This window comes from Mesoplodon densirostris, chromosome 2, assembly GCF_025265405.1.
Source record: "Mesoplodon densirostris isolate mMesDen1 chromosome 2, mMesDen1 primary haplotype, whole genome shotgun sequence".
Lineage (NCBI taxonomy): Eukaryota > Metazoa > Chordata > Mammalia > Artiodactyla > Ziphiidae > Mesoplodon > Mesoplodon densirostris.
This window is the reverse complement of record NC_082662.1, coordinates 147,070,681-147,214,859: the sequence shown is the minus strand read 5'-3', so window position 1 is coordinate 147,214,859 and position 144,179 is coordinate 147,070,681. Positions and strand designations below refer to the sequence as shown.

General features: G+C 40.9%; 1 pseudogene; it reads left to right on the top strand.

The window, feature by feature from the left end:
• The first annotated feature begins 72,128 nt into the window (after positions 1-72,128).
• On the top strand, positions 72,129-123,966 carry LOC132476503 (charged multivesicular body protein 3-like; annotated as a pseudogene).
• Positions 123,967-144,179: the final 20,213 nt, after the last annotated feature.

Genomic DNA, 144,179 nt, shown 5'->3' with positions numbered 1-144,179 from the left:
AAATCAATCAATGTGATACAACATATTAACAAATTGAAGGATAAAAACCATATGATCATCTCAATAGATGCAGAAAAAGTTTTGACAAAATTCAACACCCATCTATGATAAAAACTCTCCAGAAAGTGGGCATCAAGGGAACCTACCTCAACATAATAAAGGCCATATATGACAAACCCACAGCAAACATCATTCTCAATGGTGAAAAAAAGAAACCATTTCCTCTAAGATCAGGAACAAGACAAGGATGTCCACTCTCACCACTAGTATTCAACATAGTTTTGGAAGTCCTAGCCACTGCAATCAGAGAAGAAAAAGAAATAAAAGAAATCCAAATTGGAAAAGAAGAAGTAAAACTGTCACTCTTTGCAGATGACATGATAATATACATAGAGAATCCTAAAGATGCCACCAGAAAACTACTAGAGCTGATCAATGAATTTGGTAATGTTGCAGGATACAAAATTAATGCCCAGAAATCTCTTGCATTCCTATACACTACCGATGAAAAATCTGAAAGAGAAATTAAGGAAACACTCCCATTTACCATTGCAACAAAAAGAATAAAATACCTAGGAATAAGCCCACCTAGGGAGACAAAAGACCTGTATCCAGAAAAATATAAGACACTGATGAAAGAAATTAAATATGGTAGAAACAGATGGATATATACCATGTTCTTGGATTGGAAAAATCAATATTGTGAAAATGACTATATTACCCAAAGCAATTTACAGATTCAATGCAATCCCTATCAAATTACCAATGACACTTTTCACAGAACTAGAACAAAAGTTCAAATTTGTATGGAGACACAAAAGATCCCGAATAACAAAAGCAATCTTGAGGGAAAAAAACGGGGCTGGAGGAGTCAGATTCCCTGACTTCAGATTATACTACAAAGCTACAGTGATCAAGACAGTATGGTACTAGCACAAAAAGAGAAATGTAGATCAATGGAACAGGATAGAAAACCCCGAGATAAATCCACACACCTATGGTCAACTAATCTATGACAAAGGAGGCAAGGATATACAATGGAGAAAAGGCAGTCTCTTCAATAAGTGGTGCTGGGAAAACTTGACAGCTACATGTAAAAGAATGAAATTAGAACACTCCCTAACACCATACACAAAAATAAACTCAAGATGGATTAAAGAACTACATATAAAACATGACACTATAAAAGTCTTCGAGGAAAACGTAGGAAGAACACTCTTTGACATAAATCACAGCAAGTTCTTTTTTGACCCACCTCCCAGAGTAATGGAAATAAAAACAAAAATAAACAAATGGGACTTAACGAAACTTTAAAGCTTTTGCACTGTGAAGGAAACTATAAACAAGACGAGAAGATAGCCCTCAGAATGGGAGAAAATATTTGCAAACGAATCAACAGACAAAGGATTAATCTCCAAAATATATAAACAGCTCATGTAGCTCAATATTAAAAAAACAAACAACCCAGTCCAAAAATGGGCAGAAGACCTAAATAGGCATTTCTCCAAAGAAGACATGCAGATGGCCAAGAGACACATGAAAAGCTGCTCAACATCACTAATTATTAGAGAAATGCAAATCAATACTACAATGAGGTATCACCTCACACTGCTTAGAATGGGCATCATCAGAAAATCTACAAACAACAAATGCTGGAGAGGATGTGGAGAAAAGGGAACCCTCCTACATTGTTGGTGGGAATGTAAATTGATACAGCCACTTTGGAAAACAGTATGGAGGTTCTTTAAAAAACTAAAACTAAAATTACCATATGACCCAGCAATCCCACTACTGGGCATATACCCAGAGAAAACCATGATTCAAAAAGACACATGCACCCCAGTGTTCACTGCAGCACTATTTACAATAACCAGGTCATGGAAGCAACCTAAATGCCCATCGACAGATGATGGATAAATAGGTTGTGGTACATATATAGAATGGAATATTACTCAGCCATAAAAAGGAACGAAACTGGGTCATATGTAGAGACGTGGATGTACTCGGAGACTGTCATACAGAGTGAAGTAAGTCAGAAAGAGAAAAATAAATATCGTATATTAATGAATATATACGGGATCTAGAAAAATGGTACAGATGAACCAGTTTGCAAGGCAGAAGTAGAGACACAGATGTAGAGAAGAAACGTATGGACACCAGTGGGGGAAAGTGGCATAAGGGGTGGTGGTGGTGTGATGAACTGGGAGACTGGGATTGACATGTACACACTAATATGTATAAAATAGATAACTAATAAGAACCTGCTGTATAAAAATAAATAAATAAATAAAATTAAAATTTAAAAAATCACCATGAAGCCAAGTTGATGCTGATGATCTCAGTTGCCTGCAGCATTGAAAGGGGTGATTCTTGGGAGGATGCACAGGAACGGGCACAAAGCCCCAGGTCCGCTGTCTGCTAGTGCCCACACACCTGCTTGTAGCTACTGATACAGAAAAACGGTTTTACGTCTACCTTCCGATGATTGCCCTCTCAGTGCCAGGTTAGACCAAGAACCCTACTGGCAAGGGAGGCTGTAGTTTCCAAGCTGTCAGCCCTTTTGGTACAGAGGGACACTTAGAAGGACAAAGATGGTACTTAGAGTCTCAATAAAAAATATCTGCTACAAGTGCTCCTTGTTTTTCCCGTAGGATATTCAGGTGTTCATTACTCCACAGCCCATTTTCTCTTGAAGACTCCTTGAAGGCAGATCTTAATCCATCCTCTAACCCCAGTGACAGACAAAACCAGAAAATAAATTGTTTTCAGTTGAGTTGAATGGAATGAGAACAGGATCAATAGCAAAGAAGAAAGTTGTCCCCCTGTGTTGAAGTTAGATTTCAAGGTCTCCTGTTCATAGAATCTGAAAATTTCCCCTAATGACTGCCCTAGATTCTGTCCCAGCTTAAGCCATTTTCCTTCCTAGCCTGCTCAGAGTGAACATGAAGAGCTGTTTACTCATCAAGTGACCTTAAGCTTGAATTCTGGGGCCTGTCTGCACAGCCAAAAGGAGGGGGATTTGACAATAGTCTGGCTTATTGGATCTATGGAGACTGTTAATTACATATTTTTTGCTTTAAACTGCATTATCAAGTTGGTCGTGTAGAGTTAGTCAAAGTACTTCTATATTTTATTCATATAGAAATATGAATTTCTATATTTTATTCATATAGAAATATGAAGGTTCCATACACGACCTTCATGCTCTGGCAGAGTTGGGATCTCTTTGGGAATGTGGAGTTTATGAGTTCACCTTGGGGCAGGGTTTGGAGTATTCTAATTGAAAAGGAGATGGGGTGGATTTGGGTGCTAGGAAGGACCTGTTCAGCCACAAGAAAAGGATACTCAGGAAAGAGAGGACCAGACCCTGGTGTGATTTCATCTGAAAAGGCACAGAGTTCACAGACAAAAATAAATAAATAAATTTATTAAAAAAAAGAAAACAACAACAACAAAAAAGCTCTGTGGAAGATTAAAGATATCCTCTTGATATCTATTTTCCTCACCAAAAAAAGGGTAAGACTATTGTGCCTATAGCAAAAATAATGGTAGAATGACTCAGACTTATTTACAATCATCAAAGAAATGAAAGATATGGATCATGTCACTAATTAATCTTTTTATCATTATCAAGTGGTGGCTGTATCCAGCTGAAGAGTGCTGTGTGCATAATAGCACAATTATGGGGTATGTGATGATGTAACAGCTGCTAGTGCCCAGCATTTAGCCTCTCTTTTCCATTCCCACCCACCCTGATCTCTGGCTATATTTAGTTGTTTTACACAGTGTACCTGGACCAAAGTCTGTTTTACAAAATTAAAAGAATAGAGAGAAGATTCAGAGTCTTCATAGAAAAATCAGGCTTCACAATGTGTATCTCCCTTGGTTACCCATGTTCCTTCTTGGTTAATGTATTTTCTCCTACGTTGCACCTAGAATCATGGCTGAAATACAATCATGAGTTTACTTTGTGTAAAGGGAAGTAGGGCATTGAGCAATCATCTAATGAATACAGTCAAGATGGTTAGTGAATCTGGAAAATTCCACTCTCAAAAAAATTACTTTCTCTACTCTGTAGCAGATTTCCTCTCGGCCTTAATTATCCACAGCGTTGTCCAATTTTCTGATAGTCTTTACTGCTGTTGACATCACCTTAAAAATTTATTTAATGGATTTTACTGGGTTCATTTGGGAACCCTTTATTCTTAGTGACTTCTTTTATCAATTAATTTCTTTATTCAATAAACTCTGAACACTGTTCCAGTTATCTACTGCTGTGTAATAAGCTACCCTAAAACCTAGTGACTTAGTCAATAATTTAGTATTATCACACTTAGTTTTTGATGTTGATGGGCTCAGCTGGGCAGTTCTTTCTTAAGTCCCCTCATACAATACAGTTGTAGTCAGATGGTGGCTGAGGCTAGAGCCACCTAAAGATTCCTTCACTCTGTGCCTATCATTGTGCTCTTTGGGAGTCTCTCTGTCTCTCTACGTGATTAACTTGGGCATCCTCAGAGCTTGTTGGTCTTTTGGTAATCAACCTTCTTACTTTGTGACCAGCTTTCTCCAGCATGAGTGTTCTAAGAAAGTCCAAGTAGAAGTTGCAAAACGTCTTCCAACCTCGCCTTAGAAGTCATGCAGATCACTTCTCTCTTCTGCTTGTCAAAGCAGTTACCAGTGAACCCAGACTCCAGGAGCTGGAGGGGTAGATTCCACCTCAAAGTAGTGGAGTGACTTGTGCCTTGAAAGATGATGGTGGTCATCTTAATGTCAAGCTACCACAGGCACCTGCTATCTCACAGGCCCTATGATAGGTGCTGGGGAAAAGTGTTGAATAAATGAGACACAGCCTCTGCTCTTGTGGAGGTGAAAATCTAGCTTAATTAATTTTAGTGTGATGTGATGGTCTTTACAATCAACTGCTGAACAGTGAATCTCAAAATCAAGTATATTTGTTTATGAAACTGGCAAAACAGCTACTGTGATCCTTTGTGGTCTGGTCATTATGACTTTCTCAGTAACCCAACTGAATGAAATTTGTGGTTATCTAATCTATAACTTGGTAACCAACTTGACGAGCTGATTCATCCCTGTATTTTTAAAAACATGGCCTGAGCCAAACTGGGATATTCATCTGTGGCTTAACATGTTGAGTTCCTGCTAGGCATGGAGGCTGAAACTAGCTTTTTAAACTCATAATAGGGAATATAAGAGAAGCTGAGAAGTCAGGTTTAGCTTCTATTCTTTTGAGCAGTTCTGATCTAGTGCAGCTGGGGCAACTGGTGACAATGACAAAGCAAGAGGGGAACCCAAGACAACACCTGCTAAACTAGACAGGAAGATCTTTCAGTTTCTCTCCTGAGAATTATCTTTTGGGGAGAAGTAATGGCTTCATTTTCTTCTCTCTCATACCATTAAAGGAAGGTGATCTAGGTTTGTTAAGTAAAAGGAGATTTCAGGACAGGAATGTTGACAGAAGAATCAGTGCTGTTCAGCAATTCTCAGATCTTATTGTTTTTGGCACAGTTTGTGTCCATTCAGTGTAACAGCTATGAGGAGCCGGGGGAGGGGGCTCATGATGACACAAGAGATACCTTGACATTTCAGAGACAAAGGTCAAAGCCTGAAAAGGTCCAAGAACACGCAGAATTCCTGTGCACACTTGTCAAGTTCCCTGTCATGAAACTAGTATCATACTGGGCCTTCTTAGGTTATGTCTGTATACTATGTTATCTCACAGAGCATGAAAAGATATCCTAGGGGATATTTTAAATAAAACAAAAACAATAATATGTACTTGGCCTTAACAAGACTGGTTCAAGCAAAACTAAATTTTGGCTTGTCATATAGTGACTCTCCTATATCAATCCATTCACTTTAACTTTATAGCTTATCCTTCATCAATATGCATACTTTTCTCACCCTAGCGAATCTTGTGTCCCTTGGGTATCATATGCTAAATTAAACTTCTTTCTATGTCTCATGCCAACTTACTTATCTATCTGAAATGCCTGTTTCTACTTTATCTGGAAATTCATAGTAGATGTTAATTATAACCTATTCTTCATTCGGCCAGAACATACTTATTTGATGTGTTTTGTGGTAGGTTGTTGTTTTGTGCCTGCTGATAGATATATCACTTTATAAATTTTCATAGGCATCTAATTTGCCCAGTTGGTAAACTGGCAGGGGCTTCTCTATTCACACACACACACACACACACACATATATACATACATACACACATTATATGGGTAGTATGTGTATACATACATACATACACAGGAGACATCTCTCAACAGCTTATTGACATGCTCTATGCTCCACTTTCCTTTTGTTTTTATTGGTTAAAATCAAGTAGATTATTTTATAATTACCTGATGAATTGGATCAATACATATTATACTGAATTATTAAGATTTTTAAAGCACCTTAACTTCATAAAGGTGAAAACAATCTAGATTATTGCTCATCTTTTCCTCTGAGAAAATTCTTTTCATAAATCCATGACAAACATAAGTACTTGAACTATGCAAGTACTTGTGATTGATTATTTGAGGCAAAATTTTTTTTTCTAGAATTATTGAAGTCTTAATTCTCAACTTGAGGCTACCAAGCCTTTGAATTTCCATGTTGGCCTTGTGGGAGTTTATCAAGTTTTGTTTTACTGGTTGTGAGGTAGTCACAAGCATGGCTTGGAGTACTTAATCTCTTCCTTTATAAGGCCTGAATATTCCTCCCACTCAGACTCCCTAAATGAACCTAAATTTAAGTAGAAACTTGAGGTTGGCCTCAGGAAAAATCTCCTAACCATCATGTCACCCCTGCTCTTCTCTTTTCTAACTGATTTGATGTTCCTAAAACTTTTTATATACAAAGTTTGGTACTGCTGCTGCCTGTTTGCTAGATAAGGGGCATCCCAACTTGTCTGATTTCAGGGCCACTAGAAAACATCATGAATTATTTCTATGTTCCTGATATTACATTAACTTGGAATAAAGCTTTCTTCTCATAATGAGGCACATACTTAGGGTATAAATCCTGTTGGAAGTATTAATATAATACTGGGTCCTTATTCATATAAAATGATAATGACTAGCAGATATTTTCTTGAAAAGAACTTTTGATTAGGGCAAGGTATTTATTGAGTTTGGGACAATGGTAGGTCACTGTATTCTTAAAGCAGTGGGTTCAGAAGTAGGATATTCATAACCTATGGAGAATCCAAAATAATCCTTTGGAGAGCAGAAAGAAGATATTAAATCTTCTATTTATTTTAATTTTAAATTTCATCTTGAAATTTGGTGTGTATATTTTTCGAGGCACACAATACAGAAATACATATGTAACTTACAAGTAAAATACACAGATTGAATATGCCTCAACATTTTTTTGATAGAGGGATATGTTCTAAAAAGTTAGAAACCATTGCTTACAAAGAATGAATGTGGATAAGGTCTTCACAGTGCTACGTGGAGTAACAGGAAATAGTTGCAGAACAAGTGTTTGCAGCCTCAGAATTCTGACTCCAGTTATTACTGATTTCAGTTAATTGATCAATAGGTAGTTTACTAATTCTCAACCTGACGCAGGACAGTCCCTTTTAAGATGTTGAGAAATTGCTCAACTTTAGGATGTTGACCGAAGAAAGTAGATTTTAATCATGTTTTTTTGTTTTTTTTCATTTTGTTTTCTCAAGGGTCCCATGGGAACAGAAAGTTTTGAGGGTGTTTACTGTTTGTGCAAATGACTGGTTGGGTAAAGAAGTCCAAAGTTTATTATCTGCAGAACAAATAAAGCCTGGGCAAAGGTAACTGAAATGAATGTCTCCCACCTTGTCCCTTCAGCCTGTCTAAGGGGATGTTTGCGCCAGTGGTTGCGTAACTGAGAAACTAATCTATGCAAGTCAAATGGAGAGGAGGTGCGTTTTAGACTCCTACCGGTTAAAAATAGTCACTGACTTCTACTCTTCTTGGTCTGATAGGCAGCTGATGATGGTGCCTATACAAAAATCATTTAAAAAATCTATTTGTGGATAAGTTATTTCTAACTCTCCAGGTATTACTTGTCAGACAATATCTGGGTGACTGAATTAGAATTGTTTTCTCCTTCCCCAAAGGTAGATACAACATAGTGCCAGGCAAATACTAAAATAAGTTTGCTAAGTCAGGCCTCATTTGGACTTTTGTTGTTGGTGGTGATTAATGACATCAAGGATAACTGGATTGTTCTCGTGATTACTCCATAGTAATTAATGACAAGCATTCAGAATGGACAAACATATTGTGTGAAGCTCAACTGTCTTTTAGAAGATAACACCTTATGCATAAATGTTGATGGGAAAGAAGTGGCGTGTGATTGAGTGGTTGAGCTTAAGAACTTATTAATGGGAAAAAAATGCTTTAGGTCTCAGATATCCTTACTGACCAAATACTTACTTAATCATTCTCATTTTTTGGACTCTTTGTTGTTGTTTTTGTTGGAAGTTGATGTTTATAAATCCAGTTAAAGAGGCATTTTATATAGTACAGCCATGAAGTGTGATAGTAAATGAGCCAGAAGCAATTATGGATAGAAGTTAAGTAAATTAAAGAGTTGACCTTTCATTTTTTTTTTTTTTTTTTGCGGTATGCGGGCCTCTCACTGTTGTGGCCTCCCCCGTTGCGGAGCACAGGCTCCGGACGCGCAGGCTCCGGACGCGCAGGCTCAGCGGCCATGGCTCACGGGCCCAGCCGCTCCGCGGCATATGGGATCCTCCCAGACCGGGGCACGAACCCGTATCCCCTGCATCGGCAGGCGGACTCTCAACCACTTGCGCCACCAGGGAGGCCCTGACCTTTCATTTTAAATTAGGTAGTGCAGAGTTTTATAAACTTTTTCCAAATACATTTATCATCCAAAGACTTTTTTTCTCAAATAAATATTTAAGAAAGGGTTTAAACATTAAGACAAAGCAATCAGAGTGAGACTGCCTAATTTTTGGACGGTTGAAAAAAATTCTAATAGGACTGATAATGTGTTGTGAGAAATCCACAGAGAATTGCCTCTGTCTGTGTGAGTATGTATGAATATACAAAGTAATAACTAAAACTAGTTAGTTGTCCAGATTATCCAAATAACCATAACATTTACTGGTATAGTTTTTTAAAAAGAAAAAAGTCTTCAATTTTCCAATATGGAAAAGACAAATTCCCATTTCTAAAGCCTAAACCCTGCTGTGACCTTGGTTTGGAATTTCACTTATGACCAGCTATTCAAGTGGAAAAAAACTAAATACAGTATAAATCTAGATATTTGGAAGTACAAAAGACTGTGAGACATTGAATTGAGTTGTAAAATGGGTGTGTAGATTCTGGACTCTTTCAAAGCCCAGAGTAGACAGTTATCTTTCTGAGTCTGTAAACTTGTAGTTTTTCCTGAAAATAATGACCTTTGGAGGGTCCACCAAGCTCTAACATTCTGTCAGCCGCCCATCCAGGGCTTACAACATTGAGTGTGTGAATTATCTGTCCTGCCTTTAGAAGGAGCTCCCTTCTGAGGAAGGTTGGTGACTGTGGGAATATGTGAATATTGAGAGAGAAATAAAGCTGGCCCGGAAGAGATGATGGAAGAGTTCATGAGTCAAAAATAGCCTTGGAAACTTGCAGCGCCTATTAGATCAGCCAATGAATAATCATAAAAACAATAGTTCTCTACCCGGGGACATTAAGGCATTTGGTGAAGAAGATGACAGAATGGAAGAGAAAACGAGAGAGACGGAAGGGGAGAGCCAGAGCGAGGCGCACATGAGGTGCATGGCTGATGGGCTGCAAGCTCAGAGGGCCTGGTTTTCCAATCTGGCACCGGGCTTGATGAGTCTGTTTATTCAGCTACAGTATCAGACGTTCCCTTTTCCTGCCCGAAGAAGTCCCCTTTGAAGAACTGCTCTGCTGGGGAGTAGTTTCCCCTTGGACGGGCTACTCCTGTTTGCAGACCTAAAGGAAAAGCACTGGAAAGGCCACAAAAATGTTCTTTAAAGCGATATTCCAGCGCCACGTGAGGGGAGGATGAAATAGGAGTAAAAGATGTATTTCCTGGTTGAGGTATTTTTTTCCCCTCTTAAGTGAGTTTAGTGCTGAACAAAGGTGTCACATGAATGCGACAGGGGTCAGATGTTCTTGGGGGCCCTCGGGGTCTGTGTGGTCAGGTGGAGGCTGGGGGTAGGAGAGCAGGGTCATTTCAAGCTTCTGTAGACCTGGAGTGAGGAAAGCACACCAGCAAGAGGCAGAGAGAATTCAATAGGACCAGCATCCTACTCCTGCAAGTCTTTATCTGCAAAGGAATCAATGGTGGTGACTTATCAGAGGACCAGCCTATGCCTTCAAAGCAAAGTGGCAGAGAGAACTTGAGTGACTTTGGGGGACAAGGTTTATAATCAAATTGGATAATTCAGGAGTTGAAATTTTTAACTTTGGGGTTTTCATATTAATTTCTTATATTTCAGTAACACTTTTTACTTTTCAAAGAAGCTTTTCATCTAGCCCTCATGTGAATCCTTTGAAGTAGCTAGGGTAGATGGCAGTCTCCTTAATTTTCCTCTTTGGAAAAGGATGGGGCCAAAGAGAGATGGTTCCCTAGCTCATTACTGAGAGGGGCAGAATGACAACCCAGGTCTCTTGACTCCTGGACCGGGTCTCTTTTCTCTGTGTTCTTGGGACCTGTACAAAGTAATGATGGGAGTTTCAGAAAAAAGGAAGGTGACATTCTCCATCTCCTCCCAGGCACATACAAAGTTACTGTGACTTTGAAGCCACTGCTTTGCTGTGTCCAAACACTCTCTCCGGGACTGGCCTTAGGGAGGAGATTCAAAGTGAAACCTTCAGAGGGGAAGTCTCATATTCCAGTCACTGCGACTGCCCATGCCTCTGGTGGGTTTGTTCAATCTTTACCTGAGCCACATAAAACAGGAGTTCTCCAGAATGAAAAGGGCTCTTTGTTCCATCTCTGAGATGAACACTTTGAGTAAGAGATGCCACTTCACGGTGAGGCCTGGCTTTCCAGGAAAGGGAATGGGACCCACACTCTTTCCTTGACTCCTGTCAGAGGCTCTGTGACTCATGGGGACTCTCAGAGCCTAGGAGTGAGGTTCATACAGTGCATACTTGAGGACTAAGAGAGAACCAGAATTTTCTTCTGGGGAATACGGATTAGTTTGTCAGGGCTCCAGAGAGAAACTAGAAGAGGTCTTATGTACGAGCTGCCTTTTCTGCTTTGATATACACAGGCTTGTATTTTATCTATTTCTGGATGTTTGTCTTCTTTCTACATGGAGAGCTGAAGTTGCTCGACATTGAGCCATATCTTGTAATTATTTGTATCCTCTAAGGCTTCCTAGTGCTTAAAATATCTGATGGATGAATGGGAATCCATTTTCAGTCAACTCCTTATCCCGCTGTCTCTCAGCCTATAGTTTGAATCAGAATCATCTGGGAAACAAGCCTATGTACTTTGAAATAAGTCCTGAGATGAATCTCATGTGAACCAAAGTTTGAGAATTATTGCTTTATCCTTTTTCTCCTTGGCTTTGAGAGTTCTTGGTGACTTTGAACAATTCTATAAACACAAACATGATCTCAGATTTGCGTCGTGCTTTCTGATGTACAAAGTTTACTTCTCATGTCTGTCTCGTTCAATCCTAATGTAATGGAGCTACATTAATAACAGACCTATGATGTGGGTTCTTTTGCCACTCACTTTACAGATAGGGAGACAGAGGAGTGATAGTCTTTTTTTAAAATAAATTTATTTATTTTTGCCTGCGTTGTGTCTTAGTTGCTGCACGTGGGCTTTCTCTAGTTGTGGCGAGCGGGGGTTACTCTTCTTTGCAGTGTGCAGGCTTATCATTGCAGTGGCTTCTCTTGTTGCAGAGCTCAGGCTCTAGGCATGTGGGCTCAGTAGTTGTGGCTCTCAGGCTCCAGAGTGCAGGCTCAGTAGTTGTGGCGCATGGGCTTAGTTTCTCCACGGCATGTGGGATCTTCCTGCAGCAGGGCTCGAACCTGTGTCCCCTGCATTGGCAGGCAGATTCTTAACCACTGAGCCACCAGGGAAGCCCCAGGAGTCTTTGCCTCACATAGTCAATCTGTGGCAGAGCCTGCATTCATCCTAAGTCTCCTGATTCCAGGTGCTGTGCTCTTTATCCCACAACCCTGAAGCTCTATACCTTTGCGGGCATTGCTGTTATTTGTGTGGAAGATGTTATTCTTGATACGGCTTGCTGTCCACACAGCTGGGGACAGTTACCATGACACAGATGTGAAGCCAGAGGAAGCAACACAGTCTGTACTCCTAATGAAGTCTGTAGAAGGGTAAGTGGCTAAGACTAATAATGACCTGTCCTTTCATGCAAATATTAGAGTACAGTATTTTTGTTCATCGTCATATTGGAAAAGCAGAACTGGGTACCTGGTGAAAGGTAAGGTGCCCTTTCAGAGAAGGACAGTCTGTGTGTTTGGTGACCTGTGAACCATCTGACAGGTGAACTGTGCTCTCCTGACTTCATTTTACTGGGAACAGAGAAGGAATGGGAAGCAGATTAAGCCCCTAGAATTTGCTGTGTGACCTGAAGTCCTAGGGATGACCAGGCCAGCTCTGTTCAGGTTGGCCGTGTTAGAAGTCTGGAACGTTCACAGCTAGGGAGGGTCAAACAAGATGCCTGAGGAAGGAGTCTGGACATAGAGAACACTGTGAAGGAGGCTTGTTTTCCTCTCATTTAATTGAAAAGGTCCAGAATGCTCCAAAGTCCACTTGACACTCAAGGGAACATGTAGTCACACTTGCATAAGCGATTTAGTGGTTGCTAGAATATTCTAAACAGAACTTTCTGGATGGCTGTTTACTCTTTGATTAGTTGCAATATACAGACAGCCATCAGAAACAGCGACTTGTCAACAGAAAGAAGAGGTGGGCCTGAAACTTCTGCTTGTCCCCAATTTCCTTCCACCCAGCCGGGAAAGAAGCGCTTCTTTCATCATTGAGTAATAGATGATTGATATGACTGTACTCTGGTTAGAAAAGGTTTCATTTTACTTGTGCAGGGTACATGGAATTAGTTAAGGATTGCACAGAAAAAGAAGTGATGGACTATTGTTCACATTAAATTATAATGACAGCCTTCCTAACCACTGTGTATTTATTATGTAAGAAAAGAAAATGTCTGGTAAAATTCTGTATAGGTTAATAACACCTTCGTAATATACTCCTTCTTTTCTATTGACTTGAATAGCCCTCCTACTGACTTTTAATGGATTATTAGAGTTAATTACATCAATTGCAATATAATTGATTCTTAAATACTATGTAGAAACCTCATACAATTACGGAAAAACAAAAGTTATCTAGACATCTCAGATCAAAAAGATTTGGAATTCCTGCACATTTAATTTCTGATAATCACTAGTCAGTTTGGACATTAAGATTGCATGGTGTCCTGTTTTCTCTTTGCTAGGTTTTGACAGAATTGATAGTTTTACAACATTTAACTCAATACGCATGGAAATATAAGATTAAAGCTGTGAATGCAATTTTTTTTTTCTAAAAAAAGATCACTTCATGGCTTAAAAGCTGAAATGTGTTACCTGCCTAACATTGACAGAAACAAACTCAAGGGAAAATCAAAAGTGGATTTGATGTTGAGTTTTAGAAATCTCTTCTCCACAGGTGTAAAGATTCCTGTGGGTCTTAGGGTTTGTTACCTGAGGGCTTTAAAATGTGAGAAGGGGGTGAATTGCCTATAGGGGTAAAAAAATTTCTCACATTTTATTATCTAGACATGGGCTATGTGTTCTAATGTCAAAACCACTGGTTGAAAAGTGAAACATCATTAATATCTGTTATTTGATGTCATACCGATCAAAAGAAAGCCCTGTAATAGAGTGGTTTGAGTGCAACTTTTTCATGTTTAACTGATTTGGGGGAACTAGTTTGTGGGTATTGACATAGTTATAAATGTGAGTTTTCCAAGGGATTCTTCTACTTCACAGATACAGATTTCTAGACCATTCTAAAATGGTCTACAAATAAATGTATAAAAGGGGGACAGCCTGTTGCAGTGGACAAGTCACTGGAATAGGCATCAACAGACCTGATGCTTTCTGTTACCAATTAGCTAGATGACTTAACCGGACTAGGTCTTAACGTTCTCTTCTGTAAAATGAAAGCAAGAGCAAGAGAGAGTCTCTAAACGCTCCCTACTGTGAAGCTCCTGCCTTTAAACTCTTATTGTCTATAGTAACTCATTTGCTTCTTAATATACGCTGCCTTATATCAACGTGTATATTGTGTATATCAATATGCCTTGACATGTGTATGTATATATGTCTTATCTAGTTAACTTGGTTGTAAGTTTCCAAGGACAGGGGCCATGCCACATATATCTCTATGTCTTCATAACATACACTATGCTTTTGAGTAGCCAGTCCAAAGGAAGTGTTTCTATTTATTCCCTGAAACTCTTGATGTGATATAACAAGAATAATAACAAAACATCTCATTTATTTGTAATGGTTTAATCTTTAAAAGTATTGTATTCAATTTTATTTTATGAAACTTTGAGCTTTAAATCAGATGCATTTAAAATGTAAAATTTCACTCCGTTTTTCCATAAATTGAAATGCAGTCCCATTTCCAATGGGATTTTTAATGGGGTTTGAGCAGCTTATTCTAAAAATCATCTGGAAGAGCGGTGCGTGACAGTAGCCATGAAAAACAAAGAGTTAGAAGGAGCAGGGACTTACCCTACTAGTTATCAAAACAAACTATGTATTCTATGTATACAAACTATGCATTTGAAGCAATACACAAGTTTAGTGATAGAGAAATAAAATAACCAAAAAGATTAGAGTCCAGAAACAGACCTAAGAATATAGGGGAATTTAACAGATATTATGGAGGCATTTCCAATCAGTAGCTAAAGAGTAGACTGTTCAGGAAATGGTACTGGGACAACTGGCTCTCCATCTGGACTCATAACATACACAAAAGTAAATTCCAGATGGAATAAAGCTCTAAACATAAAAATCAAATCTATACAAGTATTGGAAGGAAATATACATGAATCTTTTAAAAAAAATATTCTTGGCTGAGAAGGTCTTTGTAAATAAAATGGGAAATCCAGAGGCCATTAAGAAAAGCTGGGCTTCCCTGGTGGCGCAGTGGTTGAGAGTCCACCTGCTGATGCAGGGGACACGGGCTCGTGCCCCGGTCTGGGAGGATCCCACATGCCGTGGAGAAGCTGGGCCCGCTGAGCCTGCACGTCCGGAGCCTGTGCTCCGCAACGGGAGAGGCCACAATGGTGAGAGGCCCGCATACCGCTAAAAAAAAAAAAAAAAAAAAAAAGAAAAGCTAACAGAGTTGATTTTTTTTTTTTAAAAATCATAAAGTTAAAAGAGAAATGGCAGAATGAGACAAAATACTTGAATTATACATTACTGAAAAAAGAGTTGCTATCCATCAAGTTAATAAGAAAAATATAAATAATTCAAAATGGGCTAAGGATATAAAATAAGCAATTCTTAGCAGAAAATGCAAACGGCTAAGAAATATTTGAAAAATATGCTCAATCTCATTAGTGGTAAAAGAAATGTACAATAAGAGAACGTGAGTTGCCATTTTCTACGTATCAGATTGGCAAAAAGTAAGGGAGTTGATTGGATATATCAGTTAAAATGAATGAATATATAGAATGTCAAGGATGGATGTTGGTAATATATTGTTAGGTGGAGGAAGCAAGTTATAGAATATCATATATTGTACTATGTCATTTTGGTAATGCTTTAAAAAAACATTTGTATATAAATATATTTTAATAATTATTAAAAATTATTTATGCGTCACAGATGCATGCCATTATCTTGTATAGTTACTGTCTCTTGGAATAGTACTAAGATGAGTATAAGTATACATCTCTATTCTTTGTATTACTTTTCAGCTGGAAAACATTCCTTTTATTATGCCTTATTTAACACTCATCAAGCTGAATAACTGATCTTTAGGAGGCAGTTACAAGTCATTAGTTCATGGGGTGTAATTGAATTGAATATTATATGAACATAGTGCAGTATTTTATGGAATCTCAGTCAACTCTGATTAAATTTCTTCAAATCAATCCTGTTGAATTGGGTCAGTTAAATAGGGTTCTTGCTCCCTGTGGTCTTGGTCAAATCTTGTCAAGACCTCTTCAATCTTTGGGTTCCTGAGCTTTGTGCAAGGGCTGTGGTAGATCTACCTCCTCTGTCAGTTGTAATTATTCCATGTGACATCCAAGGGCACTTCTCACCTGCTTCATGAACACTGTGCATTAACGAAATCACAACATCCTGGAACCCAAGCCATAAGTGGGGTTAAACAAGTCAATGTAAATAAAGTCTTGTGATAAGTTTGAACTTGCTTCCAAATTGTTTTGTTAACAAGGAGTTAACAAGTTCAGACTTTTGGTCATATGGGTCTTTAAGGAAAGCCTTTTTTCCCCATTCCAATGACTTCCTGTTCATGGGAAAATGAGAGGAAATGAACCTCTAACAGGAGGATGGACCCACCCTTTTCCAGTCGTGTGGCTAATTTGTCAGGTGTAATATTGGCACCTGGTGGCTTGTGTTGGCTTCCTGCCCACCCTTGCTGGGGAAGTATCCAAATACTTGCAATAGGCGTAGAAGACTTCAAAGCCATTTGTAAGAGAAAGGATATTGTCATTAAAGAACTTAGTGGTGAATACTCCCAATCATTTAGTGATGTCAAGATGAAAGGAAAATTTTAAAAACACATTATCTAGGGGTGTTTTCTGAGTATCATATGACCTGCTAAAACAAAGCAATGTAGTTGACTTAGTAACAATACATTTTCAAGAATATGTATATATTGATTGAAAGTTTGGTTTTCCTGTTTTTGAGAAATTAGCAAAGGTATCAATTATTTATAAGATAATAAATTGTTTCTTTAAGGATACAATTCTTCTTGCTCAAAATCACTTTTTAAAAAAATATTTATTTATTTATATTTGGCCGCATCAGGTCTTAGCTGTGGCATGTGGGATCTTCATTGCGGCATGCGGGATCCTTCGTTGTGGTGCCTGGGTTTCTCTCTAGTTGTGGCCCACGGGCTCCAGAGCACACGGGCTCAGTAGTTGCAGTGTGTGGGCTTAGTTGCCCCACGGCATGTGGGATCTTAGTTCCCCGACCAGGGATTGAACCCGCATCCCCTACCTTGGAAGGTGGATTCTTAACCACTGGACCACCAGGGAAGTCCCTCAAAGTCACTTTTAAATAGATACTCTCTTCGTGCCTGCCAATGGAATTATTTCCTTTGAATCAGAAGGGGAAACTACACTTTCCCCTTCAAAAGGACATTGTAGGTTTTCAGAACTCATTAGGAATTTTGGATGGGCACAGCTGGTTCAGTTCCATACCTCTCAGTTTTCAGCTAGAAATAATTACTGCCTTTTGAACAATGGTATAGTTAGTTGTCCAGCAATTCAAGGTAAACTTGTCCATGAATGGGGATTAAGCAAACTATAATCAGTGGTCATTAAGCCATAATAAATTCTACATAACAATGGAACTTCTTTTAGTTTTTATAATTAATGTAAACTATACTGGCTTTAGTATCTAAAACTCTCATGGCAGAGTCCGTATTCATGGATACGGAAAACAAGAATGACTAATCTCTCTAAAGCATATGTTCATGGTGTCATCACTTGTAAACCTCAATCAGTTAATTGTCATCAAATGATCAGCAAGTATTTATTGAGTTTTTATTGGCCTAATATAGTATTAGAAAAGTTCTATAAGTTATTAGTTGAACAGATATTTGTTGAATATCTGCTCTATTGAAAAGTATATAGTTGGATTTTCTCTGGCAGAGACTGAAGACTTCCATAGGGGGAACAGTAAAGATGCATTGCACAGGGGTCCCTCAACCCTGTGAGTTGATGACAAATGTTTCAGCTTCCCAGAGATCTTACATTCTTTTACAATTTAGTCTGGCAAACTTGAAACACATGAACCATTAAAAATAATGCATTGTGTGCTATAAACTGTAAATGAGGTGGGAGTTTAGAAAAGGGAAGATCAGGGCCTCCCTGGTGGCGCAGTGGTTAAGAGTCCGCCTGCCGATGCAGGGGATACGGGTTCGTGCCCCGGTCTGGGAGGATCCCATATGCCGCGGAGCGGCTGGGCCCGTGAGCCATGGCCGCTGGGCCTGCGCATCCGGAGCCTGTGCTCCGCAACGGGAGAGGCCACAACAGTGAGAGGCCCACATACCGCAAAAAAAAAAAAAAAAAAAAAAAAAAAAAAAAAATAGAAAAGGGAAGATCAATGTTGATTGAAATAACCTTTGAGGAAGAGGTTAGTTTGCTGAGTCTTAAGAATAACTAGTATTTAGACAACCCAAAAGGAAAACAATGGGCATTCTAAGTGAGTGGGAACTAGGAATGAGTGTAGAGTGGGTAGGTCCTTGGAGGAGGTCCAGATGACAGCAACACTGGTCACAGGTTCTGGTGTAGTGGGAAATAGGGTAGATTGGTTTAGAGGTAATAATCTGAATGGTCTTGTGAGCTCAGCAGAGGAATTTAAGCTTTGAAGTATAGGGTGGGGGTGAGCTAGTAGGATTTAAATAGTAATTTAGGAAGATTTTTCTGGCAGTGATTTATAGGATGACTACAGCAGGGAGAGGCTGTCAGGAGGGAGAGATTTGTTAGGGGCTCTTTCAGGAGACAGGGTTAAAAGAAAACCCCAGATAGTGATAGTAGAAATGGATAGAGAAAAATGATCTTGAAAGACATTTTGAAGGAAGGAAGGAGGGCTGAGACAAGGTGGCATTGGTTATAGGGGTTGGGAGAAGAAAAATAAGTAAAAGATAACTCCCGAATTTCTATCCTGGATGGCTGGATGATTGATAACACCACTGATCTCTTTTTTTTTTTTTTTTTTTTTTTTCTTTTTTGCGGTGTGCGGGCCTCTCACTGCTGTGGCCTCTCCCGTTGCGGAGCACAGGCTCCGGATGCGCAGGCCCAGCGGCCATGGCTCACGGGCCCAGCCGCTCCGCGGCATATGGGATCCTCCCAGACCGGGGCACGAACCCGTATCCCCTGCATCGGCAGGCGGACTCTTAACCACTGCGCCACCAGGGAGGCCCACCACTGATCTCTTGATGAAGGAAAATTATGAGTTCTATTTTTAGACAGGTTATATTTGGGATCAATTGGGATGTCCAGTGGGACTATCTTATAAGCAATTATAAACATGCGACTAGTGAGTAGCCAAAAGGCCAGGAAAAAAATTGATGAGTAACAGCTACACACTGCCTGTAAATCCAGATTCCACAGCCTGATTTTCAAGGTGGCTGTCACCCAGCCCCATGCTACCTATTCAAATTCATCTTCAGCTGCCCCATAGTCTGTGCCCCTCCTCCTGGTCCAGTCAGTCAGCAAACTATGCTTTTTTTTTTTTTTTTTGGTCTTTTTGTCTAAATTCTTGTTATTCTCCATGCCTGGAACCCATTCCCTAAATCTCTAATTATTAGCATTTCTCTGTGTGTTAGGGCCAGCTCAGGACCTTTCCACATGAAGATGTTTTTCAGAAACTCCAGTGCATACTCTTCTCTTTTTTGAAGTCCTGGAGCATTTAAAGCTTGTGTTATTTGTAAAGCACTCAATCATATACCTGTCTATGTTCTTGTTTAATCAGGTCAAACATGAATACCTATCTTGTTTTGTCAGTAAAACTATAAATGCCTTCAGGGTAAGGATTGATGTTCTTCTTGCATCAGTTAAGAATTATATTTAACTACTAAAAACATAAGCTCCTAAATAGTGGCTGTAAAAAATTAGGAGTTTGATTTTTCTCATATATGAGAAGTATGGAGATGGGTAATCCAAATCTGGTTTGGCACATCTTGTTAAGTGCAAAGACCCAGCCTCCCTTAACCTTTCCACTGGCCCATCCTTAGCATGGATTTGTCATTTCAGAATCACAAGCTGGCTGATCCTCATCAAGTGTAGTATCTGTGCTGCAGACAGAGAGAAGAGGGAAGGCAAGGGGCGAGCGGGCTTGCCAACCTCATCAGCCCTACTTTTAACCTGCTTCCCTGGAAGCTCCGAGCCCACAAGTTCTGCTTCTATTTTGTTGGTCAGCAGTTAGATATAGAGCCACTCCTGTTTGCAAGCAATACTGCAAATATTGGTTTTTCAGTTGGACATATTACCATCCCCAACAAAATCTGGGTTATTTTTGTGAAGAGAAGGGCTGTTGACAACACACGGGCAATCATTTATTTGTTCTCTGTCTCTGCCTATTTCTTTCTCTTTCTTTGTGTGTGTGTGTGTGTGTGTGTGTGTATTCTTTTTCAGCTACACTCACCCACACACATATATATGGAGAGAGATGGAGAGATGATATTATATCTCTAGATCTTTATCTCTATATATTTGAATAATATATAAAAATATATAATGATATATATTATATATGTGTATATATAGAAAGATTTGTTATATCTCTCTCTCTCTATATATATGTATTTGATCACACACACACACAAGAGCTAGACATTGTTAAAACTGAGCAAAATCCAATAAAATTACAATAAAATAATCTGATATATTAAATATGATGCCAATTGCCATGCCTATTATAGTTAGGAACAAGTGGAGCTATTTTTACATAAATAACTATTGGTATTATTTGCACAAAGTTAAACCAAGGCTTTTCTATTGTTATAGTGGCTCTGATTAGTTGTCTAGTGCCCATAGTCAACAGCACTGTTGACAAGAAGCTCTGAAAATGGTCATACCCTCACATTTCTAAGCTAAAGGTACTGAGTTAGTGATTGGGGGGTTTAGTTTCTGCATTCTTAAGTTTTCCCTTTGTTCTCTTACACTTCCAAGATTTAAGGAATGATCCTCAAACTGTGTTTGTGATATATTTTTGAATGTTAGAATTATTATCAGCACAAATGAAAAGACAAAAATACACTACAGTAAACTAAAAAGAAATCAGCTGATAATTCGACACAGTCGTGGCCATTCTAGCAGCCTTAGAGAATTTGTAGAAGCATCCCCCAATACTGGGTCTTCTACCCATCACTGTTCATACCATGTCATTTTCACCACGCTGACTGTGCTTTCTTTTGTCCTCCCAAGGCAGTAACTCCATCCTGTTATGAGCAGAGCTGTGATTGGGACTCAGGTCACAGTTCCAGGTTCAATGCTCTTTGTACTGTTATTCACAACAACAGGAACAACAAAAGCAGCAATATACATTTGTGTAGAACGGCACAGAGTACCTCACCAATCATGTGCTATAGACAGAGTGGATATTATGGATCCTTTTTAGATAAGGAGACACCATATAAGAATCATGGCAGGTAGTGATAAAGCAGCAGTTGGGACACTATCTCATACTCATTGGTCTTAGAAGGAACTTTCCCCAACAGATTATACATATTCAACGGGTAGCTCTTAACCAAGCCAGCAGATCAGAATGTCCCAATCTGAACCCCTTGGATTAATCTGTTGGAATGAGGTGACATTTGCTTGCAGGGCCATTTCCTAGCCACTCTTCCTATAATTTAATCTTAGGCAATGTTATTATGTCTTGGTAACGAAACAACCAAGTCAATAAGAAAAATAAAATATTACCGTGCCCTCTTGCTACACATCATTGCCTTCAGTATGGCACTTAAACTTTTAATTTTCTAAGGCAACATTATCACTTAGGGTTTAGACATCTTTTAATCTGCTGGCTGATGGAGTGTGTGGCAGGCATTTTCATACCAGGACCATATGTGATATAATAACCTAAATATCACAAAGGAGATATGTATAGGAGCTGTTGCATATCTATTAAGGGGATGACATTGCTTAGGTAACATAGATCAAGGCAGTGAAATAGTTAAAGACACTCAACATTAATTGGAACTCCCTTGTTTGTTTCCTTTTGAAACCTTAAAGTTATCCAAATGGAGTGTTAATTTAAAAAAAAAAAAAGAAATGTTTTCTTGGGAGAAGACAATGTTTTGAAATGTTTTTAATTTATGAGAGCCCATTTCCTTCAGCCTCCCATTGCTGAATGAGGTTGAACAAATGTTAGCTGCAACTAATTAATTAAGTTTGCAGAAAGTAGCAGCAGGGGATTGGAAACTTGAAGTGGAAGTGAGCATTTTGACTGTAAACATGTTGCCTGCCTGAGAGACTATATCTGGATTGAGTGGTTGCTGAATTATCCAAAGAAATGCATTATCTCTGGGAAAATCAGCCTTGGCAGGGAGATAAAATAACAATGTCTCTTGCTGGCAAATCCATTCATTTATTTCCTGGGTTCATCTCATGTGTTTTGCTTGATTGCAGCCATACACTATTACTGTGCCATCCTCCCTGTGTATGAAGATGACACCACAGACTTTCCCTCAGAAGAGAAGGAACAAATATTTGTTGAGCACCTTTTCTGTGCCAGGCTCTTTTTTATGTATATCATGTACTTTCTTTCCGTAAAACAGATATAATTCTCTCACTTTAAAGATAATGAAATTAAGACTCAGAATTTAGGAATTCTAGGAATTTAGGAATTCTCCCAGGATCCATTTATAGGCAATGGAACTGGGGTTTGAACCCAGACTGATCTGACGTTGGAGCTTATTCAGCTACACCAGGATGATTTCCTGGGGTCCAGGGTGGGAAAGGCTGCAGGGAGACCGGGCAGCCTCTTGCCTGGTTTCCCTATGGTTGAGGGAAGCATAAGCCAGGGGAAAGACCTAGGGCTGTGGAATGTAGAAAGTGATTCTCAGACCTGAAGGTGATCTGCAGATCACACTGAGAAATACTGGTTTAGAGAGATTCCTGAGCAAGATTCCCTGAACTTGTATCCCTGTAGCTAGTCACACTGTGCTAGTCACATTCCTTCTCTCAGGAATTTGAACCCAGACATCGTATCAAAAAAGGTGAGGGGATTAAACAGAGAGGTCATAGTACAGAAAGAGGGATGAGGTCAGCCATAAAGGACTCCAGGAGAGCTGAAGTTATAAGGCAGTAGAACAATCATGATTAATCATAGCAAGATTTGTAGAGAAAGGAGGCAAGAGCAGAGACATACAGAGAAGTAAGGGCAAAGCAAGTTGAGATGGAGTCAACTCCCAGTCCTTAAGAGCTGTTTCAGTCTCCAGGGTCTTTCTGTTCCAACCATGATGCAACACATGCTGACCTTGCTATCACAAGCCCACTTCAATTTCATCATTTTGCTCTTTGCAGTGCCAACGCTAGGCACTATATAGATTAAAGACTTGTAGAAGAAATTTGTTAGAAATGCAATAGACCAATTCAGGATGCTGAAAAATTTTGGAATATCTGAGAATTTCACACAATTTTCTTAGAGATTAAATAAGACTTAAGTGTGCGTCATCAGCCTTTATTGAGTTTACAATGGATACTGCTGGTAAAATAATACAAAATAAAAATTACAATATCTAACACTGTACTTGGTAAAATATATTAGAGCCTAAAGCTTGACTGAAGAATGGAGATTTCTCGACTAAGTTTAAAGCTGCAAAATTTGAATGGGCAAAATTAAACTTGGTAGAAATCATGGTCACAGATGAAACTCACAATGGCAGATGCAGTGAATGATGTAATTTCATATGGTCAAAAATACTGAGCAAAAAATCAAACCTTGGTTGCAAATTTGCATAGAAAAAATTGAACTAGATAAAAATCATGTCAATAAAATAAGAACAAAATAGAAGAATACTGGGAAAAGTTTGCCTATTCTATATAAAAATTATTTGTGGAATTAATTTTGAGTAGTATGTTGTGGCAGGCTACTGGCTCCTGCTGTAGCAACTAGAAAAAATGGGATACATTACAAAAATTATATTTTTAAAGACATTGGAGAACTAGGAAGCCAAAAGTATTAGATCAATTAAAATTCCAGAGGCAAGTTCCTTTTAAATTTAGCTGAGATTATTGGCTGTTTTCTTTCCTGGGGACAGTTGCTAATATGGTCACAGGCTGAGGGTCAGTCAGCCTTGGCTTAGATGTTGGGACTGTACTAGGGAAGACAAACCTGCAGAGGAAACTGATAAGCTGGGTTCTAGAAGAGCTCTAAATGTTTTAGCCAGCTTTCCCACGGGACATTTGCTGAGTGCTAGGGTTACCCAAGAGCCTGCGAGGCTAGGCTAGGAAAGTAGAGTGAAGTGTCTCACTGCTTCAAGTGCTTGGGAAGCTCTCTAGATGGAAGGGCATACAGCAAACACTGTCCTTGAGATATTCAAAAACAGAGGTGGATTGTTTATAAATGAAGCGTCAGTCTAGCTCTAAGTCAGCTCAATTCCTCATTGGATGGTGGTAATCAGTCCCTCTCTCCATCTTCCTTCTAGAGGAAAGTGTGTGCTTGGGGGCAATAATAAAGACTTCAAATCTCTAAGACTCTTTACACGTGATGTTCACTCTACAGTAAAATATTATGAGGTGTGTAAAGAAGTAGAAAAACGGGGCTTCCCAGGTGGCACAGTGGTTGAGAGTCTGCCTGCCGATGCAGGGGACATGGCTTCGTGCCCCGGTCCGGGAAGATCCCACATGCTGCGGAGCGGCTAGGCCTGTGAGCCATGACCGCTGAGCCTGCGCGTCTGGAGCATGTGCTCTGCAGCGGAAGAGGCCACAACAGTGAGAGGCCCACGTACCACAAAACATACAAACAAACAAAAGAAGTAGAAAAACATGACTAACAATCAAGAGAAAAAGCAAGCAATAAAAACAAGCCCATAGATGATCCAAATGTTGGAGTTAGTTCAAAAGCTTTAAAATAACTATTATAAATATGTTGAAGAAAATGGAGGAAATGATAACAAAAGAGATGAAAAGGTAGAGAGGACCAACTGAGAATTTGAATCTATATAAAGGAATCAATCAGATATTCTATAACCTAAAAATATTACATCTGATATTAAGAACCCATTGGGTAGGTTTAATAGCATACTGGATGCAGCAGAAGATAGGATTAGTATACGCAAAGAAAACAGATAAATGGAATCATAGAAAGAAAAAGAAAATCAAAAGAACTGAACAAAATAGAAGAGATATATGTGACATAGTCAAATATTCTAATATATGTGTTATTGTAGTTCCAGAGGGATAGGAGAGAGACAATGGGAAAGCAGCAATATTTGAAGAGATAACTGTCAAGTACTTTCTAAAATCTGATGAAAGACATCAACCCATAGCATAGATTCAGGAGGCTCAGCAAACTCCAAGCAGGATAAATACAAAGAAAACTACAATTAAGTACATCATAATGCAACTGTTAAAAACCAGAGATACACAGAACCAATAGAGTTTGTTCTAGAAAATTACTTCTCAGTGAAAATTTACTGATGTTGGTGCTACTCTGATTAAAATGCTTACATTTACAAATACAAAATCAACATGTTCTTGAGGTCAAATTGGAGGAGTAAAACCATAGCAAAACAAAAGACATCATCTTTTTCTGGCTTGAGTAAGTTTGCTACTTGCAACCAAAGAATCTAACTGAAATCCCCCTTTGAGTATTTCTACCTTACCAAGCCTCTTCTTCCCTTACCTGACCATTCTAGCTTTTTGGCTGAAGGTGGGGCTTTTAGTTCTGCTTAATTTCTCTCCTAATCCTAGAATTCCTAGATTTTCACAGTTGTATTTCTCTGGCAACCAAGTGAGTGAGCCTCCCTGGGGGGTTCTGATGAGAGAACCATCTTGGTTAGTGACCCTGAAAAGCACTGTCCAGTCAATCACTTTTGCCTTTGGGGTCTGTTTACTACAGTTGGAATAGGCAGTCAAAAAGGAACAGTGTAATGGATTCTACTTGCTTTTCTGGATTTTCTCAAGTGGTTTTGTAAAGCAGATGCTACACAAATACAACAAAATAGATTGTACCTGACTTGGGACAGTGGGAGCATACTAAAACCCCTGAAGACTGATGGATTTCAACCAGTGTCCTATCTTGTATTCAGATGGAGAGATAGATGTAACTTGTCTAATTTGAATATTTGTCAGAGCCTACAGTTTTCCAGGCAGGCCTTGCTGCAGTTTTCAGGTTGTTCTACCTGCTTGATTTTCCCTGTTCACTTCTTGAGCTGATACAAGTCAAACCTGGTACTGTATCAAGATCCTCATGACATATAGCCAGTACAGTCTGGAACTGTGCTTGTCTGCTCAAATCAAGAACAAAATGTGCACATATTAACCCCTTGCACGTAACCTCCCTCATTATTCAGTTCTCCCACAGAGTCTGGGCTGCTGTTAGGACTGTGGCCCTTTGATTTGGGGCCCAGATTTCCTTCCTAGATCTTGCCATTCTCTCTCCCAGGTCTATCTCACATAACTAGCTGTTATCTGGGGTTAGGTCTTGTATACCATGAGTATCATTCATTCATTGTTTGTTTTTATACATTTTTATCAATCACTTACTATGTGTCTGCCCCCATATTAGGTGCTGAAAATATAGTGGTGAACAAAAAGGTGTAACCCTTGTTCTCAGAGAGTTTACATTCTAGTGGGGAAGAAAGACATTAAACAAATAACAAGACAAACAAATATCTAATTACAAACTGTGATAAGTGCTATGAAGGATGAGAACAAAATTCTTAAAGGAAATACCAGGCAGGATCTAATTTGGTTTGGGTCAGAGGTCAGGAAAGGCCTCCTGCAGTCAGCCAAGTGATGCTATGGGAAAGAGCACTCCATGCTGAGAAAAAAACGGGTGAAAGGGCTCAGAGGTAGCACTGAGCTTGGCCTTTTTGATGATTTTAATAGTGGTCAGTGAGACTAGAGCACTGATTGCCAACCCTGGCCATATTAGTTTCCGGTGGCTGCCATAACTAATCACCACAAACTTAGGGCCTAAAACAACAGAACTTACTTTCTCATAGATCTGGAGAACAGAAGTACAAAATAGTATCACTGGGCTGAAATCCAGCTGTTGGCAGTGTTCCTTCCAGAGGCTCCAGGAGAGAATCCATTCCTTGCTGTTCCAGCTTTTGGTGGCTGCTGGCATTCCTTGGCTTATGGCCACATCACTCCAGATCTTCAGATCTCTCTCTTCTCCACCTTCATGTCACCTTTTCCGCTGTGTGTGTCAAATCTCCCTCTGCCTCTCTTGTATGAGGACAATTGTGACTATATTTAGAACCCACCCGAATAATACAAGATATTCTCCCCCATCTCAAGAACCTTAATCACAACTGCAAAATCCTTTTTTGCCATGCAAAGTAACACCTACAGGTTTCAGGGATTAGGACCTGATATCTTTGGGAACCGTTATTCAGCCCACCACTCTGAACTGCATTAGAAGTCCAGGAAGAAGTTTTAAATATGCATCGCCCATGTTCCACCTTAGATCACTTAAATCAGGATCTCTGTTTGAGGCCTGGGCACGGGTATTCTTTATTTTTTTAATCTTATTTTTTTATAAATTTATTTATATTTTGGCTGTGTTGGGTCTTCGTTGCTGTGCGCGGGCTTTCTCTATGTGCGGCGAGTGGGGACTACTCTTTGTTGCGGCACGCGGGCTTCTCTTTGCGGTGGCTTCTCGTGTTGCAGAGCATGGGCTCTAGGCACATGGGCTTCAGTAGTTGTGGCACGTGGGCTCAGTAGTTGTGGCTTGGAGGCTATAGAGCGCAGGCTCAGTAGTTGTGGTGCACAGGCTTAGTTGCTCCGTGGCATGTGGGATCTTCCCAGACCAGGACTCGAACCCGTGTCCCCTGCATTGGCAGGTGGATTCTTAACCACTGCGCCACCAGGGAAGTCCCATGGGTGTTCTTTAAAAGCTCCCCAGGTGACTCTGAAACAACTCCTAGACTACTAGGCTGAGAACTACTAAGACTAGAACCTGATTCAGGAAGAGCAGTTGTCATAGCAAGCAGAATGTCTTCACTGTTTGGAGACTTCTGCTGCTATTAACCTGGTGGGACCTGTCTTGGCCCTGCCTCCTTCAGTTCTTAGTTCTGCTTCTCCATCAAGCAGACATTAAGGTCTTGGACTGTGTGATGCCTGAGTCTGTCAAAGTTGTAAAGAATGTGTGGAGCTAACAAGTTAATGAGGATCCAACTTAGCTGGCCTCACACAAATATAGACTTGAGTATTCTGGAGTTGTAAGTCCAAGTGTGAAGAACATGCACTAAAGGTACTAAGTTACCTTTGTAGATTTGTAAAAAAAATTAACTTTGCTCTGAGCTACGAACCAATCTTAAAGGCAGGTCCAGAATTGGGGAAAGATGTCAGAGCCCTCCAGAACTCACTACTTGTCTTAGCCATAAAAAGGGAATTTTTTTTCTTTCTTACTGTACCACTAACCTATGAAAATATTGATTTTTTCTCAGTGAAAATATTTGGGGAAAATGGTAATTTGTTCTATTAAGATCCCTGTGGTTTTCAGCAGCTTTGGCCTTAAGGAGAAAAGTAATCTCACAAGCATGTAGGCATGTCATTTGGGAGCTATGAGAATGACCATGCAGTGTGCTAAGAATCTGATAATCTGAGAAAAAGAACCAATTTAGGGAGTTCCTCTATAGCTATTTGCTAGTAGACCAGTATTTGCACACTGTAGCTTGCAGGATCTCAGTTCCTCAACCAGGAATCAAACCCAGGCCCTCGACATTGGGAGCACAGAGTCCTAACCACTGGGCCGCCAGGAAATGCCCTGGGTCAATGTTTTCCAATGCCAGTTCGAGGGACATTCCCAGGCCCAACTCACCACCAGGCCATTAATTTGAGGGAAGCATATTTGCTTTTACAAATCACTAAATTGTCTCTGGGGAGGTAAAGATGCAATGATCTCCTTTTTGGAGGCTGCAGCCTTTTCATGGTTGAATCTACTAATAGGCTCCATCCACAAGAGAATGTCAGTAATACCTGGAAAAGTGTGGGTTGCATTTTTAAGTACTGGGAATATTTAACTGGAAATCCTTTGTGGGTGGGTGCAAGGTCTGCGTAGCATCATCTTTCTGATGCTGTATAACATCATCTCTAGCACAACGCCACATTTGGTCTTTTCTCCTTATCGTTGACAGTCACCTCAACTGGGACTGGACATCACTGAAAAGACTCAATGAAAACATGATGCTTCATTTGGGAAGTCCTTCTACCATCTTTCTCCTTGTAGCTACCCTCTTCTTGTTTCCATTATTACGTGTGCCTTAGTATCTTGTATCACTTGATAAAAATATTAAATGTGTCTGCTTATTACTGGGCTTCCTTTTGGGTACCTTTTCAACTTAGGGAGGCTGGGTGGTGAGGTTCTTTTCTGAGTCTGTAGTACTGAGCATGCTCAGTGCTCAAAAAAGGATTGAGTTTATGATGGTCTCCCTTTCTGAACCCCTTTTTAAAGCTCTCTATTTAATATATCCTTTCTTTTGCAAAATGGCAGTTTCACGTCCTGTGAATACCTTGCCTTTTCTCTTGATTACCCCTTCGAAGTGGAAACCTATGAGATACATGGTAATAACAAAAAATTCTTTCCTGCTAAGAAGATCTGGCAGGTGGTCCCAGTAATACTTATTCTTATCTAGGAAGTGGTTCAATTATTTTCATCTCTGACAAAACGATGAACTGCAGAGGATTCGCCCAAGGAGAGAGGATGGAAGGATTAGAATCGCTGGCTTCACCATCCCCATGTGAAGTAAAATACCTGAAAACAGCCTCCCTCTCAAGCATAAATTCCCCTCTTTGTCCAAAGAATAGCAGTAGTGAGGCGTTGGCATGCAGATACTTGCAAAGTGAAAATGGATACACTTCCACAGCTCCTCATCCCTGGCCTGGAGGACAGCCTGCCAACCACGCATGCATGTTGGTTTGGCACCGAGACAAATGTTCCCTGGAGCATAGACTGAAACCACCACACTGATATCACATGGAACACCAGCCAAATTCTGACCTTGCTCTCTGTAGGTGAGTGGCTGTGGAATTAACCTGAGATGGTTTCCTGCTCCAGCCTGGTTGGTAGGCTGGATTTTTGTTTTTGGTTTTTTTTTCCTAATGCCACAGTCGAATCTTGTTGCTCTCCTCATTCCACTGGTATCTACCAGCCACAGAACCACTCTCCCGATCTTGGCTTGTGAACAGTGGGCAACTACTTGGCTGCGAGAAATGGGCAAACCACCTGATTTCTTCTTGCCCCTTGAGAGGGAAGGGCCACGAATGGACTGTTCCAAAATCGTGCCCGGGTGGCAGGGTCTGCGGCTGGCATCGCGGGCATCTGCGATTGCAGTTCGTTCCTTTTGCACCCTTCTCTTCTATATTTTCTCCCACTGCTACAACTCCTCCCAGCCCCTTTTTTTGTTTCCAACTCTTATTTATTCAGAGCTTCCAATATTCTAAGTTTTCCATGAATTCAGGGCTTTAATTTAGCATGTGGGTGCTGGCACTTCCAGCAAGCTGCTTTGGTCATTATTTCCAACTTGAGGGAATAAAGAAGCAGCAGGGTGCAGTGGAGAGAGGGGTGCTGGGAGACAGAAGGCCCCGTCCTAGTCCCGGGTCTGCTTCTAACTGGCTGTGGGACCTGGCTGGGACACGCCCTGGCTGCCAGCCTCCATTTCCTCCCCGACGGGATGGTAAGTCAGACTGAGATGATTTCTAAGGCTTGTCTCATGCTGTCATTCTATGGTGCTCACTGGTCACGTGAAATCCATATGGGGCTGTGCCAGTCTCATTTTCCTTTTTGTTTTGAAAAACTTTCTTGTTAAATGGATGAATGAGGAACTGTAAGCAGAGTCCCTAAACTAGATTCCTCCAATGCAGAGTATTGAGGGGAAAACTTTTCTTTAAATCACTTTCCAGGGGCTATAGACTAGGAAAAACAAAACAAAACAAAACCAAACAAAACTGCACTTCCTGTCTTGAAACATGAAACAATGTTTTCCACCAGGATCAGAAAGTGATTCAAATGGTATTTGTTGTTTTCTAAAAATCCTACTTCTATACTGTAGCATAAGCATGTATACTTGTTACAGTAAAATTGTACTTTTGGAAGGAAAAGGTTAAAGTTGGCTACTGATATTCATCAGGAGATGGATATTTAATCTTTAATCTCTTGTCCTAGGCCTCTACTTTGGATCAACTCATTATCCCGAATAAACGATGTGTCATTCCCATTATTTATGTTTCACTGCAGCCAAAGTATCTGGACCTCGTTTTAGTAAGCGCCATTCATTTCGACCCATTCAGTATTAATCTCCCTGCTAACATCTTTCCTGTTCTATGTGCTGTCCCCTATTTGCTTTTATGTTTTCTGCCGAGTGTTTATAAAAGGATAATCTTTTACAAAGCAGACAGAATTTTTGTGTATAAACTACTCTGTTTGAATGCCTCATTGATATACCATCTAGAAACTGAAGTGTTCAGCAAGATTAGCAAAGCCCTGAGCTATTGAGCTGGGGGAAAACATGAGAACCAGCCCCTTCTCTACAGGAGGCAAAGGTGACGAAAGATGCCTTTGCTTTCTCAGTAAGAGCAAAAGCAGAGCCATTGCCCACACAGGCCCCGATTGGCCTGACTGCCTGAAAGTTACAGGGGCACGAAGCGAGCAGCTCAGAAGTCACTGGGAAAGGGGTGAAGGGGGCGGTGGTCCTTTGACCTCTTGCCTGGAGTTTTCTCAGAAAATGCCATGGCTCTGCAGATGCTGAATTTACACATTGTCCTCACTTTGGCTAAAGTCTTTTAAACTTTCATGAACTACTTGCGTGCTATGGCTCGTTGTTCCATGAGGTTCAGCCACTTGTGTTATTCTTGTCCACCTTGTGGAAAGGGCAGTAGTAGGAACTAAGTAGGACTCCAAGGAGGACGATGGTCTCTTCCTGCCTCCTCCGTCTCCTCTCTCCAGGCATTGGGATCCCATCCAAGCAGCCCTCTTTTGCAGAGAGGAAGGAGGGATCACTTCATTTCACAATGGACAAAGAAGGTTCCTTTGTGGGAGTTTGCATGGCATGGGGTCTCAAATATGCCACCAATGAAAAGACTTAACAGATGGACTGAGAGAATAGGAATACATTCAAGAAAAAAAAGAAAAAGAAAAAACATTAAAAAAAAATCAGTGGAAGCGGGTGGCGAGTCTGGCCACTGTAGGAGCTGAGCGCAGGAAGCCACACTGAGCAAATGCTTTGGACCTTAGACAGGGTGAGTTCAGCTGGTAGAGATGCATGGAAGCATCTGAAACACAAACTGTGCTTGGGTTTTTAGTTGGCAGTTTGTGGGAGAAAAAAAAATCCCAAGACACACGCTGCCAAAAATTATACGTGCCTTCAAAGAGTGTTTTTTTCCAACAAATTGATCACTTTGATTACTCAATAGCAAGGTTTGTTATTTTCTCAGAAGTGCCCTTTGTATACATGAGCATTTTGCGTACATTTCCACATTTGTTAGGGAAAAGTTCAAAACAGACATGTGATTATGCCATTCTAATGGCATAAACCCTTAAACACAAAGGGCCCGTCAACTCTCTTCTGAAGATCTAAGCTATAAAAACACTCAAAATGAATCCATCAAGACCATCAATAGTCAGCACTGTGTAGGAGTTTCTTTTAGCTCAAAGCCACCACGGCTGGCCGTTTATTATGAGGATGCCGGCCCTTGCCTGAATCTGCAATCCACACCAAGATGAAGGCTGACAGACATTTGGAAAGAAGCTTTATTTATTTATTTTTTTGTAACAAGTTTTTCTTTCTTTTCTGTTTTTTTAAAAAATATTTATTTATTTATCTATCTATCTATTATTTATTTTTGGCTGCACCGGGTCTTAGTTGCAGCACGCGGGATCTTCGTTGCAGCGTGTGGGTTCTTCAGTTGTGACATGAGGGCTTCTTAGTTGTGGCATGCATGCGGGATCTCGTTCCCCAACCAGGGATCAAACCCAGGCCCCCTGAATTGGGAGTGCGGAGTCTTACCCACTGGACCACCAGGGAAGTCCCTGGGAAGAACCTTGAATACAGTTCTATGGGGCACTCTGTGTGGCCTTTAGGGAAAATGACAACAAAATGACAGCTCTTCCTCACCAATTCGCAAGAAAGCTCTGTACTTGGGGGACGGTGAAGGGACTGGGAGGGACTGGGGAATTCTTACAGGGGGACTGGGGAATTCTTACATGGAGCCTGGGTCAACTGAGACAATGAAAAGAATACAGTGACTAGGTTCTCATGACAGGGAGTCAACCTCTTGACTGTAGGGAAATTCACAGTGTTGGCTCCTTTGACTTGGAAGAACCATGTTAAGAATATATAGGATTATTTTGAATAATACAAATATTAATAAAAATTGTAACAGTAAAAAAAAAAAGAATATACAAAATAAGCTCTTCAAGTAGAGGGGCTGCTTCAGTTATTTCAGAGGTATTGATCTCAGTGGTGCCTCGTTTTGGACTTTATTTATTCAATTTTCCATTCCTTTTTCTTTTACACTACTATTTCTTTTTCTTCCCTTCTTTTCTCTTTAATTTTCTTTGCTACCCTCCACCCGCCCACCCTTTTTCTCTTCCTCCCTCTGTCATTTCCTGTCTTCATCTTCATCAGGGACTATAAAGTATAGAAAACATGATCTTTGCTACAAAAGGGTTAAATATCAGTAGGTAAATATGACCAACCCAAAAGTGTCTAATGTACGGATTTTGCATTTCAGCACCTATCACGTATTAGTGGCTGCCTGGAGCCCTGTGTTGAGAGGATTCTGAGCTCAGAACTGGGCTCAGAGGGAATGAATGCCCTGATCAACTTGATGTGACAGCAAAGGACAGAGGGGAAGTGGGGAGGAGGAGCACTCGTGGCAGAAACTTGCCATCCTGGGTCTCAATCAGGGTTTATCAACTGTGGCACTATTGACGTTTGGACTGGATAATTCTTTGTTGTGAGAGCTGTCTTGTGCACTGTAGGATGTTTAGCAGCATCCCTGGCTTCTACACACTAGATGCCAGTAGCACCCTCACAGTTGTGACAACTAAAACTGTCTCTAGTCATTGCCAAATGTCCCCTGCGGGGTAAAATTGCCCCTGTTTTAAAACCACTTGTCTAAATAATTACCACAGAACTAAATATAGGGAAGTAAATGAGAAGGTGAAAGAGGCTGGAAGGATGCAGAGCTTTTGAGAGGAGATGAAGCTGTGTGGGAAATGGTAGGATGTGTGATGGCAGAGAAGAAGTCTCCGGTCACTGCTGTTGCCTGATAGGCTGTGCCTTGTGCTACATTCCACAGTTCTCAGGTTATCTCCACAACTAGACCAGGACCCTGGGGAACAGAGTCTTAGAGCACAGTAGGAAGGATTGGAGGTATAGTTTCTCAGTCATGAGGCTGGTGGAACTCTGGATCATATCATCAATGAAGATGAAGTACTCAGTGCTGGAGATCTCAGTTTGCAAGGATGTTGCTTCTCCTTGGGGCTCATGAGAAGGTGGATGGGCCCAGAGGCAGGGGAACAGCAAAGATGTTTGGAATTTTTAATGAGCAATGGGACCTGGGGCCCTAGGAGATGAAGGAAACTGGAATCATATCCATTTTAAACTCTCTCATGGGAGCTGGCTTATTCTCCTTAAATTTCCTGACTTGATCTGAATATTGGTAAACAGTAAACAAATATTAATGCATTTGATAAAATAAACCAGTGGCTTCAGGATACATTCAAAGTGCCCGAATCTATCCCAGACTCTGTTTCCATTTATAGGGCTGGGGTTTTAGCTCAGGTCATTTCAGGGAATGTGTGATGCCGTAGGAAGGTCTGGCTTTGACTTTAGCTCTGCTCCTTGCTCAGAATCTGAGACAACAAGCAACTCATCTCATGTCTCTGCCCCTTAGATTAGTATCTGTAAAATGGGGATCGTTTCCAGCTTCATAAGGCTGTCATGAGGGTTAAATGAGATGATATACATCAACTGCCATCTCCGGAGACTGGCACAAATTAGGGACTCAAAAAAGTGTTAATTACTTTCCTTCTCACCCTTCTTACTGAGTCTTGTAATCATTCTTCTCCAGTAGGTTAAGTGTGTGGGAAAGGACAGAGACTTCCGGTTTCTGGGAAAAGGTTCCTTGAAACTGCCTTCGGTCCCATTCTCCTCACTTTCAGAATGCTGACAGCTAATAAAATATGCGTCAGCCTCAGATCAGAGTGAAGGTTTGGGTGAGTATATGTACATTTATCCTAAGGCAGTAGGGCCTCTGGGCACTGCTGGTGTTTGGAGGCGAAAATCTTCTTCCTCACCCTGTTCATGTCTCTGTGCAATTGGAGGCCGTGATGTGCAACCGTGTCTTGAGCACAGTGAGGTACTTCATAGTGAGTAAAATACAGAAGTCATCTCAAGGAACCAAAAGAGAGGATATGTGTATCATCGTAGACAATTTCCTCCCAGAAACTCATAGGGTTGAACCATGAAAGCCTCCCTCTTTAGACAAGAAGGGACTTTACTGAGGACATGAAGTCCAGCCCACTCTCCTGCCACACAGGGATCATAGTTCTGGGGAGCAGGGGTTTTCCCACCTAGCAAAACCATCTTGTTAGATCGAAGCAGTCTTGGGACTAGAGCCCGGCTCTCCCATACCTTTTTATCAGTCTGAGCTCACAGTGCCATCCTCTGCATTTCCCGGCTCGGCTTGTTCTGCCCTGCACCAAAGGAAAGTTGTTTAAGGGCTTCTGCCCTGCTTTAATGGAATTAGTCCTTTCTTCCTAACAAGGCCAGGTTCGCACATTCATGCAACATCACTTCAGTCATTCCCAGGTATACATCTATTGTATTCATGTCACAATTCTCCCACTTACCAGCTCCGAGATGCTGGGCATGTTACTCAGCCTATATTAGCTTTGTATTAGTCAAGTTTCTGTAGAGAAACAGAACCAATAGGAGATTATCCATGTATCTAGACATCTATGAATTTTATACATATATTCATATATTCACTATATATATATACACATATATATATGAATTGGAATTGGTTCACAAGTCCCAGAATCTGCAGTTGGCAGGATGGAGACCCAGGAAGAACTAATATTTTAGTTAGAGTCCAAAGGCAAGGAAAAACTAATGTCCCAGCTCAGAGACAGTCAAGCAGGAGTTTCCCCTTACTTGAGGGAGGGTCAGCCTTTTTGTCTTCAACTGATTGGATGAGACCCACCCACATTAGGGAAGGCAATCTGCTTTACTCAGTCCACCTAGTTAATCTCATTGAAAATAACCTCACAGAAGCACCCAGAATAATGTTTGACCAAATATCTGGGTACCTGGTGGCCCAGTGAGGTTGACACATAAAATTAACCATCACAGCCTTCAATCACCCCATTTGTAGGACAAAGGTAATAATAGTACTTATCAGGTTGCTGAGAAGAACCCTCTCTGATCTTATGAGTGAATGAAAAGAAAAGTTCACGAAAATAGAGTGCCCTTATGGTACCTCAAAAAATGCTATCATGGTTGTTGTTTTTATCGAAAGCACTTACATTTAGGGACTAAGTTCCAGACAGAGGAAGATGAGGGTGCTGGGGAGGACAGAGAGGCAGGGCTGGCTTCACACCCATGTGACCTGAGTAGTCACGCACTTAGAAAGGCCCTGTGCTTCTTTAATGCACTGCTGTTGCTGTGTCAAAATGCTTAATAACTGTTTAACAAGGGCCCTGCATTTCCATTTTGCACTGGACCCCGCAAATTATGTAGCTGGTCCTGGAGTGAGAAATAGGGAATCTTTAAAACATGCCCAGAGAGCATGGTAAGCTGGAGCCAACTGGCCTCTGCCACATCGTAAGTTCCCCTCCCTTTGCTGCGGAATTCTGCAGGCATGAAAACTGCCACAAGATATTCATTTTTAATGACTTGTTATGGGCTTCTTAGCAATATATCTTTGGGTATTAAGGTGTGGAGTCAGAGACTTAAAATGATTGATGTCTTTGCTCCACACAAAGGGTCTCCCACACTTACCCAGTGCCAGATATCCACTTGGGAAATTTATGGGAGCTCTCGGCAGCCTAAGCGGCCATCAAATATTAATCAAAAATATGTAATAACTAATATATACTTAAAGAATTGAGGAAAATTAATATTCAAGGGAAGCATTCAGAGACCCATAAAAATAACAAATGCTAAAGAGACTCAGTCAAAGTTGGCAGGCTCAGAACTCAGCCTGCTCTTAGACTCGCTTGGAGATTCTGCATTTGCTGTCTGGTCTTCAGATGCTGAGACTGCAGGAAGGGGGGCTTAGTGCTTATTCCATTGGATCTGGACTCCTACTGATGAAAGGAGCAAACTCCTACTTCAGGACACTGCCTTTCTACCTCAACCCCACCCCTTTTCCTCTGTACCTCTTTCTTATAGCATCAAGCACACCCAATCTGCAGCTAATTCTTTATGAGATTCTCTTTTGGCAGCCCCTTGAGGATACACTGTGCCTTATCTCTGTTTATATTTTCAACACCTAGGACAGTGGCTTGCATTGAGTATTAGATTGAACCACACGATATTTCTACTCTTGTAGGTCAAAAATGGGCAAATAGCAATTTTACATAGCTCAACTTTAAAAAAATGATAAATCAAATACACAGCAAAGTCCTACTGTATAGCACAACTATATTCAATATCATGTGATAAACCATAATGGAAAAGAATATGAAAAAGAATATATAGATATATATAACACCTAATCAACTTGCTGTACAGCAGAAATTAACACAACATTGTAAATCAACTATACTTCAATAAAACTTAAAAAAAATGATACTACTGGACCTGTCTTTTAGTAAAACTTTAAAATTAGAACTGAATGATCTCTGCAGAGCAGACTGGAAAAATTCCGATAATTCTTGCTTTCAATCACTGAAACTTCTGGTGATCCCATAAGCAGCAGGCAGATTTCCAGTCATTTACTGGAGGCAGTCTCATTTTGCAATTCATTAGCCAAAATAAAGGAGTGTAGACCTGCGTGGGGATTGTCAGAGTCAACTCAGTTGTCTCCAGTTACTGCTTTTGGTTGAGAATTTCTATAGTCTTTTCCTCCCCCTCATGTTTTTGGTTTTCAGCTCATTCTCACCACCATCCTAGGCCTGTTCTGCTTACTTTAGCAGCACTGGATATGCAAAGGAGTTAAGTGATTAACTTTTATTCACAAAATAAAAATTATTTAGCAGCAGAACTCAGATGAGCAGGGGCTGCTGTGAGTGACTCTCCCGATATTATCCCTGGAAAGACAGGGCTGCCCAGCTTCACAGGGGACAAGGGATGCTCTTTAGTCCCCAGAGAGGAGTGGATGTCAGCAGACTGAGTCTGCTTGGAAGGGAGTACTTTGTTCGGGTGTTGGACCACCGTGGCAGTTGCTGGTCTCCTCTGTTATTGTGGAAAATCAGGAGCGGAGCCTGTCACTTGTCATCTGTTCTTCGAGTGTAACCAACTTTTCTTCCATGGGCCATTTGGTGTGACTATGAATGATGGCTCTGGCTAAATGACACCATCCTGATGGTGGAGTAAACAGAAGTGATGCTGGAACAGGCGCCTTGGATCCAGCCTGTGTTTCCAGAGAGCTGCAGAAAGGGCCTGGGATGGAGAGGAATGTGCAGCAGTTGGGGGCTGAGGTCTTGAGTGTGTCTCCTTTAATCTCCCTGAGCTACGGAGGCACAGCCCAGGCTATTGGTTGGAGAATGATCTTATACACACTCACTCTAGATTCCATGTGGGAGTTTAGAACATGCATGAACTTTAAGTACCTTTTAGTTCAATGCCCTCATTTTCTAACCAGAGACTCAGAGAGACCAAGTGCTTTATCTTAGGTCATATGGCTGATACTGGCAGAGCTGAAATGAGAACCAGGTTTCCTGCCTCACAGTTATGTGCACCTTCTACTCTATCCTGTGTCCTGTGTCCCATCCTATTTCCCCTATTCTTAGGTAACATTGTTTGAATAACAATTGTTTGTTTTTCGAGGATTTAAACAACTACTACCATATTAAATGTTCACATTAGTTGTAAAACTTAATTTAAGAATATTAAAATGAGAAAAAAACTGCATCGAGAAGTAGTATGGGATAGTGGATAGAAAAGCAAGTTCTAAATTTCAGAAAAACCGGGTCCAAGTTCTGGCTCTATCACTACCCACTCCCAACATGTTGGGCAAGTTACTCTCCATTTCTCTGTTTCATTATCTTGGGGCTAAAAATAGTACCTACTCCGAGGGTTGATGTGATGAGTAATTGAGATTATATATGTAAAATACTTGGCACATAATAGTGCACGATAAAGTTGGACTATTATTATTTGTGTATGTGTTTGTATACATATTCTGTATCTATTTATGAGGGAGGCAGGGAGGAATACTTCACAGGAGGTAGCAATGCAGTTCTGGGGGATCGATATCTGGTTCTTTGTTTCAATTTGCCTGTGGAAATATTTTCTGAGGCATAGTGCACTGCCACAACCCTTGGTTTCCAGGAGCATTTACTGGTCAGGCCCTAGGTAATATTGAAATCCGTTAATAAGATATGCTGTTTTTCATATTTTTGTGCCCCCTTTAGCATCCTCCCCCAGGGTTTAATATGAGTTACAGGAGATAATTCATGCAAAGAGCACTTTCCATGTATATATTTGCTTTGCATGCATCTGGTGTATAGTAACTGCTCAATAAACATCAGTGGCTATCATTATTGTACAGAGCCTTTTGTGGAGTTGTATGAGAGGAAAAAGAATAAAATATTATTAATTTCACAAACAACTTTTTGTTCATCTATCTGGATATCATATTAATTTTCCAATTAATTTTCTTCACAACCCAGGTGGGAGGAGTAGGATGTATCCTTTCCATTGTACAGGTGGGGCAACCGAGACACTGAAAGGTGACATCACCAACAGGCTGTGACCTAAGGAGTCAGGACCAGAACCACATCTGGAATACAGACTTCCTGGCTCCTGACCCATGTTCCCTTCTGCCCTGCAGCCTTCACCAGCAGGCCAAAGGGACCAAGGAGGTATCTGTTTCAGGACTCTCTCATTTGCCCTTGAAAGTTTATCATCTATTGACTGAGTGTTGACCAAAAACATACTGATTCCTGAGGCGACCTTACAGGATGTCCTGTTGAGACTTTTCCTCCTCTTTTGTCAGTGCTTTGCTGGCAGATTAAAATTCAGTGGACCCCAATTGTAGGAAGTCTGATAAAATATTCTCTTCTCAGTTGCAAACAATTTCTCCATCTGCCACTTGGCTGAGAGGATCAGACTCAAACACCCTCATGAGAGGGGAGAGTGATACCAGGGAGAGGAAGGTACAGGAAACAGCAAGCGTTTGTGCCTGGACACAATGTCTACCTGTCTGATGCAGCTGACTACTCAGCTCTGTTAAGCAGCTGGTTTTTCTTCACCAAATTGACCGAATCCACATAAAATTACTTTTGCCAAATATGTGGTATCTTGTAGATGTAGCTGTATATATGCTGTGCATTAATCTTTAGAGAAACAACATATTTGGGGATGGGCTGTGAGGTACGTGTAAGCTAGGGAGGGAAAAGATTGGAGGATATATGAAGCGAGATCAGAAAAGCTGATTTGGGAAAAGTGACGCAGTTTGCTAAACACATTGAAGGAAATCAATGTAATCCACCTAAGGAGGCATTTATAATACTCTTATTTGCAAAGAAATGTTTTGGGGTGGATAGAAAATGGAAAGAAAAATGATCCTACATTCGAATTGGTGAGGAAAACATTCCTTCATGCAACAATCCTCAGCAAGTGTCTATCAGTGTTAGGCATTTTGCTGGATCCTTGAGATATGCTAGTGAACAAGAGGGAGTCTACGCTCTGGGAATTTACATCTTGGTGGGAGAGAGCAACAAGGAAAATGTGACCACAGTTTGGGATAAATCCTAAGAAGGGGATAAAGAGGGTATTGCGATAGAGAGTATCAGAGTAGGTAGGGAGGTGCTATTTCAGATCAAGGAAGCCCTAGAGAAGAGCACTGACAGCAAAGGGAATTTCAAATGCAAAGATCTGAGAAGAAAAATCTTGGTATATTCTAGAAACTACCTGAAAGACCACACAGTTGGAGTGTAGTGGAAAGAAAGACAACAAAGCCAAAACAGGAATCTAGATGGGAAATGGCAGGATGGGGCAGTAGGATGGAAACAGGTGGATAAATTCAAGAGTTTTGGCATGGAAGGTGGTGAGATCAATGGCCTTGGCCGAGGGATTGGATATGAGAGTCAAAGCACACCTAGATTTCTGGAATAAGAACTTGGTTTATGGTGGTGCCACTTACCACGACAGAAAGCCCAAAGAGGGAATATCTTTGCAAGGGGTGGAATAAAAAATTCCATTTGGAGGCTGCATAATTCGAGGGGAATGTCCAAGTAGACATGCTAAATATATGTGGTTAAATACTGTGGTCTGGATTGAAGACATGTAAACTATTAATATAGAAAGAAATGAAGAGATAAGTGCTATGTGTGTTTAGAAAATGAAGTAATTAATTCAGACTAGGGATACATAGATGACTACAAGGACATGTCAAGTTCAACAAAGACCATCAGCAAAGGAAAAGAGAGTGGATAGGGAGAGAATTAGAGAAATGTCTTTCTTTGTATGATGAAAAGAAAAGGTTGATGATTAGTGATATTAGAAGGACTATATTTCTACATTTCTCCCCAGAGAACTTAACTAGGAGAAGGGACCAGGTGAGGTCTGATCCATCATGAAGAAAATGAATATTTAAGTCACAGACTGAGGAAAAAAAATGTAAGCTATAAATAGATAGATAGATAGATATAGATATAAAGATCTTATATCCATAATATGTAAAGAACTCCTACAAATCAACAGTAAGAAGACAAGCCAAAAAAAAATGGGCAAAAATCTTGAACAGACATTTCACAGAAGATCACATACAAATGGCAAGAAGCAAATGAAAAGCCATTAGTCATCAAGAAAGTGCAAATTAAAACCTATTATTTTACTACTATTAAAAGCTACTATTTTACCCGCATGAAAATGGCTAAAACCCAAAAGACAGTCAATACCAAGTGTGAGCATGTGGCGCAACCAGAACTTTGATGTGTCTGTTGGCAGTAGTGTAAAATGACACACCACTTTGGAGAACTATTGAATAGTTTCTTAGAAAGTTGAACATGTATCTACTCTATGACCCAGAAATACTAAATTCTCGGTACTTACTTAAGAAAAATGAAAACACATGTGCACAAAACAACTTTTAAAAAATGATGATAGCAATCTTAGTCATAATAGCCAAAGACTGGAAACAGCCCAAATTTCCACTGACAAGAGAATGGATAAACAAACAGTAGTCTATCTGTATAGTGGAGTACAATTCAGCAATACAAAAGGATAAACCACTGATAAATGCACAAAGTCTCAAAAACATGATTTGAGTGAAGCTAGACATGAAAATGTACATGCTCCACGATTCCACATACATGAAGTTGTAGAACAGACAAAATTAATCTCTAGTAATAGAAATCAGAAAGTGATTGCCTGGTAAGGGGCTTAAGGAATCTTTCTGGGGTAATGGAAATGGTCTCTATCTTATTTAAGTGGTGGTTACCTAAGTGTATGCAATTGGTAAAACATTGAACTGAATGCTCAAAATCATAAGATCCTGCATTTTATTATATGTAACTTATATATCAATTTTTTTTAAAATATGGATAACCTAGTTCCAGAGCATGCATTCTTAAAATACTTGCCAGTTTTATGGGGGAAAAAGAGGAAGTGACTGCATGGGGAAATTTTACTGAAATAAAATGAATGAACTTAAATTAGCAGAGTCTAATGGTCTTGCTTTCTGAGTAATGCACATGGTATCAGACCACAGCTTCTCAGGTTGATCTGTATTCATGTGGACATGTTGACATGTGGTTGAATTAGAGACCTGAAAATGTTTTTGTGGTTACAGTTCAAGATGGCCCACATCTATGTGGCACCTACTGTATGCTAGGCCCTGGGCATGCCGTGTTTCCTTAAGTAACCTGTTGGCTCCACAAGGGACAGGTGTTTTGTCTCTTCTTTCTCTGGCTTCCTCCACAATATGGATTATCCTTCCCTTGATTGCCCTCAGGATAATGTCTGCACAGAGTGGGTGCTGAGTAAATATTTGGTGAGTGAATGGATGAAGAAATGAGTTAATGAATATCAAGTGTGTGACAATCTATATGAATATAAGAACTCAGTGTCTCATTTCTATTTAAAAAATAAATGTTACCATATACCTGACATTTAAAAACACAAAACAAAACAAAACAAAATCCTCACTGGTTTCTTTCTCTTCACTCTCTAAATCAAAGAGTGGAACACATGAAGAAGGTATAGAAAATAAAATGGTCGCATTTTCTGTCCCTTTTACTTCTGATATTAAAGACCAAACTGATGACAGCTGGTCTAGTGGTTGGACTTTGGATTATTAAAAAATATTTTGCAAGGAATAAGCTTGGCTTATAGAACCAACAATGAGATAATCTACTTCGGTAAGAATGACAGCAACAGTTGATATTTCTGGGGGGAAAACACTAACCAAAACAAGAACCAAAAAAGTGCCTTCCAATCTCAAGAGGCAATGGGATATAAAAGAGATTAAATTTAGCTGCAGATGCCAACAGAGAGAGTCTTTGGAAGATGTGTTTAGTGAGAATCTTTTGTCAAAATTTACTAACAGCCAGTATACTTTCCCTGGCATATAAAGTGGTAATATAAAATATTTAATGATTTTAAATCTAGAATATACTTGTAGAAATAAAACAGAATTAACCTGAGTCAAATGCTTCATCCTTTGAATGCTTCTCTTAACACTGTGAATTAGCTAAGTGATAAAAGAAAGTAAGTTTAAATAAGTCACTGTGTTGAAAAATAGAATGTAATTGGTAATGAATGAGTCAGCAACCAAATAAAAGGAAAATCTATTCTAACTTCATAAACTTGATGAACAAGATGAAAATTTGTTAAATACTTGGAAATTCATATGAAATTAAATTTTATGTTCTGATTCTAAAATTTTAAAGCCAAGTAATATGTATGTCTTGGATATTTTAATAAAAATTTAAAATGAATTTATTGCAAATTAATGAAGAAAATTAAGGATGCATTTTATTTGTCTCTGTCGTTCCATGGAATTTATGAGTTCCTGCAAGAATACCTAGTCTATTGTAAAGTAGAAAACAAACATTGTTGTCTTGAGACTATAAATAAGACACAGGGTTGGGGGGTGGTAAGAGGGAGAGTTTCAAAAGAAGTTGCAGATACACAGCCTTCAGCACCTTACACTGTTCAACTGGCACAGAACCACAAATTTGGTTTTGAGTTTTCTGATGACCAAATAAAAAAGATAAACACAATTTATTGACATGATTTAAACAAAATTTACATTAACTATAGTGACCTTAAGCAAAGGGTATCCTAACTAGGAAAACAACACAACTCTTAGAGCTAAAAAAGGTGTGTGTGTGTGCATGTGTGTTGATTTCAGGAGACTGAGAAACAAAGTGGACAATGTTTTCAACAATATCCCTTTAGTAAATATAATGGAGAATTTTGCTCTGAAATTCCTTCTAAATATCAACCTGGGGGAGGCAATGCTGTATATGAGGAGGCCAAGACAAATAAGGATGGATTGGACTGTAAACAATCTGCCCGGTCCTCCAGAGCATGCTTCTCATGTAAATTGAGTTGTAAAGAATTTGGGGTTATCTTCTCTGATGTAGGTCTTCTACGAGGCTATTGGGTGGTGATTGGATAGCTTTAAACATCAACTTAGAGAAGGAGAGTATTGGCAGACTTGAATGAAAATTGGGAAGCCAAACTAGGCGACGATGTGGCACATGGGAAATGGTGGGAAATGGCCAATGACTGAATGAGGGTGACATCCTCCTGTCCTTCAGAGTGAATCTATGTGGATGACATGGTACCCTTGGGCTTGGCAGTCCAATGACTTGATGTCACCTTTTATTAATTGGGTATCATAAGCTAAATCTCCTGACTTCTTTCTGGGTCAGTTTCCTCCCCCTGCAATGTTACCAGGCAGGGAGAACTTGTTCCCCACTCCTGATGTTTCTTTCCTTGTAGGAGGTGTGCCATTCTGGACCCACTCCATCTCTTTACTCACTTGATCCAGTGGAGTGATTTATCCGATTGATACACTTAGGAAAAATAAACTGGACATGTGTGACCTACCCCTCCTCTTTTCCTTCTGCAGAGCCATCTGCCTTCCTGCAGGAAGCAGGATTTCTCTTCCCCCTCTACACTGAACGGGCCATCTTCCAGGGTCCAGCATACCTGTGCCTGGGAGAGCAACTCTGCCTAATTCTGGGGCTCTCACATTGAGCAATGTCCTGCCAGTTGACCCTTATTTATAATAAAGGTTTTATTTTGGCTTCCCTCTGCCACTCCTTTGTTTTATTTATCAATTGTTCAGATCTCAGGTGAAGAAGCCTCCTATTTATTGGCCCCTTCCAGAGACCCCAAAAGGACTGACTATTTTTTAATCATATCCATCCGGCCCTGGGTTTAGTTAGTGAGGTCTACCTAAAAATGATGAAATGGCACAGTGATGGTATGGGTGCAGTGGTTGGTTTGGAGAGTTACATTGTTGGTTATTTTCCCCAGATCCCTTTAGTCTGGAGGTATAATTGAGTAATAACAATCACAACATCTATAATAAGACAACAATCTTTGATACTGAAAGAGAAGCAGCAGTCTTAGGCGTTTTCCCACAAAATTCTTACCTCCTGGCTTAAGGCTGCAGACACCCTACAAGCACAGCTGTCTTCCTGGGGCTGCCTATAGTATTTTACTCCTTAGTATGACTGCATTTATCTTGGCTGCAGATATGGCTCTTATCTCACGATTCTTTCCAATACCACCATCAGGCCAAAGCCTGATGAAAAATATGGGGTCTCTGGAAGCAGGTGCCAAATTAGTAAGTATTAGAAATGGTCAGGTGTTAAAGGTCCTGTTGGACATGGGTGCAGGGTACAGAGGATGGCGTGGTAGGCTCCCCCAGGTGGCTTTTTCTGTTGTAGAACAGGGCTGACACAGACACTGTTTCTGGAAACGCGGTTTCCCAGCATGGTTTCGTGTGCCTTTCCCATCTGCTCCAGAAGCATTATTCTGGGCACCTTGACAGGAGGACTCCAAATGTAAAAGGGAGAACAAAAAAGTGCATTTTTATCATCTCCAAATACCTTCAGCTCAGGGATATGAATGAAAAAAACATGTGTCTTGTGACCTTTCAGGCCTACTGCAGGAGGAGGACAGAAAAAAAAACCCCACCAAACTATTAAAACAAAAGCAAAAGGCACCATCTTGTTTCTTTTCTGTCCTTGTTTGCTCTTTATTTAAAAGGGAAGAAAAAGAGATTTCTGGTATTTAAGCCAACCTGTTGACAGACAGTTTGCTCTCATTTGATTTGTACTTCATTTGCATGAATAAAAAGTAGTGGGAGAGTGTTGTGACTTAACAGTAATGTAAAAGCTATTAGAGGGGCCTTGATCATTAGCTTTTTTGTCACAGGGCAATTGTATCTTACTTTCAATCACCAAATGTCATTTAAAACATTCCCCAAAGCTAGAAGATTGACAGAATATACAGATTCCTTCACTTCAGGGCATACTGAGTCAACTGCAGACTGTAAAATTGACCAGATCCCAAACCAAAATGAAAAGTGACTTCTAGATAAATTAGAGTGTCTACTCAGTCAAGGACAAATGGGGAAGGGGAATATCACCCACTAAAGCCAAAGAGCTGGGAAAGCCAGGAAGAAGAGCATGACTTTCCTTCTCACAAGGAAGGCTTCCCCTGTCCTGCTCCTTTCCCATGGATGGGACAGGAACTTTGTTCAACTTACCTGATAATGCAGCCAATCCTTCTCCAGAGGGTACGGGCTCCACCTAGAAGGCCCCACTCTCCTCAACATGATCAAAGGGGCTGAGGCCAGCTTCAGTTGTTAACTAGAGTATTAAGACTTAGGAGGTATTCATAACAGGGAGGGGGGCACTGTGGCAGTATTTGGTTTGAATCTATCCTCAGGCCAATCTTAGGCAAATTTGTGAGGTTTATGGGTTTTCAATGGTGCCACATTTTTATTTTAAAGCCCCTTTTTCCCTTCTTAGCAGAACATTCTCAATTCTGTCTTTCACAGGTACAAAACCTGATAATAACATAAGGTGTTATCCCTCCTGGGAGTATTTATATTTTACCAGGGATTGAAGCCTTGGCTTTTCTGAGAGAGAGCCTTTAGGAATCTTTGGAAGAGTAGGTAGAGTAGGGTTTGAGGCAGAGGAGAGAGATCTACTTAGAAATTGCTAGAGTCCCACCACACAGAGATAATTTTCTAGCTTTCCACGTGTATATGTTGATGGTGAAAACAGTAGCTGGATTTCAAGTTTGACTAGTAATATTTGCTAGCATAGGAGTTTGGCTGCATATAACAGAAACTCAGAATAAGTTTGGACTAAACAAAATGCAAATGTCTTTCCCATGGAACCGTCTGGAAAAAGGTGCTTCAGTGCTCCTATGGTGGCTTTGTTCTTTGAGATTTTCCAGGGCCTCAGGCTCACGCTAACTTTTTGCTCTGCCTTTCCAGGGTATGGCCCATACCTGCTTGATCCAAGGTACCTCACTGCCACATTCACACTGAAAACAGCAAGAGGGAGGAAGGGAAGGAAAAGGGGGCACATCCCTCCCTTTAAGGATGTGGCTCAAATTTGCACACATGGTTTCTGCTCATGTTGCATTGGCCAGGTCTTTCCACACAAGCTGCAAGGGAGGTTGGAAAATGCCATCTGTATTTCTGTGTCCATGTGCCAGGGTTTGCCCCCGTGAAAGAGAAGGGGAGATAGTTATTGAAGTCTAACTAACAGGCCTGGGGGGAAACTTTTGGAAGGCCAAAGTTGCTTGCTTGGGAATGCAGAAAGGGGTATTAATATGGGGTTGGCAGCAAACCAGGTGATGAGAAGTCTAGATGGTCCTTCTCCCGTGACTTCACTTCCAACAGTTTGGTTTTATGACTGCTTCCCATCTAATGTCTTCAGTCCGAGCCTCCTTTGTACTCCCTAGACTTGTTTTCAACTTTGGGTTAAGAAAAGATAGTCATAGTCTTTAGTCATATGATTCCATTTAATAACCGTCAAGTGAACAAATATTACAGACTATATGATGTGTTAGATGTGAAAATATGATGCTGAATAAGTGTCTGTGTCTGCCCTTAGGAATCTTACAGGATCTTGCACATCAGACTTTCTCAACCACAAAACTTTTGATATTTGGGCCTGGATAATTCTTTGTTGGGGTAGGGGGTGGGCTCTACCCACTAGATGTCAGTAGCCACCCCCCTCCTAGTTGTGACAACAAAAAATATCTCAAAACATTGTCAAATGTCCCAGGGGGGAGGAGGTGTAGTGGGTATAGCCCCTAGTTGAGAACCATTGGTTAAAGTGTGAGTTAAGTCACTAGATCTTAGTGTGTGGTTCCTAGGACAGTAGCATCAGTGAAATGTTACTGGAATCAACTGGAACTCATTAGAAATGCAAATGCTCAGGCCCTACCCCAGAATAACTGAGTGAGAAACTCTAGGAATGGGGCTTAGGCATCTGTGCTTTAACCAGCTCTCCAGTTGCTTCTGAGGTTTCTGACTCTAACACTTGAGAACCACTAAGCCAGATCCTTCATTACATGGTTTCAATTCAATATATGAAGTGGTATAGGAAGGCATATACGAACTGCCATGGGAACACAGAGAAAGGCAGCTAATCCAGCCTGTAGAGGTCAAAGGTAGCTTCTCAAGTAGGTGGAAGTTATATCTGCATCTGGAAGTTTATGTAGATAGCAAGCAGGTGAAAAAGTAGAGGAAGAATAAATACATCTACTCAGAGGCCTGAAGGAGCACAGTGCGTTAAGTATCACTAGGTTGTAAAGTCCTAAGTCGGGCAGCCCTAGGCTTTGGACTGGAGAGGCAGGCAGGAACTTGGTCACAGGGAGGCCTGGCATGGTGTGCTGGACAAGAGTTGTTTTTAAGCTGCTCAGCCTCTGAACCCTTTTTTTGGTGTGTGGACACTACCCTTATGCGTGAATCTTTGTGGGAGACCGGGTTATTTCAACTGGAAAAATTGAACTTTCAGAGGCTAGTCCTCCCCTGCCCCATGGCAGCTAGTGTGAGGGCACGTACCTTAGGCCTGCCAGTCAGATGCCCCCTCCTAAACTTTGATTCTGGAGCTACGAGGAGGAGAGAGCAGGGTACTCAAACCAATGGCCGTGGCAGTGCTGAGAGTCGCGTCCTCTGTCTTGCGTGGCTGTGGAGTTCTGTCCAATAGGAGCCCAGGTATTCTCTGCAGTTGGCTCTTCAGGCATGACTTTCCCTGTGGTCCTGGCTGTCCAGGCTCCCTTGTTTCTTGCCCATTTTTTTGGCTGGTTCTTCAGCCTTTCTAGTGATTCTGTGAATTACCTTTCAATAAATTCTTTCTCTGTTTAGCTACTCACAGATCATCAGCAGCCAGAGGTGGTTTCTGTTGCTTGCAACTAGGAATTCCGGATGTTACATGTGGGAAATGAAGAGCTTCTGCAAAGGGATATTTACCGTTTACCATATATACTAAGGGAAATGAAAGAATGACACCAGTCATTTATTGAGCACATGCTATATCAGGCACTTTACCTAGATTATCTCTTGATCCTCAGAACAACCCTTGAGTACACACTGTTATTATCATCCTCATTTTATACATGGAAAGCTGAGCTAATAAAACAGAAGGAAGTTCAGGACGTTATGGGAGCATCTGATTCCTGTAACATCCTGTACTTGCCTCTGTCACAGAGCTCACTGCATTCTGTCACCCAGGCATTATGTCTCCAGAGCCTTTTTCCCTGGCAACCATGACCCAAACACAATCCAAATCCCAAATATTTTCTAAGGCCTGTGTCAGCTGTCAAACCCCACCACAAAAGGACACCCCCTCTAAGCTTACCTGTGTACCTGATGATCTTTCCCTTAGGTTTTATTTCACCCACTTGCTGTGTCTGCTCTCTGGCTCACACAGTCAGGCACTTGTTTTCATGTCACTCCAGAATTATTTCATATCTCTCTAATATCTTCCTCTTCTAACTATATCATAAGCGACTTGTGGGTTCTAATCCTGACTGTGTCACCCACTAGGAGGTGGTCACAGGCCAGAATCATTGAGAATGTAAATATGACCTTGCAGTATTGCTGTGGGCAGGGGTAGTCTTCAAAATGCTGTATTTAACAACTGGTTCACAAGAACACTGGCCAATCAGGGTAGTCAATGGCTATAAATATCTGGAACACCTGTACCATGCAAATGACTGAATATTAGCTCTAGTTGTAAAAAAAATAATGGATAAAGTTCTTTGTAAGTTGTACAGCATAACATATATCCCAAGCATTATTATTTTGCCTTCTATGCCTCTTTTAGCTGCCACTAAGCCTAGTATATTCTTATGTACTTGGTAGGTACTTAATAAATCTCTGAATTAATGGATGAATGAGTGGATAATCAACATGATACATGCCTCCAACCTGCTATCAAAATCAGTAATTCCCTATTTTGGTTGAATGAGATACCCTGGGTCATCTCCTTGATTATTTGCTGGTGAGGGGGGTCATGAATTTCTCAAACAGTTCTCCCACCATACTTAGCTTTGATTCACAGATTTGAACACAAAATGATATAAGTCATACTGCACCTTCAGAGAAACAGAGACAGGGGCCATGAAATCAAACTAAGGAAGCTGGCTCAGCAAGCTTCCCAGTCTCCGCTTCCCTGGGTCCCTGGCTCAGGTGAGGGGACTGGTATCCTGCCATGACCAGCCCCAGGAATGGTCTGGCAACCTAGGGGCTCTATGTGGCAATTCTCCAAGGCAAGTTGCAGCTCCTGGGAGCACCCAGTGGACCAGCCTCGATTGCCCCAGGGCCCACCTACCTGCCTGGCACTACTTGCCGAAAGTTCTTTTCGTCCTTCTGTGCCATCTTCCACTGCGATCATGCCGACAGCTGCAGGAACACATGGAGGTTGCTTGGCAGCTGCTAGACACAGATGCTGGGCTCTGTAATGTACTTTCTCCCCCTCTGCTGCCGCTTCTGAGTGTTCCTCTGGCTGCCTGGGTGTCTTCGTCCCTGCCTGCGGGAGGGGTGTGTGCCGAGGTGCTAGTGGGGTGTGAAGCCTTGGGGGATTGACGCTGCTGAGCTGGCAAGCGGGCTAAGTCCTCAAGATTGGCTTTGCCTTTTTCGCACTCAAGTGCCATTTTTAACTGTTCTGCATGGCTGAGAATGATTTCAAGCTGGCCTGGAGGAAAATAATGTTAGGGTGTCTTTTTTCCCTGCACACTCAAAGACCCTGCCTTCATCCAGGTCATTATTTTCCAGCTGCTTCCTTGCAGTGATCTCCTAGTTGAATGAGCCTCTGCCTCTGATTTGCCCCTCTTCTTCCACCTTCTACGGTGCTACCAGAGTGATTTTCCTATAACCAAATCTGCCCATATCTCTTCTTCTTTTTTTTGTTTTTTTTTGGAATCCTCATAGCTTGGAGGATTAAATCTGACCTTAGTGTAACTAAAAGGCCCTCTGTCACTCATCTCTGCTGCAGCCACATCTATTTTGACCAAAACAAATCAGCTGTATCTTACACTGATGTTCATGCAGCCTAGGAATTTCTTGCTTCCTCTGTCTGTTCACCTGGTTCACTCCACCTGAGCCAGAGAGATTTCTAGGACATTCTTTTCTAGGTGCAGCCTTTCTCTTGGCCTGATCCTCGATGGTCCAAACCCGGAGACGTTGCCGACAAAGCCATTTCCCCATAGAGATAACCATTCAGGCAAAGCTGCTGCTGATTAAGCAGCCTACTCTGTGCCAAGCGCTGGGACACAAACATGAGTGAGATTCGGTGCCAGTTGTCAAGACGTTCATAGATGGTTGGACAGGCAGACGAGGAAGCACACAATTAAAACAGAGAATGCAGTGAGCTCTGTGACGGAGGCAGGTACAGGATGTTACAGGAATCAGATGCTCCCATAGCATCCTGAACTTCCTTCTGTTTTATTAGCTCTGTAATACTTTGTGTGTTTTCAGTTTGCCCGTCTCCCAAACAATCTCTGAATTTCTTGAAGGCAGGGACTCTCCTCCTCAAGCTGTATCCCTCATGCCCACCCCTTGTCCAGCACAGCACTTCAAGAAACGTCTTTGGGCAAATGAACCTCCACAAATAAATGGTTGCGTCCGCATGCAGATGGCCTTGCGAGAGGCCCTGCACGTTGGGCTACTGTGTGTCTGTCCAGGTGAGCGGCAACCCCAAGAAGTGTCCTGGAACCCTGTGGGATTGAAGGACACAGGGAAGAACACATGGGAAGTTAGGGGGCTTGTAGTTTCTGAAATTTTAAACCTTAGTTTTGGAAACTTGGTCCCTCTACTTGTTCCTTATCTTTTCCCTCCCTCTTGAGAACCCATTTCCTCTGCTTTACGTTTCTTCTGTTTTGGTCAGAGAAAGCATCCATTAAAGGAAACTGTGTGTTATTTCAAAGTAATATTAATATACCTTAAAAAATAATTTTTAGACCACTGTAGAGAAATTAGGAAACTCTAAGTAGAATGGAAAACAAAACCTTGAGTGATCCCACTACCCAGTGTTGCCCAAATCACTGCTGTTGATGTGTTGGTGCACATCCTTTCAGACTTTTCTCTACACATGCATACAGAAAGTGTCTGAGTGAAGACTTTGGATTCAGGCTGCCTGAGTCTGAATCCTGGCTTTACCACTGGCTGGCTGGGTGACTTTGGCCACGTGGCTTAACCTCTCTGGACTTCTTCATGGCTCAGTGGAGTTCATAATAAGACTTAGAGCACAGGGCTGTTGAGAGAACAAAATATTCTATCAAGTGCTTACAACAGTACCTGGTGCATAGTAAGCATGAATCTATTTAATTAACAAAAATGATTGAGGGCCTGTTTTATGTCAGACATTTTTCTGGACAGCACTTAGCCAAAAGAGCCACTGCTGTTATGCAGCTTATATTCTGGTTTAACTACCAAATACATTAACTAGCTTTGTTATTACAAAGAGTATCATATTATATACTGTATGGAATCTGCTTTTCTCATTTACAATATCTTTCTATGTATTATAACATTTTTTGGTGTCATGAAACCTTATATTATTCCTATAATAGTGATATAGTATTTCATTGAATGGATACCATATTTTATTTAACAACCAGCTTTTATTAGATATTTAAATAGCTTCCAATTTTTCACTATTTTCAAAACCAGTATTATGAAATCCTTATACACACACATCTTTATGCCCTTACCTGGGTATTCCATCAAGATATAGTCTTAGAAGTGAAGTTACAGATTAGGGAGTATGCACGTGTGTAGGGCTTTTGGTAGATGTGGCCTCCCGTGAGGATTATGTACCAAATTGCCATCCCTACTGCTATAGTTGAGAGCACAGTTTTTCAGACTCCCATATGAAGCATTGCTGAACTTTTTAATTCTTTCTAAATTTTGCAAATCAGGGCGAAATGGTATTATGTCATTTTTATTTGTATTTCTTTAACTTCAGGTGAAGCTAATTTCATGTATATATATAACAGTATTTGTATTTTTATTTTTTATATACACATTTAAAATAGTATTTGTATTTTTTTATTAGCTATTTGTATTTCTTATTTTCTGAGTTGACCATTTGTATTCTTTAAAGCCTCTGACTTTGATGAGATGATCTTGGATGTTGCTTAGATTGAATAGCTTTTCTCTGTGAAAGACCTAGACCCTTGTTAAGCTTTGTGAGGCAATGGTTTCAAGGGACTTGTGCCCAACCTCCTCTGCTATGCATTTGCATTTTTCCACTAAAAATGTCTAACATGTTATAAATCACTTCAGTAGTGATGTCGTTTTAATACTAATGGACCACTTTTTGTACATCTTAGTGAGAGGAAGGACCACTTTTGCATAGACTGAAAGGGACGCTGTGTGTTGTCTGGTTGTGGTAATGGATGTACGATCTGGTGCATGCCTGTATTTTCCTCTATGGTAGGTGTTGGCATAGCTGAATGTACTTGTGTCTGCCTATGGACATGTCTGTACCTTGAGTTGAGACTAGGAAACCATACGTGTATTTTGGGGTCTCTGTGAACTTACATAATACCTTTGTATTTCCATGACCTGAATCTATCTCCCAAGGGACTTTTAGTTCAAAATTTGCTTCTTTTAGGAAGACTGCCCTGATTATCCACTCATCCTCTGATTACTTCCCTCTGAACTTCCTGAGCACATGTGTTTCACATCTAAACTTGCAAATGCATTGCTAAAAATGTGTCCTCGATAACTCTTATATAGTTTTTCTCACATGAAAACTCTCTGCCTTTGCCTCTGACCATTTGGAAATGAGATTCCAGGCTTTATCACCTCCCCTCAAAACAGACCCAACCCACAAAGCATTAGTGAGTAATGAAGAACTGACTACAATTTTATGGGGAGATAAAGGAGAAAGCTACATGATATGACACCCGGCAATAAATAATGACAAAGATTTTCACCTTCTCTTGTCAGGGCTCCTCTTTAGTCATGGGTCTCCGGGTCTCCCTCTCCCTCTCTCTGAACCGTTCCCTAAAGCAGCCACTGATTATCTCTTCCTTTCCTTGTCAGAGAAATTCAGCTCTCTTCTGAATTTCTTCATCAAAGGCCTCAGCTGATCCTAATGCCCAGGAAAGCCAGCATTTTTTCAACAAAAGTGAACATCTTCCTGTGGGAGAGGTTCCTCTAAGAAAAGTACATTTTTTTCCAGGTTTTTCCAGCAAGCTACTTCACCAGGATTTGCTTTGTCCCTTCATCCAGTTTCGTAACAAGGACGTTCTGCCATTCATTTTGTGTCCCGTCTCAGCTTCCTTTTCTTCCCATGCTTCCTCCAGGGCTTTGCACAAAGTATGTTCTCAATAAATGCTTGCCAATCAGTAAGGAGTCTCCTCTGTATTCTCGTTACTTAGCACAGCATTTGGAACTTAGAAGACACATGAACATACAGACAAATCAATGATGAAGGCTTGGCCTGTGTACCTCAGGAATACAGTGGGTATGGCCAGCTGGACCCTGTACCACTGGTGTGCTCACTGCTGTCCAGGACGTGGGCAGCTCTGTAAGGCCCAGCAGTTCATGCCCTTCTACTTCTAGTGCATTTTCTTTTTACTCTAGTGGCTTGTAGGGTCTTCTTCTCTAATTCCTTTTGTGTCTTCCTTCATAAAGCTTTGGGCCAATCCAGGAGGGAATTTCCAATTTCATTTCCTAGAATATGACCTGCCATGGGGCTCCACCTTCTACCTTGGCCTTCCGGTAACGTGGTTCCTCCCAGCCTCTCCTACGTGGGACCTGAACTGTCTGGGGCCCTGTTCTTTCACATTTCTCCCTAGGCCTCCTTTGACCACACAAGGGTCAGGAGAAGGAAGACATCAGGAGACAAATGTAGAGATATATTGATTGCATAAAGGGCAGAAGGGGCAGGAGAGGGATGTGGGAAAGAAGAGAGGATTCCACAGAGAAGAAAGGTAGGCCTGTTCTACGTGGAAATAAAGATGGCAGAATGATTGGGTCAAATCCATCTCTTGGGAGTTTTTGTATGGCTCCTTGCTCTGTGCCATGGCATTTCTTTTTGACTGCTTTGTGCTATTTTTTGGAAACCCCCAAAAATGAAAAATGCCAAACAAGAATGAAATGGTGGGAGTCAGAAAGGAATTTCAGGGTATCTTTTTACCTAACACCTAAGGAAGTCTGGAGGTCAGCCTAGACACTGGGGCTCATCACCCAGATAAAGAAACTCTAACATCTGTGCAGATAAAGAACTTTCCATCTCCCCCTGGCTAATTCTCACTTAGAAGACCCTTTCTTTTTTCTTCCTCTTCACCAAGAGTTAGATCTCATAGGATTAGAGGTGACATGAGTGAATGCCTAATGAAGATTAAGATTTTCTTATATGACAGTTTTTAGTGACCACAGGTGTTTTCGTTTTCTTCTCTGAAGGCCTGGTTGTAGGAACTTCCCAGCAAGCCTGGCGCATCTGCACCTGCCTGGATCAGACTCATCCTGTACTCCTTTGGCTCAAACCCATGAGTTTTTATTTACTTTAAAAAATTTATTTGATTGTGGTAAGAACACTTGATGTGAGAGCTACTCTCTTAACAAATTTTAAAGTTTATAGTACAGAATTGTTAACGATTAAGTATAGCTACTTTGTTAAGGTATACTGTATACCTCATATATTGTATACAATACATACCATATACTTAACTATGTATACATATAGGTATCATCTCAACTCAAACTTTCTACCCACCAGTTAGTAACTCTTCATTTCCCCCTCTCCCCCAGCAGCTGCTATTCCACTCTGATTCTACGAATTTGAATATTTCAGATACCTTACATAAATCACACAGTATTTGTCCTTCTGTGACTGGTTGATTTCACTTTGCATAACGTCTTCAAGGTTCTCAGGCCCATGCATTTCAGCCCCTGCCCATTGTTTTGTGGCAGGGTATCTCAAAGGGTTCTTGCCCACCTCTGCTTTGTCTATATTCCAGCCCCTTCCTGATAATTCTCTGGCCTCCTGAACCCTGGAATCCTCTCCCTAAGCCCATGGCACTCCCCCTAAATCTTTTCCCTGAGGCTCCCCAGGTCCGGCTTCTGGCCTGTCTTGCCCCGCGGGCCACACCTGCTCCTTGAAGCTTGCCTACCTGCTGTCTGCCCAGCTCTCTCGACTCCTCAGGCGTCCAACCCTCACTATTCCTGCCAGACCTGCCCTGCTGAGGCCCCTGCCTGGCAGGACATGGCGCCTCTGATGACTAAAAATAGGAGTTGTATAAAAGAACGGTGGGACCCAAATAAAGTCTGAAGCAGGAAATATAATGATCCTCCGAAAATATGATACTGTTGCTTCCACAGGAGCCCTGTATCTGCTTCAAAGCATGTGAACTATCTTTATTTTGCATTCAAACTATCTTTTGGGGCCAGGTTTCCTTCATAACATGGCTTATTGCAAAATGGATCTGAAACCCTAGGGAGTTTATCTGTAGTCAGGTTTTTTTTCTTTCCAGTAACTGTGGGTCGGAGGTATTCCAGCCATTATTGACTAAAGGACTACTCTGTTTTATGACATCTAATCAGATGGATGTCCCACTGGGAGGACAGATTGTGTCCCTTTTTTCCCTCTGGACTGAGGAGATAAAGAGATAAAACTCATAGGTTATTATTTTTTAAAAAAATCAACAGCATAGTTCCCTGTGAGATCTTCACGTGAGCCTGTTATGCATGAGAGCCTGGGCTTAATGGGGGAGACCGAAGGGCTTGTGAATAGGACGTTTTGTCCTCTGAATGGCTGAGCTTGGTCCAGTCCAGAAAAGTTCCTATTCAGGGTCATCTTGGATCCTGGTGGTTCAGATGAAAATGGCAAAATCTGAGTGTGCTATCCCCAGATGTCTTCACCTGCCTGAGAAGCCAGGTTCACCTTCAGTCTGGAGTTAGACAGGATCCCCATGCTACAAATATTAGGCAAATAACATCTCAGAGCTTTCACTTCCTGTTACATAAAGTGGGCCTGATACTACCGGCCTAGACAATTTCCCAGGGCTCTGATGAGACCTCAGGCAGGCGTGGGTGTACATGAAACATCCAGCTCTATTCAAAAGCAAGGTATCGTTGGGGTCTTAGTGACAGTGCAACTCAAGCATCCCCAACTTCTCTTTACCATATGGTTATTAACTCTAGCATCCTTATCATTATGAAAACCTTCTTGAAACTATGTATGTTTTCACCCCTTGTCATCTCTTGAGACAGCTTGTGTATTGAAGTAGGATTACCTTTTATTTGTCCCGAAACTTCCTCCTTCAAACCAGGAGATGTCCCCTGGGTTCAGAGTTTTGGAATTTGTGAACAAACCTGTTTTCACTCTGCCTGCACTTCACATGATTGTGTAAGTTTCCCCTCATCTTCCCTCCAGGTTTGCTTTTGCAGCATGAGGCCTAATTCCTTCAGGCTGTGCTCACACAAAGTTCCCTCCATTCCTGTGATCACTGTACGTTTTCTCTGAACCCCCTGTCCTTTGGCATTTCCACATGTATCAGCAACTGTCTTGTCTTCCTTAACTATAGACCCTAAATACCATCTTAGTAATATCTCAGCCCAGTGCCTGCCAGAGAGCTATGTCTTGATAAACACTTAGAAAATCGATTTTGGTGAAGAATCCATGTCTGAGGACTCTAAGGCAAGTTGGTCACTTTCAGTGTTTCTGGCTCTTCAAGGCTTAAGGCTTAAGAAACCTCTAGGAAGACACCCCAGGGCTGCCCAAGCTTTTGGTAGGAGAGCAGGGGAGAGGTTTCATAATGAGATTTAAGAGACTCAGAAATAAACCCTGCCTATAGAAGCCCCTTTCCAACAAGGCCACACAGTTTTTTTAAGACACATCCTTTGCTAAAATGAGGAGGCCACCTGTGTAGTGGGTAAGCTCCCAGGCTCTGGGGCTGGGCCCTTTGGTTGGAATCTTGGCTCTGTCATTTCCTAGATGTGTGACTTGACCTGTTTGTGCCTCAGTTTTCCTGTCTATGAAATGGGAATAATAATAGCAACCTACTTAAGAGGGTTGTGATGAGGATGAAATGAATTAATATTTCTAAAGTATTAGAAGGTACCTGGAAGAGAATCGGTGCTCAGTATGCAGATGAGCAAATATTCCTTGGGAGGACATGGATAGATTTCACACTGGGAAGTACCAGTGTGTGAATGAATGGCTTCCTCCCACCGCATACGGGAGGTGGTAGACCATGGGAGCTCCTGGTAGCACAGACCAGTCCAGAAAAGCCTCAGGGAGGGCTTTCTGACCTGAAAGCAAATGTCACCTTCTCAGGAATAAATAATAAAAATAACAAAGAGGGCTTCCCTGGTTGCGCAGTGGTTGAGAGTCCGCCTGCCGATGCAGGGGACGTGGGTTCGTGCCCTGGTCCGGGAGGATCCCACATGCCGCGGAGCGGCTGGGCCCGTGAGCCATGGCCGCTGAGCCTGCACATCCAGAACCTGTGCTCCACAACAGGAAAGGCCACAACAGTGAGAGGCCCGTGTACCGCAAAAAACAAACAAACAAACAAAAAAACAAAAAAAAGAATATCATTACGTATTGAGCACCTACCTTAGGCTGGACCCTGTGTTCATGGTCCTATATTGCCTAGTTCTGTTCTTAACAGCAACCTCATGAGGTGCTGTTTCTTTCCTGTGGATGAAAAAGCAAAAGCTTGGAGAGACTGGTTAACTTACTCAACATCACATGATTAGCAAAGGCAGCACCAGGAGTCAGAACTCTTCACCAACTGATCCTCTGTGTTTTCATCTATGTTTCCATCAAGGGAATTTCTGATCTTAATTTCATTTCTCAGGTAGGTCTTGTCTAGGATGCTGGAGTTTATATTATCAGTTAGTAATCTGGCTTATAGAAAGGGCACTGAATTAGGAGTCAGGAGACCTAACTTCTGATCTAACTGTGCCACTGAATACGCCAGCTGAGACAAACTGTTTACTTCTGCTGGGCTACCAAATGGGAACAAATAATGCCTGCCCTGCTTATCTCAGGGACCACGGTGAGGGTCAAATGAGATCATGCACTTTCAAATTTATCCAATAATCAGTGCTCACTGGAGGCTCAGGCCTATGCAAACTGCATGTATTTTCACATGTTTTTTTTATTATTGTTAAATAACTTAGGAGAAACTTAAAATGCAAGATAGTGTTGTTCCTGTGAGTTTGGACAGTGTGAACCAGTTTTCCTTAGGGCCTGATTGCCCCCAGACAGGCTAAACATCAGCTGGGATGAACACTGTATTTTATTTATTTATTTATTTATTTATTTATTTATTTATTTATTTACGGTACATGGACCTCTCACTGTTGTGGCCTCTCCCGTTGCGGAGCACAGGCTCCGGACGCGCAGGCTTAGCGGCCATGGCTCACAGGCCCAGCCGCTCCGCGGCATGTGGGATCTTCCTGTACCGGGGCACGAACCTGCATCCTCTGCATCGACAGGCGGACTCTCAACCACTGCGCCACCAGGGAAGCCCGATGAACCCTATATTTTAGAGAGTGAACCTCACTCTTGAACCCTTCCCTGGATTTCAGCCTGCCTCTTCCAACTATCCCATGAATACTAGGCATGTTGAGAGTTGCTTTGGGACTAAGATACCAGCAAAGTCAGGGAAGCCAAACTGAAGCCTCTCTGTGAAGATCTCTGCTAACTTGAGGTCCTCATGAAGCACTTCTATCCCTGCATCCATCCAGTTGCTATGGTGGGATGCTGGGTTGCTTCCATGCTTCACTAAGAGGAAAGGTATCAAGACAGAGAAGAAGGAATTGACAGCTAAGGCAATAATAAAAATAAATCCAGGATTCATATTCAGCTGGTATGTATCAAGGTGACCGTACTGATCTCTCCCGGCCAGCATCTGCTCTGATTGGTCAGTGCCCATGGCGAGCAGCTGGTTACATATATTGAGTCTCACCCCTGCACAAAGCTCGTCTGCTTTTTGGTTTTGCAGAGGCTCTCCTTGATTCTGTGCTCTGTCAGGTGCCAACTCTTGTCCCATCTGCCTCCTGGGAACATAGCGGTAGCACAGGAAATAACGCTGGGGGCTCGGGTCCGGGCCGCACACAGAGCTGACACACTGCAGCAGGCTTCCATTGTCCTGATGTCCAGGAGGGTCTGAGGGGATGCTTCCATTCAAGTGGCTGAACTCTGAGAACAGGAGCCAGGTCTTCTTCACTTCTTCATCATCAGCAATCCTGTGCTAATGTTTAGACGGTGCTCAGAATGCATTCAGTGAATGAATAAATCCTCCAGAAAGTGTCCAGTGAGCATCAGTTTCGTGAGCTGCTGGGTTATTCATGGTAGAGGGTGAATTAAAAAGACTAGATCACATCTCTCAGAAAATTTCCAGTTTATAGTGGATGATTCCATCTCTATCTGACAAAGCAAGGATACACAGATATGCATTTTATTAGTGCAAACAGATTTAATTTTTAAAAGTAAAGGTTATCACTAAGTAAAAGGAAAGAACCAAGGGAAATCGAGGGCAAATAGAGATTTTTCTTGGATGTAAAGGCCCTAGGAGAAGCAAATTCCTTTGGAAACAGCCCAACATGTGGCATTTCTCATCCCTTCTTTTTTCAAAGGCTGGTTTTGTTGGGTTTTTAACTGAGAGCCTCAGGATGGAAGGAGAAGCTATCTCCGCAGCACAGAGTTTTCTCCCCGTTTTCCAAAGGGAAGGCAGATTTGGGAAACTGGCACTGCCCCTGCCCAGATGGCAGCCAGCAGCTGGCTCTGGCAAGAGGAAGTTCTCACTCTCGGCTGCTGGCTGCCCGGCCCCTCCCGTTTCCCCAGCAATGCCGGGCCATTGGAAAGGAGAGAGTGTGAGAGGCCTGCCATGCCAGCACTCCTCGCCACCCTGACCTGGCTTCTCTGGCGCTGGCACCCAGGCCCACAGCCGCGGAGCAGGGGAGCAGGCCCAATAGCACCAGCCAGCAGCTTTGGCCTCCCTCTTCCTGCCTCAGCTGCTGCCTTGGCCCTGTGCTGAACCACACAATGGCTGCTGACATCTATGGGGCTGTAGCATGAGGGACAACGGGTGCTGGTGATCTCAGGGTGAGTGGCCTGAAACCACAGTCTGGTTTGGGTAACATGGCCCAGATGATCAGGCTGGCCCATGGCTGCCCCTGTCCCACACCAGACACTACCCCATCTCTCCACAGACCCTACCCGTCCTCATTTTCTTCACCCGAAGCACATTTTTTTCCCTTCTTTCCTTTTCTTCATTTTCATTCTCCCTTCTCGCTCTTTCTTCCTTACGCTCCATTCGTCTCCTCTCCTTTTCTCTTCCTTTCCTCCCTCCCTTCCTCCCCTTTCTCTCCTCACATAATGTCTTTCTCCTACTTTCTTGCTTTCCTCCTCTTTCTTTATTTTATTCTTCAAACATTTATTGACTACATCTTCTCTATCAATCCCTCTACTAGGTTCTGGGAGGACACAGATACAATATACTGGGCCCTGCCGCTGACATTTGTGCATGAGTCTATGACAATTGATGACGATAGAGTGTGTTAAGTACCAAAACGCCCACAAAGTATTAGGAAAACAAAGCAAAGAGTCACTGATTTCTACTTGACCCAGTCTGGGGAAAAGTTAGCTGAGGAGCTGCCATTTTTCAAATTAGTTGCTCACTCAGCTTCTTACGTTCCTGAGGAAAGGTTTATATCTCTAAGTCTGGTTGGAAACATGGAAGATTTGTTTTTTGTTTCAGTTTCTGTTTATGACTCAGATCCTAAGACTTTGAATTTTTATCAAGTCCAGTTTATCCATTTTTTTCTTTTATGGATAGCACTTTTGCTGTTGTATCTAAGAACTTTTTGCAACTAACGCAGTGTTGCAAAGATTTTCTTCCATATTTTCTTTTAGAAATTTTATGAGTTTACAATTACATTTACAGTTAAGCCTATGAACCATTTTGAGTTAATTTTTATATATAGTGTGTATAGAGGTTTTTTGCTTTTCTGTTGGAGTTGCTGTTTTTGTTTTTGCCTATTGACATCCAATTGTTCCAGTACCATTCATTGAAAAGACTACTTCTTCCCTATTGAATTGCCTTTGCAACTTTTCAAAAGTAAGTTGACTATATTTGAGTGGGTCTACTGGTGGACTCTTTGAGAGCAGTATTTTAATGTCCAACGTATTATCTGACGTTTTCCCTCTCTGTGTCTGTCTCAAAATAAATGCGTTCCTACTGTGTAAATAGCACCCTATGTATAAACTAGCATTATTACTCGACTGGGCAAAAGAAAAGAAGTTTGGGTAAATACAGATTTGGATTCACTTTGCCCCTGATTGCAATGTGACTTTTGGGTTTTAGACTTTTTGATCTTGAAGAAACGCAGCTGGGACTTGATAAGAAGTGTCATAAAGATTAATGAAGAACATGGCTGGGAGGACACCTGGGGTTTATTTGCCTCATCTGCATCCAGATATTTGTGTAATTCCCTCTGTTTCATTTTGCAGTGAAAATATTGGAGGGGGGAAGGCAACAGTGAGGATAACTATGAGAATAATTACATTGTTAGATTACAAGCACTTTCAAGGAAGGTCTGTCTTCTTTTGTAAAAAACGAAGTACTCCCATTGCCCGTATAGTAGGCAGTAAACAGGTCCTCAGTATCTCTTGTCTATCTTCTGCTGCATCAAGTCAAATACAAGAATTACCAGAAGATGTGTTTAATGTTTTAGTCCCCATGACATTTCTTTGGCTTTCCTTTACCAGTAGAATTATTCTTCTACAATTTTGGAATGAAAACTATGCAAAATGGTGTCTTCATATTGCTTAAATGCTTTCCACCCATGCCACTCATTTCTGATTTTTCATGGCCTTAAACCACCATCTGTGGGAAGGGTGGGAAGGACACTTGCAAGGTCATTGTGTCCTGCCCTCCAGCCTCAGGCCTGGCTGCACTGGGGCCACAAATGAGAAGTGTCTCTGTCTTTCTCTGAAAGGTTTTCAGAGCTTAGTTCTCATCCTTGGAGGTTTCATCTTCAGGGTAGGCCCCCAGCTCTTCCCTCTAGGGACTGTATTCCTGGTCGATAGGCAAGGAACCTTCACTCCTACCAAACACTCTGGACAGCTTGTACTATGATCATCGTTTTGTGTCTTTGACCAACTTTGCTTTCTTTTCCTTTATAAATCATTCAAACATTTCAAGTCCAAATACTAACACTGGGGACAGCTTGTGATTAACCTCTCTCCACTCCAAGAAGTAGCCAGCGTCAGTGATTCTTCCTTCTAAAATTGCTTAACCAGTTTTTAATACACCAAAAAGACTTTTGCCCAGAGCCCTCTGGCCATCTATTTTCCTTAATGGTCTTTTATGAGGGACCTTATCAAAAGCTTGCAAGGAAATCCAAGTAAATTACGTTCCTTGGTTCACCTTTACCTACTATTTCATTAACTTTTTCAAAAACAATATGACATAGTTTTCAACATAATTAAAGGGGTTGGGAAAAAGGGAACTTTAACTACCACTTGACAGTTTCCATAGTTGCCTAGGAGAGCTGGGTCACTGCTCATATTCTGTCTCTGCTTAAGGACACTAATTCATTTCCCAGGCTGTCTGGTGAGGTCAGCCACTAGTTCAAGGTGGAAATGACAAGTTTTTAGGCTTTCAAGTGTGCAGTACTCAGCTCTCCAGAGAGCACGAAGGAAGGAAACCACAAGTTTATCCAGGTCTGGCCCAGAGAAAGAGGAAATGATGGGACGAACCAAGACTAAGCCAGGGGTGGTGTCTCCGTGGAGGGGAGAGCCAGCCCTGGAGGGCTCAGACACTCCCAAACCACTCTTTATTCTTTGAATGGGAAAAGGAAGGGCTGATCATAGCATTTGGGAAAACTTTCAGTGTTCCAGGGGGAGGTATGTAAGGCCAGAATTCCAGGGTGGGCAGAGGCTGGTAAAATGAGAAGGAGAGTTAGAAATAAGCTCACACAAATGGTAGTAGCAGCATTAAAAAGGATGCTAATCATCATCATCATAATTGCAGTGTATTTATGCAGTGAGTGTCTCCTATATGCAAGTATGTGCTAGGCATGCGCATATGCCTCTCTCATTTAAGCTTAATAACCGGGGATGGTAGATGTCATTATACTCATTTAAAAATGAGAAAAATAAGGCACAGGGAATTGAAAGGACCTGAAGGTCACACAGTTAATAAATTATCATATTTGGGAGGCAGCCTCCTCCTCCTAATTCTGAAGTACATAGATTTTCACGATCTATGAAAATTTTTAGCCAATTTAGTACCAAATTCCCCCATAAGTTAAATATTCTGGTTAACAAAATGTTCTAAACATTCTCAGTATGAATGACTGGTTTTCATAAAATAGATAGCATTACTCAATGGTTAAAAAAGCAGACTCTCTTTAATTTGTATTAATAATTCACAAAAACATTTAAGGGTTACAGTCCTCAAAATATCTTTATGAATCTCCATTTTCACTGGTCTGAGAATTTTCAAGTGCTTGTTTACAAAGGGCTCTGGCTGACAAAATGCTAGTAAAATTGGCTTTTACTACAGAAAGGAACTAGCAAAGAAAAGCAGAAAATCTTCCATTTCTTTCTGGCTTACTTCTTGGTTTCCACTGGCTCAATGCCTATTTTTCCTTATGTCCTAAGGAATGGGCCATTTTTAGTCTTTTTCCACAACTTCAGAAAGCCCACCATAATTGTCCTACCACATGCTTCATGCTCCACAGGATTTGAGGCCTGCATATTAGAAAGTGTTTTTTTAAGTGTTTGAAGACCAGCATCCTCTCCCTAAGTACTCCTTCAGGCTGCTGTGTTCCAGGGACGATGACACCTTACCTTCTGGCTCCTGCATGCTTCTTGTAGTATCTAAAAGAACAGGTGGTTATTTGAAGGCACCTGGGCCAGGCCGAGTAACCCAGTGACTAGGTGCCACACTCCTGATTTGTCAAGACAATGACCCTTCAGATCAGGAGACTGAGAAGCTGAGAAACCAGAAAAGCAACTTGGGTATTTCTTTAAAGAATGAATGTGCTAATTGGAGGGAATACAAACGCAGTAGCCAGAGAGAAAAATAAATCTTTCAACCTAGCTTCAAAACTGGGAACCTGGGTGAGAAAAGCAAGTCTCCTGTCTTAGGAGGGGAGGTAGCCTGGGCTGCTGGTCTTCATTAAGGTCAAATAAAGTCTGAGGTTGGCAGTTTGAAGTTCCAGAGTCCATTTCCAGAGAACAGGAGGCATCAGCCCTGTGTGTTCACTGGGTGTGTGGCTATTAGGCAGGTCTGTGTGTGACACGCTGGGCAGAGGGGCAGGGACCTTGGACCATGTGGGGAAGCAGCAAGGGTCCTGCCACAGTCATCCAGCTGCATTCCAGTTCTAGCTCTGCACTTTCTAGCCTCGGTGACCTTGGACAAACTGACTTTGATTTATTAATCTGTTTCCGTTTCCTCATCTGTAACATGGGAACAATGGTGGTTGAAGGAGTATGAAAGACAGTGAGTGTATGTAAAGTGCCTGACAATACCTGGCAAATGATGTCTTTCCCATAAATTTCTGTACTGTTATCTTTCTAAATACCAAATATTGATTCATAGCACGACTAATGTGAGCAACTTTATGTTTTCTATAGTCTCTCCACTAATGGTAAGGAAATAACATTTCTTAGATAAAAGTGTAGTGACTAAATCCCACCCCTTCATTGGACCTATGATGTGAAAAAATTTTAATAACAGATGAAAAACCTTGCAAAGCTATACAAGTTAGATGACATTACACTTATTTCTATCCAAACTGCGTTCTACCATTTAAAGCAGGGAGAGGGCCTCTGGGCATTTTGACCAGTGACTTTGCATCATTAATACAGTCTGGGGTTAAAAATCACATGCATTACATTCAGCTGAGTTAAAAGCATAGAGCATTTTATATTTTTAATATAATTTCTCATCTTGCTCTGACCTCTCATCTCTCTCTCATGGGGAAGTGGAGGGAGACCAAATAAACTTGACAACTAAAGACAACCCCTTCTCTTGTTGACATCAGCCTCTTTGGGGCAAATGCCCAGACTTCCTGGAGTTCACTTCTCTCCTTCTACCTGTCAGCTGGGTAGCATCTGGGCCTGGGAGGAGGCTTATGTACCCTCGTGGGGGTGTGGGAGGGGACCTTGGGTCAGCTTCTCACCTCTGATTCCTTGCTGGTCTTTGCTGTGGGATGACTCTGGTCCACTCCCTGGGTACCTTGGACTGGTGGCACAGAGAAGTGGCTCTTTCATCTGGTCTTTTGGGGTTAGTGTTTAATCCCACCCATGGTCCTGGCTGATTGCCTCTGGAGGTGGAATCCTTGTACTCTGTGGCCATCTTGTTCCAACTCCAGGCACCTGGAAATCCTCTGGGTTCTTAGTACCACTGTATCATCCCACAGGAGTATATAGAAACTTCTGGATTCCATGTGTACCAAGTGCAGGCCTTGGGAAGCCAGAAGCTCTAATTCAGGGCACCTAAACAACAACCCCAGCCAGGTTAACCTACCTGGCAATGGTACCATATTGCTGAAGTTTCAGTAAAAATTCAGGCTTCTGGAGGGAGGGGGAGGTTGGGATTGAAATTGTCCTGGTATGTTCACAGGAAAGCAAGGAAGAAGTCCCACTGCTCAGGGGAATTCCTCATGTGCACAGTGTGGGCGTCAGGAACAGACATAACTGGTTAGTTTCATTTTTCCTCGCTTTTTCCATTTCTTCCTCCTCCCAGCTCCAGAACAATTTTCAACTTGCACTCCAGGCACGTGGGAATGCCCCTTACGCCATATTCTAAATTCTCTATACCTGTAAAATTCCATATTGTCACTCAATGTATTGCTTTGCTTACATAAAGGGAGTTATTAAAGTTTAGAAATCTCTTTTGCTCAAAGCTTAGCTTTCAAGATTATAATTTTTTTAAGCACCCGAAAAATACTAATTTGAGGGTGAAAGTTGAGCAGTGCCTTCCTTATTCCAGCAGGTATTTACTCATCATGTAAAGAATAAGAAACATTGATTTGATGGATGGAAACCATAAGGAATCATGACTTAAAGGAAAAGGAAGATTATATCACTTTAACTTAAAAAAATAATACCTGTTAGGCATGGTTTGGAGATTATGCCACCTTGATTATCTGCTGTCATTCAACTATGTAAGTGGAGTTTAGGGATAGCATTGGGGAAGGAAGGTGCTTTGCTGAAGGGCCCATCGAAGCTATAAGCAGGGCTTCCCTTGTGGCGCAGTGGTTGAGAGTCTGCCTGCCGATGCAGCGGAGGCGGGTTCGTGCCCCGGTCTGGGAAGATCCCACATGCCGTGGAGCGGCTGGGCCCGTGAGCTATGGCCGCTGAGCCTGCGCGTCCGGAGCCTGTGCTCCGCAATGGGAGAGGCCACAACAGTGAGAGGCCCGTGTACCGCAAAAAACCCCCAAAAAACAAACAAAAAAACCCCGCTATAAGCGTTTTACCAGTTTGTGCTGAGCCTGGGCAAGTGGCACTTACACAATGCCTACACTGAAGCCTCCAAAGGTGGGGAATTTTCTGGGCTGTCTGCCTTTTCTGGTCACTATATCTCAACATTAGAAGCATTTACTAATTTCCTTCCTTATGGATTCATATAAACTCATTGTAAGAGTTGATCAGCAGTCTTTTTTGTCTTTGTTTTTAGGAGGTGAATTTCTACTCACCTTGCTTGATTTAAAGACCATAAGAAGCTACAATCCTGCCTAGCAGAACTTTCTCAGAACTTTATTGAATCCATTTAACAAATATTCATTGAGTGTCTATGTGCCAAGCTACTGTTCTGGGCACTTGGCATGTCTCTCTTGTAGTACCAAGTATGTAGGAGTAGAAAAAGAGAACAATTTGCGGAGAAGAGAAATAGAAAGGGCAGGATTAATTGCATTGGAAAAGCACCAAACACACCATACATCATCAAAATCATGATGATAATTTTGCCTCTCTGCAAAAGTTTTGCAGTCAGTGGAATCTGTTATAACTGCACCCATATCAGTACCCTCTGGAAACACAATGGACCCTCAGTAACTGGAATATTGCTCTTTATTAAAAATGAATAAATTTTATTAATCATAAATTAATCATAAAATTAAGTATCATTTTACTCAGAATGAATTTGCAGTGCTGGTGATAAAAGTTCTTTTGTCTTTAATTGCTCTCCTCTCCAGTCTGACTGGTCTCCTCAGCATTCTCTACTTTACCAAGCTTTGTGCTGTCTACAACCTGGTGTCCTCCGAATTCATGGGGTCACCTTCTTTTTTTTTTTTTTTTTTTTCTGCTGTACGCGGGCCTCTCACTGCTGTGGCCTCTCCCGTTGTGGAGCACAGGCTCCGGACACACAGGCTCCGCGGCCATGGCTCACGGGCCCAGCCGCTCCGCGGCATGCGGGATCCTCCGGGATCGGGGCACGAACCCGTGTCCCCTGCATCGGCAGGCGGACTCTCAACCACTGAGCCACCAGGGAAGCCCTAGGGTCACCTTCTTCATGGAAATTTCTTTGACTCTTCCAGCCAATGCTGACACGAATTCTCTCTCTGAATTTCTGTCATATTTCTAGTTCGATTCACATAGTTGATCTCAAAACTACACTGATGGCAGGATCTAGTTCTTAAATTTCTTTGTATTTTCCATAATGCTTAGGAAAATTATATGCATGTTGTAGGCCTAAATAAATAAATAGGTAGGTGATGATGCTAAAATAGTTAATACCTAGTATAGCATGAACACTGACCATTGAGAGTACTCTGACCAATTCATATTGTCTGAATATCAGCCACAATTACACACACACACACACACACACACACACATATGTAATGCTCACAATATTATGCAGGATGGATATATTACTCTCCATTTCACAGATGAGAGATGAGGGACCTGAGTTTCAGAGGAGTTTCAAATTACTTGCTCAGGACATACAACCAATTGAAGACCCTAGATTTGTTGCACTCAGCACCTGTGTTCTTTCCACTGTACTACTACTCTGATTACTACTTGGTGGTGGATCAGGTCCTCTGTCTCCTTGGGCTGAGATGTGCCTTTCAAAGGAGAGGGAGTTGGGTGACTGTTGAGTCTGACTAGAGCACAAAGGTAATCAGTTCACTTAGACTGAGCCATCGCCATTGTGAGGAACTGCGCGGTCATGCTTAACACTCATTTATGGCCAGTTTGCACACTACTTTGCCTGTGTTATGATGATTTGGTCAGAGCAGTTTATTTTTCAAAGCCAAAGATCTGGTGGCTTGTTGGATGGTTCACAGTGCGTCCCTTGGAACCTCTTAGTATTTCCGTTTTATCTTAAGTGGTAAAAAATTATACTTGCCTTAAATTTCTCACAATTTTAAAGTACTTTGATCCTGCATTTTTAGTATAAAAATAAAATGTCATCATTATCCAATCATCTAGTTGATAACTGAGAAAAGAAAGGGCTTCTCTTCTCAGTTTGGCCAGTCATTAGTAAAGAGTCAAGTAAATGACACTTTCTAATACAGGATAGACAGCTCTAAGCCCCTCAGTCCCATTTCCTGTTCCTGAGCACATAGAAACATTTCATTTCCTCCTTGTTGCATTGGGGTCATGTGACAGGGTCCTGGCCAAAAAAATTTGGACTAAAGGATATAAGCCACTTCTAGTTCTGCCCCTTAGAAGTATCTTAAACAATATTCTGGCTTTTGCTTCCCCTTCCACAGTGAGGTTAGTTGCCACTGATTTATGATTGCAGCATCATGAAAGGGAAGGAGTTTGAGTTCCTGAATAACCACTTGGAAGACAGCCTCTAAGGAGAGCTGCCAGACTTGCATTGGACAGTGACACAAGGGAGAAATAAACCTATGTGTGAGATCACTGAGATTGTTGTTACAGCAACTGGTATGTATTGCTCTGATACAGAAATTGGTACCGGAAGTGGAGTATTGACATAACCAAATCGATTTCTTTGACTGTTACACTAGACTTAATGTATATCATTGGTTTAGGAGTTTAGCAACAGGCTGAAAAGAAACTATTGGGTTGGCCAAAAAGTTCATTTGGGTTTTTCTGTAAGATGTTATGGAAAAACTTGAACGAACTTTTTGGCCAACCCCATAATACCAGAACCTGGAAAGATGGAAATTCAGGTTATGCAATGACAAATCATTTGGTACAATTATTGCCTGGTACAATTTGGTACAATTAGAAGGTAGTCACATCACAGCTAATATCATCAGAGGAAATGGTTAGGAAACAGAGTCTTAGTAGTGTTTTTGGCTAATCTAGATATATGCATTACAGGAAAGAGATGACTCAGGAAAGAATTCATGAGTTTGCTAGCAAAAACAGAATACAGAGTCCAGAAATTCGGGCTATCAGATTAGAGAAAATAAATTTATTTTAGATTCCGACAGTAAGACGTAGTACTAAAGGTAGGCTTTAAGTGGCAAATATCCAGTAAAAGTTCTCAATTGAATGAAGTTACTTGAACTAAAATATCAAATCAAGGGTATGGCCTTCCCACCTATTGTTTCTGATAGCCTCAATTCATTTAGGTAATTACACTGAAAGAGAGAAATGCATGGAGGGAAAGAAGAAAAACAAAAGTAGATTTGATAAAAATGTCTAGAGAATAACTCTGGGTGTGCTTACTGACACAAGGACCTGACTGGAAGCAAATATATCATATGCCTTCTAAGTTTTAGAATTGCATTGCCAAAGAAACCAGGGGCCTGGACTTGAAACGTCTTTCCTTGCTCAAGGCTTAAAACAATTCTCGAGTTGCCAGCCCATTCCAGACTGAGCGGAAGTCAAGCTTTTAGAGGTGCACTGTTCTGAAGGAAGGGTAGCCCCCCACCACCAAGCCCACTTCATATGTGGCCAAGAAGAAGAACAAAAAATGGAGTCCTTCTTAGAGCCAACTTCACACACATCCACCCTGCCCAGAAGTTATGGGCTTCACAGTGCTGACTCAGAGGGGCTCAGCATGGCTGTGGACCATCATGCTGAGTGTTACCTATTATTTCCCTTTGCAAACGGGATTATTTTTCTGTCCTTTTTTCCATTCTAAATGGGTTGTGATTGGTGGGGAAATAGGGTACAGATTACTTGTCTTTTTAATATGTAGGCTACTACACCTAGAGATCCTACATAAGACTGATGGAGAAGATGCTGCATTCCCCGGGTGTTCTGGACATTGATATGGTGGTGGTGATTGGATGAGACCTTGCATTGTCCTCCATGGGGTGAAGTGAGCATGCTCTGTGAGTGAGAGGAAAGTAAAATAGGTATTTGGTGTCCAGAAGTTTAGACTATTGCAAGAAACTTTTAGTGTTCACAATTTTGGAGTCTCTTCTTGGACATGTAGGAAGATTACCTTTCCTGGGTCACTCTGAAGTTAGATAGGCTATGTGATTCCCAAGCTCCAGCCAATGGAACAGGAGCAGAAGTGATGAGTGTTATTTTGAGGCCAAGTGTGTTAAAAATCTCATGTGTCTTCTTTACATTTTCTCCCATCTAAATAGCTGGAAGCAAAGAATTCTAAGGTGGAAGAGTCACACAATGGAAGATGCCCAAGCAACACCAGATGCTCACGAGTAAGTAATAGCTTTGTATTGGGCAATAGTACTTATATCTGGAAATTGCTTTTTATAGCAGCCTGTGTTGATTATCTTGACTAATATACTATTCTAAATGGAAGACTAGTTCATAAAGCTGGAAAAGCTCTATTTCTCTTGAAAGGAGTGAAATCATCCTCCTGCCTGATCATCTTCATCACCATCATCTTCATAACATTTGGTTCCAAAAATCCTTTTTTAGTATCTGTAACTTATTGGGCACCATGGCAGAGATTAGAGTGCAAAAAAGACTATGAAATTGAGGCTGGCCTTGTCCATAATCTGGTGGGAAAAACATACAGATAAACAAAAATTACATAAAGAATTATATGCTAAGTGTAACAGTTTATAACATAGTTAATTCTGTTTGGAGGTGGGGAGGGGCAGTGATAGGTGCAGATCTCAGAGAGGAGGTTACACAGGTGTCAGGTTCTAAAAGATGAAGAGAGATTTTCTAGTCAAATAAGGCAGGTGGAAGGCATTCTTTCTTTTTTATATATAGCATATATATTATTGTCTATTATACTATTATACATTATTTATATATTGTTATGATGTTATTAACTTTAGTGTTGTAAAGTGAGTGTAAAGGGACTACCTTTTTAAAAACAATTTCATTGCAGTATAGTTGATTTATAATGTTGTGTTAGTTTCTGCTGTACAGCAAAGTGAATCAGTTATACATATACATATATCCACTCTTTTTTAGATTCTTTTCCATATAGGCCATTGAGTAGAGTTCCCTGTGCTATACAGTAGGTCCTTATTAGTTATCTATTTTATATGTAGTAGTGTGTATATGTCAATCCCAATCTTCCAGTTTATCCCTCCCCCGCTTGCCCCCGGTAACCATAAGTTTGTTTTCTACATCTGTAACTCTACTTCTGTTTTATAAATAAGTTCATTTGTATCATTTTAAATGAGATTCCATGTATGACTGATATCATATGATATTTGTCTTTCTCTTTCTGACTTACTTCACAATCTCTAGGGCAGGCGTCCCCAATCCCAGGGCCGTGGACTGGTACCAGTCCGCAGCCTGTTAGGAACCCGGCTGCACAGCAGGAGGTGAGTGGCAGGCAAGCGACTGAGGCTTCATCTCCAGCTCCCCATTGCTCCCCATAGCTCACATTACCACCTGAACCATACCCCCCATCTGTGGAAAAATTGTCCTCCACGAAACTGGTCCCTGGTGCCAAAAATGTTGGGGACTGCTGCTCTGGGGCATTCTAAGTAGAGGAAACAGTGCAAAGGCATGCAGATATGAAAATCAGGAAAATAAATTGATTTATACAGTTAGAAATGAAAAGCATATTTATCACTCTCATCAGCATCGATTTTATCATCCTATCATCTAATTTATTTGTTAATTTTCATAGAGAGGGACCACATGGATTTGATCCCTGTTTTCCGGAGGATCTCAGTCCAAGGGAACATAGGTAGCAGATGAAGCAATGACCAAGTGCGTTAAGCTCTGTAATTCACTTGCTATGTAATATGGGCCAGGACACTGGACTTGTCATTATGTCACTAGTACTGTTGTACTAAAGAGAGAACTCATATTTATCCTTCCTGACTTATGCAAATCCAGTAAATAAAACGTGTGAAACCCGATTTGAAAAAACATATAAATAGCATAACATGTTCGTTTATGTTTTAAAAGGACAATTAATGAGGGAGGATTGGGCTGGTATGAGTCAGAGTCATAGCAGTTTGTATGCCATCACACTAAAGGACATATTTTACTTCTTTCTGGTAGCAGTTGACTCAGTGTCCTTAAACAGATCTTACCTGGGGACTGTGGGACACCTGGAGGGCGAGCCTCTCTTGGGAGATGGATGCACACTGATTAGAGCGGTCCATGTGGGCAGGTGGGGCTGTTTACTCAGTATGCATGAGGGCAGTACCATCACAGCAGGAATTGGGATCAAAGTTTAAGAGGGAAATAAACATTTTAGTCAGAGGGCGGCTGGTTTTAGGGGTGAGTGGGTAAGGCTGTAAAATGGAAAATAAATTACCAGACCTGAAGCCAAGAGGATGAGGAACAAGTCAGGATGTAGAATGTAAGAGAGTTGCGACAAGTTGTTCAGAGCTAAGGTTTCAGGCAATGAAGACACTGAAGGTCCGCCTTTCACAGTGGTTCCTCTTCTGTGGCCTGGATAGCACATTTTTATACACAGGCATCTAGGACATGACAAAGAGATACAAACCTCAGTTCATAAACTCAACATCATGGTCCAGATCTTGGGACTTGCGAGCACCAGGTGAAATAAACACATGGTCAATTGTTTCAAGCCATTTGCCTTCCTCCCCATTTCTAGGTGTGGATCACACTTCAAAGCTTCAGCATAGCAGTGACTCTTGATCTATCAGTGACACCCAAGGAGGCTATGCAGCAGGCCTGGGGATGCTATTGGCCCTCATAATTGGAAATAAGTCCCTAAAATACCCCATTTTCTCATGGTGGGCCAGCATAGAGCTGTGACCTATGCATCTATCTAAATCCCTCTTAAGCCTGTTAAGATTATCATAATCTATAACCTTGCAAGGACACCAGTCTTGCATAGTCAACTACTTTGTAACATGGTATTTCCATGTCTTTGAGATCCTAAACCTGCTTTGTCAAAGCATGAATGCTCCTAGTATTTTGAGATTGAGTAATCCATTTCATTTTTATCTGCTGAGGTCTTAAAGACTGTGACTGAGGTCTAGAGCTTTATCTTTGTCATCTAGGCCTATATAACATTACCTAACCAAGTCACTAGTCATGCATCTAGTCACCAGAGAAGCTCAGGCCAAAAAAACCCAGCCTAGAGACTTGGATGACATCGCAGCCTGTCCACGCCATCAATAAACCCTTGAAGCTTTAACCCTGCCCTCCTCCTCTCCCCACCCCTGGCCCCCAATTTACAATACCCTCTCTTTCAGGAGACGGAGGTGGAATTACTTTGCATTGGAATTAATGGTATAAAGAGCTACCTTCTCATCTGAGTAATGCTAATTCGTCTCCATCCCTGGTCATTCACTCCCTATTAGAAATACCCTGACAGCCTGCATCTCATTACCATTGCGGCAGGTCCAGCTCCCAAGAATAACCTTCTAAGGAGGATGAAATGTACGCCAGTGGCATCTAATACCAGGGCATTCACATTCATATTTTTAGCAGCATATATCAGTTAGCCCAACCTTTAGTGTACTCTATGTACTTTTAATAATCTCCATAAAAGCCTGATTTCCAATCCCTAGGCTCAAGCTGACAGTGTAAATAAAATCACCCAAATCCACAGGGTAAGAGAAATGAAAATGACAAGGATTAAAATTTGGTCAAACCTCTTTCTTTTTAAAAATTCTGCTTGCCTTCCAATTGGATCACGACCCTCTGTGTGCTCAGCTTAAGACCAGACGGTATGCTTTCACTTTTATTCCTATCTGCAGCAGGCTTACAGTATTTAGTGAGAGTCTGTAAAGAATGTGTGCTGGGTAGAGAGTTAATACCATAATCCCCTATCGTTGGGGTCAAATGCTGAATAGAGCAAAAGAATTAGAAAACATGTTACATACAATGGCAGGAAAAAATGCATCAGCACGCTGTTCTGTGAACACCAGCATCTATCACCCGCAAGTAATGGCCATGAGGTAATAGAGTGGATAAAGAGATGTGTACTTGAAGTCCAGTGTGTTCACAGAGGCAGCGATGGAAGACTTGAGCACAAGTCTTAATCCCCATATACTCTGGGAGGTATTTGTCACCAGTTTTAATTGCTTCTTTCCAAGTACCTGCTCCAAGTTAGTTCCTAAGTAACACATGTAGCCACTCAATTGTTTCCCAGAGTTGAACCCTGAGCTCTCTCTTTTCACTCTTCATCAGTGGGTGTGAATATTGTTCTCAGAGTGCTGTAATACATGTCTCTGGAGAATTCTCTTAACGAACAAGTAGAAATTGGAGGTATCGCAGGCAAAAAGTGTTGAACAACCCCCTTCCACCGTATCTTGAGAAAGTCAACCGAACTTCCCTGGAGTAAGATTACAAGCAAATAAGTAACCTTGTGTGGAAGTTCTATAAAGAGAAGTGTGTGTGTGTGTGTGTGTGTGTGTGTATCAGTGGTTTGACCATAAAGTGACAAGTTGAATTTATTTTAAACAATATCCTTTAAAGTAGCAACTATTATAGATTCAGCATTTAAATTTTTAAATTTATTTTAAAATTTACATATAGTAAATTTGGGGGTGTAGAGTTCTATACTTTTGACAAATGCAGAATTGTGTAAGCACTACCACAATCAAGATACAGAACAGATCCATCACCCTCAACAATCCCTTGTGTTGTTTCTTTGTAGTCAAAGCTTTCACTCCCAAACCTTGAAAATCTTAAATTCTTATAAGTACAGTATTACACATGTATAACTTGCACAATGACCAAAATGACAACCTGAAACCATATATATAACAAAATAACAAAAACATCATCTACACATTTTAAATATATATGTATACTGTTGTATACATAAATAACTGGAAAGCCAACTTTCTTTTCTCAAAAAGGCTACTTATTGCTCAGTAAGTTCAGTGAGTGCAGAAATAGTCCTCTAACCCACTATTGTATCAACATGGACAAAAGAGCTTATTAAATGTACATTGAATTGAATATTAACCCACAGACTGAGGAGTGATTTTTACTTAAAATTGTAAAAGCTCATGACAACTATAACTAGAGGTGTGACAGTCTCAGAGTTGTAATTGTACCTTAAACACCCAAAGAGAGATAAGATAATAAGGAAGAAGGTAAAAGATTGTGTTTGTGTGTGTGTGTGCATGCACACACATGAAAACATGTGAGATTACATTACAAATCCGTTAGCGCCCTAGACTGATGGAAATTGACTTATTTTTTGCACATGACCAATACTATATATATATATATATATATATACACACACATAGATGTGACTAAATGAGTGAAAGCTAATGGCCTTAAGGAGAAAACTATTAGAAAAATTATTCATTAGGGTTTGAGCATTATGTTTGTGAGGATAAACCTTTGCTCACTTAAATAAGACACCATGATTTACATGAAAATACTGAGTATGGTTTGACTCTCACCAGGAAGTATTAGACATGTTATGAGTAGTTCAGCATATCATCTCCTTCCTGCAGGGTATACTGACTAAATTACTACAGGAATCTTATATCAAGCAAATAAATCACTATTGTTTAAAAAAGAAGTATTAATATGTCCTTAATTTTTTTTAATTAATTAATTTATTTTTGCTGTGTTGGGTCTTCATTTCTGTGCGAGGGCTTTCTCTAGTTGTGGCAAGCGGGGGCCACTCTTCATCGCAGTGCGCGGGCCTCTCACTATGGCGGCCTCTCTTGTTGCGGAGCACAGGCTCCAGACGCGCAGGCTCAGTAGTTGTGGCTCACAGGCCTAGTTGCTCTGCGGCATGTGGAATCCTCCCAGACCAGGGCTCGAACCCGTGTCCCCTGCATCGGCAGGCAGATTCTCAACCACTGTGACACCAGGGAAGCCCCGATATGTCCTTAACTTTATGCATGATCTTCTCAAGCTTCTTTACCGGCTCCTCCTCATCTAGCTGGTGTTCTTTTCCTCATATGTCACTCATGTTCATGGAGGAATCATCTATACCTGTAATTAGAGACTCCAATCTACACCTCCAACCCAGGTTTCCCTCAAGAGTTACACATTTTCCAGCTTTCTACTTGATCTCTCACCCTGTATGTTCCACAAACCCAAACTTAAATTGTCCAAAATGGAGCTCAATATCTGTCAAAACAAATGGTTCCCTCTCCACAGAATTTTCCATAAACTTCTATTAGTTCTTATCTCACTTCCTGTTTCTTTCATGGGACTGCAGGCAATGAACATGTGTCTTTTCCCCAGTGCCTGGCACAGTGCCTGGCATCTGGTAGGCATTTATAAATATTTGTGGAAGGAATGAGTGCATATGACACTCATATGCATATAAATAGAAATTTATTTCCACCCCAAACCCCAATGTTTATGAATGGTTTTTAAATGGATGAGTAGCTCTGATACACATATAGATATAAGCATTTATTCCCATACCAGCCACCAACTACCATATCTACATAATGTCTAGAGATCAAATACTGTCTGCTTTGTGCAGCAGGGAAAATAATTAGCACATTTCAGTTTCTTTCCTATTATCTTTTCTCATTGAAATCATATTCTTTTTTATTCAACATCATAACATAAGCATTTTTCCTTGTCTTAAAAAGGCAGGGCAGGAGTAAAGACACAAATGTAGAGAATGGACTTGAGGACACAGGGAGGGGGAAGGGTAAGGTGGGACGAAGTGAGAGAGTGGCATGAACTTATATATACTAACAAATGTAAAATCGATAGCTAGTGGGAAGCAGCCACATAGCACAGGAAGATCAGCTCGGTGCTTTGTGACCACCTAGAGGTGTGGGGATAGGGAGGGTGGGAGGGAGACGCAAGAGGGAGGAGATATGGGGATATATGTATATGTATAGCTGATTCACTTTGTTATAAAGCAGAAACCAACACACTACTGTAAAGCAATTATACTCCAATAAAGATGTTTAAAAAAAAGTTCCAGATATTATTTGCACCAGTTGAATAATACTGCCTCAGAAAGAAGTTCTTGCTTTATACCAAAAGTTCAGCTGGGAGCATCGTGAGGACCTGCTGTAGAAGCTACTCCTGTTCAACCGTCTATACTCTACACCAGTGATTCTCGAAATGCGGTCCCTGGACCAGCAGCATCGGCAGCATCTAGGAACTTGTTAGAAGTGAAAATTCTTGGTCTCCACCCCACACTTTCTGAATCAGAAACTCTGGTGTGGGGTCTGAGATGTGTGCTTTAACAAGCTCTCTGGGTGATTTCAATGTACAAAAACAGTTTGAGAAACACTGTCATACGCTCTCCAGAGAAAGATCTACCTTCTGCATGGGACTCTTTCTGCACTAACTCTTTTTCCACCCACTCTCACTATTCAGTTCACTCTCTCATCAGTTTCACGTCATATTCCTATTGAAAAAAGCCTTCTGTATTTGATAATGAGTCTTTAGAACAAGGACTTGTTTCTTGTTGTATGTAAAACATAAATAGAAGTATGGTATACGCAGTGTTTCTTAACTTAGTTTTAGAAACAGAAATTTGCTTCAAATGAAATATTATGTAGAAGCCCTGTGTGTGTGTGTGTGTGTGTGTGTGTGTGTGTGTGTGTGTAGGGGAGACAAAAGCAATCACTATGTTTAAATGTGGTTGAAGGGGTGGGGGACCCAGAGTCCGCTCACTCAACTGGGCTTCCTTCCACTCTTTTTTCCAGGATGCCTCCAGGGAACTGAATCTGAAAGCCTCTGAAGCAGTGGAAAGGGAACGTGATGGGGAGTCAGGAGACCTGGTCTCTGGTTTGTTTCTTTGGGCAATTCATTAAGCATCTGTGAGCCACATATTCCTTATCTGAAAATGATAGCGAACCTGAAATTACTCTTCCAGCTCCAAGTTTCTTCTTCTTCTCTTTTATTGTTTAGCTTTCCGTAGAAAAAGATCTGAGTTTTTGGCAGATTCTCCCTTCCTTGGAGACACAGGAATACATGTTGGCTGTGTCATTTGCAAGTACTCTGTCATCTCCTTCAGTATTGACCAACAGGCATTAATGAATAGACAGGGCCAGGCTGCCACCGTTTGGAGTGCCAGGAAAGAGAAAGAAATCTCCCACTAGAGTCCCATTAGCATTGAACAGATTTTCAACCCCAGCATTTGACTGGGACTACGGGCTGATGACATGGGGATATGTGAAGAATTCAGGGAGTAGCAGAAGATAGTTGCATTGGCCTTTTCTGCGGCCTCCTCTTCACCTTCCCTATCCCCCTCCCCTCCCCTTTTCTCCTCTCCTTCTTCCCGCCCCACTCCTCCTCCTCTTCCTCAGAGAGTTTACAAAGCACTGGCCTATAGTCACTCTTCCCATATTACTTAATCTGACTCTCTGTGTGGGCTTGACACTCCCAAGACCAAAATCTATGATGGCTAATGAAATGTCCAGGTGTCCTCAAGTGTCATGAGTGTTAATTTCACACTCCCTCCTGCAGGAACCTCTGTATTTCCATCTTCTTTTTCTTCCTGACCCTTCTCTTCTTCCTTTCGGTTCCCCTGACTCTACTGAGGCCACTTCTTAGAGACAACTCTAAACCTACTGGTGGCTGTCAGAGTGAAGGTGGGAGATGAGCCCAGGTCACAACTATCTCATTGTCATTGACAATGTTTTTGTCCCTCCCACCCCCTCCATAATTCATATGTTGAAGCCTAAGCCCTAATGTGATGGTGTTTGAAGTGAAGCCTTAGGGAGGTGATTAGTCATGAGGGCAGAACCCTTATCAACGGGATTAGTGTCCTTATAAAGGAGGCTCCAGAGAGATCCTTCTGCCATGTAAGTACACAGTGAGAAGATGACCATCTATGAATCAGGAAGCCAGCCAGCCTCCAGAACTGGGAGAAATCAATTTCTGTCATCTATAAGCCACCCCATCTATGGTATTCTGTAGCCAGAACAGACTAAGATAGCTATCCTTATGTAAAGTACTGTTTGCGTGTGTCTGTGTAAGTGTGTGTGTGTGTGTGTGTGTGTGTGTGTGTGTGTGTGTAGGGTGCTGGTAGTGAAGCAGTGGGGAAATCTGAGGGGCAAGTTGGGAATGATTTTATACTTTTGTAACTTTGCTCCTATAGTCACCTCTGATGCTTCTGGAAAGAAGGTCATTCTGGCCTTGGCTCAGCAAATGACAAGGGGCTAATTCTCTGAGATGCAGAGACCTTGCTCTATCAGTCATTCTCTGATGTGTCAGAGGTTTCGACAGAAATACCAGAGGCTCTTTAATTAAATTTGTGGACCAAAGATGGCCTGACAGGGAAAGCATACTGATAAAAATCTATGTTATAGCTTACATGTTACATTAGACTGTACTACTTGTGCACATATAATTATATTTTTCAAATGGAATTTTTAAAATGGAATCTACACCTATGTGTTTTTGTTTGCTTTTATCATATGGAAAACTAAGTATAGACTGCTTGGTTTGGACAGCTGGCAGCGTTATCCATCCCCTTTTCCTCTATCCTATATTTTCAGCATCCCCCAAGCTTTAGTCTCTTTGCCTTCTGCATGTAAATGGGAGTAAATCTCACCTATCTTTTGCCTTTGCATTCCCCTTTACCCTTTGGTCTCCTTCTCTTTTTCTCTCAGTCAAGCTCATTGAGACAAGAGTTAATGCTTAGGGTCTACAATGGTGCCTCTGCCTTTTCCCTCACAATTACCCATGACTCCTTCGGCTTCCATTGCCCATCAACCTCCATCCCCACTCTGCTGAAACTGCTCTTGCTGTCACCTGTCTCAAATCCCATGACAACTTTTCAGTCACTATTACATTTGAGCTCTGTAAGAAAAACTCATCATTTCCTTCCTTATTTCTTCTTCCTTCGGAGTCCACAACCCCACTCTCTCCTCGTTTTCCTCATAGCTCAAGAATCCATTCCTCCCAGCCTATGCTGGTTCTCCCTGAGGTTCTGTCTTGTACCCTCTGCTTTTCTAGGCTATTTACTCCTCCTGGGTAAAACCATCCTCACCCAGGGGTTCAGCCTTCACCTATGTGCTGATAGTTTCCAAACCTATACCTTCAGCCCAGATCTCCCTCTTGTGAGCTGTAGACATATTTATTTTAGAATGTTTCCATTTAATAGGAAGCTTAAAAGTAGGTCTGTTAAATTAAACTTATCATCATAACATTTAAACTCTGCTCCTTTAACTTGGTGAATAGCACTATTCAACCACCCACATGAGATACTGAGATTCTTCTTAGACTTGACTATACCTACATTCAATCAACCAAACACTCCTAGTATGACAACCCTCTCTAATGTCTCCACCAACTGTCATCACTACTGCCAGTATTTTAGGTTGTGTTCGCTTTTCATCTGGGCAGATGCCTTCTGGGCTCCCTGCCTTTAGTCTCCCATACCTACAAATCACCTTCAGTCCATCCTCCAGGTGATCTTTCCAGAACAGTATTGTCCAATATGGTAGCCACAAGCCACATATAACTATTTACATTTAAATTAATTAAAATTAAATAAAATTTAAAATTCAGTTACTGTGGCTACATTTTAAGTGCTCAATAGCCCATGTGGCTCATGGTTGCCCATTGAACAGTGTAGATAGAGAGCATTTGCATCACTGCAGAAAGTTCTATTGGAGAGTGCTGTTCTAGAACATAATTGTTTCATATCCCTGCTTGCTTCCCAAATGATTCCCCACATACTTCAGAGTAAACTCCAAACTCCTTAGCGTGGCATGTAAGATCCTGCCCTCCAGTCCACTCTCCCTTTCACTGTACCCTCCACTTGAAACCTGTGCTTCTCTCATGTCAACCCACTGGCCCCTGTCTCCATGTTTCTGCTTTTGGTTATGCTCTTTCCTCCACATAGAAGAGCTGCCTCCCTGTGTCCCTTTAGAACTCCTGCATATGCTTCAAACTCAGCTCAAGCACTATTCCCTCTGTGAAGCTTTTCCTTGATTTTCTAAGCAGAGTTTAGACTCACCTTTTAATATTTTCCCTGGCAGTTTATACTACTATGATACTTCTCATTAAAAAAAAATCTATTGATTCACTGTGGAAGGCTGAATAATGCCTCTCACCCCAAGACATTCACATCCTAATCTCCCAAACTGTTAAATATGTTGCCTTACATGGCAAAAGGAACTTTGCATATGATTGAGTTATAGCACTTGAGACAGGGAGATTATTATGGATTATCCAGATAGACTCTGATGTAATCACAAAGGTCCTTACTAGAAGGATGCAGGAGTGTCAAAGTCAGAGATATAGAGAGAAGAAGGATATGGGATGATCAAAGCAGAGTTTAGAGTGATGTGAAGATACAGGAAGAGGCATTAAGCCAGGGAATGAGGTGGCCTCTAGAAACTGGAAGAGACAAGGAAACAGGTTCTTCCCTGGAGCCTCCAGAAGGAATGCAGCCCTGTTAAACCATTTTGGACTTCTGACTTCCAGAACTATAATATAATATCCTTGTGTTGTCTTAAACCAGTTTTCCACAACCCCCGGTCTGCGCACCGGTACCAGTCCGGGGCCTGTTAGGAACAGGGCTGCACAGCAGGAACTGAGCAGCCGGCAAGTGACAGAAGCTTCATCTGCCACTCCCCATCGCTCACATTACTGCCTGAACAACCATCCCCCCACACCCACCCCCCACCCTCCCTGCATGGAAATACTGTCTTCCACGAAACCAGTCCCTGGTGCCAAAAAGTTTGGGGACTGCTGTCTTTTTTTTTTTTTTTTTTACTGCGTTGGGTCTTCATTGCTGTGCATGGGCTTTCTCTAGTTGTGGCGAGTGGGGGTTACTCTTCATTGTGATGTGTAGGCTTCTCATTGCGGTGGCTTCTCTTGTTGTGGAGTAGGGGCTCTAGGCGCACGGGCTTCAGTAGTTGTGGCATGAGGACTCAGTAGTTGTGGCTTATGGGCTGTAGAGCGCAGGCTCAGTAGTTGTGGCACACGGGCTTAGTTGCTCCGTGGCATGTGGGATGTTCCTGGCCCAGGGAAAGAACCCGTGTCCTCTGCATTGGCAGGTGGATTCTTAACCACTGGGCCACCAGGGATGTACCAGGACTGCTGTCTTAAACCAATAAATTTGTGGTAACTTTTTACAGCAGCAGTATGAAAGTAATATATTTACTTTTTCATCCATTCATTCATACATTTATGCCACATATCATTTGACAGGAATTTGCTGAGTACCTGCTTTGTGCCAGACCTAGCATTATATACTAAGAATAATGAATAAGACTCCATTGTTGCTGGGGGAGGTATGATGGAGGAAAGGGAGAAGGTGAGAGTCCTGGAAACTTGGAATTGCAAAGGTACTGAGGGGCCAGACTATGAAGGGCCCCTCATGCTGTTGCCTAAAGTTGAGGCTGTTTTCGGTAGATGATGCAGAGCATCATTATTTCATGGTCAGATCTTTGGCTGCCCAAACATGGAAGTGGATTAATTCTGAAGGCAGGAAGACCCATCAGGCTGCTGCATTTTTCTGGGTGAGAAATGATGAGGACCAGAAGGAGGGCTGTGGGAGGATAGTTAAGGAAGTAGATCTGGTAACAGTGGGGTGATATTTCAGAGGTAGAATCGATGGGATTTTGTAATCAGTTAAATACCGTGCATGAGAAGGCAGAATCCAAGATGAGTCTGCTCCAAGATGACCCCGAGAACGGATGACTCTAAGTCAGTGCCTGGCACACAGTGGATAAGAAACAATTGTCTTGAATTGGATTGTGTGGCAAGAAGACAATGGTGTAGATCATCGCTAGGAGGAAAGGATGATGCCAATGAATCTGAATAGTGGAGGAAAATAAATAGAAGAATAAGTGTGTGTGTGTGGGCACAAGGCACTGGGGGAAAAGGATTTGAAACCTGTGTCCTGTTACTCCGTATGATTTTTACTACTCGATTTAAGCTTCTGCTCTTTAAGCTAGAACCATGTTCAGAGAGTGAATTTAGAAACTGTATAACCACCTTGAAGATGCCAGATTTCTCTCAATGGCAAGTTTAGCTATTATTTGGGTCTGAAATGGTTTTGAGCAGGGGAGGGAGAGTAAGGGGTGTGGGTTGACTTTTAGTGCATTTGTTGCATCATTCCGGAATGAGGGCAGTGCCTCAGTTTTCTCTCTCCATACTCCCCTTTGCTGATGGCTCGATATGAGAATGAAATGTGCTCTGGCATTGGGTGGTGCTACATAGGCCTCCCTCGCCCAAGACCCTCTGCAGCGTCCATGTGGTGGTGAATATTTGCCATACTGAAGTATACATCTATGATCTCTGCTCTTCCAAGTGACAGCCTGGTTCCACAACACTGATGGAAGAATATGCACAATTATCTAGCAAAGGCCCTGAAGCTCTTGTTTCCCACCAACCTCACTCTGAGGCATACTGACTATGGCCCCTGTATAACAGAACAGGGCCCATGGTTGGGAGACAGATATCTTCTTGGATTTGTGTTTACATAAAACATTGTTCTAATAGCCATGAATTGTGACTTTGCAGAGGAAAGGGGAAAAGTCTTATCGTTTAATTAGTTTGGGAAATTCTGGGTTAAACAAATGTACTTAATTCTCCAAGACCTCCCAGAAGCTTTACCCTACAAATATGTGCTGTGAATATCTGAGATAAGGGTAAAGATTTTCCTAAACATATTTGACTCCAGAGCGCTATAAACATTCTGTGGAAAAGTGCTCCCTTCATCAGAGTTTGGAAAGAGTTGTCCTACTGAATTAGAGTGGCCAAGGTGTTTTTATTTGCCTGGCACACTCAGCAGGAGGCTATAACAAAGAACTCTAGCCATTATCCATCTTCACAAAGTCTCCAATGAGCATGAATCACTCAAGATTGACTGAAATGGTCATTGGACTGATCTTTCTATTCTGACACATTTAGTTTGTTGTGTGTTTTAAAAAAATTTTTTTTGGAGTATAGTTGATTTACAATGTTGTGTTAGTTTCAGGGTACAACAAGGTGAATCAGTTATACATATACATATATCCACTCTTTTTTAGATTCTTTTCCCATATAGGCCATTACAGAGTATTGAGTAGAGTTCCCTTTGTTATACAGTAAGTCCTTATTAGTTATCTATTTTATATACAGTAGTGTGTATATGTCAATCCCAATCTTCCAATTTATCCCTCCCCTCCTTCCCCCCTGAAGAAAGAGGGGAGGGATAAATTGGAAGATTTATAAATAACCATAATAATTAATAATAATTCCAAATAATTGGAAGATTGATAAATAAACCATAAGTTTATTTTCTACATCTGTAATTCTATTTCTGTTTTGTATATAAATTCATTTGTACCCTTTTTTAGATTCCACATATGAGCGATATCACATGAAATTTGTCTTTCTCTGTCTGCCTTACTTCACTCAGTATGACAATCTCTAGGTCCATCCATGTTGCTGAAAATGACATTATTTCATTCTTTTTTATGGCTGAGTAATATTCCATTGTATATATGCACCACATCTTCTTCATCCATTCCTCTGTTGATGGACAGTTAGGTTACTTCCATGTCCTGGTTATTGTAAATAGTGCTGACACATTTAGTTTGGATTGGAACTCACTTTTGCTGATGAGCCAGAATATAGGTGTAATCAGAGCCACCTCTGTCATCCTTCTATATCTTATCACACTTGGAATTTCATTTCCTCTCCCTAGCCCAACCCCACAAATGGTTTCTTATAATAAAAACAATTCATGTTGGTTTCCTTCTTAAAAATTGTTTTAAAAATACTTTGAAGGGCTTCCCTGGTGGCGCAGTGGTTGAGAGTCTGCCTGCCGATGCAGGGGACATGGGTTCGTGCCCCAGTCCGGGAGGATCCCACATGCCGTGGAGCGGCTGGGCCCGTGGGCCATGGCCACTGATCCTGCGCATCCGGAGCCTGTGCTTTGCAACAGGAGAGGCCACAGCAGTGAGAGGCCCACGTACCACAAAAAAAAAAACCCAAAAAAATAAACAAAAAAAAAACTTTGAAAACACTAGATAATTTTCTTTGGATATTGGAGCATTATACAATAGTGCCTAGTTATTTATGTTCTGTTTCTCTTATTCCCACATGAATACAAATGCACCATATTTTGCAGTTTTCAGTGAACGTTATCATCTATAATCTCATTTGATCCTTAAAACAACTTGACAAGGAGGTGATGAAACCCCATTGTCTTAGTCTGCTATAACAAAACAGCACAAACCAGGTGGTTATAAACAGCAGAAACTTGTTGCTCAAAGTTCTGGAGGCCAGAAGTCTAAGATTAGTATGCCAGCATGGTCAGGTTCTAGTGAGAGCCCTCTTCCAGGTTGTAGATGGCTGACATCTCATTGTGTCCTCACAGGGTAAAAGGAGCGAGGTAGCTCTCTAGAGCCTCTTTTATAAGGGCAATAATCCCATTCATGAGAGCTCCACCCTCATGACCTAATCACCCCCCAAAGCCCCACCTCCTAATACCAGCACATTGGGCATTAGGTTTCAACATATGAATTTGGGAGGAATATAATCATTCAGCCTATAACACCCATTTTATAGAAAAGTGAAGCAAATAACATATTTGGATGCCTAGTTTATGCCAGGTATTTGGCAAAGCATTTTACATGTATGAGCTCATTTAAAGTTCTCTGTATTAGGACAGGCTATCCTCATGTTAAAAATGAAGAACTTGACACTATGCGAGTGACTTAACTTGCCCAAGGCTACATAACATAAAAGTAAGGTGTGGTATTTATACCCATGTTTGTTTAACCCCCAAGCCCACTCTCCTTCCGCTACGGCACCCTTAAAAAGAGGACGCTGAGAACAAGGGCAGCTCAAGATTTGCACAAGTTCACACAGCAAGTTGGGGAAAGTGCTGGGATTAGGATGTAATTCACTTGACTTTTAGTCCAAGGGCCTGTTTTCTACATACTTTTGCCAGGTCACTGGAAGGCGTTTTCAAGAGTAAGTAATGACCTGTGAAGTGTCACTGACAGCAGCCACAATAACAACTGCATGAGAGCAATGGGAAGAGGAAAAATAATCAGTGGCTCCAAATCTCCCACCTGTCCCTCAACGTGTTCAATGTTGCCAAGTAGAGGAGATCCTTCATTTCTGTGAAAAATGCCACCTTAACTTCATTCTCTTTTGTCACATAGGTAAGGTGCAATATACTTAAGGAGTCTGGGTCCTCCTTACCTCTTCTTTTCATTACCAGAAAGAAAATAGAGCAAATTCCACCACCCACCCTTTAGTGATACCTACTGTTTCCACTAATCAGATGAATGTAATTCAGCAACATCTCCCGACCTTCTCCTATGTGGGAATCCCTGTGTTGGTGTCACAGGGACAGCTATGGAGGTGAGTAGGGCAGACTTTCTCAGAGCCTGTAGTTCAAACATGGTATGAGAAGCACTATTGAAGAGGTACAAACTGTCAGGAAAGTAAGAGGTGAGGCAGTTAGGGAGATAAGGAAGGAGCCCATGGCATTTAGCATGGAATGTTCACCGTTATCACTCAGAACAATTACTGGGGTGTCCTGCCTGCAGTCATCATGTACTTACTTCATCAGTGACGTTTACTGTGTAGTTACTGAAAAACAACAGTAGGGCAAATTTTTGTTGCCATTTCCCTAAACCCACAGCCTTTTTAAAGCTTTCTTTGATACTAGGTTGGGACAAAAAGGTAGTTATGCTCCTGTGTCCTGGACCCATCCTGAGAGCTCCTTGACCCACATGAGACAGGAGTGTGAAGCAAAAGAGAAGGGTCTGGTCTTTATGGAGTTGCTAGGTCCCAGTCCTCCTCTTGGGAGGTGGGAGTATCTATATTCATCTTCTGCTTTCTGTTTCCTAACTAACTCTTCCCCTCTCTTGAATGCAGTGGTGGGCAGAGTCTGAGCTTGTGCCCCGTGCAGGGTTATTGCTGGTGGAAGTGATGTAAGAAATCATTCTGCTTCTCTTCTTGCTCATTCAGGCTCTGAGCGTTGGGCAGAAATAGAGTCATCCAAAGGCAGAATCGAATGGATGGAAACAAGGTGAGGAGTGAAGGTAGCAGAATCTATTTCCAACGTTTTGGGGGATTATGTTATTATTCATGGATTAGTTCCTTTAGCTATTGAATGAGGATCTATAGGTCAGGCCTTACTTCTATGATTAACAAAAACTTTGAGGATAATAAGGGAAATATGGAAATAGGTTTAGTTTTCTCAAAGAAGAAGAGGCACTTTATAAATCCAAGGCAGTTTCCTACAGCCTCTTGGGTTCAAAATTCCAATGGGCTCACATTGGCCAAACTTATGTGTGCCATTGCCCAATAATTTTCCCTCTTGCACATTTAGGCTTCCAGATCGTTAGGCTGAGAGAAGCAAGGACTTCCCTTGAGGAAATACAGAACTGTTTTTCCACTATTCCCTCCACTCCACCATTGACTCGGTGAATCTCTGAGAATCTCTGGAAGAGACTTCAGAAGTCATTTAGTCCAGCTGCCAATATATTCCTTTGATAAGCAGACAAGTGGGAATAGAAAGTAAAAGTGCAGTTAATTCTCAAGCGTTTGGATGTAGATTGTCCACAGACAAAGAGTGAGAGATTTGTGTGTTTGGAGACAGTGCTTGGGGTCTCTCCTTATCTGTTCCTTCTCCAAGCTAAATAATCACAGATCATTTCACTGGTCCTTAGAGGAGTGCTTTCAAACTTTTGAAATCACATAAATTGAAGCCATCTTCATCTAACTAGGTTGATGCTGCCTTCATTTTAATTCCAGAAACTTTTGGCTATTCCCCATTCAGAAGGGATTGACTGCATTTGAAATAGGATGACAGAGGAATTACTCTCACTGAGATTACCCTTCAGCTACATCCCAGAACTGAGAGACTCTGCTAACTATGCTATTGCCATAATGACTAGCAATCATGGCACAATCACGGAAATGAATTAAATTATTAATTTCAATAGTACCCCATGGTGCATTTATAAATCCCACCATCTGGGGAACATAAATATGGAGGTCCACATTTTAAACTTGGAGGCATGGTGCTCGGTGCCAAGGGCTGTATCTTTGAAGGCAGTAAAGATTTTTCAAGATACTATATGTGGAGCAGCAAGCTGTGCATTTGAGAGAAAGATCTGTCCCTGGGTCTCTGTTAGCTTTACTATTTATTTAAGGCTCTCTTCTCCCTTATTTTTTAACAGGTTCTTATCGATAGACCCAATGTATAAAAATGTTGGTTTATGAAGATTAGGGGATGGGAAATAAAATCAAACTCTGACTTGAACTGTTTAGTTATTCACTCCCTTTTCTCTTCATTTCCTTTCATCCTCCCAAAGTCTCTTCTCTTATTGACTAGTTTCACTCATGTAAATCTCTGTGTTAATAAGTTCTTCTTACTGAGATAGCTACTCTTGGTTTTTTTTTGTTTGTTTGTTTTTGTTTTGCGGTACGCGGGCCTCTCACTGTTGTGGCCTCTCCCGTTGTGGAGCACAGCCTCCGGACGCGCAGGCTCAGCGGCCATGGCTCACGGGCCCAGCCGCTCCGTGGCATGTGGGATCCTCCCGGACTGGGGCACGAACCTGCGTCCCCTGCATCGGCAGGCAGACTCTCAACCACTGTGCCACCAGGGAAGCCCTATTCTTGGGTTTTGAATGGATTAAAAATCTGTCTGAAACTTTAAGATCATTGTTCCTGAAGCAGAGAGAACGGAGGTCCTAGAGGGGTGTGTGACCTACTCTAATCAAAGAGATTTAACCCTCTTTCCTTATGTGGAACCATATGACCAGATGTTGGGGTTCCGTGAGCCTTCCCTGTTTGCCATCTGTGATGTCCCCAAGGGCTGGTGAGAGAGGGACACTTCTAAAGAGCATATGTAAATGACTTCCACGGAGCACTGCAGGGACTCCCTAGGCTACCTTCTTCCCACTATGGATCACCAACTCAAAGCCAAGCAACAGCCCAGGTCTCTGCCACTGTATCACTATTTCCTAATATCCACAACAACTAGATTTCCAGCCGATGAGTTCACTTAAGATACACAAGAAAACTGCATAGCTTCCTGCAGGATAAATGATTCTAAAACATCTGGGGTGTTGTGTAGCTCTTGTTCTCTGTGTATCCAGGGCTTTCATGTAATTTGTGTGTTGGCTGGCTGATGATGAAGATGACTGTTTAACACTCCTTTTGGTGCCTCTACTTGTGCACATCTAGTCATACATAGCTTAGCCGGTCCTGTAAATTAATGTAGGCCTGCAAGCCAATATGATTTCTAATTAAGACTGAGGGCAAACTCTAAAGGTCTCCCCATCCCTCATACAGCCACCAACAATTGTTGATGTTCACAGCCATTCAATGAAACATAGCTTTCATATGTAAGTTTAAAATATTTGGGGATGAGCTATTTTTAGCAGCTGTCTTTTAGGTTGATTCCTTTCAATTCCCTATAGAGCCAAAAGTCAGGGTAACTTGAGATCTGTTGATCTGTAGCTTTGGGAAAAGGTGGTTTGTGCCTGATTAGAGTTTCATTTCTTCATTGTTTTAGATGCCATTCTCATAACTTAGCCAGATCAGCTTCTCATTAGCCATTTTACAGCAAGAGAATAAACAGAACCTGCAATCACGATAGACTTAAATGAAACTTCTGATCTTCATGGCAAGGTCCTTGCCAACAGCTTCCATGTCTGTCCCTGGAGTGTAAACATAAATATTCATCAAATTGGAGGAGCTGGACCTCTAGGGACTCCTATGTCCTGAGTTTATTAATGACAATGAAGGACCCCAAATCAGTGATTCATGCAATTTAGCCACGGCTATCCCCAACCTCTGTGGGAGTTTGTAGACTGGAATAATTACAAACTAAATAGTGATGATAAGGAGGAAATGTACTGTAGTTGGAGTTAGTGGGCTGAGAAAACAAATGTTTCCAGTCTCGGGAGACTCTGTTTGTTGTTATAAAGGAGAAAAGTAGAAGCAAAGAGACCTTGTCCTGATCTCTGTATGAGTTTAGTAGCTGGGAACGACCATATAAAGTTATCATAAAAAACAAGAGGTGATAAACACAAAAGACCCTTCAGCATCCTGCTCCCTGCTCGGCCTGCCACCCAACAGTGGGAAGACAAACAGTTGGCACTGGTTTGAGATGAAAATCTGGAATGGTCACTGCTTTGCTCTCGGAGCCAATGCTGGTAAGACTGGAGGAACCAGTGTAACTTTGCCTGTATTTGCTTCTGACTCAAACACCAAAAAAAACTCTCACACAAAGAAGTGAGAAACGTCCTATTCTGAGTTGGGGAGTTCCATGTGAGCCTGTCACAGCAGAAGCTCTTGGTAATTGCAAGGCTTCTTTTCTCTTTGGGTGTCAGAGTAGCCCACCCTAAGCCACCACCAGCTCTACATTGGTGACTGAATCCCTCTGAGGCCCAGGTCAAGTGGCCTGCCCAAGGCCACGATGGAGGGCCCGAGTAGACCACAAGCTCAGCAAGCGTGGCTTCCTGACAGAAGCAATACCTCTCCCCTACAGTCTTCTTGAACCTCACTCCCTGGATAGATGCACTGTCTGACCCTGCCCTGCAGCAAATAAAGGGAAAGTAAAAAACCAGCACTTCTTTCTAAGATGAAAGCATATGGCACCATCAAGGCGGGGGGGTGGTTGGGAAGAAGGATGCCTGGGAAGATTCAAAAGTATGTTGGGTACCTCAAGGGCAACTCGTATGAAAGAATAAGATGTTTTCTCATTTCTTGAGCAATATCGAAACAACGCTTCACCCCAGGAAGGGAGAATACTTGCCTGAGTGAGGACCAGCTCTAAACTGACTCAGCACTTCTGTTCAAGGATATTTACCCAGGTGATGCCCTTTCGGGTGAATTTTTCTTCATAGTAAGATCTGATGGCCGATTTAATTGGCCACAGAATAGAGAAACAACACAGCTCTATGGAGAATTATTTAAGGAAATCTAAAAAGTCCAGAGAACTCACACATTGATCCCTTCTAATATGGCCACCACGAAGTATGCATTAAGTTGGCAAACGTCAAAACAAGATCTTTCTAGGACCCACCTGGCTTCCCATATCCTTCATTCTTCTACTCAGATGCTTGTTGAGTTTTTCATGAGGGAAGCAACATCAGATCTTGCTTCTTTAGAAAAACCTAGTGAGGAGGTCTGGAAGAGGCTGATTTCTGCTGGAGGCTCTCTCTGGCTGCCCCAGGCCCCGCCCAGCTGCCCTGCAGGCTCAGAGAGCAGAATCCCCACACACACGTGTAACGCATTCATGGAACCTGGGTGTATGGTGACACACTTGTGAGGAAGCGTGGCTCCCCTCTACCCAGGTGTGCTTGTGGGGAGGCTCTCTGAAAGGAGAGGGACCCTGCTTTACTCATACCTCTGAATGTCTGACTGCAAACCTATCTCTGATGCTCTTTTAGGGCTGTCTCTAAAGCGCCCAAGAAATTAACCACAAGAATCTTCTACTCTAGGGAAATTCAGTTACATACGGATTCCTTGGGGACTTGCCTGACATTATTAGCTATTACTGGGTATCACTGGACATTACTGGGAATCACTGGATAACCTATGTGATTATCATGTGAGTAGGTCAGGCCCATCCATATTTCAAGGCCATCTCTGCTCCGGAGCAGGGGATCCCTCACCGTCTCTGGGAACCATGACTTCTAGACCCATAGAGCCTAAAGTTGTAGGGATGGAAAACTCAGATTTCTCAAGTGGGCCACTGGGAGTGATGGTGAGCAGGGCCACTCCTCCTTCCACTTCTTGGTCCCCATCCCCATTAACTCCCCCTATCAGGGCACATCACCATATGTTGGTTGTTGATTAAAGATGTATGTCTTATCCTGGAGGATGGTACCCAGTTCTTGCAGATATCATCTCTAAGCTAGCACTTAAGCTGTGCCCTCAAAAAACCATTTCATTGCTTTATCAGGTTTACAGCTTCTCTGTGTTGTGATACTTAATAGAACCAATGGATCCTTTGGTTGTGTGCCCACTGCCACACCTCCTTTTCTATAAAGTGGGTCCCTTAGTCAGAGGTGACATTAAGTGGAATATTAAGTGGATAGTAAGTGACATATTAAGTGGATGTCAGTAGATTAAACGTCTATAGTCAAGCAGGCCACAGCCTTGCAAACAGGATATATGTTGATTTCAATTAAGAAGAATTGCTGCCCTATCCAGGGTGAAAAGAATCTCCTTTGATCAATTTACCACCAAGTGGGTGGTTGAGCTCAAGGGATGGGCTCAACACTAGTCTTTGTGTGTCAAATGAGACATTTGGTGGTGATAACAACTAAGTTGGCTTTTATGAGTGGGAGCCTGTACTTTAGGGCCCAGGCATGCCCTCTATCCCTGTCATAATTGCTATCTTATTCATGAACCCATCACACCAGCATTAGGGTGACTAATGACAGAGGCTGGATGACATCAACTGGCTTAGTTATTATGTGTAGTTGGATGTTTATTTGACTATTTATTCCATGGTGTTTACTCTCTGATGGTCATTAACATAATATAAAAAGATTTTCATGTTTCACACCCATTCTTATAGATCCATCAACATGTTTCTTTCTCAGATTTTCTTGTCTCTGATCTTCCAAACATCTTGGTTCCAGGTCCCTACCCAGCCAAGCCATTCACCGCTACTCAGGAGTCTAGGGAAATTCTTACCTCGGCTGAATTCTCTTGCCATACACAGTTTATGATCAGATATACCACCTAAAGCTTTGCCTTTTGGGAGGATTTCCCCTCATTGCTGCAGGCCACCATTTAATGGGGCTGCAGTTCACCAGGAGTCCATTTTCAGCTTGTGCCCACACACTGAGCCACGCATAAACCAAATTTGGCCTTTTCCCACCTTCATCAGGTGGTCATAAGGGGCCTCCTATGTGGCCATAGATGTTTGCTAAGGGCAAGTGCAACAGTGGTGGATGACAAGGGCTTCTGCAGTTTTCACCCTCTGGCCCTGCTTATGCCTGATCCTGGATGTCCTACTTCCATCTTACAATTGATGGCTTTTATGCCTGACCAACCTCATGACTTGGTGGGTCTGATAAATGCCCCACAATGGGTAGCTCTGGCTGCGTGGTTGCTTGGTGTCTTATGGTCAGATGTTCCATCTCTACCAGGATGGAGTAGCATGCAAGGAACCCTCTTTTGAATGGTGTTTAGTTCTCTGCTATAGATGGCATACCCTTGCTCCAGAAGCTTAGAGTTCTAAATTCTGATTCTCCTGTGGGGTTTGCCATACACTCTGCACAATATCTTTTTGTATCATGAGATCCAATGAGTTGACTAGATCAAGTGGCAGGCTGCTCCTACCACACTCTGAACCTGTTGCCCGGTCCTTTCTTTCTGAGCCCCACTCAGAGCTCGCAGCCTTACATGTCACTTGTGTATTCTCAAGTCAGGAATGTACTGTCTCTCAAGAACCCAAAGAAGACTACCAAGCAAGCATGGTGCTTTCTTCTTAGTTGTGAGAGGTATAAGATATAATAATATCTTCAGGGGTGTGGGATGTCCTGGAATGCTGCAGATTATTTGATATTGGCATAAAGTTTGTATTCCACCCTCTCCATCTCTCTCATTAGCTAGTTTCTCTCTCTCTCTCCTCTCTCTCTCTCTCTCTCTCTCCCTCTCTCTGGCTAGCATTCTCTCTCTCCCTCTAGCTAGTACTCTCATCCTTGCCCTTTATCTCTCTATCTCTACCTATTGATAGATTGAACTTTTTTCCCACAAAGTCTCCAACACCCTTGCCAGTTTTTGCTCATCCAGGTGGATTAGCAAGAGAGTGTGGATATAGTGAACATATATGTTCACTATATATGTAGACTGCCCAGAGGGTCCTGGTCTCTTCAGACTCTACTGAGACAGAGGATGGTGAGTTCACATCACCTTTGGGCAAGACCATAAATGTATACCATTGTCAGTTTCATTTGAATTGCTTCTAATTCTCCTTGCTGATAGAGATGGAAAAGAGTTAACTCGTTATGTAGGTCAATGCCCTTATACCATGTAACTGAAGCTGTGTTAACCTGCTGTAGAAAGATGTTACTTCTAGTGTAACAGTTCCAACTGGGGCTATGACTTAGTTGAGTTTTGGGGAGATCACATCATCCAGCATGACCCCTCTGTTTTTCGTAGGGGCCATACTGGAGACTTAAATGGGGATGTGATGGGGACCACCACCTCATACATGCTTTAGATTTTAGGGGTGGCTTTAGTCTTTGCCATTCCCACATAGGAAACCATATTATCTTTTATTTACTATCTTGGCCTGGGGCAAGAACAGTTTTAGAGCCTTTTGCATGGCTTTCCCCACTGCAATAACTCTTACTCCAGAGGCCAAGGAGCCTGTCTGGGGGTTCCTTCAACTACCAAGTGTGTCCCTTCCAATTATACAGTCAGCAGTCAAGGAAATGACCACAGGGTGGATCCATTGACCCAGTGAACCCACTGTGAGCTGGGCCCAACAGGGGCTTCATTTATTACCTGGCCCCCATCTGCTCCCATTCTAACAGGGATCATGATGACACTTCGGGCCCCCAACTATCAATATCACCCAGGCTGTCTGTTCAACAGTCCTTAAATAGCTGGATATTCCCCTTTCTCTAGTGTATGGCTACCTGAATCAATGACCATAGAGGTACCTTTAGGGAAGGGCTGGGGGAATAATTATTGTCAGCATTTGTCATGGTGTTTCAGGATCCTTCTCATAGGGCCTGGTCTCTCCTTCAGACCATGGGCTCAGATGTAGAAACTGGGCAAGGAATCATGTCTTTTATTGAGGAAACCGTGCTCAATCTCTTGATTGTTCCTCCTTGATACTTTTGGTTGTATAAACTCAGCAGTACCCTGCTGGCGGCTCATACAGTATGGGAAGCCTGGGAACACTGTGTTCTACTAGTCATCTCACAGTTGTCTGTCCTTGGTTGCCTTACTGACCTACAGGCTCATTATTATAATTGGACTCACCTTGCTTCTGATCATTACATATGACCACCTGACTTCTATGCTATAGCCAGGCTATCATCCCCATTGTTAACAGGGCACCCAGTTTTATAACAGTAATTCCTATTATCTCTCTCCTCTGGTCAACAGAGGACAGCCAGTACTGGGTTCCCCAGTGACCCTGGTGCCCCTCTCACTAATGTATTCCTCAATGTTTCCGTGAATGGAGTCTGCTCTAGGTCCTCCCGTTAACTAGATGTTTTACACTTACCTAGTATCAGAAGTTGGGATCCTCAGGAAGCAGACCCTGAGATGGAATTTGGTGCATAGGAAGTTTATTCAAGATTCTCCTGGGATCAGCAGCTGGGAGAGAGAAATTGGCCTCTGACGCAGTTGCCAAACAGACCCAGCTGTCTCCTCGTGGGGTCCTGAGGTAGGGCCTGCCCTTCTGAATTGTCCTGAGTTGGAGCAAGTGGGCCAGACATTTATACTCCTACCTCAGTCACTGTGTGCAGACTGCCCCTGGGAAGGAAGGGGCCACGGCCCTGGGAAAGGCAGCTCTGTTCCTCTGTGGGCAATTCCAGAAAAAGCAGACGGCCGGGGGCAGTCAGCTGCTAGTACTCTCCACGCAGCTGGGGCATAATCCCTTCATTCCTAAAGAGGGATCTGGGAGGTGCGTTGCAGCATCCACGATACCTAGGAAAGCCACTCTAACATTCCCAGCTCTCTGAGGCTTTTGGTCCCCTTGTCCACCCTCTGCCACCAGAGTCTGGGATTTCTACTTCACAAATTTGCAGGAAAATTTAGATTTAAATCATTTCTAAAAATGCTCAGGTATTTGAAAATTGGTAAAGACTAATTAGCCAAGTGATTGCTTGATTTTTCCACTTTAACTTTCAAACTGAATTACATGATGTCTAGCACATAAAGAGCTTGTGAATTCTGGAACTTAGATTTGTATGTTTTAGAGACCACAGAGTTAAATCAACAAACCAAAGAACTTCACAACAAATTGAGGAAGATTCCCTCTTGGAAAGTCCCCAGGGCGCAGTGTAACTCTGGCTATACAGGCTGGCATGGATCTCTTCTGCCTACTCTCTGAAAACAGGAAGCAAAAGGAGGACCTGGGTTGCCCTGGGGCTCCAAACAAGGGTGGAAAGGTGAATTTTGTAGGTGCCCAGGAATAGGGGCGCAGACTTAGTGAGGTGAGAATGAGTTTCTGACTTGTCACAGCCTCCATATCAGGACACATTCACTCTGCTCAGTCTAGGGAGTGTTGTCAGAGTGCAGGTGACAGGAGGTACCTAAGGACACATGGCTGGTGAGGTTATGCAGAGGCTAGAGAGGGCTAGGCAAGAATGGAAAGAGCATGGGTTCGAATGCTGAAAACCCAGACCTGTTCTCAGTCCTAGGAAGAGTGGCCTCTGGAATTGCTGAGCATCTTCGTGAGGCTGTTGTCTGAGTTGAGAGTGGATCTTCAACAGATGTTTATTTCATAGCACTGTGTAAGTCACTCACAGTCACAGAGGCACGGGATGTCAAGAGCCAGAACACCCCTTGGAGCAGTGAGGTTACTTGCCCAAGGTCTCCCTTGACTGTGATCTAGCTACCTTATTTCACATCCGTTTCCTTTCCTTTGTTACCTTTCTGTCTTCTGTGTGAATTGTACTAGGGATTTTCAATTTCTACCCCAGCAAGTGTAAACTTCTCTGCTTGCTACTTGCCAAGTTTTGCTACATTCTAGACAATCTCCCCGCCAACCTCAAATTATTTTTACTGCTCAGCACCCCTATTCTCTCACTGGCTGCCTTCCTGCTGTCTAACATGACTCCCTCCCCCTTCTTACTTCAAGGCTTTTGCTCATTCTCTTTCTCTTCTCAGATTTATTCTTTCCTTAGCTCTATCCAATTTCCACCCTTACTTTAAGTTCCACATAAAATTTTACCTTCTGTGTGAAAATCGTTTGACTTTTCCCAGTGATTCATCTTTCGTTTCTCTGCAATCCTTTGGTAGCCAGAGGCATATCAATGCAAGCTGACAATAAAGTACCTATTGTTTAATAATGCTTGCATAGTGTTTCATGTGCATGAACTGTTTTTGCCCTAAGAAATAAGGGATTCTTAATGAAGGAGTCCTAATCTTCCTACACTTTTTTTTTTTTTTTGCGGTACACGGTAGTCTCACTGTTGTGGCCTCTCCCGTTGCGGAGCACAGGCTCCGGACGAGCAGACTCAGCGGCCATGGCTCACGGGCCCAGCCGCTCTGCGGCATGTGGGACCTTCCTGGACCGGGGCACGAACCCGTATCCCCTGCATCGGCAGGCAGACTCTCAACCTCTTTGCCACCAGGGAAGCCCTTTCCTACACTTTTGGTAGGTACACACAGTTGTTGGTGAACACTAGCTGATGGAGATATTCTTTCCTTATCCCTCAGCCAAAACCATCTAAGCTAGTAGTACAACCCCACACATACTCTGAGGGATAAATCAAAGTCCACACTTATCAGCCCTTCTGCCCAATCCAGAAGAGTTCTATGCAACGAAAGACATATCAACCTTTATGTAAGACCATGAGTTGTCAGCTGTTTCATCAGACTGTTTCAATTTGGAAATCTTGACTTCCTGCTTTGCACAGTGGTTTGACCATGCTGCCAACGTACTTCACTAATGACGTCTGTCAGATCCTGCTTAGTTCTCAGCCTCTTTGTCTCATATCAAGTGTCCTTAACCCCACTTATAGGCACATCCGTCTCCCAAACTCCAAGAAAAAACATACGTTTTCCCATGACACATTTAAGGAATGACAACAGTCCTTTGTGATTCCAATACTCCAGACCTTGGGCTGGAAGGTCGAATAGTTGACCTTGGCCTTATTTTGGAGACTTGGGCTCCACATTTGCTCTAGATCTGAGATCTGGATCCTGTCTTATTCTCTGTCTCAGAAATGCAACCAGTATTCCAACATCTGTCTTTTAGAGGGTTTATACTGCCTTGCACATGTCCCTGTTTCTGCCTGGCTCTCTGTCCTCTTGGTATTGACCTCAACTGGCTTCCCTTTTAAAATTGTATTAAATTTCTTGACACCAGTCTTTTGCCTAATTCCCACCTAAGTCCACACTCCATCTGTTGGAGTCAACTTCTTTCAGGCCTGTGGTAGAATCTGGACTCTCCCTGCTTTAGCATACAAGTGGGATTTATTCTGAGCTCCATCTTTCTCAGGTTGTCCTGGGCTCTTATATGTAACTTAACCATATGCTGGGAAATAATAAGAGCAATTGTCATCAAAACTCAAGTAAGGTTCAGCATGAGGTACATTGACAACTTGACAACCAAGACGTGAAGTGAAGGACAGGAGAGGAAAGGAGGAGACTGTGGGTGAACCCTGGGAGAGCAGTGCAGTGAAGATGTAATGGGGAGCTTGGTAACCAGGAGAGGTTCAGATGGGCTCTAAGCTCAAACCAAGGGGGAGGGGCTGCTGTCACAGTCCAGGTGGAGGCAGGAGATACCTACAGCTACATGGATCATGATGTTATGGAGGGCCTAAGAGAGCTAGGCCACAGTAGAGTCAGGTCCCTACTCGGAGGGGAAACTGAGGCATGAGCCGAGTAACATAGACAAGACCAACATTGTAGGAAGTGCCTCGGTGAGCCCTTCAGATCCCGGAACTCTTGGCAAAACTTCAGATACCCAGTCCCCAAGTCGGAAAGGCTGAGGTGCTGAAATACTTTCTTCTCTAGTGAGGCAGTCAGGATAGACTGGGGAAAGAAACAACCTCAAACTGTCAGTGGCTTAAAACCTCACAGGTTGATTTCTTGCTTTCCTACCATCTAGAGGTGGTGGTGTAGGGTCAAGGACAGCTCTGCTTCACAGAGACGTCACTCAGGCTCACAGGCTGACGAGGTGGCATCATTTCTGGTGCTGATATATCACCAGGAGGTTCAGATTTGCCTCTAGGTTGGCTGCCATGAAGTCTGTAGAGTTGAGTTTAAGCAGTTAAATGTTCTGGACTCTTTTGCTCACCTTTCATTGACCCAAACTACTCACATGGACACACCTAACTTCAAAGAGTAGGGCTACATAATCTTCTTTGTACCTGGAAGGAGAGGAGAATGAGATGTTGGAATACTAGCAATGCCTATCAAACAGAGTCAGAATTGACTCATAAACTAGGTTTTCTATGGCTATACAGGCAGGCCTCGTTTTATTGTGCTTCACTTTATTGCACTTCGCAGATTGTGTTTTTTTGCAAATGAAGGTCTGTGGCAACCCTGCATTGAGCAAGTCTATCCGTACCATTTTTCCAACATCATTGTCTCACTTCTTATCTCTGTGTAACATTTATGTAATTAACGTAATATTTCAAACTTTTTTTATTATTTTAGATTTGTTATGGTGCCCTGTGTTCAGTGATCTATGATGTTACTATTGTAATTGTTTGGGGGCACCATTAAGCTCACATATGACAACTAACTTAATTGATAATTGTTGTGTATGTTCTGCTGCTCCACCAACCAGCCATTCCCCCATCTCTCTCCCTCTCCTCAGGCCTCCCTATTCCCTGAGACACAACAGTAGTGAAATTAGGCCAATTATTATTATTTTTTAAAACATATTTATTGGAGTATAATTGCTTTACAATGGTGTGTTAGTTTCTGCTTTATAACAAAGTGAATCAGCTATACATATACATATATCCCCATATCTCCTCCTTCTTGCGTCTCTCTCCCACCCTCCCTATCCAATCCCTCTAGGAGGTCGCAAAGCACTGTAATAACCCTGCAATGGCCTGTAAGTGTTCGAGTGAAAGGAAGTGCCACACATCTCTCACTTTAAACCAAAAACTCAGAATGATTAAGCTTAGTGAGGAAGGTATGTCAAAAGCCAAGATAGGCTGAAAGTGAGGCCTCTTGGCCAAACAGTTAGCCAAGTTGTGAATGCAAAGGAAAAGTTCTTGAAGGAAATTTAAAGTGCTACTTCAGTGAACACAAAGGAAAGCAAAACAGCCTTATTGCTGATATGGAGGAAGTTTTAGTGGTCTGGATAGATCAAACGAGCCACAACATTCTCTTCAGCCAAAGCTTAATCCAGAGCAAGGTCCTAATTCTCTTCAATTCAAAAGGTTGAGAGAGGTTAGGAAGCTGCAGAAGGAAAGTTTGAAGCTGACAGAGGTTGGCTCATGAGGTTTCAGGGAATAAGCTCTCTCCATAACATAAAAGTGCAAGGTGAAGCAGCAAATGCTGATGTAGAAGCTGCAGCAAGTTATCCAGGAGATGTAGCTAAGATAATTAAGGAAGGTGGCTACAGATATTCAGTGTAGATGAAACAGTTTCTATTGGAAGAAGATACCATCTAGGACTTTCATAGCTAGAGAGGAAAAGTCAATGCCTGGCTTCAAAGCTTCAAAGAGCCCCCCGGCACTCTTGTTAGGGGCTAATGCAGCTGGTGACTTGAAGTTGAAGCCAATGTTTATTTACCATTCTGAAAGTCCTAAGGCCCTTAAGAATTACGCTAAGTCTACTCTGCCTGGGCTCTATAAATGGAACAACAAAGCATGGATGACAGCACATCTGTTTACAGCATGGTTTACTGAATATTTTAAGCCCACTCTTGAGACCTACTGCTCAGAAAAGCAGATTCCTTTCAAAATATCACTGCTCATTGACAATGCACCTGGTCATCCAAAAGCTCTGATGGAATGTACAATGAGATTAATGTTGTTTTCATGCCTGCTGACACAATGTCCATTCTGCTGCCCATGGATCAAGGAGTAATTTTGACTTTCAAGTCTTACTATTTAAGTAATAAATTTCATTAGGCTATAGCTGCCATAGATAGTGATTCTTCCAACTGCTCTGGGTAAAGTCAGTTGAAAACCTTCTGGAAAGGATCCAACATTCTAGATTCTATGAAGAACATTCATAATTCATGGGAAGAGGTCACAATATCAACATTAACAGGAGTTTAGAAGAAGTTGATTCCAACACTCATATATGACTTGGAGCGGTTCAAGACTTCAGTGGAGGAAGTAATGATAAATATAGTCAAAATGCCAAGAGAACTAGAATTAGAAGTGGAGCCTGAAGATATGACTGAATTGCTGCAATCTCATGATAAAACTTGAATAGATGAGGAGTTGCTTCTTATGGATGAGCAAAGAAAGTGATTTCTTGAGATGAAATCTACTCCTGGTGAAGATGCTGTGAAGATTGTTGAAATGACAACAAAGCATTTAGAATATTACATACACTTGGATGATAAAGCAGCATCAGGGTTTGAGAGGGCCAACCCCAATTCTGAAAGCAGTTTTACTGTGGGTAAATGCTATCCAATTCCATTGCACACTACAGAGAAATCGTTCATAAAAAGGAAGACTCAATTGATGCAGCAAACCACATTGTCATCTTATTTTAGGAAATTGCCACAATCTTCCCAACCTTCAGCAACTACCACCCTGATTAGTCAGCAGCCATCAACACTGAGGCAAGACCCACCACCAGCAAAAAATTATGACTCACTACAGGCTCAGATGATGGTTAGAAATAAAGTATTTTGAATTAAAATATGTACACTCTTTTTTTAGACATAATGCTATTGAATAATTAATGGACCACAGTATAGTATAAATGTAACTTTTATACACACTGGGAAATCAAAAAATTGGTGTGACTTGCTTTATTGCATTATTCCCTTTACTGTGGTGGCCTGGAACTGAGCCCACAATATCTCCAAGGTATGCCTGTAAATTATATGCATAGGCTTGGTGGGAAATGGGGGGAAGTTCATTGTTGTCTGGTGCTGGGAAGCGTAGAGTAGAGTAGAGTAGAAGGAAGAGTTAGCAGCCAAATCCTTAGTGTCAAAATCTTCTATAAAGTAAAATATATTCTGAAACATAACCACAATTTGGAGTCTAGAACAAGAATTCACCTTTGGATGGGCCAACTCTAGCTTCTGGGCATATGTCTTCTAATTCATTAAATAGTGCCGCCCTTAGTATAGGAGAACAATATAAAGCTAAACCACTGCCATCAGAATTGGCTGCATTTTTTTTCCAGTAGGGAAAGTGTTTCTGCAATGAACTGTCCATGCTCTCTCTCTCCTTGTTCTCATTATGTAAATCACATCATGTATGAGCTGGTTGGCTCTGCCTAGAGCTGTGGTCCATGGCTACTAAAAAGCCCTGTAACTGGTCTGGGAATTGAGTCATCTTTGGTTTTATCAGCATCATGCCTTGACTGACCTATTCAGTCATTGCCTCCCAGGAGCTTATTGAAATAACTTAAGTTTTCAAAAAATGGAATACAACTAATTAGATGTAACTCAACTTATATTCTAAAAATATTCCTAAACAACTATATACACGCATATACTCATGCACACAGAGACACAAATCGTACAAATTCGCTACCTTTCAGAACAAGGAAGTTGTAATTAGCAGTTTAAGAACCACTTTGAAGAATCTCTATAATGCCATAGAGTAATGAGTCATTTCAATTGTAAAACCCACTGTGGAACTATCTCTGCCACAGATCCTTCAGTGGACAGTCAAAAGAAGTAGGCAGAGCTTCGAGTGTCAAGACTAAGAGTGTGGAACAAACAAGGAGCTACCGTATAGCACAGGGAACACTGCTCAATGTTATGTGGCAGCCTGGATGAGAGGGGAGTCTGGGAGAGAATGGATACATGTATATGTATGGCTGAGTCACTTTGCTGTGCACCTGAAACTATCACAACATTGTTAATCGACTATACTCCAATATAAAATTAAAAGTTTGAAAAAAAAGACTGTGTGGAAGGGTTTCAAAGAGGGGACTAAGATTGGGGGATTACAACTGCAGAAGATTCAAGTTGGCGCACTCTTGAGAGTCTTTGTAAGAAGGTACACCCAGCATACTCCATCACATCCATCGTAGGGTGATGCTCCCAAAGCCTTCATCACCTCCCAGACTGGAAACCACATTGACAGCAATTCTTGTTATACTGAGCCATGCAAAGATGGAAGATGCATAGAAATTGCTTGTGGATGTTCGTACTGTGGTTATTTGACTGGAGAAGCATTCCCTTCTTAAAAACCAGCTGTCGTAGGCCTTTCTTGGCTCCAGGTGAAGAGGTGACTTCCCTCTTTGATTCACTGTTCATAATTGGGCTCTCTGTTAGCAGAGGTGGTGCGAAAACAATGCTAATGAGGTCAGGGGTTCAGTGCCCACGTGGGTCTGTTATCTTTCTTTTGTTCTCTGGCCAAAAGTCTATATCCTTTAACTGTGCCCAGCTACTATGATGAGAATAGAGATGACAATTGGGAGAGAGTAAGGGAATGTGGATGAGTATAATCCTATTCTTCCTACAGTGGAAAACAACTCCAAGTTCATGTCCTTTTGCAGCAAAGTCATCTTCAGGGTTGAAGCACTGCCCATTAAGAAACAGTAAGGAAAATGAAAGGTATAGGTCCACAGTGGTGGTAAGGAGGCTGAAGGTACAGGATCAATGCTCACAGCTAGAGCATCGCTTGGTCATTTATGCTAATAAGAAGATAGCAGTTGCACAGATGATTATTATTCACAGCCAATTTTCAATTTCTTACTAGCCAAAGTTTCAACATTTCTAGGCATCTGTGTAAGGAGTAAAGTGAATTGGTTTGAGATTTTTTTTTTTTTCCTCAGCCACTATCTATTGAAGATTCTAATGAACAATGAAATGCCCACAGTTACCCAGAAATAGAAGGCCTGAGTATTCCCACAAGTAGGGCTCAGCCCTGGAGTGACTTAGACCTGGCTTTTTAAATCACAATTCATAATTCCTCATGCTATGCACTGTTTTCTCAGAATTACTATATCTTCTGTAATGTTATGTAGCAACATAAATCAAAGTAGGCACTGACCAAGCATGATGGAAAAACTATGGGCTTCTAAGTTGATCTTATCACTCAGTTATGTGTGTGTGTGTGTGTGTGTGTGTGTGTGTGTGTGCACGTGCGCATACTTGGGGAAGCTACTTAATTGCTTTGAGCCTCAATTTCCTTGCTTGTAAAATGGGGGTATTGATGTTTATCTCATAGGGCTGTTGGAAGAATCAGATGATAGAATAAGGAGAAGTCTGGCAAGTCTAACGTGGTACCTGGCCTATTGTAAGTATTTTCCCAAATGACTAAATTTCTTATTATCGACATTGCATATATTTATTTTAATCACCTGACAAACTTCCCCCACTTTATTGCAAAACCAAATGTATAGAGCATCTATTACTAATACCTCATTAGCAGATGCTGTCAATTGCCTTCCCTTACTCCTCAGCCCACCAGAATTCACGAGCAGCTGCAATAGGCGGCAGGTGACATCTTCCCACCTCAAGGACCTAGGTCTTTCCTCTTCTTTGCCTAAGGGCATTCAAAGGCACTTACACAACCTAGAAGCATAAGAGTTTATGCTCCAAGGGCAACTTCAGCCCCAACCAAATGAAAGATGCCTATAGGTGGAGCAATTCTGAGACATACTCCACATGGTTTCTCAGAAGATTCTCAGTGTGATTGAGCTGAAGCCACCCACCATGGAAACCCACTCAATAATGCAACTTTTTTTTTTTTACTTTTCTCCCTTCTCTGTCTCACTTTCCCCATTTCTTCACTTATGATTCTTGGACTCACTTTGCAAATAAATTCCTAGTCCCTAATTTCTTATCCCAGGGTTTGTTTTGGGGGAACCCAAACTAAGACATCTACCTCATAGGGTTTAAAAAAAAATTTTATGCAGTAAAATTGACTTTATTTTTGGTGTGTAGTTCTATGAGTCTTGATGCATGCATTTATATACCCACAACCACAACCAGGATACAGAACAGTTTCCTCCCCCTAAAAATTCCCTTTGTAGTCAAACTATCCTCCAACTCTTAACCCATGGCAACTGTTCCTATAAGATTTCCTTTTTCAGAATGTCATAGGGTGTGTACCCTTTTGAGACTGTCTCCTTTCTTCAACATAATGCCTTTGACATTCATCCATGTTGGTTGTGTATACTAATTCATTCCTTTTCATGGCCAAGCAGCATTCCATTGCACAGATGTGACACAGTTTGCCAATTCATTTGTTGAAGGACATTTGTATTGTTTCTAGTTTTCAAAGGTTATGAATAATCCTGCTCTAAATGTTCACATAGGTTTTCATTTCTCTAAGATAAATACCTAGAAGTGGATTTGCAGGATCATATGGTAAGTGTATGTTTAACTTTATAAGAAACTGCCAAAATTTTCCAGAGTGGCTGTACAATCTTGCACTCCCATCAGCAATGTGTAGGAGTTCCAGTTGCTCCACATCTTTGATAGCACTTGGTATTGTCATGATTTCTTATTATTTTAGCCATTCTAATAGGAATGTAATGGTATTTTTTTGTAGTTCTAATTTGCATTTCCCTAATGGCTAATGATGGTAAACATTTTTTCATGTGCTTAATTAGCATTATATTTTTTCTTTGTAGAAGTGTCTGTCAAATCTTTTGCTCGGCTACTTAATTGGGTGATTTATTTTCTTACTGTTGAGTTTTGAGTGTTCTTTATATATTCTGGATATAAGTCCTTTATTAGACATGTGATTTGCAAATATTTTCTCCCACTCTGTAGCTTGTCTTTTCCTTTCTCTTAATCATAGGGCTTTAATAAGGACTAATGTGTTTATACACTAAGTTCTTTAAAAACTAAATAGACATGCTGTTTTTCTGTCAGTTGGGGGAAGGCAATATGGAGAAAAGTTTGATTTGGGACTCAGGCAAACCTGGGTTTGAATCCTGGTTCAGTCACCCACAAACTGCTTTGCCATGGACTATTCTGTTAGTTTTCTCATCTGTAAAGTATAGACCGTAGTACTTACCGCACAGTGCTTCTGTGAGGATTAAATGAGATAATATGTGTGAAGGACTTAGCCTAGTGACAGGATGTTGTAAGTGTTCAATAAATGTAAAGATTATATTCTTATTATACAATATTCTCATTTGCAAGCCTTTGCATAATCTGCTCCCTCTGCTTAGGTTGTCCTTCTGTATGTCTTATCCCTCTCTCCCTTATTTTCTACTTGCCTAAGATGATTCCAATTTAGGGGGCTTTGCTGGACATCACCAGTTTGGGCCAGATGCCCCTTCTTGGGGCTCCATAGTACCCTTTAATCACCTTGCATCACTCTGTATTTTAAGCATCATAAGCTGTGGGCAACTCGGGGCAGGGCTAATGTCTTTATCATCTAAAATTATTCCAGGTTGCGTTTGATGAATGAATGAATAAATAAATGAACGAATTCATCTCATGAATTGTTGGGGATTCCAATTAGACATCCCTCTGAATATTGCCGAATTCAGTCCCTTTAAGGCAGCCCTAAACATCCCAACTGGATGTCTGTGACTTACACCAGGACCCGGCTTGCAATCAGCCAAACAGTCACTGCATCTTTGACAAGCTGGATGCCGAATGGAGAAAGTTGAATGCTTTGCATCTATTTACTTTTACCACATGCCATAAAAATTAAAAATACATTGTACCACAAGTGCAGTATTTAGTGTCTCACTTTAATTACATTCAAGTGTGTTGCTAAATAGTCTTGAGAAAACCTTAATGACCAGCTGTTCTACCCTTTTCCCATATGTCAGAAATGGTTTCTGAAATCACATTCCGGTACAGTAGGGTTGTATAATTAGACAGTGTATAGTTAACACTTCAAGATTTTCCGCTTAAACTGTGGACCCTTTACACTAACATATTGTGTGATTCTGCTGGTTTGGCGCAATGTAATTAAATGACATGCCAAATAGCAACGGAGATATGCAAACTCCATCAGACTTGTTATCACTGCATCATTATTTGCTCATATCTTTTTCATCGTCAGGATGGCATGCTTTTGTGTGTGTGCTATGCAATATTCAGCATGTTTGGCTGACAAATAAACTTAGTAATAAGGGCTGTAAATTTTTAATATTCCCTTCATAATGCCATTTATCTCATTAGAATTAGATGTGAGGGTGGCTTTTGCAACCTTTTGAACAAAGAGCTATCACTCAAATACACAGCAACCATTTAAGGAAACAAAACAAAACTAAACTAAAATTCCCCAAGGTTCTAATAGAAGCCAATATTTTACACTGCTTCTTGTGGGGAAATGGGGATTTGAGCTATCCCCAAACTGGATTTGGGAGATAAAAGAAGTTGAATTTGACAATTGATTATTGTGAAAATAAATCATTAGTTACTTGCCATTGCTTGACTCTGAGCTTAATGAGTTGTTTTGAAACCATAGTAATGTCTTATTTGCTTAAATTTGGTTAATTCTTTGATGTTTGAGTATAGACAAGAGACTGAAACAGAAATATAAAATAAGGAAATGGGAAAATTCTATGAACTAATAATATTCTTTGGCTCTTCCTTTCCTTCTCCCACAAAGAAAATGTCCTTGACGTTGTCCCAAATTTCAAGTCAAAACATAACTCTGGGGCTTCCATGGTGGCGCAGTGGTTGAGAGTCCGCCTGCCGATGCAGGGGACACGGGTTCGTGCCCCGATCCCGGAAGATCCCACATGCCGCGGAGCGGCTGGGCCCGCGAGCCATGGCCGCGGAGCCTGTGTGTCCGGAGCCTGTGCTCCGCAACGGGAGAGGCCACAGCAGTGAGAGGCCCGCGTACAGCAAAAAAAAAAAAAAAAAAAAAAAAAAAACATAACTCTGATTTCTGATTGAGAATTGCCCAGATAAATATATTAAGACCAAGTCACAGGTGTAGCTTTCTCGAGTCCTAAACAGCAAATTCATTTTTGAAAAAGCTAAGAGAGAGCTTCACTGTTCTAAGACCGATTTACACCATTTTTTTCTTCTAAGCTTGAATTTCCAATGACTTATTTAGATGTAAGCACTGACAGCTGTAATCATGTTTTAAATCTTGCTTTGTATCCTTAGTTATAACGTTGTTCAATTAATATTCAGAATAATGGAAGAGATGTGCCGTTTTGAAAAAGACTTGAATACAGTCCAATGCTTTGGGAAACTGACTCTCGAGAGGATTAATCAGCATTTAAAACTTGCATTAACAAAAATCTGATCTTCCACCATGCGGCATGCATAATACTTTTCGTTTTTAAACATTTTAGCTTAATACTATGGCATCCTTTGTCCTGATTTTTTTTAGTGATTTTAAAATTGAGCTCCTTCAGATCAATTTTGCCTTGACCCTTGTGCATAATTGGACACTTGCAATTGAAAAATATAAGGATGCTCTTTTGCATGGTGCACTAAACTGTATTTCCATTATTAAAGATAAGGGCAATAGTGGACTACAACTTAGTACTTAACATTTCAGGTTTTTCCCCTCAATTTATATCCAAAAAGTTTTCAATCTTTCTTCAAAGCCCAATTATCCAAACCCAGTCCTTGAGAGAAAAAGAGCTAAAAATGATGTTTTAATAATGAAAAATGATCAATGGGAATAGGATCTTTTGCTGTAAATGGTAAAACAATTGATGATTAGTGATCTTTTCTTATTTGTTTTTAAATAAGTGTAAATCACACTGAGTTATTTACATGTAAACAAGGATTTGGGTTCTAAAGCTGAAATAAAATGACATGATGGAAAATGAACTGGGAAACAGTGGACTGAGGGCTCTGTGTGGCTCATAGCTAAATGGGAATGAAATCAATTTTAGAAACAGGGAAGAAAGATGATTGTGAAAGCAGAATAGAAAAAACTTGCTGTTTTATCCTAGTAAAGTAATTGGCTGTTTTATGACCAGAAATAAAGTCAAGTGAGCACATACTTCTGTGGGTTTTGTCTCTCCTTAGACCAGTGGCTTGCTCTCTGGCCCAGGACCCATTGTTTTTCCTCTGCTGAGACCACAATGCTGACCCTGGTGCTAAATGTGGCCTGGAAGGATTTTATTCTTCCCTTTGCATGTTTTTAGAAAAACCTCTTGGCTTCTGTGATAAAGCAGTGGACACTGCAGAGCAGATTCTTATTGCTGCTGAGCCTTACTAGGAGTTTGTAACAGGCACAGCAAATGGTCAATAAATGCTCATTGGAAGAATCTCTTTAAAAGCCCTAATTAAGTGCCTGCCTGCCTGCCTGCCTGCCAGGGTTGTGCAAGTTTCCACTCAGAACTTTGCTCACCTGGCCCTCCTTCTCAGCAGAGGGGTCCCTGCTTTGGCAGCCTCTTTGAGTCCCATGACTCCTCTGAGATGGAGAGTGAAGGACATACAGAGAGTGATGGAGACCCTCGGAAAGGTGGGGGGCAGCTGCCCGCTGAAGGAGCTAAAGGTGCTGCATGCAGAGGGGAAATGGGGAGCCATCGGCTTCTGACTCGGGGGCTACGCACAGGCAGGATAGATAGTCAAGAGAACAAAAGTATTTATTTAAGACACCACTGGACAGTGGAGTGTTTGCATCATACCTACAGCTAAGGGCATGTTATGTTAATGAGGGTGTTAAAAACATAAAGGTTGAAAGACAGGGAAACCTGTGCCTGACAGAAGCATTGGCGGCGAATGTATTTTTATCCACAAACTGCCTATATTTGTGGAGGTGAGTGGGCTTGAATGTAGAGAGAGCAAGGACCACAGCTTCTGTCTTTCTAACAAGAAAGAGTCTTGTGTTTAAAAAGTCTCTTTCTCAGAGTACTGAAGAGGTTTTTTTTTTTGGTTGGTTTTCTTGTTTTCCTTGCTTTGTAACATTTTTCTCCATGTGTGGCTATCAGTGAGATAGGCAACAGAGCTGAGCCCTGGGCCCAAGTGGGTACCCTGCCCTCTCCTAGAGCGAGTGGGGGGATAAGGGCCTGCTCCCTGGATGCATTTCCCTAGGATCCTGGCATTTGGGGAATTTGTTTAACTCCCTGGGGAAAGATTCCAACACCCCTGTTTTGGGAGCAAATTATGAACATTTTGACAGGCTCAAGGCCCACTCTGCTCTTAGCCCAGTATAACCTTTCTAAAACTCAAATAAGATTAGGACAGTTCCTTGATTCAAAATGTAAACAAATGGGGGCTTCCCTGGTGGCGCAGTGGTTGAGAGTCCGCCTGCCGATGCAGGGGTCACGAGTTCGTGCCCCGGTCTGGGAGGATCCCACGTGCCGCGGAGCGGCTGGGCCCGTGAGCCATGGCTGCTGAGCCTGCGCATCCGGAGCCTGTGCTCCGCAACGGGAGAGGTCACAACAGTGAGAGGCCCGCGTACCGCAAATAATAATAAAAAAAAATGTAAACAAATGGTTTCCCCTGGCCTATTAAAAGAAATCCCAAAACTTTAGCATTATCAACCGTGCCTTCACTCTCTGACCCCAGACCACCCCCAGGCCGTGTTTTTTCCTTTTCATCCATCATCTCCAGACACTTTGGACTCAAGTCAGAGTAGCCTAGACATCATTCCTTAAACAGAAGTGCTTTTCCTTTCCCTGTGTCCTTGCTCAAAGAACACTCCCTCCTTTGCCCTTTGCCTGCATGGAGAGCTCCTACTTATCCTTCAGTGCCCAAGTCAAATGCCTCTTCATCTCTATGGCTTTTCCTGAACTCCCCTGGTGCTCTCTCCTCCTTCCACATCCTCCACCCTGTTCCCACTCAAGAAGAACTATTCACCCCTATAGCTGTGATCCCCCTACTATAGCAACTATCACTCACACTATAGGTATTTTTATTGTTGTTTCTCCCACAAAATTGTGTATTATGCAAGAGTTGGAATACTAGCTCCAAAGCTGTTATTTCATAAGTATTTGTTGAAGTGAATTTGCCCTTTAATAAACACTAAGAGTATTTCAAGATCTTAGAACTGAAAGAACATCAAAGAGTTTATATTCAAAAGTTTGTTTGCTTTCCTTGTCTATCAAATATAAAAATGTATAAATTAAGAGCTTAGACCTATTCTTTAAATTTAAGAACTTTCTTCCAGGGGATATATATATTTTTCTATTCCAGACCATAAGATGCAGTGATACATCTAATAATTACAAAAATATCTATTTTTTTTTCTGATCTTAGAAAAACTTAGAATGTAAGTAGATTGATTTCTTGGTTTAAACTGTGTATCTAGTAAAACTCTCTACCTCCAGCGAGAATGGCACTTAAGTATAGATCTCTGAAAAGTGTCTGATCAGATTCAATGTAAGCCTACAAAGACTGCATTGAAGGAATGCTAAAAATATAGTTTTCTGTACTGTGATGTAGATGGGAAAAGCAGCATTACTCCATTTCATATCTATGGCAGTGCCTGTCATACACCCTCCAAAGTCACAACATTTTCTAGACAAGCAGATCTTAAGGCTATTGCCCATAAGAATCATCTAGGGCCTCCCTGGTGGCGCAGTGGTTGAGAGTCCGCCTGCCGATGCAGGGGATACGGGTTCGTGCCCCGATCTGGGAGGATCCCATATGCCGCGGAGCGGCTGGGCCCGTGAGCCATGGCCGCTGGGCCTGCGCATCCGGAGCCTGTGCTCCGCAACGGGAGAGGCCACAACAGTGAGAGGCCCGCATACCGCAAAAAAAAAGAAAGAAAAAAAAAAAAGGAATCATCTAGAACGGGAGGTAGAAAACTATAGCCCACAGGCTAAATCCAGCATGCTGCCTGTTTTTGTAATAATAAAGTTCTACTGGAACACAGCCACGCCCTTGTATTCTCAAATTGTCTATAGCTGCTTCCAGGCTGCAATGGCAGGGGTGAAGAGTTGCAACTATATGATCCACAAGACTGAAAATTTTACTATTTGGTTCTTTGCAGAAATTGTTTGCTGACTTTTGACCTAGAAGTTTCATTTTTGTTTCATTTTTTAAGATAAAACAGATGCCCATGTCCTACCTTAGATAGATTAGTAATTGGAAGAGTAAAACCTGGTCATTTGTGTATATAAGAAGCTCCACATGTGATTCTGAGTACAGGCTCTTAATTTTTATTTTTCAAGAAGTTATCCATAAATCGTGCCAAACAAATTCTCATAGTACAAGGAATGTCCCTCTAAGGCAAGCACCATATTTTACTTACCTTTGCATCCATAATGCCTAACACTGCTCTAAACATAATTAGATGCAAATAATGCTTTTGTCAAGTGAATGAGTGAGTCGGCAAGGTGAGGAATCTTAGATTGCAGATGTAACTAGACCCTCTAAAAATCACAGTACATGGCAACTACCTTCTCAGGCCCTGGACATGTGCCCTGTTACTTTCCAGTGAGATTTCTTTCTTCTAACTTCAACCTTACCTAGAAAAACACAAATGCTACTGATTCTCTGTGGATCTGAAAATTTTTAAAAATTTCCAAGAGTGTCAAATGAGGCATGCCTTGGTCTGCATTAGGATGGTCATCTCCTCACTGCTTGGGACATGCAGGAAAAAAAAATTAATCTCATCATGAGAAATGGTGCAGATGGTACATTTGGCATCACCAGCCTGCGTCGATCAGAGATGCATTTATTTACATGACTTTGTTTGCATTGTGACTATTTATCTGGGCCCTTGCTCACATTTAACCTTTCGAAGGGCCGGCAGAGAGTGAGCCATTTTGCCCTTGGGATTGGATGGAGCAAACTCCCATAGGGATGATGTTTGTATTTCTTCCTACCTGCAAAACACTCATTTCTTACAACCCCAGAAAACATTTGGTTATGTTATCTCTTGGGTCCAGGAGGAGTGTGGAGTGTGCCAAGTTTAAGGGCCATCGCCAAATACCATGGTTTGCATTATGTAGACAGCACGCCAGTGGAACTGGCGCTACTAGTTGTAGATTTGAGCTCTCGCCTCAGAGGCAAAGGATCCCTTAGTCATTTCCAACTGGGATCATGCCCTTTGCTTTGGTTATGAGATATCTTTGTGTGTGTGCACAAACCATGGCCTGCAGGCACAACTAATGGACCACTGTGACTGACTTCTTCTAGGCTGGGACAGTGAGCCCCCAAAGTGGCACTAAAGTGGTCTCAGACCCCATGGGTGATTTAGAGATGCTGAGAAACAGCATGGTGCCTTAGAAAGGGCCTTGGGGAGCCTGGTCCTGGGTCTGTAAATGGACAAGTCACTTACTTTCTCTGAGCTTTGGTTTCCTCATCTTTTGACAGGAATAATTAGAGTTGTTGTTATGACAACTGAGCTAATCCATATAAAGCATTTGGTGCAGTAACTGGCACCAAAGAAGCTCTCAATAAAAGTTTTTATTATTAATATTATTATTATCATTATTATTGATATATATATCTTACTTAAGGCACATGGTGGTTGTGAAGATGAAATAACTGATATTGGAGTGCTCTGTGAATCTGCAGAACGCAGCATATGTGAGGAATGCTTGTTTCAGTGGGAAGGAAGGGTAATTGCATAGAGAGGTTCTGTCAAAATGTGTTTCAACATGATTCTCTGACCAAGAGTCCCCAATATTTTTGAAATAAGAAGCTACTGAGTCAGACAGAGAAAGACAAATACTGTATGACATCACTTATGTGTGGAATCTAAAAAACACAACAAACTAGTGAATAAAACAAGAAAAGAAGCTAACTCACAGATAGAGAGAACAAACTAGTGATTACCAGAGGAGAGAAGGAAGCGGGGAGGGACTATAGGGGTAGGGGCAAAAAAAGGGTTGTTATGGAATTATATGAAATCTATGTGAAACTTTTGAAAATTGTGAAGAATTATAGAAGTTAAAGAATCTTTCATTCAAAAAAATTATAAAAACACAAGGTAATAATATAAAGTAATTGGTTTGTAATCATAAAAATAATAAAAAAATTAAAAAGTGGAGAATTTAATTTTAAAGCAAAAAAAAGAAGGAGAAGCTACTATTCATTTTTCCAAACCCTTGAGAGACCAATGGCCTATTGGTAAGCAGTCATTCTGATGAGCTGATTCCAGTGAGGAGGTAGCAGCTCTGCTGGTGGGACTCTTTCTGAGCAGAATCAAGGTTGGGCCTGGATGCTGCCTAGACTGCACTTCTTGCTGTGTACTGAGGCAGTCACTGAGGGAATGCAAGAGGATTTCTACCAGAGAAGGCAGCAAGCATGTGAGCCATCTACCTGGGGGAGTGATGGGACAGAGAAGCAATTTCCTGGTGTGTTTGAAATGTGTTACCTCAGTTGGCCTGGGAGCCTAATGGTTTCATTCAACAACAGGCATTTATTGCTTTCCTACTTACTTAGACTAGTGCACAAGGGGTACACTTTGAGCAGGCTGGGTGAAGTGATCTCCCTCCTGGCCATAACTTGAAAAGCTGGAAGGAATCAAGGCTGTCCTTGAAAATAATGGGAAGGTGTGGATATATTCAAGTCCATTATTCTTTATAAATACATCTCAGTGTTGCTTCATGAGGAAGATTATTGCACAGTGGTCTCTATCAGGTTTTCATAAGGAATCAAATGTAATCGGAAGAAATCACAGATGCTCAAGATGACAGCTACTAGTCATGACAATGGCATCTCAAACTCTGGTGTCACATGCCTCACAGGTGGGATACACAATGGGTGCCCTGCAAGGCCTTGTTCATAGGGCTCTGAAACATCTACCTGGTCAATCAATTCAGTAAGAAAGGTCATTCAACAATAATTAGTTTGTTCCCACACCTCACCTGCTGAACAAAGTTCTAGGCACATAATAGGTATTCAATAAAACCTTAAGACTAATTTAATGATAATATATAATATTTGTTAAACACTTGAGAGATGTCAGGTCTTTTTATAACTGCTTTATATGTGTTGATTAATATTATCTTCACAATAGCTTAATGAGATAGCATTATTATCACCATTTTCAGAGGTGAAGAAATAATAGCCTTTTGTTCAGGATCATAGAGTTAGAAGTGGTGGAGCTGAATTCCACCCAGGCTGAAGGATTCAGATCCCATTAAACCACGTGCAGGCACTAGACTTACTTTAAAAGTAATGTGTGGCTTCCTTTGCTCTGCAAAAGCTTTTAAGTTTCATTAGGTCCCATTTGTTTATTTTTGTTTTTATTTCCATTTCTCTAGGAGGTGGGTCAAAAAGGATCTTGCTGTGATTTATGTCATAGAGTGTTCTGCCTATGTTTTCCTCTAAGAGTTTGATTGTGTCTGGCCTTACATTTAGATCTTTGATCCATTTTGAGTTTATTTTTGTGTATGGTGTTAGGGAGTGTTCTAATTTCATTCTTTTACATGTAGCTGTCCAGTTTTCCCAGCACCACTTATTGAAGAGGCTATCTTTTCTCCATTGTATATTCTTGCCTCTGTTGTCAAAGATAAGGTGATCATATGTGTGTGGGTTTATCTCTGGGGTTTCTATCCTGTTCCATTGATCTATATTTCTGTTTTTGTGCCAGTACCATACTGTCTTGATTACTGTAGCTTTGTAGTATAGTCTGAAGTCCAGGAGCCTGATTCCTACAGCTCTGTTTTTCTTTCTCAAGATTGCTTTGGCTCTTCAGGGTCTTTTGTGTTTCCATACAAATTATAAATTTTTTTGCTCTAGTTCTGTGAAAAATGCAATTGGTAATTTGATAGGGATTGCATTGAATCTGTAGATTGCTTTGGGTACATAGTCATTTTCACAATGTTGATTCTTCCAATCCAAACAAGATGAAAAGACAACCCTCAGAATGAGAGAAAATAATCCTGAAAAGGATTAGTCTCCAAAATATACAAGCAGCTCATGCAGCTCAATATCACAAAAACAAACAACCCAATCCAAAAATGGGCAGAAGACCTAAATAGACACTTCTCCAAAGTAGACATACAGATTGCCAACAAACACATGAAAAGATGCTCAACATCACTAATCATTAGAGAAATGCAAATCAAAACCACAATGAGGTATCACCTCACACCAGTCAGAATGGCCATCATGAAAAACTCTACAAACAAACAATAAATGCTGGAGATGGTGTGGAGAAAAGGGAACCCTCTTGCACTGTTCGAGGGAATGTAAATTGATACAGCCACTATGGAGAACAGTATGGAGGTTCCTTTAAAAACTAAAAATAGAATTACCATATGACCCAGAAATCCCACTACTAGACATATACCCTGAGAAAACCATAATTCAAAAATATACATGTACCACAATGTTCATTGTAGCACTATTTAAAATAGCCAGGACATGGAAGCAACCTAAATGTCCATAAACAGACAAATGGATAAAGAAGATGTGGCTCATATATATATATGAGCCATATATACATATATACAATGGAATATTACTCAGCCATAAAAGGCAAGGAAATTCTTATTTGTAATGAGGTGGATGGACCTAGAGTCTGTCATACAGAGTGAAGTAAGTCAGAAAGAGAAAAACAAATACCAGATGCTAATGCACATATATGGAATCTAAAAAAACTGGTACTGATGAACCTAGTGACAGGGCAGAAATAAAGACGCAGATGTAAAGAACGGACTTGAGGTCATGGGTGGGGAAGACGAAGCTGGGACAAAGTGAGAGAGTAGCACTGACATATATACACTACCAAATGTAAAATGGATGGCTAGTGGGAAGCTGCTGCATAGCACAGGGAGATCAGCTTGATGGTTTGTGATGACCTAGAAGGGGTGGGATAGGGAGGGTAGGAAGGAGGCTCCAGAGGGAGGGGATATGGGGATATATGTAAATATATAGCTGATTCACTTTGTTGTACAACGGAAACTAACACATCATTGTAAAGCAATTATACTCCAATAAAGATATAAAAAGATAAAAGTAATGAGTGGCTTTAAGAAGAAAGAAAACATTGAATTCAGGGAATGTCCACTTAAGATGCTTCTTTAACTGACTGCCTTTTAATTCTTGGCTCAACATTTGGCTCAACACTTGGCATCAACCATTTTTGTATGGGTGTAATTTTAGTAAAAATTATGCAAAGCAAGTAGATTATATCATGTAGAGCAAGCACTTGGTGATTAGTCTGAGGACATGGAAGGAAGGAAAGGAGGAAAGGAGGAAGGAAAGGAGGGAGGAAAGAATGAAATAAAGGAAGGAAGGAGAGAGAGGGAAGGAGGGCAAGAAGGAGGGAGAGAAGAGAAGGGGGAGGAAAGGAAGAAAGAGGGAAAGATATGAGACTAATTTGATGATGGAGATAGAAACTGTTGAGTGTGTATGTGTGTGTTTGTATAGAAGCAGTAAGAAGAAGAATGAAAGCATCTTTCCATTATAAGTTCTCATATTTCTTCATGCTTCCTGCTCCTTTACAGTGTGCACTTTTCAGAGAAAGGTCTAGTAGTGACCCAACACATTCTAACTACCATATCCTGAGCATAAGTTTATATCCCCCAATGCGGGGGAGAAGAAGGTCCACAGAATTACAGTGAAAGAGGACTGATGACAGTGTTGGTTCTGTGAGCAACCCCATTCAAGACACCAAAGGAAAAGCCCCAACAGGCAGTTCCCTTTAGCCTGGAAGAAGGAGTGAAAGACAGCCAAACTCTCTCATCATCCAATCACATCTCAGGGGTTCAGATTTTCTCAGCTCCCTGGAGGCTTCTGCCCTTGCAGACAGGAGGATTATAGAAGATGGGGAGTTTGCAGGCATCCAGTGGCACTGCCTGTAACCACACCAGGCACCGCCACTCTGCAGTCATCACACCAAGATGGAGAACTCCTCCTAAACCCAAGCCTATTACAGCTCTACCTGCGAGGCAGCCCACACAGAGGGTGGCAAGGCTGCCACCATGCCTTCCAGAAGAGGCTGGTGGCCAATATGTTACACAGAGCTGAGAGGCCAAGGAACAGTGGTTGTAGTGGACCAGGTAGCCAGCTCTTGGTTAGCACTTTGCAGAGGGATCAGATGGTCTCTAACATCGAGAACCATTGCAGGAAAGATGAAAGGGGAAACTTCAGCCCAGGAGAAAGAAGCATGGCACACTCTGGCCCCCAGAGAAGAGAGAGAAAATGGCAGGCACCCAAGGACAGATCTTGTCTCATGAAGAGGTTTTTAGTTGTTCCAGTGGAGAGGGAAGTGTGCCTTGTGGGTAGAAGGAGCCTATCTAGCCTATTTTGAAATTCCCAGGCAGTGTCAGGTGCCAAGGTTGTAGAGTTAGACTCAACATAGCAAAAGAATTCTCCTAAAGTGCTTTGAAACACAAAAGAAATTGTTTTCAACCTACTGAGTGGCAGAAGGAGTAGTGGTGGATGATATAACTTGCTAATTCTTTTTCATGGTGAACTTATGCCACTGGGTAATTGACTTAAAGAAATGGACATCTGTTGTGGGGTTTTGTCCATTTAAACTTTATAATGTTTTGGGGGGATGCTATAGACAGAATTGTGTCCCCCCAGAGTCATATGTTGAAGGCATAATCCCCAATGTGCCTATAATTGGAATAAGGAAGTGATTAAGGTTAAGTCCGGTCATAAAGGTGGATGGAGCCCTGATCCATCCAAGAGGATTAGTGTCCTAATAAGAAGCAATACCAGAGAGCTCATTCTCTTTCTCTCTTCCCCATGTGAGAACACAGCATGAAGGCAGCCATCTACAAGCCAGGAGAGCGCTCTCAGCAGGAACGGGAACCTTGATTTTCGACTACCCTGTCTCCAAAACTCTGAGAAAATAAACTCCTGTTGTTTAAGTCACACAGTCTATGGTATTTTGTTATGGCAGCCCCAGTAGACGAAGACAGGGATGGGGGTGTGGGGGCATGAGATGCTTTAAGTATCTGCAAGCTCGATTTCCTGTAATGTGCTCAGATGAGACTGTAAAGCCAGAGGCTGTTTGTAAAACTTTGGCTTTCTGTATGGTGCTGAGGAGTTAACCCCAAATAATCCATCTGAGTCCCAGGGTTTGTATTTGTGGGGAGGGGGGCACAGCATTTCTCTTGAAAAGTCTGTAAGCTTTTTTAAAGATGAAAAATGTTATATGGAAAATAGCACTATAAAAGCGAAGTGTGAAAAAAATACGAGAGGGAGAACTCAAGAACAAAAAAATAATGCTTATATATTGGCCTACAGGGAGTAGAACACTTAGACTAACTTTAGTACCGAGTATTTCCTTTAAAAACAATCATGGGGCCTCCCTGGTGGCGCAGTGGTTGAGAGTCCGCCTGCCGATGCAGGGGCTATGGGTTCGTGCCCCGGTCCGGGAGGATCCCATATGCCGCGGAGCGGCTGGGCCCGTGAGCCATGGCTGCTGAGCCTGCGCATCGGAGCCTGTGCTCTGCAACGGGAGAGGCCACAAGAGTGAGAGGCCCGCTTACCGCAAAAAAAAAAAAAAAAAAAAAAAAAAATCATGTCTCCTAAAACCAACTCCAAATGGAGTCATATAAACCCAAACACTAGAATCAGGGGAATTTTCCAGTAAGGGAGAACATTTTGGTAATATTAGTAATTTAGTTTTGTTGTAAGGAAATTAATTCAGTGATTTGTTCAGAATAGTTACAAAAATGTACAGTCTCAGAGATTAGTGAGGAATCCAGTTCCTGCTGGAGACAGCAATTCTCTGGTCTCCTAGAGGAGATAAATTATAATATTTTATTTGTGTCACAGTGGGGGAAAGGAAGGGGAAGTTCTCTGGCTTCTGTCCCTTTGTCCTGGAAGAATTACAGACTTACATGGAACATATCTCCTGCTTTCTTGCCTTATTTTTATTGTTTCCTTTTTTTCCTTGTTCATATTTGTTTGATTTTTTTTACCATTTTTATTGTGATATAAGTGACATATAATGTGTAAGTTTAAGGTGTACATTTGTGATGATTTGATTTGATATATGTGTATATTTCAAAATGATTATATCAATAAGGTTAGTTAACACATCCATCATCTCACACAGTTACCGTGTGTGTGTGTGTGTGTGTGTGTGTGTGTGTGTGTGTGTGTAGAACTTTAAAGATTGACTCTTAGAAACTTTCAAGTATACAATACAGTACTGTTTTGTCAACTTGCTGTACATTAGATCCCCAGAAATCATTCATTTCAAAACTGGAAATTTGTATCCTTTGACCACCTTCATCCATCCCATCCCACCTCCCTCAATCCCTGCCAACCACCAATCTCTGTTTTTATGAGTTTGTTTTTTTTAAAGACTCTATATATAAGTGAGCTCATATAGTATTTATGAGCATAATACCCACAATTTTCATCCAAGTTGTTGCAAATGGCATGCTTTCCTTCTTTTTTATGGCTGAATAATATTCCATTATATATATCTGTATCTATCTGTCTATCTATCTATATTACATTTTTTCCCATTCATCCATTGACAGACACTTATGTTGCTTCCATACCTTGGCTATTGTGAATAACACTGCTTTGAACATGGAATATAGATATCTCTTCGAGATAGTGATTTCATTTCCTTTGGACATGTACCTGAAAGTGGAATTTCTGGATCGTATGATAGTTCTATTTTTAATTTTTTGAGGAAACTTTGTACTCTCTCATACTGCACCAGTTTACACTCCCACCAACAGTGCACAGGGGATCCCTTTCATCCACATCCTTGCCAATACTTGTTATCTCTTGTCTTTTTGATGATAGCCATTCTAACAGGTGTGAGGTGATATCTCACTGTGGATTTGATTTGCATTTCCCTGATGATTAATGATGTTGAGCACCTTTCCATGTACCTGTTGGCCATTTGTATATCTTCTTTGGGAAAATGCCTATTCAGGTCCTTTGACTATAATTAATTGGGTTATTTGGGGTTTTAGTTTTGGTTTGGGGTTTATTTTGCTATTCAGTTGTATGAACTTCTACTATATTTTGGATATTAACCCCTTATCAGATATATGGTTTGCAAATATTTCTCCCATTCTGTAGGTTGCCTTTTCATATTATTAATTATTTCTTTTGCTGTGCAGAGGCTTTTTATCTTGATATAGTCCCACTTGTTTATTTTTGCTTTTGTTGCTTGTGCTTTAGGTGTCAAACCCAAGAAAATTATTGTCAAGACCAATGTCAAAGAGCTTACCTCCATGTTTTCTTCTAGGACTTCTGTAGTTTCAGATATTACATTTAAGTCTTAATCCATTTCAAGTTAATTTGTGTGAGTAATGTAAGGTAGGGATGTAGTTTCATTATTGAAGAGACTATCTTATCCTCTGTGTATTCTTAGCTCCCTTGACAAATACTGGTTGACATAAATGCATGAGTTTATTTTTGGGTTCTCAATTCTGTTCCACTGGTCTGTGTGTCTGCTTTTAATGCCAGTACCATACTGTTTTGATTACTATAGCCTTGTAATATAGTTTGAAACCTGTAAGTGTGCATCCTGCTTTTGTTCTTCTTTCTCAAGATCACTTTGGTTATTCAGGGTCTCTCATGTGGTTCCACACAAATTTCAGGATTTCTTTTTCTATTTCCATTTTTAAAATGTCATTAAAATCTTGGTAGGGATTGCATTAAATCTGTAGATTGCTTTCAATAGTATGGACATTTTAACAATATTAATTCTTCCAGTCCATGAACATAGAATATCTTTTTATTTGTTTGTGTCTTCAATATCTTACATCAATGTTTTATACTTTTCAGTATACAGATCTTTCACTTCTTTGGTTAAGTTTATTCCTAAGTACTTTTATTCTTTTTGATGCTATTAAATGGGATTGTTTTCTTTATTTCTTTTTCAGATAGTTTGTTGTTAGTATATAGAAATGCAACCAATTTTTGCATATTGATTAAGAAAAGAAATGAGAGTTGCTGACAGGCAAATATGGAACATTCAAAGAGAAGCAGAAAAACTAAAACTATCTCTGAAAGATGCTGCTAAGAAGAACCAGAAGGATATCTGTGTAGTTCTGGCCAAAGAGGAGATCAGATCAAGGAAGGCTGTGAGCAAGCTTTATTCATCTAAAGCTCACATGAATTCTGTGCTCACAGGGATGAAGAACCAGCTTGTGGTCTTATGAGAGGCTGGTTCCTGTAGAAGAGCCCAGAAGTGATGAAGGCTATTCAGAGTCTTGTGAAGATTACATAAATCCAGTTCAAATAAATAGATTATAGAATGCAGATAAAATAAATAGATTAATAAATGCAGGCATTGTCCAAAGAGATGAAGAAGGCTGGGAACATGGAGAGATGTTAGAGAACACTTTTGAAAGCATAGATGATCAAGAAGAAATGGAAAAAGCAGCAGAAATGGAAATTGACAAAATTCTGTTTGAAATTACAGCAGGGGCCTTGGACAAAGCACCTAGTAAAGTGACCAATGCTGTTATGGAACCTGAATCTCCAGGAGTGACGGCCACCTCAGAAAGTGAAGGAGAGGAAGAGTCCCTGGAGGCCATGCATCCCAGCTGGCCATGCTTTGTGGCTAGGGGCCACCCTGCTGGGCCTCAGGCTTTTCTCATGGCCCACTTGCTGTGTGTACATACACTCCTCTGATGTAGCTACTATTTTATGTATCTCTTGCACTACACCTCTGTGATGAGGCATTGCATTCTGGAGAAGATTCTCTCCTAATATCTCTTCACTCTCTGCAGAAGTTTTGTGATCTCAGCCAGACTGTTCTTATGAGAAGTGGTGTAATAAATGCATCATTTTTAGGAGTATAAACAGAAGTATCTTTTTAGGGGGGAAGCAAAGAAATCTGTCTTCTCACAAAACACTTTTGAGAATAGAGTTGATTGCCTGAATGTTGAGGACTCTATATTTTTTTGTATGTAAAACACTATATAAATAGATTTTAATAAATTTCTGCTTTCACACTTAGAAAAAAATTAAAGTTTTCTAGGTATAAGATCATGTCATCTGCAAACAGAGAAAATTTTACTTCCTCCTTTCATCTTGGTTCCACTGGGTTTGGATGGTTTGTCAGATTCTGAGTGGGATGGAAGGGGGATGTGTTTAACCTACTGGACTCCAACATGAAACCGAAGGCCATGGCTTGATTAGCTATTTCTTACTATTCATCTCCTGGATGCAATATCAAGCAAGGGATTTGAGTTCCAGGTTGAAGCAGAGGATGGCAGGAACTTCTGTAAACTTACCTGCAGACCACAGATTAGCTGTTATACACATTGGCAATTGCCTTGAACCCCTCAGCCCCCCAGAAGGGATGGTCCAGATGCAAAATTGAATGACTATGAAGGTAAAAGTTATAGGGAAAATGAACTGAGTCAATGGGAAGCTTCCTTTGGGTCATTCCATGGTCTGACTGCCCACTCCTTTTCTCCTTCCCAACGAATCAGGATGCACCCAATAAGCTGTACACATTTACTGAGGTATCATGTCAGGCACAGTATGAGGTGCTAGCAATACTAAGTGAATTAGATGGTCTTTCTCAGTGCAGCTGAGATAAATAGATGATGGCTATCACTATCATGGTACTTGCTACATTATATTTACGTGCTTGTCTCTGTGTTCACTCTCTGTGTGCTCCTTTGGAGCAGAGAGTCAATGTTATCTAACTTTGTGTTCCCAATGCTTACCACAATGCTTAAAAATAGTTTCTGGATAAATAAATACATTTTTTGGATAAAGTAATAAGGGAAAGACTATAACAAGTTTATATATTATTACAGGGAGACAAATAGACTTGAAAACAAATATGCCCATTAAAGGTGCTGTGATTAAAGTCCACAAAGGAGTGTGAGAAAGAAAGGTAATTAGTTCTAAGAAGTAGGTGGTGACACAAAGAAGACTTAAAAAGTAGGTGATTTTTGAGATAATTTTAAAAAGATAAATAAATGTTGGTTTGCTAGACAGGGATGGGGGGAGGATATTAGAAGCATTGCAGGTAGAAAAAAAAAAGTTGAGCAAAGGTATGGATCATGGTGATGTAGAATAGCATTGTGAATGACAGAGATGGGAGGTGTGAGATGTTTCCTGTGATGAGAACATAAGCTGTGGGCGAAGTTTGTTGAGAGAGTTTCTAGAGAAGAGAATATATATGCCAATTAAGGGGTTTGAACTTTATTTCAAGGGCAGTGGAAGTCTGTTAGAGGGTTTTAAACACAAAAGAGATTTAAATAAAACTACTTTTTGTGTTGTTGTTAAGGAAGATCTCAGCTGATGATTGTATTCAGGAATTTTTCATGAGGTCAAGATCAGAGTAGACAGTGTTTTAAGGAGAGGGAACAACTGCAAGAATGTTGGAAAGCTAGAGATCAGAAAAAGCATGGTTCATGAAAAAAAATGTTCAGAGCAGAGCGACAATAACAGGAGTTCCAAAGAGAAACGATTAGAGTCAAGCTGCAGCAGGGGGCACAGAAGGGAGAAGTGACACCAGAGAACTTAAAAAGAAAAGACAGAGTATAGGCATTAACTGGATATGTGGGCGAGTGCGGGGGTCAGGTGACTCCCAGTTCAGCCTGGATGACTGGGTGGACAGTTATGCCACTCCTGACAGTAAAAGAGGTGGTAGAAGGAGCAGATTTGGGGAGGGGAATCTGATTGGTGAAGTTTTGTGTATATTGTTTGGAAATGTGTGTGGAACACCAGGTTGAGATGGTTCAGTAAGCAGAATGCAGTTTAGGAATGAGGTTTGATATAGAAATGACAACACTGGCCTCAGCAACATAGAGACCAGTAGAAGTTCAGGGAGTAAAAGAGATTACCTGGGAGAAATCTCATTCAATGTACTGTGAAATAAAAACAGTACGAAAAAGAAAATCTTGGGATAGAGGTAGCATGTCAACATTAAGTAACAGGCAGGGGAAGAAGAGCCAGAGAAGGAACTGCTGGGGTTCTACATTTTTGACCAGGCAGGAAAAAGATAAAGAAGTAAGGAACTAGAGAGATGCAAAGACAAAGTGAAGAATTAAATTTAAAATTTACAAATCAACAAAGAAGGAGAGGTGGAAAGTCCAGCAGAGGTAAATACTGTATCTGAAGAGAAGTGATGGAATTGGATGAAGAAGAGTTGAAGGGGTTGAGCTCATACTGAAGGGCAGATGGTGCATCCCATGAACCTGGAGGAAAGGGGGCAAATTGTCGACTGGGCAAGGAAGACTCCAGAATTAGTTATAGATTCAAGGATGGGAATTCCCACCTGTTAACCTTGGTTTTCTCAGTAAAGTAAGAGGCAAATTCATTTGCTGAAAGAGGAGGGTTGATGGTGGCAAAGGAGTAAGAAAATGGATAAAGGGGTGGAATAGCAAATCTGGGAATTGGGAGAAGGCTTGACCAGGTATAAGCTTAATAGAGAAATGGAAGGATTTCATGGAATCCCACGTCCCTCCTAATTTCTTGAGGGAAATTTGTTTCTGACTGTCAGAAAAAGAATAAAAATTTCCTAAGGACATGCAATCAGCTAAATAAATTGTGAAACAGAGATCATATTCTATTTTAATGAAGTATGAAAACCCACAGTTTTTATATCAAAATAAAAGCCAAGCAACTAAGCATTAGGATATATTGGGACTGGAATCACTAGTGTCCAAATGTCAAAGATGAGGGAAAGAATAGCATAGCCCATGGATAAAAATCAATGTATTGTGCCCCCCTAATTAACAAACAAATAATAAAATACTCCAAGCCCAAGTGTAGATTGTACTGCTATGCTTGTAGCAAGATAGGTTCGCAGACCATAAATTTGAGGTGACATGAATTTAAACAGTTGTGAGAATGCTTAGCAGCTCAGCCATTAGAACAGTGTCAGATGGTAGATGGCCACTCTGACCCAAAGCAGAGGGTTTTTGTGTCCTGTGTATCAGAAGGACAGAGCAGAGGGTCCTTCCCTGGAGAAACATCTGAGTCCTAAATGGAAGGCCAGTGTCCAATTAAGAAGAACATTGGATCAAAAGCTCCAACCTCCTTTTCCCAGTAAAACAGACAATGTTCTGGCCAGCCTAATCAAGAGAAAAGATAGAAATTAAACATCAATCATCAATTTAAAATCTTTTAGTAACCTCGTTATAAAAATGTACTACCTTGATATGATTTAAAATCTCTCGCCACTTAAGTGTCCATCAACAGATGAATGGATAAAGAAGATGTGGCCCATATATACAATGGAATATTACTCAGCCATAAAAAGAAATGAAATTGAGTTATTTGTAGTGAGGTGGATGGACCTAGAGTCTGTCATACAGAGTGAAGTAAGTCAGAAAGAGAAAAACAAATACCGTATGCTAACACATATATATATGGAATCTAAGAAAAAAAAAAGAGTCATGAAGAACCTAGGGGTAAGACGGGAATAAAGACACAGACCTACTAGAGAATGGACTTGAGGATATGGGGAGGGGGAAGGGTAAGCTGTGACAAAGTGAGAGAGTGGCATGGACATATATACACTACCAAACGTAAAATAGCTAGTGGGAAGCAGCTGCATAGCACAGGGAGATCAGCTGGGTGGTTTGTGACCACCTAGAGGGGTGGGATAGGGAGGGTGGGAGGGAGGGAGACGCAAGAGGGAGGAGATATGGGAACATATGTATATGTATAGCTGATTCACTTTGTTATAAAGCAGAAACTAACACACCATTGTAAAGCAATTATACTCCAATAAAGATGTAAAAAATAAATAAATTAATTAATTAAATAAAATTTCTCTCTGAAACCAACAGCCAATACTTACAATACTTAAAAGTAAAATAGCAGAAACATTCTTATTAAAGGTAAGACTAAGATAAGGATGACATCATAATTATTCATTTTATGCTATTCTGAAGTTATAGCCAATGGAAAAGGGCAGAAAAGAGAAATAAGAAAAATAATTATTGGAGAAGAAAGAAAAATTATTATTTACAGACTATATGTCTATCTAGAAAATTCATGAGAATAAATTTGAAAATTATTTGAACTAGTTAGAAGGTTTAAAAAGATGATCAGTTACAAAATTAATATAGAAAAATTTACTAGATTCCAGAAATTATCAATTAAAAAGCACAATGAAAAAAGTTCTGCCCAGCAGAGTAACAAAAACTACAAAAAGTTATAATATCTAGGAAAAAATTTAATAAAAGCTCTTTTAGAGCTACATGAAAAACAACTGGAAAATTTTACTGAGGGACATTAAAAACAACTTTAAAAAGTTGATGCTGCTGCTGTTTTCATGAATGGTGAGATAGAAGAGTATAAATATATTGATTGTCCTCAAACAGACATATTTATACACAAATCCCCAATTGTTTTATAAAACTAGTTAAAATTATGACTTTACCTACATACATGAGCTTATTCATTTATGAAAAGCCAAGAAAAAACACTGAAAAAAATGAGAGGGAATTTGTACCATCAGAAAGCTATAAGTTATTTTAAATGTACATTTGTATATCCATAGGTTGTTTAGAACCAGAAAGAAACCCTAGTATAATTAAGAACTTAGAATAAGGTAAAGTTGAAATTTAAATTTGTGAGAAAATGGTGGAGTAGCCACTAGATGAAGCAGGATAAATGGTTGACTATAAGTTATAGCCTCTACTAGACCAGTGTAAGTGTCTGCTTGGATTTGCCAGCCTCTGCCTCCTCCTGAGCTGCCATTCCTCATCTTCTAACAGCCCTGCTCCCCCAGGCTCCAGGCACAGCCTCCATTGCTCTTTCTGTCATACAGAAGACATAGCAGTTCCAGCAGCCACGTAAGATTCAACTGAGTCGATGGAGCCCAGACTTCCCAGCAGCTGCCTGGAATATTTAGGTAACGCAACTCAGAAGCACAAACCATGACCATCAAAAGAAAGGAGACAGAGCTGACAGATCAGTTCCTCTCTCCTCATCCTCCTCTTCTCCATTGTACTCATGCATTGGCTGTGTCAGCCTCTCCCTCTGTTGAAATCTTGCATCTGGGCAATGGCTGTGTTTTCCTGTGAAACTGTGGCTAGTCTCATAACAATGCACCACGTTTGATTTTCTTTCCTCCTTCCCTTCCTTACTTCCTCATTTTCCTTTTCTTACTCTTGATGCCCTGGTATCCCTTTCCCCCCAAACCTCTAATATGTAAGCTTTTCCTCAGGCTCTGCTTTACTAGGAACTGGGGCTCAGACACATTCCTTCTTCACACTTCATACTAAAATACATCATAGATGGATTAGAGCATTACAACGTAAAAACAGTGCATAAAAGATGAAAAAGAAAATATTAGTGTATCTATCTATAAAGATGTATGATAGAGAGGTGCAGAAAATCTTTTTACTCTAAAATTTGATAGATTTGACTTTATACAATCTTAAACCTTTGCAGAAGGATCATAAGCAAAATTAAATAACAAATAACAAAGAAAATATTTGAAATGCCTTACACAGAAATAGGTTAACATACGTTAATAGATTGGTATAAGTTAATATATAAGAAGCACTTAATAAATACATTTAAAAAATCTTAACAGAAAAAACTAGACTAAGAATTTGAACAAGTAATCCACAAAAAAGAAACCCAAAGGATTGAAAATTTTATGAAAAAAAATTCAGGCTTACTAAAATCAAGGAAACACAAATGAAAGCAACAATAATTTATTATTTTCTTCTAACAGATTTTTTAAGGTTAAAACAAAAGGCAATGCCCCAAATCAAGGAGGGTGCAAATGTGCTTTCAGAAACTACTGGGAGTTCTGTAATTTGGTATGTTCTTTCTGGAAATATATACCAAAATTTCATTTTTTTCTTATCCTTTAAACTAATAAATCCACATATAAAAATGTATCCTAAGGAAATGATCAGAGATCTAAGACTTATGTTGAAAGATATTTAAAGCAATATGGTCTCTTGTTGTTGTAAACAGCTGGAAACAAGACAAATACCAAAGAAAGGGACTGGCTAAATAGATTTTTGTATATTAATAAGATGGGATTCTCTGCACCTATTTCATATTTTCATATACGAAATGTTGTGGGAAAATGTCCTCAACATATGCTGGAATATAAAAAACTGCTTATAAAATTATGTAAAATAAAATTTTAAATAGAAAAACCCAAAGGATTTACACAGTATATGCAACTCTCTTCTCTCCTTTAACATCTTCTCCAAGACAAAACTAAACTAAACTCAACATGAACTATGGAATGTTTGGAAGCACAAACATTAAAAAAAAATTAATGATGAGTCACTAGTGTGTTTCTTCTAGAATAACTTTTGCTAATTTCTTAATCATAAAATATTATTTTTAAATCATTTTGAGCCATAGACCTAAATGTGAAAGGTGAAACTATAAAAATTCTAGAATAAAATATAGGATAAAATCTTAGGACCTTGAGGCAGTTGCAGATTTCAAAGCTCAAACTATTTTATGATTTTAGAAAAAATAAGTGACAATTGGACTTTATTAAAATTTAAAAATTTTGCTCCCCAAAAGATAATTTTAAGAAATTAGAAGGCAAGCCACAAAATGAAAGAAAATATTTTCAATGCGTGTTTTTAACTGCTTTTATCTAGAATAGATGAAGAATCCTTATAATTCAATGAGAAGACAACCCAATTCTGAAAATAGGCAAAATATTTGAATACACAGTTCACAAAGATATACAATGGCCTAACCACATGAAAATATGGTCAAAATCATTAGTTATCATGGAAATGCAAATTAAACTACAAAGAGATACCATTATGTCCCCACTAGAATGGTTGAAATTAAAGGCTGATAATACTAAATGTTGGCAAGGATGTGAAACAAGCAGAACTCACATATGTTGTTGTGTGAATGTAAAATGGTGCCACCACTTTGAAAAACTGTCTGTTTCTTAAAAAGTTAAACATATACCTACCATACCACCAGCCTTTCTACCCCTAGGTATTTACCCAAAAGGAAGAAAAATATATGTCCACACAAAATATTGTGTGTAATATTCCTGGCAGTTTATTTGAAATAGCCCCAAACTGGAAATAATCCAATGTCCATCAATTGGTGAATAAATAATCAAATAGTGGTATATCTATACAATCAAATATTTTCAGCAATAAAAAAGAATGAATTCCTGATATATACACCAATATGAATGAATTTCAATGTGATTTTGCTAAGTAAAAGAAGCCAGATACAAAAGATTTCATGCTGTATGATTAGTTTTCATTCTCTATAGCATTTATATAAATGTAATCTATCCAAAAAACTAATCTAATCAAAACCAGATCAATAGTTGCCTATGGCCAGGAGTAGAGGGAGGGATGGTTGGTCAAAGGACACAAGGTAATTTTGGAGAATTATGAAAATTTTCTGTATCTTGATAGTGGTAGAAGTTTCATGGATACATACATTTGTCAAAACTCATTGAATTGTACACTTTAAATGGATGTATTGATAGTTAATAATATATAAGTTATGCATCAATAAAGTTATCTAAGAATTATTTTCTTCCTGTGTTCCTTGCTGGCTGAAAACTACTCAATCTTGATTACTTCTTTGCTTATTGCCTGTTCTCCTACTTATTATTGTTTTGCTATAGTAGATTTAGGGATACAATTATAATTACTTCTTTGTGTGTGTGTGTGTGTGTGTGTGTGTGTGTGTGTGTGTGTGTGTAAGAGAGAGAGAGAGAGAGAGAGAGAGAGAGAGAGAGGGAGAACTGAGAAAGAAGAGATTGAAAATTCCAAAATGCTAGGGGATTTTTGGTGAAGAGAAAGTTCCAGAGGCTTGGAATCCAGAGTACAGGTGGATGTATAGGACTTGGAGAGTGATGACAGTATATTGGAAAATTTGAGGTGGACTCATGAGAATCTGAACTAGCCATGTCTGATAACCTCAAATGTTCCACAAACGAAAAATAACATCTTCTGTAAGATGGTCCTGGATGGACTGGTAGTTGAGGAGAGTACAATGCACTATAGAAGTCAACAAGAAATGAATAAACGGTTAAATTGAAACAGGTGAAGGTCAAGGGATGATCAGGAAACTCCAGAACAAGGTGAACCCTCTTCGTGCTCTCAGTGTTTTTTCAGGCCCTTCTCCTCCTATGATGTCCATGGGGGAATAGCACATTGCTGACCTTTGATTATCAACCCACCTTACTTTCTCATATCTGAACTTCACAAATATTTCACAACTGTCTAGAGGTTCAATGTGGAGAAATTAGGAAATGGAGGTTCTTCTACCCTGGTTATTGATAGGTCTTTGTTTGATTTTCTTAAGAATCACCAGATCTGGTCTCTCTCCAGCTGATGGAGGCATGATACTCATGATGTAGATCCATCTCCAGTAAGCAACATTCCCGGTCTTCCCTTGCTAAAAGGAATATACTATTTTGCATGCAGTATGTCCATTGAAGATCCTTTGCTTTCTACCAGCATGGTGAAAATGTAGTCCTGCTTAGGAGGGTCCTACGTGCCTACTAACTGGGTTGTGAGGTTGGAACTATGGCTGAGAGGATCTGTGCCAGATAAATGTATTATAATGACTTTAGTCTGTATCATCAGTCTTAGATAATTGTACTGCAGCAGACAAGACTTTCTTCCAGAGGCAGACTGTTAGAATGCATGACATAATAGTGCCATGATTGGGCCTCCCTGGTGGCGCAGTGGTTGAGAGTCCGCCTGCCGATGCAGGGGATACGGGTTCGTGCCCCGGTCTGGGAGGATCCCATATGCCGCGGAGCGGCTGGGCCCGTGAGCCATGGCCGCTGAGCCTGTGCATCCGGAGCCTGTGCTCCGCAACGGGAGAGGCCACAACAGTGAGAGGCCCGCATACCGCAAAAAAAAAAAAAAAAAAAAAAAAAAAAATAGTGCCATGATTAATCTGACCTAGCCCTCATGGGAGGGTCAAGAGGTACAAATTCACAGGCTCCTATAACTACTGTAAAGTGATACATCAACACGACATTTGGGGGTGAAGTATCAATCATAAAATACATTGTTAAAAATAACACTTGGTGAAAATAAATACTTGGCTCTTTAGACCCCAATAAAGAGGACAATTAACATTATAAATAAGGTATACTTCTGATATTTTGATTTGGGTTTTTAGAATTTAAACTTAGATTGCTGATACTCGTCATTGCATCATTATTGAGAATACAGAAAGATTCCCCTCCTACCTTGCTTCTATTTTTCAAAACTCGGTAGAAAATTTATATATGATATTGTTGAAAGATACTTTCCAAATATTAGTAACTGATCTCTATGTGATCAATTGTATACTTGATTAACCTTAATTGCCAAGATAGCAAAGAAAAGAGTACTCTTACTATTTTCTGATGTTTTGTTTCTGATCATAGTTGTAGAAGAACTAAAATAAATGGTTTCAGGAGAGAATAACTAGGAGGCTAATTAAGTAAGGTCTGTTTATAATTGTATTTTCAAGGCATTTATTGGTCTTAACTAAAAGATTCTATTTTCATTCAAGATATTAGGGCCCACTAAAGGGTACTGAGGCAATCAAGTGCCGGCACAATGTGTTATCTGGGAGAACAGGGAGTATGGGGTCCTGCAGGGCTGACTGTACTCTATCCTTTTTTTTTTTTAAAGCTAAGAATGAGATTGAAAATTCCAAAATACTAGGTATTAATAGGTGGAGAGAAATAGCCCAGGGACCCCTAGAGGCATAAGATCTAGATACACAGGGAGGAATAGGGTCCTCTGTTCTGAGGGTTTTACATGCATTACATTTAATCCTCACAACTCTATGAGATAGTAGTATTATTGTCCCTATTTTTCAGGTAAGAAAACTGAGGCACAGAGAGATAATTTGTGCATATTCACAAAATTACTAAGTGGAGGAAAAAAGACTTTCATCTCTACAATCTGGGCCGAAATTCTTGTAGATGTATTATGATTAGTAGGTAATATGTTTTATCAAAAGTAGCTAGCATGGTGTCCTTCACATAATAGATGCTTGAGGTGCCAAAAATATCAAATGGCATTAATTGATCTGGATTTCATAGTAAGACAAAATCAGCTGGTGTCTACAGATTTTAAAGTCTCAACCCGATAACAAATTGTAATCCTTAAACACAGTGTAAGGGGGAAATAACACACATACTCTGTTCTTCCTGTTATATGCAGTCAGTGTGGTCGATATAGGACCCTACTCTGCAAACCAAAGTACACAGTGTGTGTGGTGGAGAAGCCAGGTTGGTGAGGGGGGTGAGGAAGAGGAGACTGCTCCCATCAATCACGTGGAGTTCTTTGATTTGCCCTCACTGTGTTAAAACGACCAGTTAAATCAATAACTTTGGAGTGGAAGTGGGAAGATTCAAACTTGTTAGGCAACACATGGAAAAAATAATCTGACCAGTTGGCTGATAGCCCCCAATCAGTGCTTGCAAAATTAAGAAAGGAACTCCAACTGGTTACTTATTTCTTGCAGACCCTAAACTCCCAGCTATTTTATTGAAGGAGTTTAATGTAAGGACAGATGCTAAGACTTGACCCATTAATTGTTCTGTTTTAGCAGAAGAGCGGGATGTGGAGGAGATGTGGGGTGTGGAGGTGGGTAAGTGCACACTTGACTTCATACTTTTTGCTTTTTTCAAGGTGAATCTTGCTGGGTTAATCTCCAAAGAACCATAGTTAGTGGTGTATCTGCTTAAGGAATGCTAGCAAATGTATATCCTTTCTCCATTCACATACTATTAAGAGGTTTTCAGTATTCTCCTCGTTGAATTTGATATCTTATATACCATAAAGAAGTTCCACGGGGAGGGAGGGAGACGCAAGAGGGAAGGGATGTGGGAGCAGATGTATATGTATGACTGATTCACTTTGTTATAAAGCAGAAACTAATAAAAAAAAAAAAAGAAGTTCCATGATAGAAGATTTTTATTTTAATTAAAAAAAATTCTTTTGCTTTTGAGCATTTCTGTCTCTTGCTTGGAACTTTGGGAAGAAGGTAGGAGGCCTTCCATAGTTAATAAAAGCAAACTAAAGCCAATAATCACCTTCTGGTACTTCTTTCCACGTATTCTAATTTTTTAATGGAGAAAATGCATTCTTAAATTAAATATGCATAATAAGGAATACTAATAATAAGAATAAAGTGGAATATGTGAGAATGAATCTCGTGTTGTAAGCAAAATGCATTTGAGTTGCAAAGGATAAAAGCTGGCTTGAATTAGTAAGAATCAGTGCAAAAAAGAAAAGCCTCATAATGTTCATAAATTGTTCATAATTGTATGGATTTTAAATATAAAAGTTGGCAGTGGTAAAAGCTAAAAGCCATTAGGAGAGATACCATTGTGCAATGTACTAGGAGCAGCAAGTCACAATCTTATGAAAAAAAATCCCCTCTAGATTTGTCTAAAATTTCGATAACCATACTTGAGACTTATCTTGATGTTTACTACAATGCGTGCATTGTTCAGCATGGCATGGCCTAATGCATATATGAATCATATTTGAAAAGAACAACTAATTAACATGAATAGTCTTCTTCCATGAAGGTCATTTATTGCAAAGTTCGGTTTTTTTTTTCCAGGCTGAATATAGCTAAAGGAGTCCTCAACAACAGCCATTAGTTTAAGAGACTAGTCTGTTTTCTCCCTGACATTGGGTCATAGTTTTAAAGAGTCTTTTTCTCCTACCAAGAAGCCATAAAAAACAATATTTAAGAGAGGTAGAGAAGAAAAAACTATCTTCCTCTTATTGAGCAGTAATCCACTCATTGTTTTATTCTGTCATCAACTTCATTCTCTCATCAACTTCTTGTTATAGCATTGAAGAATTATTTAGCTAAACTGTTAGACTTTATTTCAGATGAAATCAGTAAGTTGTTCTTTGGAAACTGGGTTGCCAGTACTTTTCTAGGATTCATTGGGATGGTCCCTAAAATGTTTTCCAAATAAGCAAAAGCATTTTGGGACTTTGTTCTACCTTTAGTTGGAGCTTTGTCTCCATTTCTAATGGTTAATTTTATTTGTCAACTTGGCTAGGTTATGGTACCCAGTTGTTTGGTCAAACTCCAGTCTAAATGTAGCCATGAAGATGTTTTTTTTTTAGATGTGATTGATATTTAAATCAGTAGACTTTGAGTAAAGCAGATTATCCTTAAAAATGAGGGTAAGCCTCATCCAATCAGAACAAAGACTGAGGCTTCCCCAAGAAAGAAATTCTGCCTCAAGACTGCAACATGGAAACTCTGCCTGATTTTCAAGCTTGCAAATTCTGGGCTCAAGACTACAATACCAACTCCTCCCTGAATTTCCCACCTGATGGCCTGTACTACAGACTTGCCAACCCCCACAATCATGTGAGCCAACTCCTTACATTTATCTATCTATCTCCATCTTATTGGTCCTCTTTCTTTGGAGAATGCTAACTAATCCAATACACCATTTAAGTAAAATGAGTAATAAGTTTACAGTACAAAACATGTTCTCTTAACTGCTTGGCCTGTATAATAGAACTGGATTTTAGGCCAGGTTTTCATGATATAACAAACTGATTAAAGAGCCAATCACATTGTGATTTTGTCTACATGATACCAGATATCCTATTTAATAAATACATACAGTCTTTTTACTCATCAATCTGGTTTAAATAAGTCGCTAAGAATTTGTCCATTGTGTGCAGTTTTTGATGTCTGAAGACCGTGGAAGTATTGCACGGCTTTTATTGGAATGGACTGAATCGTCCCAGTGAAGATTGGCTTTTGAAAATGACCAAGAAGCAGTTCTTACACTGTGTTTCTAATGTATACCTTTTAATATTATTTTACATTTTGAACCATGTGTTTTAAAAGTCGAAATTAAATAAAAACATCTAATAGTCCCTTTAGCCTTCACCCCATTCCCCCAAATATCTCACACTACCAGTTAGCCATTGAAAGGGGTATAAATGTGGTCAATAGATGGGAGGAAACCCCTCAGATATCACCTTTACCATCTTCCTGATATCCCCGTTCATGGAGTCAGTGTTCAAAATCATTATGCTTATTGATGGTTCATCATGTACGAATGAATGTCTTACTCAGCTCAACAACAGAAATGTATTTTCTCACAGCTCAGAGACTGAGAAGTTCAAGAGCAAGGTCCAGCGGGGTTTGGTTTCCTTTGAGAGCTCTCTTCCTGGCTTGAAGACAGCCACTTTTTGCTGTGTTCTCACATGGTCTTTCTTCAGTGCATGTGGAAAGAAAGGCCCCATCCTTATGATCTCACTCAACCTTAATTATCTCCTAAAGGCCTTGTCTCCAAATACAGTCATATTGGGGGCTAAGACTTCAACACATGAATTTGGTGCAGGGGGTACAATCAGTCCACTGCAACGAGGCCCTCTGTTTTGTACTCAAAATATTTCTTTATCGGATACTCTCCTGGAGACTGCAATGTTGTAGGGGGGACTGAGCAAGGGAACAAATGTCTACAACGTGAGTCAGAATGTGATATATGCTAAAAGCAAGGGTCTACAGCACTATAAGGGATGGAGTGGTCACATCCAGCTGAATGATCAAGGGAGGGTCCTGAAGAAGGAGGCCTTGCATTAGGCACTGAAGGGAGGTAGGGTTTTGGTCAGTGACAAGGTGGAGAGAGGATTTGCGTTGTAAATATTGGCATAAGAAAAGCAGTTGGGGAAGACCATGAGGATGAAAATGGTCAGGGAAGACAGGCTGGTCCACGTTGTCTGGAGCTCACTGAAGTATAGCAGGGACTATAGTCAAAATGATAGACATGAGGCCAGAGAACAGAGGGGCTGAAATTTCAAGGGACTTGCTGGGAAGGCATTGGTGAGTCACTGAAAACTTATGTCTTGGACAGTGCTGGTTATTTTACAAACCACTTTTCACTGCTACTGAATAGACTGACTCAAACATCTTTACTAGAGAAGTCTGATTTTATCATTAAGAAACTGATTCCTTCAACATTGGACAAATCCCTCTCCAAATGGAATGTTGCCCTTGTGCAGAAACATGTCTGTGAGGGATGAACCTGACAGGAATTGGGAAGGCAGTCAGGGAAGGAAATGAAAAGGCTCTGAATAGAGTGGTTTCTTCAAGTGAATAGCAGCAAGGATGCTGCAGTGTGTTTTCCTGTTTCGGAAGTTTAATTCTTCACGGTTTGCTTGGCTGTCAGAACGCTTCACGTTTTTATTTGTGAACATACATGGTGATCATCCTTAAGACAAAAAAATCTGATGGCAGGTCCCTCGATGCCCTTGTTCAGAGCAGATGTTTCAGTCAGAGCTGGGCTTTCAATTCTCACCTCTGAGATGTTGTAAATTGCATTAAAAACATCTCTCCTACACTCTTCATGTTTCACATACAACTTACTAAGGTAATGCTGGAGGAAAAAACTTGAAATAGATGAACTTAACAGATTTGTAGATCACTGAGACTTGAAGCAATTACTCACAGCTATTGTTACAATCAAAATGTACAAATTCAACAGGCAAATCAAAAAGAAAGAGATACACACCCTTAGTTCATCAATATGGAACAGCTCTGTGGACCTATCCATTTTAGAAAATTTTTAAACATTACTTTTTCTGTTGGGGGACCAGAGAGGAGTAATGGAAGCAGAGAAAGGTGGTCCAAAGACAATGCCTTCACATAGAAAATAGTAGGAATCAAAGGGTTATGGAATTATATTAGAAATTTTGTAATAACCTATAAAGGAAAAGAATCTGAAAAAAAAATATATATATATATGACTGACTCACTTTGCTGTATACCCAAAACTGACACAACATGGTAAATCAACTGCATACATCAATAAAAAAGAAAGAAAGGATTATGGATCCAGAGCTGAGAAAAGAAGTTTTCTCTTTGTGGGAAATGAATTTCTCTTGTCCCACTTCTCATGAAGGGGAGATCTTCTCTCCAGCACTCCTCATGTATGGCCAGCTCACCTCTCCTTGACCTCTTCCACAGGCTGAAGTTCGTACACTCCAGCTTGTTGTTTGGGCTCTGTTGGACATAGCCTAAGTCTGGATGGCAGAGTGAAAATTGGATAAACAGCCACACTAACTCCAGGGAGATTTTTTTTTATGCAAATGTCTGTTTCTCGAATTTGGCCATGGTAAGGTCTAGGGGAAGGGGGAATTTCAATTGATGAAATAAGATCAAGAAGATGTTGCCTCACTCGACATCTGTGTCCCCCCAGCATCACAGAGGGAGGAAACTCTTTCCAAGTTTCCTCTGTTACTGGGTTTATGCCCAATTCTAGTTTAGGTGAGATCAACTGAATGCTTTTTGTGGTACTTTGCTGTCCTACAGGTATAGCCTGCTTTGAAAGGAACTCCATACATACATATAAAAATATGGACTTAAAGATAAGTAGAGCAATCAACAAATTTTTATTAAGTGTGTCCCATGTTCCCAGCATTGGGTGATATACCAAAGCGTATTAAGGAACATGGAGGAATGAATCCTTGCACATAGGAAGCTTAAAGTTTTAATAGGAAATTGAAGTGATAAAGAGCAAAAAAGACAACCTATGATTTGGTACTAAATTGCAAGGTACCAATACGAATAGCTGTGGGTATTTGTAATAGGAGAAGACAAGGTGGACTTCTAAACCTGGAGAAGGCTTCACACAGGAAGTTTGAGTTATGCAGGATCTAAGGTGCTGAGAAGCTCTGAGCAGGCAGAGCCTAGGGGAGAAGCATTTCCAATGGGGGAAACTGTGAGCCACCAACAAAGGTTAGGAAGTCAACTGATTGTCCATCCACTTGCTAAGAGCTAATTGTATGGGGCATTGTTATCCCCATTTACCAATGGGGAGATGAAACTTGGGAGCAGGTAAGTAACAACAACAACAATAATAGCTAACACTCATTTAGCACTTAACAAGTTCCAGGAACTGTTTTAGGCACTTTGCATATTTTAAATTATTTAAGCCTCATAACCACCCTCACATGTAGGTACTATTCTTATACATACCCCAGTTAGGCATGAGGAGATTGAAACACAGAGCCATTCAGCGATTAGCCAAGGTCACACAGGCAGTAAATGGCTGACCTGGGATGAGACCCAAGCCTCTCTAGTTCTAAAGCCCACACTCTACAACACTGAATGTCTGAGGAGGTTTCAATGTGCAGGAGGGTGTGTTTGTGAGAGGTGAGGAGAGGTGGGTGGGCATTATTCTCATTCTTAAACAATTCTTGGTTTTAACTTGTGAAAGGCCATAATGAATTTAAACTTCCAGTCCGAACACCAAAATTCAGGTTATGAAGACCATTTCAGGACACCAACATTACATTAAATAGGCATCAAGCCCTTTTGGTACAGAAGGAAACTCATGAGAATGTTGGTCTCAAGACTTCTCAGCAAAGCAGCCTTCCCCCAGGACCAGGGTCACTGGGGACTCTAGAGAGATACAAAAGCAGAGAAATGCCTCCCCACCTCTGTGCAGCTTCTGCTCTTATGAAGCACCTGTTATTAATTTAGAAACATTCCCGAGGTCTCTGTGTTTACCTCCTACTCAGGCTTGGATCCCTGAATTCTGTGACAATATAGGATTATGTGGGCCCTCTTTGCATCTCTTGGTAGAACAACCAATCAACCTAATTGGAAAAAATATATGATGTCAGCCTGGTACTCAGAACAGGCCATATGCAGGGAAGAGAGAGAGAGAGGTAATCAGAGAGGATCCAAGCTAGTTTTTCGTTATCAAAATCCCTTCCTCTTATAGACACCATATTGCTAAAATCCCATTAGTAATGATTCATTTCTTTAGGCTTTTTTCCATAATAAAGCCAACAAATCTTCTGATCCAAATGTATCTAATCCAGTGGTTTTAAACATAGAGTCTTAAACAGAATAATTTATTTTTCTCAAATGAATTCTTAATTATAACCTCAGTATGTAAGATAAAAGGTGAGCTAGTCTGGGGAAATCAGATACCAGTAAAATGAGGGTTTCTCTGCTGGCTTAGCCTTTGCTGTATTCTCCACCTTAGCTCCTGAGGCACCCCCAACAGAGTCGCTGGGCTGTGGAACTTACTATGAAATCTTTCATGTACCTCAGTTAGGATGCAAGTAACAGAATATCTGACTAATCAATGGCTTAAACAAATAAGGTTTTTCCATTTTTCTCATAAAAATAGAAGTCTGAAGGGAGTGGGCTGCCAGTGTTGGTTCAGTGGCTCAGAGATCTCAGAGCTAATGTCTTTGTGATTTTCTTGCTTTTTGCCTCATGATCTGAAGAAGGTTGCTTCAGCTCCAGACATCACATTTTTGCTCTGGGCAAAAAGAAGATGGAAAGGCAGTGCCAGCCATTTCTGTTCCCTAAAAATCAAGAAAATAAAGACTTCCCTGGAGACTTCCAGTAGACTTCCGTTTAGGGCTTGTTGGCCTGAAATATGTCACATGGTCACTCTAAGGTGCAAAGAATTCTGGGAAAATAAATATTTATTTAGCCATATTGCCACTTCAAAGAATATTGGGGTTCTATTCTCAAGGAAGAATATTGGTGTGGATACTGAATAGATAACTAACAACGTAAGATATAGCCTGGTTTTTCTCTTTATGTACTTCAAGGAAGAAAAACATTACATTTTGAAGTTTTCATGATAGAAACTGCATATAAAATTTTACTAGGAAACTGGTGATTTCTCTTTGTATGGCAACAAGGGAGTGGAGGTTCCTGTAGGATGTTGATGGGGAAAGGATGCTGAAAGGGGACAGAGGTAAAAAGAAAATGATAGAAAAGCATTAAAGATGAATTACTGGCAATTCATAGGGGACTCTGTGCAATTTTGATTGAGTGTACATAATTTGTCTAGCAATTTGTCTAGTAGGATATCAGGCATTCTGGAACAATAAGCCTAATATGATACAGCATCTTAAAAAATAGTATGTTGTCTTAAGTGTAAGCAGTGTGGCTTGTTCAATCAAATACATTTGCCTGATTATCCAGAAGACTGATTTGTTGAGGCAAAACTGAACTTCTTAGATATATGACAGAATAGAGATAAGAGTTAGTAAAACGTGTTTAAAAACACACACACACACACACACACACACACATGCTCCCATGTCTCTCCCTTTCCTTTAAACTGATAGTCAGGGGACAGTTTATCATACCTGTTTTGGGGTATAGTTATGAAACATTTTCAGTGGAGAGCATGAATGAGCAGGGACTTGTCCTGAAAAACAGAACACAAATAAATTATTAATCATGTTTCTCTTTGTATATTTACTTGTTTTGCTTCTGAAGGGAGTATTAGTCTACTAAGAGATGAATAATTTGAAGATATTCCAGATGGGTAATCAATGTGATTTAAATTTTTTATGGCAAGAGAACAGAGTTGTAGCTTGGACTTTGTTTTTAGAAGGCACTTTAGATCTGTGTAGTTAAAAACAAATATTTTGCATTAGAAGGTTACTGACTTCCATGAAATAATGTTGAATATGTTCTTAAATCCTCCTTCTGTTTTTTAAAAACTGATGGAATAGAAGAGCTGAATGGGTCTACCAAATGGACAGGAAAAGCTATCACGCAGAGATGGGAGCCTCGGCTCCCGGCAAGCAACGACTGGGAGCTTTATTTAATCACCATCATCATTATATAAAAAAACAAACCGCAAATTCCACTTCCCTTCCTTTGTTTCCCAATCAGTTGAGACAGACTTGTTCTCTCCATTCTCGGGCCAGAAGGAAATCTAAAGGATGCACTTTCTGAATTTCATATTTAAGCAAAGTGAGTGAGACTTCAGCCAAAGGGGTTGCTGCTCGGCCAGTAAGATGGGTTTGGGGATGAGATCACCTTAGAGGACCAGGAAGCAGGACAGATGTCCCAAGGGCAGTGCTTTTAAAAACTGTACATCCTGACACATTAGGGAACCATGAACTCAATTAAGAGGGATCTGACCGTGTATTATTTCTTATCGAGTTCCACAGAATAGAATAAAATAAAATAAGTCACATGTAGTCAGAGTATTATTTATAAAATTTTTGTTTCAATAATATATGTGTGTCCTTATGTAAATCATATTTCTTTACATGGGTCATGGTCAAAAAAGTTTCAAAATATTGCTGCAGGGCTAAGTGTGAAAGGACAGTCGCTCTTTTCTTACAGCCTTGATTGGAAGGAGAAGGGGAGGTGGAGAAATGGGGGGATGTAGAGTCCCTGGGCTCCTTTGTCCCTGTTAACACATGCCATGGCTGCTAGCACATGTAACTGTGAGCGTGTACATCTTCAATATTTGCACACAGATATTCTTCCACACGACTTGGAGGAGATTTTTGCTGAGTTACTCATCCAGAAACACCATTTGGATTGATTGGGATTGCATTACATTTATAAAATAATTTGGGGGAGAATCGACATCTTAGTTGAATCTGCCAATCCAAGTGTATGGGGTGTGTCTACACTTATTCTAGTCATTTTCTAGATCCCTTAGGTCTGTTTATGCTATCTTTTTAAAAAGCTTTTCTTGTTTTACTTGTTGACACCTATGTGTTTGGCATGTTTTGGTTCTAATTGTTTGTTTTATTTGTTTGACAGCTTTTTCTCCAGACGTACTGAACTCTCAGGCTCACAGAACTTGCAGATGCCTTCCATGTGTTCCTTCCTCTGTTCAAGCTGTTCCTCTGTGCAGAAAGCCTTTTCCTGCATTTCTTGAGGATGTTAGAGCAGTTGTTACCACTGCTCGGCTGCCCCCCGGGTGGAGCTGTCTCCCAGGGGTCCTGCAGTAGTAGCCCCCTAACTAGTCACTCTGTTTCTCCTCCTGCCCACCCACCATTCTCCACATAGCCATTGGGATGATCTTGAAAAACAAAAATCAGATCACAAAAACAAAAATCACTTCCCTCCCTAAGACTTCTAATGGCTTCTACTGCCTTTGCAAAAATCCAAAC